The sequence below is a fragment of the Hylobates moloch genome, unplaced genomic scaffold (genome assembly GCF_009828535.3).
Source record: "Hylobates moloch isolate HMO894 unplaced genomic scaffold, HMol_V3 SCAFFOLD_15, whole genome shotgun sequence".
NCBI classification, from domain to species: domain Eukaryota; kingdom Metazoa; phylum Chordata; class Mammalia; order Primates; family Hylobatidae; genus Hylobates; species Hylobates moloch.
This window is the reverse complement of record NW_026652290.1, coordinates 28395168-28520700: the sequence shown is the minus strand read 5'-3', so window position 1 is coordinate 28520700 and position 125533 is coordinate 28395168. Positions and strand designations below refer to the sequence as shown.

The window sequence follows — 125533 nt, the reverse complement described above, 5'->3', positions numbered from 1 at the left end:
CTTGGACAGACCTTGAGGATGGGACTTTGTTAGAGGCTGCCCTGCATGCGTTATGGCAGGTAGATGTGAGGGCACCAAATGCCTCCCCAGGCCCCGGAACACCTCTTCTAAGGTATGTCTCTAGGAGGTACAGACGAGACTACTAGGAGGTGGGGTCTGCAGTTTGTCTAGTTGGGGAGCTGGCAGCTCACAACTTAGACGACTTAGATGAAATTAGAGCAAATGAATAACAAGCAGTCACCTTAAGGAACTGAGACTCCCAAGTGATGGCCCAAATCAAAGCACAAGTCAATATTGAAGAGTTTGAGGAAATAGTGGTGGGTTAACCCAAAGGGATCTTCCACCGTCGGGGCTTTCCTGCAGAGAGGACCTGGCTATGGACTCTACCAGTTACAAAGAACCTCTTCATGATGTCATCTCATCAAATCCCCACAGCCCGGCGACACATGTCCTATTGGCCCCATTTCACAGTTGAAGAAATGGATCTAGTGGTAAAGGGGAGGCCAGGTCTGCTGCCCCTCTTGGAGCTGTGCCTTTGCACGGGGCACCTCTGGCATCGTCCTCGGGTTCTGACTGGTGTAGGGTGACATCTCCTAGGTCATGCTGATCAAAGTGGCTAGTTCTCTCCTTTGAAAATAGGAGGCCCCTGAGGAATGAAAGCCAGGTCGGTGAGGGAGGGAAGGGAAGGGAAGGCTACAGAAGCCTGGAGGGTGGGTCCAGGGGAGGGTGGGTCCATGCGAAGGTGGCCTGCGGGGCTCAGCATGGGGGGCAGAGTATTGAAAAGGGGAAATGGAACAACTTGGCCAGCCAAGGCCAAGGCCACTCCACTGCCCATAGGACGTCTGTCCTGCTCACCGTACTTCTCATCCGCCTTCCATCCCGGCCTCTGAAGGCCTGGCCTGGGCGGGCACAGCCCTGTCACAGGTGCTCCCCCACAGACTGGCTCCTCACCCAGCGTCCTGCCGCCTGGGGACCACCCAACCCCAGGGACAGGGCTGCCCGGGCTCTGCCTGGGCTCTCACAGGACCTGGCAAGCCGCCCTGGCCCCTGGCCTGGGACACGGTGTTTCCCTTCCATTCACAAGCTGACTCACTGGGATTCCTCCGTGTCCGGTCACAACACAGGCTGGGGCCTTGGGCAGCCAGCGACCATCTGGCCAGCCCAGCTCTAGACTCTCTGTTCTAGTCCAAGACTCTTTTTTTTTCTCTGTAGTCCCAATTTTAATGCTCAATTAAATGTTGGACAAAGAAGGAAGGAAAGGGAAAAAAGGGAAGGAGTGGGGAATCCATGTGTCCACGGTCCTCAAAAATGAACATCTTTTTCTCCTTCATTTTCTAGAGCAGTGGTTCTCACAGTGAAGTCCCCAGGTAAGCAGCAACAGCAGCCCGTGAGAATGTGTTAGAGCGCAGGCCGGGCGCAGTGGCTCATGCCTATAATCCCAGCACTTTGGGAGGCCGAGGCAGGCAGATCACATGAAGTCAGGAGTTCGAGACCAGAAGGCCAATATGGTGAAACCCTGTCTCTACTAAAGATACAAAAATTAGCTGGGCGTGGTGGTGGGTGCCTGTAATCCTAGCTACTTGGGAGGCTGAGGCAGGAAAATTGCTTGAACGCAGGAGGCAGAGGTTGCAGTGCGCTGAGATCATGAGATCGTGACACTGCACTCCAGCCTGGGTGACGGAGCAAGAGTCTGTCTCAAAAAAAGAAGAGGAGGAGGAGGAGCCAGAGCAGGAGGAGTTGTTACAATGCAAATTATCAGGCCGCACCCCAGACTCCTGAGTCAGAAACTGCAGGGTGGAGCCTGTTATCTGAGTTTGAACACTTTATCTGGGGGATTTTCACTCATGCTCCAGTTTGAGAACCACTGCCCTAGAACTATCACGAGGAAGCCATCTTACCTCTGGCCTGCCCTCTTTTTAGCTGTTTCAGCCCCAGAACTCTCCTGGGTTTGTGGAAATAGCCCCAGAGGCCCTCAGCCTCTGCCGACAGCAGCTCCTGTCAGCGCCCCAGTTTGGCCCGCAAGCGGGTTGGGCGTGGCAGGCCTACAGCAGCAGCAGGTGCAGAATAAGCCGCCAGCTTCTCTCTGCATCCTTTGCAGGCATTAGTTCATTCAAACTTCACAACTGTCTGTGAGGCAGGTGGGCAACACCAGCACCTCTGTTTTATAGATGAAGGAAAGGAAGACTCAGGCGTGTTATCGACTGTTTTCCCGTGAGAACATTCCGACTCCTTGGGGACAAGGTCTGTGCCTGTGAAACAGTTAAACAACTGGCAGAGAAGCTTTGTGTATCTTGGATGGGATGTGGGGCTCCCACAGGTCCTCCTCCCCAGAGCCAGCTGAAGGGAGATGAACTAGGACATCCTAGGGCCTGGCATCCTCCTGCAGTGCTCCTGCGCGGCATTTTCCCAGACCCCAATGAAGCCCACCGGCACCTTTGTCTTGGATGTTTAAAACTCCTGCCGGGCGCGGTGGCTCACCCCTGTAATCCCAGCACTTTGGGAGGCCAAGAAGGGCGGATCACGAGGTCAGGAGTTTGAGACCAGCCTGGCCAACTTGGTGAAACCCCGTCTCTACTAAAAATACAAAAATTAGCTGGACATGGTAACACGCGCCTGTAATCCCAGCTACTTAGGAGGCTGAGACAGGAGAATCACTTGAACCTGGGAGGTGGAGGTAGCAGTGAGCAGAGATTGTGCCACTGTACTCCAGCCTGGGCAACAGAGTGAGACTTTGTCTAAAAAAAACAAAACGAAACAAAACAGAAAAACTCCTCTAGAACCAGGAATCCCATTTTTGGGTCTATACACAAAAGAACCCAAAGCAGGGACTTAAACAGATATTTGTTCACTCATAGCAGCATTATTGACGATAGCCAAAATGGTAGAAACAACCTAAGTATCCATGGACTGATGCATAAATAAACAAAATGCTATATATACATCCAATGGAACCTTATTCAGCCACAAAAAGGAATGAAATTCTGACACGCTACAACATGGATAAACCTTGAGGACGTTACTCTAAGATACAAAGTCAGACACAAAAGGACAAATACTATATGATTTCATGTATATAAGGTACTTAGAACACTCCAATTCTTAAAGACAGAAATTAGAATCGTGGTTGCCAGGGGTTGGGGTGAGGAGGGAATAGGCAACTAATGTTTAATGGAGGCAGTTTCAATTATGAAAGATGAAAAAGTTCTGGAGATGGATGGTGATGATGGTTGCATAATAATGTGAATGTACTGAATGCCACTGAACTGTACACTTAAAAATGATGAAAATGACAACTTTTACATTATGCATATTTTACCACAATAAAAAAATATTGCAACCCCTTAATAATTCCTCATCCACCCCCAAAAAACCCTTTGGGTGTTGGAGCTATTTCCAGAGAAAGAGCAGCACACAGATTATTCTGCAAACACTCTACACAGTCACAAGACTCCATGACTCCACTGTGGCAGGGGAGGGAAGGGCCAGGACACTGGATTTGATTTCCTGGGCCCCACTTTCTGGCCCTGTGACCTTCAGCAAGTGGTCAGCTGATCTCAGAACCCCAGGCTCCTCTTCTATAAAATGGACTGATAATATCTCAGGGTTCTCATGAAGACCAGGCAGGAAATGATTTGAACGCTTCTGGCACACGACAGGTGCTCACCATTGGTGTTATAGTTATTTATGACGTTCCCTCAGCCTAGGATGTTCTGGCCCCTTCTCTACAGAGTAAGCTCCTGTTTATCCTTCAAAGACCCCTCTGCTTAAATCCCATCTCTTCTGTGAAGCTGTCATAGTCTGCAGTATTGTTCACCAGTACCGGTTTCCCCTCCCTGCCAGATGTTGGGCACGGCCATTCAACTTGAATGACTTCTAAGAGTTGCTTAATTATTTTCCATGAATGACTTCTTTCCCTCTGGCCTGGTCACCAGTGCTGCTTCAGATGGTAGATGCTCTGGTCGCCTGGCTCCCAGGAGCAAAGCCCCAGCCAACTCACAGTGCACAGTCTGCATGAGTAAGGAACAAACCTCAGCTATTTAAGCCTCTGACATGTAGGGTTGCTTGTGACCCCAGTATAACCCAGTTTAGGGCCACTCCAAGTGTGGTCTTCCTACTGCCAGGATCAGCAGCCCTGGGAGCATGTTGGAGATGCACACCTTGGACCCCACCCCAGACATAATGAACCAGCCTCTCCATTTTCTCATAAGCTGGTGCATGCTGAGCATGGCTTCTCTCCCATAAAAGCACTTAGTGGTGGTGGTTCCCCGCCCAGCTCCTCCATGGCCTCTGCAGCAGGCCCTGCTAGTTGCTTCCTCAAGATCTATCCTCTCCTTCTTCCTTACTGAGAATTTGGATTTTATTGGTGACGTCAGTGTGCTCAGGTTAAAATATTGTTTCCCAGACTCCCTTGCAGCTAGGGGTAGTCATGTGACCCATTTCTTTCTCTGGACCAGAGGAAGGCACTGAATGAGACTTTGGGGAAAGCTTGTTCAAAAGGATAGGCCTAGGTGGCAAGTGCTTCTGGCCTTTGGCTTTGTTTTTCCCTTTCTTCCTGTCTGGAACTTGGATGTGGTGGTGGGGTGTTATGATATGGTCCCAGTGACTTCAGCCTCCTTGTATTCATACCGTCAGGTAGGCCCCACCAGCACTGAATCTGGGCTGGCCTGTGACTCGCTTTGACCAACTGAATGTGGTAGAAATAAGATTCGGGGACTTCTATTCTGTTTGGAACCTGGGTCCTGCCCAGGCTTGGGAGTCAATCACATCTCTATCAATGGGAGAACTATTTGTGCAACTCATCATCATCCAGGCCAGAAACTGGGGAGTCATTCACCTCTGCCTCATCATCTGCAGCTAATTGGTGACCAGGCCCATCCCTTTCCATGGCCCACATATACCCTAGGGTTGGTCCATGGAACAGCTGCCTCTTGATCTCTTGCCCCTTCATCCCCACCCTGTCCACTGCTCCTCCCCACTTCTACTGATCAAGCCTGCACAGAGCAGTCAGATTGCTCTTTCTAAATGCAAACCTGAAGATCATTCCTCAATGCTCTTAGGGAAGTCCCAAGGCCCTGGCATGGCCTGCATAGCCATAGATGATACAGAGGCTCTCACTCTCTGATTCCATCTCCAGTTACACCCCTCTCTAAATGCCATGGCCTCTGGACACACCATGCTACTCCCCGTTTCTGATACAAGCTATGCCTGTTAATACTCCCATGCCTTTGCCCCATGGCTTCATGATGATTCGATGTCTCAGCTGGTTTGGGTTGCCGTAACAAAATACCACAGACTGGGTGGTTTAAACAACAGAAATTTATTTCTCACGGTCTGCAGCCAGAAGTCTGAGATCAAAATGCCTGCAAAGTAGGTTTTATTCTGAGGTCTCTTTCTTTGGCTTATAGGCAGCTGCCATCTTGCTTTGTGTACACGTGGCCCTTCCTCATTCCTCCACAAGGAGACAGAGAGAGATAGACAGAGGCAGAGACAGAAGAGAGGAGAGAGAGCATGAGCACGTGCTGGCACACTCTGATGTTTCTTCTTAGAAGGACATTAATCCTATTGGATCAAGGCCCCACCCTAGGACTTCATTTAACCTTAATTACTTCCTTTGAGGCCCCATCTCCAAATACATCCACACTGAGGGTTAGGGCTTCAACATATGAATTTGAGGGGGGACACAGACATTCAGTCCATTATACTCAATTAGGGATGGCTGCCTAGAGAACGCTAAGCATCACAGCAGGCTGTGAGGTAGGGATGAGCCATCAGAGACAGTTGAAAGTCTCTCATGAAGGGTTCACCCCTCTCTTTCCTCCCCGTGTGGGATATGCTGCATCTGTCTTAGAAATGCTGCACAGCTGCCTATACTGGGGTCTGTCTGGATCACAGGCGGCTCTTCCTGCCACTGTCCCCTAGAACAGCTGAGGCTTTTGCCCTTCCTGCCATCTCCACTACCTGCACCCCACCCATCCCAGCACTGCCACACCACCCTCTGGCTGCCATCACTTTGAATGAGAAGCAAATAGGTTCAGTGACTTCCAATCCTGCTAGAGCAGGGGAGGGATTGATTTGCCTTCTGACTGGAGGCAGGGGGGCCCATGTTAACCACTGCAATGTCACAGGCAAATCAAGAGCAGGCAAGGGTGTCTGCGACTGGGGAGCAGGGTGCTGTGGGGAATGGGGAAAGGTATTCAAGACTCAAGTACTTAGCATCATCAAAACCATAAAGATGGAAAGCAGAATGGTGGTTGCCAGAGCCTGGGGGAAGAGGAAATGGGGAGTTAGTGTTTCATGGGTACAGAGTTTCAGTTTTACAAGAGGAAAAGGGTTATGGAGATGGATGGTGGTGAGAGTTGCATAACAATGTGAATGTACTTAATGCTACTGAACTGTACAGCTAAAAATAGTTAAGATGGTCATTTTTATATTATGTGTATTTCACTACAGTAAAAAATTTTTTTCGAGAATAAAAAGGACATGCACTAGCTGTTAGAATGCAGCTCATGTGATTGTAAACGTGTGTCTGAGTGTGTGGGGGGGCCTGTTCCCCTGCCTCCATGCTCAGCCAAGCTTCCTCCACCAGCAGCACATGCCACATGACCAAGCCCCCTAGGGACGGCTGCAGGTGGGCGTCCTGCCCTGGCCATGCTCCTGCTCTGGTCCTGCAGCAGCCTCTCCCCATTGGGCACTAATTCTCAGCCAGTGCCCCCTACCTAGCCCTGTGAGATGTGCTCCTCGAGGCCAGTGTGGGCTGTAGGACCATCCTGGGTCAGCTGCATGTTGGGAGGGCCAGAGGGGGTCAACTCTGTCTAGGTGGAAGATCAAAGACAGGCCTTCCAGGTGAGGGGCCAGGTAATAGGCACAGGAATGTGTGAGCATGTACAGGACAGCACATTCTCCCTTTTGCCTGAAGTGGAAGGTGGGAGCACAGGGCAGAGGGTAGGGGGCAGGGATACCCAAGCAGGAGTAGGTTGTTAGGGCTGGACTGGATAGTGAAGAGACAGCCCCAGGAGCCTGCTCTCTTTGGCTCGCAGCCTTGAGAAAGGAGCAGGGGCTTCCTGCAGCTGGTTCACACAGGGCTCCATCTCCTCACTTGGGGGCAGTGTCTTACGGTCACTGCTGGGAGAGAAAGAAGCGGGGCCCAGCTCTGCTCAGGACCCAAGAGGGCCTAGAGCCCCGCACTCAACAGGGGACTGGCCTTCAGCGAATTTCCCAAGGATGAAGGAAGGCTGGGAAAAGCCTGTGATCATTTCCCAGGCCCCTCACAGGCCTCCCAGGAGACCCACGCAGAGGGCGCTGGCCTCTGCATTTTCCTGGAGGTCACACTTTCCCAGCCAAGAAGGATGTCAAGTGCCTGGGAGCAGAGTCACAGAGGTGAGGACTTCCTTGGCCCTGCCCAGACGCTAGTGCCCCGGGGGAACAGCTTCCTGCCCAGGAGCTGGTGCCATCAGAGGTGCACTGAGAGGCGGCCAGGTCTGCCTACACTCAAAGCCTGCTCTTTGGCATGCCCCAGTCCTGTGAGAAGGATCCTAGGTAACTCACTTTATGAGGCTCCTTGCTCTCCGACAAAGCTGTTTAATGTTTATTGCATTGTAAAAATCGAGCTTTTTCACATATGTTTCCTGCCCACCCGCTGTGTCTTCTACAGTGGGCTCCCAGAATGGGGACTAGGGGGAGGCAGCAAAGGCAGTTGTCTGACATCTCACTCCCTACTTTGCAGCCCCTCTGCCCGCTCTGCCTCCCTTACTGACAAAACCCCAGTTTCAATCAGGCTGTAATATGTTCAGCTATAAGTGGCCTAAACCAATCATAGCAACCCCAGCCCCTGTGCTCTTGACTGGCCAGAACCTTATCAATGGCATGTAAGTAGCTTCAGGGAAAATACCTAGTTACATTCATAGGGAGAGGTCCATCCCCTCCCTCTCTTGCCTCTGTGCACCATCCTGTGCAGGTGTGGAGCTGGGGTGGTCACCTTGCTGCAACTGGCATGCCTAGAGATCGGCAGAGGGCTGACCTAGGGTCCTGGCATGGTTGAGTCGTTGTGACCCATTTTTATTCTGCATTGTATTTTTTTTTTTTTTTTTTGAGACAGAATCCCACTCTGTTGCCCAGGTTGGAGTGCAGTGGTGTGATCTCGGCTTGCTGCAACCTCCACCTCCTGAGTTCAAGCGAATCTCCTTGACTTAGCCTCCCGAGTAGCTGGGATTACAGGCACCCGCCACCATGCCTGGCTAATTTTTTGTAGTTTTAGTAGAGACGGGGGTTTCATCATTTTGGCCAGGATGGTCTCGGTCTCCTGACCTTGTGATCCACCTGCTTTGGCCTCCCAAATTGCTGGGATTACAGGCGTGAGCCACCAGCCTAGCCTCTGCATTATATTTTAAAGTTGATTTGCTGTCATCACTCTTACATTTTACAAGGAAGACTATACTTTTCACCCTGTTCCTAAATTTAAGAAAACCTGCACAGTCCTCTTTCATAAGGTGAGTAAATGAAAGTGAGATCAGTGAAGTCAGATTTAATAATCTCCTCAACTGGTAGATAAGATCAAATGCCTATGCCGAACACAATTTGCAGTTTTGTGTGAACAAAAGTTTTCTACAACACACATCCTGGCAGATGTTACTATAACAAACATATCCTGGTCTCTCAATTGTAAGTCAATCAATGATCCTTAGAACTATTTCTATTAGAATTATCATTATTCCAGAAAAACTCTATGCCCTTCTCAATAAACAGACTTGGAAACTGAATTTTATGATAAAAAGAGGGGGGACAAGGTATAGATTTAACTTACCCTGTTTGGTAATAGGTGTGGAAATATTTGCTAACTTTTCTTTGTCTTACAATGGCTGACTCAGAGCTTGTCTTCCTAAAGCATGTATGTCAATAGACTCCCATTCTGTCATAGTTCTTCAATAACTGTGGATTCAGACTTGCAGGCTTGAGCTTGGATTAAACTCTTATAGCCAAAGCTGAGTTAAAAAATGTGTGGCTCGTAAGTTTTTGTTTCCACAAACTCATGAACCAACCTTGGAACTCCTACTTCTAGGCCTTTGTTATATTAATTATAATATAATTAAACATTTTTATTATTAAGTCTAGTCATTTGGGTTTTCTATTACTTGTGGCCAAATGCATTCTTTTTTTTTTTTTTTTTTGAGACAGAGTCTTGCTCTGTCACCAGGCTGGAGTGTAGTGGCATGATCTTGGCTCACTGCAACCTCCACCTCCCAGGTTTAATCGATTCTCCTGCCTCAGCTTCCCGAGTAGCTGGGACTACAGGTGCACACCACCACACCCAGTTAATTTTTGTATTTGTAGTAGGGACAGGGTTTCACCATGTTGGCTAGGATGATCTTGATCTCTCTTGACCTCATGATCCGCCTGCCTCGGCCTCCCAAAGTGCTGAGATTACAGGCATGAGCCACAGCGCCCGGCCTCTTTGGTTTTTTTTGTTTTTTTTGTTTTTTTTTTTGAGACAGAGTCTTGCTCTGCTGCCCAGGCTGGAGTGCAGTGGCATGATCTCGGCTCACTGCAACCCCGCCTCCTGGGTTCAAGCGATTCTCCTGCCTCAGCCTTCCAAGTAGCTGGGATTACAGGCGCCTGCCACCACGCCAGGATAATTTTTGTATATTGAGTAGAGATGAGGGTTTCACCATGTTGGCCAGTATGGTCTGGATCTCCTGACCTGGTGATCCGCCCACCTTGGCCTCCCAAAGTGATGCAATTACAGCCGTGAGCCACCGTGCCCGGCCCAAATGCATTCTTAACTAGCACAGTGATTTCCTAGTAAGGAATCCATAGAAACATTTCCAATGAACAAGTTTTCCTTTCTAGGGTTTCCCATCAGAGCTGATTATGCACAAAGCCTTGAAGACATCATTGACTCTTCCTTCACTTACCTCTACCCTCCTAATCTACCAACTACTTCCCCAATATATTTTGAATTGGTCCATTTCTCCCTATTTTTTGCTACCAGTGGAGTTCCAGCCCCTCTTTATATCTTGCCTCTGCTACTGCAGTCCCCTCCCAACTGATCTTGCTGCTTCCATGTTCTCCCTCCTTGAAGCAGCCAGAGTAGTCTTTGAAGAGTGCAAATATGATTCTTGCTTTCCATCCTTAAACTATTTCATGGATTCTCCTTGGACACAGGGGAAGAGTTTAAAAAATAGCCATTTCTATTTTTTCTTTTCAAAAGTCATTATTACTATTTTAAGTCGGGTGCAGTGGCTCATGCTTATAATCCCAGTACTTTGGGAGGCCAAGGCTGGAGGATGGCTTGAGCCCAAAAGTTCAAGACCAATCTAAGCAACATAGGGAGACCTTGTCTCTTAAAAAAAAGAAAGAAAGAAAAATTAGCCAGGTGTGGTGGTGCACACCTGTAGTCCCAGCTACCCAGGAGGCTGAGTGAGGCAGGAGGATCAATTGAGCCTGGGAGGTGGAAGCTGCAGTGAGTCATGATTGTGCCACTGTACTCCAGCCTGGGCAACAGAATGAGATCCTGTCTCAAAAAAAAAAAAAATAGTATTATTTTAGACTTCAGATAATGAGCATCAAAAAATTATTTTTACATCAACAAAAATATTGTATGCGTTTACTGTGTACAGCATGATATTTTGAAGTATATATACATTGTGGAATTACTAAATCTGACTAATAAACTAATGCATTACCTCACATAGTCATCATTTTTGTTTTGTAAGGAATACAACATATTATTAACTATATTTACTATTATTGCTATTATATTTACTAATATACTATTAACCATATTTACTATTATAGCTATTATTAACATAGTCCCTATGTTTAAAATAGATCTCTTGAACTTTTTCCTCCTGTCTAACTGAAATTTTGCGTCTTTTGGCTAATATTTTCCCAACCACTCCGCTCCCAACCACCCCAGCCCCTGCTAACCACCATTTTACTCTCTGCTTCTATAAGATCAACTTTTTTAGAGTCCACATCTTAAAAGGGGTGAGATTATGCAGTATTTGTTTTTCTGTGCCTGGCTTGTTTCACTTAACATAATAGCCTCCAGATTCATTCATGTTGTCACAAGTGACAGGATTTTGTTTTCTGTTTTGTTTTGAGACAGGGTCTCACTCTGTCACCCAGGCTGAATACAGTGGCACAATCACATCTCACTGCAGCCTTGACTTCCTGGGCTCACGCGAGCCTTCCACCTCAGCCTCTCAAGCAGCAGGGACTACGGGCACATCCCACCATGCCTGGCTAATTTTTGACTTTTTGTAGAGACAAGGTCTCACTATGTTGCCTAGGCTGCTCTCAAACTCCTGAACACAAGTGATCCTCCTGCCTTGACCTCCGAAAGTGCTGGGATTACAAGCATGAGCCACCATGCCTGGGTGATTTTAATACTTTTTTATAGTTGAATAGTATTCCATTGCATATATATATACCACATTCTTTTTATCCATTTATCTATTGATGGACTTTTAGGTTGATCCCATATCTTGGCTATTGTGAATAGTGCTGCAATAAGCATGAGAGTGCAGATGTTTCTTTGTCATACTGATTTCATTTCCTTTGTATGTATACCCAGAAATGGCATTGCTGGATCATATGGTAGTTCTATTTATCGTTTTTTGAGGAATCTCCATCCTATTTTCCATAATAGTTGTATTAACTTACATTCCACCAACAGTGTGCAAGTGTTCCCCTTTTCTCCATATCCTTGCACTTCTTATCTTTTGTCTTTTTTGATAACAGTCATTCTAACAGGTATGAAGTGATATCTCACTGTGGTGTCAATTTGCATTTCCCTGCTGATTAGTGATGTTGAGCATTTTTTCATATATCTGTTAGTTGTAGATCTTCTTTTGAAAAATATCTATTCGGGTCCTTTGCCCATTTTTTAATTGGGTTATTTGTTTTCTTGCGATTGAATTGTTTGAGCTCCTTATGTATTTTGAATATTAACCCTTTATTGGATGTATAGTTTGCAAATATTTCTCCCATTCTGTAGGTTTTCTTGTACTGTTAATTGTTTTCTTTACTATGAGAAGCTTTTTAGTTTGATATGATCTCACTGTCAACTTTTGCTTTTATTGCCTGATCTTTGGGGGTCATATCCAAAAAGTCATTGCCCAGATCAATGTCATAGAACTTTTCTTATATGTTTTCTTTTAGTAGTTTCATAGTTATGGGTCTTACATTTAAGTTTTCAATTCATTTTGAGTAGATTATTGTATATGGTGGGAGATAACGGTCTAATTTCATTCTTTTGCATATGAATATTCAGTTTTCCCAACACCATTTATTGAAGAAATTGTTCTTTCCCCCTTGTGTGTTCTTGGCTCTTTTGTTGCAAATCAACTGGCTATAAATGCATAGATTTATTTCTGGGTTCTCTGTTCTGTTTCACTGGCTTACGAGTCTGTTTTTATGCCAGTACCATGCCATTTTGGTTACTATCACTTTGTAGTATATTTTGAAATCAGGTAGTGTGATGCCTCCAGCTTTGTTCTTTTTGCTCAAGATTGCTTTGGGTATTCAAGGTCTTCTCTGGTTTCATACACATTTTAGAATTTTTTTTTCTATTTCTGTGAAGAATGTCATTGATATTTTGATAAGGATTGCATTGAATCTGTAGATCGCTTTAGGTAGTATGGACATTTTAACAATATTAATTCTTCCAATCCATGAACATTGGATATCTTTCCATTTATTTGTATCTTCCTCAATTTCTTTCATCAACATTTTATAGTCTTTAGTATAGAGATCTTCCACCTCTTTGGTTAAGTTTATTCCTAAATATGTAGAAGACCTTAAACCTATAGCATGGTGTATAAGTTTCCTGTTGCTGCATGTCAAATTACCACAAATGTAGTAACTTAAAAGAACACACATAGGCCGGGCATGGTGGCTCACGCTTGTAATCCCAGCACTTTGGGAGGCCGAGGCGGGCGGATCACGAGGTCAGGAGATCGAGACCACGGTGAAACCCCATCTCTACTAAAAAAATACAAAAAAATTAGCCGGGCGTGGTGGCGGGCGCCTGTAGTCCCAGCTACTCGGAGAGGCTGAGGCAGGAGAATGGCATGAACCCGGGAGGCGGAGCTTGCAGTGAGCCAAGATTGCGCCACTGCACTCCAGCCTGGGCGACAGAGCGAGACTCCGTCTCAAAATAAAAAGAACACACATGTACAATCCCAGTTTCTGTAAGTCATGAGTTTTGGCACAGCTTAACTGGGTCTTCTGGCCAGGATCCCACAAGGCTGCAGTCAAGGTGTGGACAGGGACCATGATCTCATCTGAGACTTGCTCATTTTCAGCAGGTCCCTTGCAGCTATAGATCTGACACTCAACCTCCCAAGACTGCTTGATGTTCCCTAACACATGGTCATCTCCACAACATGGCAATTTGCTCCCTCAAGGCCAAGGAGAGAACATCTCTGCTGGTTCTTCCGACTCTGACATCTAGACCCTTTTTAAAAAAATTATGGCATAATGCACATAACAGAAAATTGACCATCTTAATCATTTTTAAGTGTACAGTTCAGTGGCATTAAGTACTTTCACATTGTTGTCTCTGTAATTTTAACTACTTTAGGTACCTCATATAAGTGGAGTCATACAGAATTTGTCTATTTGTAACTGGCTTTCTATTAAATGGCTCACATAAACTGACCTAATGTTCATCCACCCAAGAAGATAATGTTCCAGGCTGGGCACAGTGGCTCACACCTGTAATCGCAGCACTTTGGGAGGCTGAGGTGGCTGGATCATCTGTTGTCAAGAGTTCAAGACCAGGCTGGCCAACATGGAAACCCCACCTCTACTAAAAATACAAAAATTAGCCAGGCATGGTCGCGCATGCCTGTAATCCCAGCTACTTGGGAGGCTGAGACAGGAGAATCACTTGAACCCAAGAGGCGAAGGTTGCAGTGAGCCGAGACTGCACCATTGCACTCCAGCCTGGGCGATAAGAGTGAAACTCCGTCTCAAAAAAAAAAAAAAAAAGGTAATGTTCCTTTTTATCAATTAAAGTCATCTGATTAGGAACCTTAATCACATCTGCAAAATCTCTCTACTTTTGCCATAAAATGTAACCTATTTACAGGAGTGACATCCCATTATATTCACAGGTCCAACCTGCACTCCAGGGGAAGGGATAATACAGGGTGTGTACACAGGGGGCAGGAATCTTGGAGCTCATCTTAGAATCCTGCCTACCACAATGGCTTCTAAGGCCTTGCATGGTCTGGCCCCTATGTCTCTCTCCCTCTGACGTGATCCAAGCCATTGTCCTCATTGTCTGCCCTCCTTTGGCCACACTAACCTTCCTGTGCCTGAAGTATCAACCTCTGAAATAAGTTGTTTCCATTTCTGGAACACTTCCCCCTAACTCTTCACCTGGTTAATTCCTACTCATTCTTTAAGTCTAAACATAGAAGGTCCTCTAGAGTTCTCAAAACTAAATGAAGACCCTACTATATCCTTTCATGACATCCTGTACTTTTTTTCCTTTTTTTTTAGATGGAGTCTCCCTCTGTCACCCAGGCTGGAGTGCAGTAGTGCGATCTCAGCTCACTGCAACCTCTGCCTCCTGGGTTCAAGCAATTTTCCTGCCTCAGCACCCCACATCCTATACTTTTTTTTTTTTTTTTTTTGAGACGGAGTCTCGCTCTGTCGCCCAGGCTGGAGTGCAGTGGCGCAATCTTGGCTCACTGCAAGCTCTGCCTCCCAGGTTCATGCCATTCTCCTGCCTCAGCCTCTCCAAGTAGCTAGGACTACAGGCGCCTGCCACCATGCCCGGCTAATTTTTTTGTATTTTTTGTTGTAGAGACGGGGTTTCACCGTGGTCTCGATCTCCTGACCTCGTGATCTGCCCACCTCGGCCTCCCAAAGTGCTGGGATTACACACGTGAGCCACCGCGCCCGGCCTCACATCCTATACTTTTAATTCAAACCCATATCACAGTCTGTAATTCAATATTTGTCTGTGGGATTATTTCTTTCATGTGAATCTCCCCACTAGATGGAAATCTCTATTACAGTAGAACCCATGTCTGTTTTGTTTGTTATTGTATCTCCAGCCCCTTGCATAGCATCTGGCACTTGGGAGGCTCTCATTAAACATTGATGGACTGACTGACAGGCTGAATGAATGGAAAAAAATATACCAACACAGTCACAACCACAAATTGCTTCCCCATTAATCTTCAGAAGCAGGAAGCTGAACAATGTTCTTGGTAGTAGGATTCACAACCCCTTATATTAGTGAAGATACAAGTAAGGTGACTGACACCTTGATATACCGTGACTACAAATAAGATAGAAGTCTATGCCTTGCCTATGAAACTGGTCAGAAGTAGACTGGCAGTACAAGGTGGGAAGGCCATTTGGTTTAATGAGGTTGTCCACATCATCAAAACTGCTCACTCACCAGCACCATGCCCACACTGCAGTCCACAAGACAAAAGAAAAGTGGAGGACGAGCCATTTACTGATAATAGTGTGATCTGTAAGTTTCGCACATCACTTCTGCTCACATCCCATTGGCTCAGACTTAGCCACATGATCACATCTTGCTGCAAGCGAGGCTGGAAAATGAAGTCTTTACTTGGGCAGCCATAAGCCCAGCTTAATCTCAAGACTATATCTATTAATACAAAGAAGGAAGGGAGAATTGGTGGTAGTTCCTGCCACCCTCATGCCTGTGTAACTCTTCTTTTCAAATACACTTTCTTGTCTACTATCTCACTTAATCCCACAGGTTAAACGTGGGCTGGTCTTAGGAAACACATATTCACGTAATAGCTGTGACTCACTTTGCAAGCTTAAACAAAGTATCTGTTGTGTTTTCTCTATTAGTTGCCTGAGCACCCATTTGTGTATATTAGCAGGGAGGTCTGGCATCTCTTTTTTTTTTGAGATGGAGTCTTGCTCCGCGCCCAGGCTGGAGGGTAGGCACGATCTTGGCTCATTGCAACCTCTTCCTCCCAGGTTCAAGCAATTCCTCTGCCTCAGCCTCCCTAGTAGCTGGGATTACGATGTGCACCACCATGCCTGGATAATTTTTCTATTTTTAGTAGAGACGGGGTTTCACCATATTGGCCAGGCTGGTCTCGGATTCCTGACCTCAAGTGATCTGCCCACCTTGGCCTCCCAAAGTGCTGGAATTACAGGCGTGAGCCACAGCGCCAGGCTGGCATCTTTTTTTTGAGGCTTTCCTCTCACTTTTCCCCACCCCGTTGCCAACACCGTTGCCCGAGGACTCCTAGAGGCTGACCATCCAAAGAGCCCAGTCTGCCCCAGCCACCAGGCCTAGAGAAGAGGCTGGGATTTGGGATTGTTCTTGTTGCTTCTGTTGCCACCATGCTGTGTCTTGGTTAAAAACTAGTTTTGCCCCATATGTTGCAGCTTTGTCCCTTCTACAGTGATGCCCTCATTGGCCTGATTCCCCAGGAGCCTCCTGCACAGGAGCTTCAAGTTCACCCTTCTATGCTCAGCCTCAGCAGAAGTTGTGTGTGTCTGAGTGTCCAGGGCATTATTGTACTTGTTCTTGTACTTGGCCAGGAGCAGCCTTTCCCCACAATCCTCTAGGCCTTGTTGCCCTCCTTTTCTTTCAGGATAATGATGTCCTGAGTAGGGTCTCTTCCAATCCACAAGGGAGGTCCTAATGACAGTGATATTTAGAGGGGAAGCAGTTGGGGGTCTTAATTCTGCCTCCCCAGGACCTTCCTTGGCCCCCAGGCAGCCATCGCTGCATACAGAGGGTGCTGGGTGAAACAGATCTTGCTTGGCAGCAAAGGCTCCTACTATACATTGGCCCTGTGGCAATAGGGGCCACTCTTTTTGTTTTTGCACAGTTCAGAGTGGCCAGTGTGGTTCAGAGGGAGAAGACAACCAAGATCTAATCCAAGGTGACTCTCAATATCCACAGAGATGGAAAAGTTATTGGCAGCTTTTCTCCCTAAATGTACTTACCCCTCATCGAGCCCCCAGTCACATATGGGAAGGAGGCAAAGGCTCAAAGGTATGAACTGGCCAAGCTCACTGAGCCAGCCACCAGACAGACTGTGGTGTCATGCCTCCTGGCTCTGACCACCTTGATTCTGATGTGTCTATGCTTGGGCCCCACGTCTCACCCAGAAGGCTGACTTGTGTCACTTCAAGCACTTTCTTCTGATTAACACCTCTTTGCTTCCAAAGTCATTGCCATTATTTACTTTGAAAGGTTCTTCTCTCTTTAGCCTGCCCTTTGGAGGGACTGATAATGCTGCCCAGGTGTGGCTTCATTTATTGTCTGTGAGTGTTCATTCAAGAACAACCTGGTAACTTGATTCATTCATCATGGGGTGTCCTTCCACTCACATTTCATTGGCCAAAGTAGTTTACATGATAGCATCTAACTTCAAAGAAGGCAAGAAAATACAACCTTAGCCGGGCGCGGTGGCTCACGCTTGTAATCCCAGCACTTTGGGAGGCCGAGGCGGGCGGATCACGAGGTCAGGAGATCGAGACCACGGTGAAACCCCGTCTCTACTAAAAATACAAAAAAAATTAGCCGGGCGTGGTGGCGGGCGCCTGTAGTCCCAGCTACTTGGAGAGGCTGAGGCAGGAGAATGGCGTGAACCCGGGAGGCGGAGCTTGCAGTGAGCCGAGATCACGCCACTGCACTCCAGCCTGGGCGACAGAGCGAGACTCCGTCTCAAAAAAAAAAAAAAAAAAAAAAAAGAAAATACAACCTTACTATGGGGATGAGAGGAGGAAAAATTGATTATCTATGCACCACTCCAATGACTATCATGGCTTTTATGAGAGGATTCCTATGTGCTTTGTGGAAACCAATGCATTTCACCTAAAATTCTTCAAATCTATATCTATAGTAAATCTCTAACAGATCAGCTTGTTGACTCTGCAAGAAAAGAAAATGAGATTAATTTGACATGATATATTCTTAGTAAATGTATTGGCTTCCAATGATTTGTATTTTTTCTTTTAACTTAAAAATATTCCAATTTAAATTCTTTTTATTTCTAATTTATATTCTATGTAGTCACAACCTAATGTTTAATGAACCATTCTAGAGTTTTCCCAGGGAGAGACAGAAATCTACAAGTCTATGGTTTCTTAATGCATGTGTAATTAATTGCCGCAAAAAATTAATTGCATTATATTCACTGTTAAAATGTTGTAAAGACCTTTGTTATAGAGGACTCTGTTGCTATGGTCAAAGCAATTGCAACTCAAGATTGAATGAGCAAAAGTATGAATCCTCGAAGCTCTGTGTGTGTATGTGTGTGTGTGCGTGTAGCCAAAGATAGTTGAAACCAACTGATGCTTAACCTCAAAAGCAGCAAAGACTTGGACTTTCTATATGGGCAAAAGGAGGCCTGGGGTCCCACAGCATTCACAAGGCCAGACCAGGACTCCCCATCTGAAGATAGGCAGATTGTGCTGTGAAGGCACCTCCTGGGTGAAGTTCTTCCTGATGCTTGCTTAAGGTCCCCTGTCTTACCCTTTGATCCAAGCACTCAGATGACACAACCTGGGGCCCCAGATTTTTCTGTCAAGAGAGAGTGACCGGCACCATCATATGATGAAGCCAGAGGACAAAACCAGGTAATGGAGAGGCCTGAAGAGAAGGTGACACTGCCTGGAGCCACAGGGTCTCCCCTTAGCTCCTTTGGGATGAAGTTGGCTATGCATCTGTGCAGTGAGGTGCACAGAGGGTCCTCTGTGTGTCCCTGAATAATATCCAAACAGGACAGTGCAGAGGCTGCAACTGGTGTAAGAATATGGTTCTCCTTCTATCAGCTCTTCCTCCTTGATCTCCGAGCACTCTCACTTCAGAATGGCAGGGGTTAACCGTGAGGCGTCACCTCCAGCTGAGTGGGCAGGGAAGGCCTTAGCTGGGATGTGGGATTTGGATGGCATATTGAAGAACAGATGGAGAGAGTGGGAGCAGGGGTTGGAAGGTCAGTGAGGAAGATCTGATTTGTCAGGTGTGGGAAGTTCCTGAAGTAGGAGGTAGACCAGAAAGTTGAGGACTGCTGCAGAAGCCTTGAACGTCAGGCTGAAGTGTTCAGACACTTCAGCAGGAAGCCATAAAATGCTTTGATCTGGGTCTTGACATGTATAGACCTGGGTCAAACCAAGACAAACTTGACAGAGGGCTGTGGAACAGACTGGGAAAAAGAGACCAGAGACAGGGTCACAGGCTATTGTAGTAGTCAAAGCCAAAAGTAAGATATCCACGAGCCAAACTGCCAAAGGAAAGGAAAAGACAGGGATTCCGGTGACTAATCCTATGAATTTGAGAGTGAAAAATACTTAGAAGTTGACAATTTAAAAATATTTTCTGTCCACACCCTGTATGATGCTGAAATTTTAGGCATCTGTGTCCCCAGAAAAAGAGAGAGCCCTGACCAAATTGATAGTATATTTCTACCTCTTCCCCACGGTCACATTCTCCCGGGAAAATGAAGTTTCTTACAAAAGAAGTAACTCCACCCAGTGCACGTGCATTCTTTTTCACTCTAGCAGAATAACGGATATCTTCTCAGTTCTATCTTATTGCTAATGTTTATCTCAAACCTAGAGCTCTTCATCCACTTTCTACGGGAGCCGGAGTGGGAGGTGGGGCAAAGAGACAAAGCTGACTCCCCCTTGATCTTATTGCATCAGTCAGAGTCCCAGCAGGAGAGAGATGGCAATTCAAAGTTACAGTTCAGTCGCTGCAGAGAATACAGTGAGCAAATGCTTTATAAAGACATGGGCAAGACGGAAAAAAATGAACAAGGATGGTGCAGCACCTCTGGGATAGTAACATTGGGGAGCCATCACCACCCTAAGCATGAAGGACCAAGGTGGGAACGTGGCATCAAGAATGCAAAGAGATAGCACTTTGGGAGGCCGAGGTGGGCGGGTTGAGGTCAGGAGTTTAAGACCAGCCTGGTCAACATGGCAAAACCCCATCTCTACTAAAAATACAAAAATTAGCTGGATGTGGTGGCACGCGCCTGTAACCCCAGCTACTCGGGAGGTGGAGGCAAGAGAATCACTTGAACCTGGGAAGCGGAGGTTGCACTGGACTAAGATAATGCCACTGTATTCCAGCCTGGGCAACAGAGCAACAGAGTGAGAATTCATCTCAAAAAAAAAAAAAAGAACAATAACAACAACAAAAGAACGCAGAGAGAGCTATACCCAAAGGAGGGGCTTGCTGGAAAGGGTGCCACGGCCTTCAGTAGAGGAACCAGACACTTCACCACCAAGCCACCCCCTATGGCAAAGAGGGAGAACAGTAAGTGCCAGGATGGCTCTTTCCTCCTGCCCTCCTATTCCCTGCTGCTGGCCACGATGGGCTGAACTCAACCAGAACCCAGAAGGTGTGGGAGCTTAGTTGATATGGTTCCTACAGGCCAGTCCCAGGATCAGGGCAAGGTGGAGAAGAAAGGAGAGCGAGTGAGTCTGGAGGGACAAACGAAATCTTCAGCATGCTAATATTGATATGCAAAACCAAGCAGCACAACAGAAACCCGCATCTTTCACTGAGCTCTAACCATGGACCCAGCACGAGGAAATGATGTCAGGCCAAGGCTGGGGCTCTGAGTAAATGGTTTGTACAGATAGGAGCCTGCCACTGAGGCCCTGAGGGAAGCAAATACCTGAAAACAGGCAGAGACAGAGGGAGAGAAACTGCAAATCCCTTTCATAATTCCTAATTCCAGTTCTCTGAGAGGTTTTGCAGCCTGTTTCCATGAGAGTCCCCTGATTTCAAAAAAATATTTCCGTTTCACACAAGGCAGAAATAGAAACTTCCTCAAGTTTCTAGTATACCCAAAGTTTCAAGTTTCAAGTATACCCAAAAGTCTTTGGTTATAAGAAATAGAAACTAAAGAATTTAGGGTATACTTCATCTAAAACAAGAACTTCAAGCATGCTTAATTTCATCTAACCCATAACCCTATCTCCTTCCCCATGTTAAAGAAGAGGGGATTCAGGATCTGAGTAAGGTAAGGTGAACCTTATCCTGGGAGGCGGGACTCACGCTCGGGTCTACCCGACTGCAGCACTGTGGAATTTTCTAGGACTCCACAGGCAGGCAAAGCTGGCCAAAAGCAACTTCCAAAGCCAGGAGGGAACTCCACCCCCAACCAAAACCACTCAGTGAGGAAACTGGTGTCTCTATTTGGTTTTGAGTGAAAACACCCTGGAGTTCTGAGGAGCTCGCAGGGGCGGCCACCCAGCACCTAAGTGTGGGACAGGGAGCAAGAAAGGGACTGACCTTGGACCTGTGAAACCGCAGCCCAGTTTCCCCAAGCGCTCCTAGGAAAGCAGTGTATTTGAAAGTGCTGTCATTCCTTTGCTAAATGCCAAGAATGGAGTGGGCTGTGCATGGGTGCGACTCTTCCCCACACAGCCACTTCTCCCTGCCCCAGTGAGAGCCTGAGCTCTTGGAGTGAGGAGGGACCCCTGGCCCCTCTGGGTGGGCTCTCCGGCCTCCCTCTCTCGTCCCCACCCCCAGGCCCACACCCTGTTGGCCTCCCACCTCAGAGTGGAAGGTGAGGTGAGGTAATGTCTGTGCTAACCCGCAGTGGCAAGGAGATGAAAAGAATCTCAGAAATGTTATGTTTAATTTAAAGCAGCCCCAGCCTGCCTTAGCCAGGCTGTAATTTCACTCAGAAGAACCAGATTGTTTTTCTTGGACATTCCGGGCTACCCCTTGTTAAAGCCCAACTGGAATGTTAGGGGGCCCCTTACTGGGGGCCACATGGCTGTCCGAAACTCATTCTCCCTTAGGCCAAGGACTCCTGCTTTGGGGAAGGTCAAGGCCTCTCTGAGGGTCGCTTAAGGGCCTCCCCTTGGCTCCCTGGCACTCCTCCCCACCCGGCACCCCACCCCTAACTTGGTGCCCAGAGTTCTGAGGGTAAAAGGTTGTCATAGATGAGAACAGCAACACCATCTGTTCACTCTGTGTTCTCTGTGCCCGGTGTCATGTGAAACTTTCTATCCAGTATCTTGCCAAATCCTTACAGCAACCCTATAAGGTGGGTAGAATTTTTTATGATTCTTCTTCTACAGAGGGTGATAGGGAGGCTGCATAGCCTGTCCCAGGTGGCCCAGTTGGGATTTGAGCTCGCTTAGCTCTGGGTGCAAAGCCCAGGCTCTCTGGGCTGCCCATCCCAATGGCTCCTCCCTCCTGGGGCTGAGGAGTTCGGGAGACATTTGTTTCAAGGGAGCTGCCCTTGTTGGCCATCTGGGTATCTGTGGAGGGAGTCGTTATGGGGACACCTGGGTGACAGACAGCTGAAGGGAGGAGGTGCTGTAATCCTGAGCCCTTCTTCTTTCTAGTTGCTGACACCCCTACTTTGGGTAGGGTTGGGTTGGGGCCTTCCAATCTCTATAGGTTTTACTGCTTCCAAAGACCTGGCAGACTCCTGGTTTGTGATGATCAAGTCCTAGGTCAGAGCAGGGAGAAGCAGCCCATGAGGCTGGTGAAATGGTGCCCAACGGAGGGGAAGGCCCTGGCTTGTGATCTTGGGCAAGTCCCTCCTCACACCCAGCTTCGGCTTCTCCTCTGTAAAATGGTAAGTGGGGATGGAATGGGAGAGAGATGCAGGGCTCTGATTTCTCAGGCCTTTTCTGGCCCTGACATTCTCTGACTTTATTCTGCCAGGATCTGTGCAGATGGGCCTTGGCCCGAGGAGACATGGGAGGTAGAAGGAAGGGAGGGACTGGCAGGGGAGGGACTTCTGGGGAAGTTTCCAGGACTTGGGGGAGGAGAAAAGAATGAGTGGAGCCTGAAGCCAGAACCAGGCATGGGGTGGCCCAGATGGATTTATTCCAGAGCCTGGCCTTCTTCCTGCAGGCCTGAGGGACACTGTGGCTGGCTCAGGGCATAAGGCTGCCCCAAACAGAGGGAGGGGCCTCTCTCTGCCTGGTGCCCCCTCTCCACTCTCAAGGCTCAGTGCAACTAAGAAATGAGCTCTCTTGCCTCACTGCTGGGGCTGCCTTTGATTTCATGGGGAATAAGGAAGGGCCCCAGGAGGACAGGATCCCAGGTGGTGGATTCTGTGATTCTGTGACTGATGAGACCCCTCTGGCTCCCCAGGACTGGCGGGCAAGAGGAAAGCTCATGTTGCTGATGGGGTGGAAGCCAGGAGCTGCAGGCCTGGGAAGGGGCTGATAAGGGGCTGCTCTCACTGCTCAGGGGACAATGAGCTTAGTGTGGGAGGGCTGGGCTGTTGCTTTCCCTCAGGGCTCCCAAGAGAGGTTTCTATGGCACCCGGAAGCTGACTTGGCCACAAGTGTCAATGGAGACATTGTGTGGGGGTTCTTGAGCCCCACCTCTCTCACGGGGTGGGGAGGAGGGAGAGCGAGGCAGGGGAGCTTTCCCTCTGGTCCTGCAGATGCCCCTGTGTACTGTGCTATAAGACGGGACTGGGGCCTCCGAAGATGCCCACCTCCTTCCTCTTCTTCAGGAAAGGGTGGAGCCATTGGGGACCTTCCCAGAGCAGACACTATATGAGATCCTGAATCCAGGCATGTGTTCCTCAGGAGTTGCTCACCAGGGGGAGGGAGGCAGACAGGTGACATGTGCCCTCTTTGTGCCTTTTTCCCACACTGAAGCCAATAGGTTGTGTCTCTCCTCTATCAATTCACCTGTAGGAATGACAAGACTCAGCCAGGGTGACAAAGTGAGACCTTGTCTCTAAATTAATTAATTAATTTAGCTTGGAGACTCTTGCATGCCTCACCTAAACACTGGTCAATCCATGGGTTGGCCAGTGCCCCTTGACCTGGGTAGCTTGGGTCAGACAAGTGAGTGGGGTCATGACCCTCTCCCTCTCAGGAATGTGGCCTCCAAGACTCAGAGGGAAATGGCCTCTGGTGGAGACACTGGTTCCACTTGGACTGGGCATGGTGCTACCCAGACTCCTCCAGGACTGAAGGGCCTGCACTCCAGTGGTCGTCTCTCAGCTCAGCCCTCTTTGGGAGCAATTCAGCCCAAATCCAATGACTGGTCAATATAGAGGCATAAAGGCCAGGTACTCTTGTCCCAACTCAAGGCAGCTCTCAGCATTCAGCCCAGCTCCAGAGCTCCTCCAGGGCTGGGCCAAGGTCTTTGCTGGGACTGTATCACAGCCCAGTTTCTCCCACCGCCACTCCCTCTTTCTCCTTGTGTGTCCTGACTCTGGGGCACACGATAAACTGTCTGCCCACCTATGTCCATCTTAGAGTGTTTCCCAGGGGACAGGAAAGATGCCACAGGGAGGGCAGGAAAGAGGATGCATAGTTAGACCTCTCACAGGTCTGCCCCTTCTGTCCCAGCTGAGTCCTGCCTCTTCTGCAGGGGGTGGGGTGGAAGCAGTTCCTCCACCCCCACCTCTGACCTTCCTGCATGTCTGTCCTAGAGAACGTTTGCCCAGCTCTCAGGGTCTCCAAAGGAAGAAGTCAAATAAGTCACAGAGAAGCAAGGCCAGACATGATATTTCCTCTCTGGGCCTTAGTTTCTTCATCTATAAAATGGATCACTGCCACTTACTTCATAGAATTCAGGGGAAGATCCAGAAAAAGAACATAAAGCCACTAGTTTAAGGCTTTCTTATTCTGCTGGGTCTGAAGTCAGTCATCGATGGGCTAGAAAAACAAAAGAGCCCCAATGATCGTCATGTACAGTCCCAAAGATTCCCAGGACAATGGCCATCCACTTCACCATTTCCCCTGGTGTGAGTGTGCTTAAGGACTCAAACACTACCAGTGACTCTCCTTGACAGATGGTATCATCCATGCCAGGTGGTGCCCCAAGCCCTCTTTGTCCTCCTTGTGCCCACTCATGTTGCAGAGAAACAACTGGAGGTCAGGGAGACTCGGCCGGGGTCACACAGCTGGTACACTGTGGAGCCAGTCCTGCCCAGGGTGCGAGACCCCCAAGCTTTGGTTTGGGTAGAGCCACTGCTCTCACTTCCTCCCCATTGCAAAAGGGACTCAAGGTGGGAATCAGGATCAGCTGCACCCTGAGAGGAACTTACCTGATTTGCAGCCAGGGATGCTCCTCTCATCTTTTGGGGAACTATTGAGAAAGGAAAGACGTGCCCAATTTCCCAGGATTTCTCTGAATTCCTGGATATTTACTCCTCAGATTCCACATCTGGGGAATGCAGTGATGTGCTGAAGCTAGCTCATACCAGCTCAAAAAAGCTGACCATGCTCCTCTCCTCACAGTTCCACGTCCACACCTTCATGTTGGTCACCATGGTGGGAGTAGGGACACCATGAGAACTGGCAATTCTACCCATCAGGGATTTGAGGGCTTTTGTTTTCAGGGAGCTGTGGTTACACACTGCCCAGCACACCCCTGGGTGGGTTCCTTAGGACCCCTAGGGAAGTAGTCCCAGCTACTTAGGAGGCTGAGGTGGGAGGATCCATTGAGCTCGGGAGGTCAAGGCTGCAGTGAGCTGTGATTGTGCCACTGCATGCCAGTCTGGGCAACAGAGCAAGACCCTGTCTCAAAAAAAATATATGTATATATATTCTCTTTACTATACATGTTACACTTAAGTTTTTTGAAGGAAGAAAAACAGCATTTTCTTCTGAAGTTACTCACATTTTAGTGGGGATAGAGGGCAATAATGCCACTGGCTCCAATGATAAGAGTTTTATTAGCTTTTCTAGTTTTTTGCTAGTTTTTCTAGAGGGCCCAGGGGAGCCTGGGAGATACCCTTTGGGCTGTGGGGTTTCATTTTGGTCACATGTCTCATTTCTGCCTCTGATTCTCCTAGTTCTCAGAACCACTAATATTCTGCCCCACATGCTAGGATCTGTTTTTAGAACTTCCTCTTAACAGCACCACTCCTATCTTGTGTCCACAGAAGGGGATCCTGACTCAGCACAGGGTTCTCAGGTGTGCCGATCCTGGGCTGGGCCTCTTGAAGACCTATGTGGCCCTTGAGCCCTCGGCTTACTTTTTTTTTTTCTTTTTTTTTTTTTGAGATGGAGTCTCGCTCTGTCACCCAGGATGGAGTGCAGTGGCGCGATCTGGGCTCACTGCAAACTCTGCCTCCCGGGTTCAAGTGATTTTCCTGCCTTAGCTTCCCAATATCTGGGATTACAGGTGCCCCCCCCCACCACGCCCAGCTAATTTTTGTATTTTTAGTAGAGATTGGGTTTCTCCATGTTGGTCAGGCTGGTCTGGAACTACTGACCTCAACTGTTGCATCCACCATGGCCTCCCAAAGTGCTGTAATTACAGGCATGAGCCACCACGCCCGGCCCCTCAGCTTACTTTTAAAAAAATTTTTAAATTTATTTTTATTTTTTTTGAGATGGAGTCTTGCTCTGTCACCCAGGCTGGAGTGCAGTGGCATGATCTCAGCTCACTGCAACCTCCGCCTCCCGGGTTCAAGTGATTCTCCTAGCTCAGCCTCACGAGTAGCTGGGACTACAGGCACGTGCCACTGCATCTGGCTAATTTTTTGTACCGTGTTAGCCAGGATGGTCTCGATCGCCTGACCTTGTGATCCGCCCGCCTCAACCTCCCAAAGTGCCCCTCAGCTTACTTTTAAAGACCTTGTTCCAATAACACATCAAACAGCCCACACTGAGTATAGGTATGTATATATACATATATGTACACATATGTGTATTATTTATTTATTTTTAATTGACACATAATAATTGCACATTTATGGAATACATAGTGATGATTTGATACATTTCATGTATAGTGATCAGAGAAGGATCATGTGTATTTTTAATACTGCAAAATATTTTTAAGTGGTTTTAATAATTTTTCTTTTTAAAATAATAGGACACGAGCAACTTGTTATTTCTTGGCAATCCCCACACACTCCTCAAGAATTCTTGCAAAGGAGGAAATGCTACTTTCAATTTGTTTTGCAAATGTAATGAAATTTTTAAAAATACTGAATGTATCAATTAAGGAAGCTGACTTAGTGTTCCACTTTGCAGGCATTTAATTAAACATTTATTCACTTTGATCATGCAGTTTTCTTTTTATATTTTGGAAGAAATTGGTTTTTTTTTTCTCATAACTGAGACTTTTCCTGTAAGGATACTGGCCAATCAATCAACTAGGTCTGGCTGGGAAGTCAACTTTTTGGCCAAGTGGGTGGGCCTGGCCAGGACATTTGGGATGAATAGCAGAGCCACAGCTGGGGTATGCAGGAGAGGTTGTGGGCAGAGAGGAGATGGTCTCAGAAGAGTCAGCTGTTCCCTCAGGAATTAATGACTGTCAGGCTGTTTTCCAGCTTTTGGTGATGGGGAGAAAATCTTTGGGTCAGTCTAGAATACCCTTGGAATCATGAACTTCATTTGAGCCTGACCCAAAAATGTGTCTGATGAGTCGTCTTTTTTTTTTTTTTTTTTTGAGATGGAGTCTCACCCTTGTTGCCCAGGCTGGAGTGCAATGGCACGATCTCAGCTCACTGCAACCTCCACCTCTCAGGTTCAAGCGATTCTCCTACCTCACCCTCCCAAGTAGCTGGGATTACAGGCACCCGACACCACAGCCGGCTAATTTTTATATTTTTAGTAGAGACGGGGTTTCGCCATGTTGGCCAGGTTGGTCTCGAACTCCTGACCTCAGGTGATCCACCTGCCTCGGCCTCCCAAAGTGCTGGGATTACAGGCATGAGCCACAGCGCCCGGCCTGATGAGTCATCTTAAAAAGTCCTCTCATCAGACAGATTTTTATAAACTGATGAGAAAAGATGTCCCAGGTAGAGTCAAGTGAAAGAGGCACAGTGAGTAACAGACAGCACAGTGTGGGTATGCACACACTTGGCCACACACATGCACAGAAACACAGACAAAATCTGGAAGAATGTACTAAGAACTGGAAACACTGAGTGTATCTGGAAAGCAAAATGATGTGTGAATTTTCAACTTCTAAAATAAGAATGCTGGCCGGGCATGGTGGCTCACACCTGTAATCCCAGCACTTTGGGAGGCCGAGGCAGGTGGATCATTTGAGGTCAGGAGTTTGAGACCAGCCTGGCCAACATGGTGAAACCCTGTCTCTACTAAAAATACAAAAAAGTTAGCCAGGTGTGGTGGTGCACACCTGTAGTTCCAGCTACTCGGGAGGCTGAGGCAGGAGAATTGCTTGAACCTGGGAGGCAGAGGTTGCAGTGAGCCGAGATCATGCCACTGCACTCCAGCCTGAGTGGAAGAGTAAGACTCTGTCTAAAAAAAGTTAAAAAATAAAAAATAAAATGAAATAAGAATGTACATCCATCTCTTGATTTATGTGGTCAGTCCTAAAATGTGTCCACTCACTGCAAAATGCTTACTCAAAATAAAGATTCTCATACGAAATACGGAAAACGTGAGTGGTATGTTCCAGTTGATGGAAAACAACATATTCAGACTGTCCTTTTTGTCATCTATTAAATGTAGCCAGTAAACAACCGATAAAAATGAATATTAATGATTATCAGGAAACAAAAAGGTCCCCAGGCAAAGACTAATGAAGTGGCAGGTGGTGTGGCCAGCCTATGACCATGAACTATATGTTCCTCTATTTTCTCCGTTTTAGAAAATGTTGTTTCCAAAATGTTTGTCATGGGTGACATTTCAGTCTTTGTCCTTTTAAAAATGTTATGGCTCTGTTGTTTGATAAAGTGACATTTGATTGAAAGATGAAGATGGAGGCCACTTCTCTAAGGGCTGGCAAATTTGATGATAAATATTTGGCCATGTATTCACCCAGGGCCTCCCAAGGGTATGACTTGCTAGTTGCTAGTCACATAGCCCTACAAGGTAAACCCTGAGAAATGCATGTCACAGAGTGTCATCTCAGACCACCTGGAGGATGCAGTACCCAGGCTAACTGGAAGCCCAAGGCTGGCTGAGAGTTCACTTCACATCACATGGTGCATTTGCTTGTCTCCAGGTCACATGCCTGAACTTCCCGGTCAGAAAAAGGCCCCAAAAAATTGGGCAGGCAGGTTATTCCAAAACAAGCTTCTATATATTTTATTTTATTATTTATTTATTTATTTTCAGAAAAAGCCTCGCTCTGTCGCCCAGGCTGGAGCGCAGTGGCGTGATCTCAGCTCACTGCAACCTTCGCCTCCCAGGTTCAGGAGATTCTCCTGCTTCCCAAGTAGCTGGGATTACAGGCACCTGCCACCACGCCCAGCTAATTTTTGCATCTGTAATAGACACAAACACCACGTTGGCCAGGCTGGTCTCGAACCCCTGATCTCAAGTGATCCACTCGCCTCGGCCTCACAAAGTACTGGGATTATAGGTGTGAGCCACCGCCTATATATTTTAAAAGAATTAATTTCTTTAATCATTTTTTTCTAAAATGTGTATACATTAATCTCGAGTGAACTGATTAATCAGAAACAGTTCTACTCAATAAAATTTTAAAAGGAGAAGCTCAGGCTCCTGGGTGTCCATGTTTTCATTAGTTGATTTGTTCATTTAGTCACTCAGCTTTGGCTCATTACTGACTGTGATGCTCTAGACCCCATCCTGGAAAGGTGCAGAAGGCACGATGGCACATAAGCCAAGGCCCAAGCCACCAGCACATGCCTCATCCTCCCATCGACTCACAAAACACAAACTCAAAGAAAAAATCATTAAAAATTTCAAGATAAGCCGGGCGCGGTGGCTCATGCCTGTAATCCCAGCACTGTGGGAGGCCAAGGCGGGTAGATAACCTGAGGTCAGGAGTTTGAGACCAGCCTAGCCAACATGGTGAAACACTGTCTCTACTAAAAATACAAAAATAGCCGGGCATGGTGGCAGGTGCTTGAAATCTGAGCTACTTGGGAGGCTGAGACAGGAGAATTGCTTGTACCTGGGAGGCGGAGTTTGCAGTGAGCTGAGACTTTGCCATTCCCCTCTAGCCTGGGCGACAAGAGCGAAACTCCATCTCGGGGTAAAGAAAATTCAAGATAATTAACTCCGAGCATTAAACCCCAAACGTGAGGCCTTTTAAGTGAGGGCCTCACACTGGTCTCAAACATGACCGGCCCTGCTTTAGGTTATAATTATCCTTGCACATTGTGTAAGTCAAACCTCCTCAATATATTCAGTGTTTCCCCGAAGGCAGCTCATTCCAGGGCTGGCCCACGAGATGCCGTCTGGTGATATGTGAACAGGCATTTTAAACATTTTAATAGTTTAGTATTGATTTTGATGTGCATTAGAAAAATATGTGATTATCACATTCCATCTATTAATATAATTTCACAGGGGTACATAGACTCCCTTAGAAGCAAACTTACTGCAGGTAAAAAAATTAGTTACTCTAAAGAAAAATATTAAGTATTTGCTAGGCACAGTGGCTCATGCCTGTCATCCCAGCACTTTGGGAGGCTGATTCAGGAGGATTGCTTGAAGCCAGGAGTCTGAGGCCAGCCTGCGCAACAAAGCAAGTTCTTGTCTCTGCAAAATATTTAATAATTAGCCAGACATGGTGGCACATGCCTGTAGTCCCAGCTACTCTGGAGGCTGAGGTGGGAGGATCGCCTGAGCCCTGGAGGTTGAGGCTGCAGTGAGCTATGATGGCACCATTGCACGCTAGCCTGGGCGACGGAGTGAGACCCCTTCTAAAAAATAAAAGTATTAAGTAAATGATAGTACCTGTAGCAAAATATGGGAAGGTGGTACTCAGTTTGACAAATACTATCCAAGACTATGTGTTCTTTAAGGTGTGGAAGTCATGGGGACAGCTTAACACTATGCTTGGTGGGTCACTCAGCAGGGGTAGACCTCTTGCCCACCTCTGATCCAGCATCCCAGCGCAGAAATGGTGATATCCCTGGGGGTCTCCCGTCCACCGTGGGTTGGGGCAGCAGGCCCATGGAATAGGGAGATGCCCAGCCCAGCACACTGACTCAGCAGCTATAACTCAACATGCTGACCCAGCAGCTATAGTGAGATGGGATCAGGGCAGCCAGTGGTCTGTGGGCTCCGGGGTAGAGGGTGGGGGCCCCGGTGCCTGTGAGGGTCTGCACTCACATCGGTATCCCCATGCCTGATGGAGCACGGATGTCAATAGAGAACAAAAAACAAGATGACATGTCAAAGGAGAAAGACCGTGGAGGAAAGGAGAAAGCTTTACATTTTAGCACTTTTCAGCAACACCTTTTTCTCCCTTTTTAAACAGGGCGCCCATGTTTTCATTCTGCACTGAGCCCCACAAGTTATGTAGCATGTCCTGACCCAAAGCAGCACGTGTCAGGTCTCACTGGGGACATGTCAGGTGCAGTTTCCAGGAAGCACTAGAGGATGTGTCTCCTAGTTGTTTCAGGATCCAAAGAAGCTTTGTGGTAGATATGGCATCTGTGTTGGGCTTTGGAGCCAGAGGCGATTAAGACCTACAGGGCTGGGAGAAGGTGCACCTTGTGGAAATGCCTGGGGTGGGACACTGAGGCTCTGCCTGGGGGATTGCCAAGGTGTGGTCTGGCTGGAGCACAGGTGGGAGATGGGTCAGGAGGTGGGGATGGGAGAGAGGCCCAGGAAAAATAATCCAAGGCTGGGACAGGGCAGGATTTGGCTTCTCATGGTGTTCATACAAGTAACATGTTACAGATTCCTTTCTAAACTTTTAGAGGCCAGGGACTGAATTTTAGCAAGACATAATTTATGAGAAGAGAGTGAGACAAGCAGAGCAGGGTGTGGGGAGAGTTAAGAGCAAGCAAGGCCAGACGCGTTATCCAGGCCAAGAAAGGAGGATTGATTGCAGTTGTCTCCAAAGTTTTTTGGTTATGCACTCATAAAATATTTTTGGGCACACACCCTAATATGTGTATCTGCTTCTGCATCAACTGTATACTTGCACAACATTATTATTTCTGATGGATGTTATACAACAAAAGCAAAAACAGAACTTTTAAAAAGGTCATTAAAAATGAGCATAAAAAGGCCTGTCAACCATGCTCCCTCTGCCCGGCAGTGGACCGCCACCTTCTGCCTGTTGGGGATCTCCAGGCTGGCGTTGTGTCTGGAGGCAATTTGCCTGTTTTTATGTCCCCTGTGGCAGCTCAGGACTCCCTTCCCAGATCTTCTCAAGTAGATTGAGGCTGGGTCTCGGGTCAATTTATGTTTTATATGTGTGTGTAGAGCCAGGAAGATGCAAGATGGGGGTGGGGGAGGCAGATGCTGAGTTAGCCGAGTGTCAGGGAAGATCTCAGAGGGCAGTATCAGGGGACCCTCGCAACAACCCAAATGGCAGGAATTGTTGCCTCTAGGTTGTTAGGGGATGCTGAGAAATCCAGTAACTTACCAAAGTCACACAGCTGGAGCCAGGATTTGAATCCAGGTTTGGCCAACTCCAGAATCTCCCCTTGTGAACTTTGGGTTCAGTGCCACTGTTAGTGCAGAGCTGGCCATTCCTGGATGAGGCAGGGCACTGGGGCTTCTGGAGTTGGCACCCGGTCCAGGCATGCACAAGGGTGCCTCCCACAGCCACCAGGACCTCCAACTCAGGGCTCACTGTGGGGTGGGCTGGCAGGCTGGGGAGCATGGCAGGATAAATAATCCCTCCCTCTCCCCTTGGGTGGATAACTCTGAGGCACATTCCCTGTCCTCTTCCAGAGGTGCCCCCAGATGGGCCTCTGTAACTTAGTGGGAACCCATTTATTAGCACCCCTGTATAGGCTTCTGTCTCTTGCCTTCTATCCCTTCCTTGTCCCACTCCCCACTCCTGGTATCCCTTCTTTAAAAACTACTTGCACACAAATCCTTGTCCTGGCGTCACCTTCTGGGGAGCCCAATGTTAGCAGCCTGCCTGGGAGGGAGCCCTGGGTCTGGGATTCGACCATGTTGCTTGCGTGCCCTGCTCTCTTCTCCTAGGCCATGGAAGACATTACCAATCAATCGCAGCATTGTTTGCTAGAAGCCCAGAGTTCTCAACAGGGCACTTCAAACATATATATATACACTATATATATGTATATATATAGTATATATATATATAGTACATATATAGTGTATATATATTTATATATTTTTTGTATATATATACTATATATATACTATATATATATACACATACTATATATACACAATATATATAGTATATATACTATATATATATATATATACTATATATAAACTATATATTGTATATATATAAAATATTGTATATATATATATATATACAAATATATATATATATATATATATATATATATATATAAAAATATATACTATATATATACTTATATATATATATATACTATATATATAATATATTATATATATATATATATTTTTTTTTTGAGATGGAGTTTCGCTCTTGTTGCCCAGTCTGGAGTGCAATGGCGCTATCTCAGCTCACTGCAACCTCTGCCTCCCAGGTACAAGCTATTCTCCTGTCTCAGCCTCCCAAGTAGCTCAGATTACAGGCATGCATCACCACACCTGGCTAATTTTTTTTGTATTTAGTAGAGACAGAGACGGTTTTCACCATGTTAGTCAGGCTGGTCGTGAACTCCTGAACTCAGGTGATCCATCCACCTCGGCCTCCCAAAGTGTTGGGATTACAGGCTTGAGCCACTGCGCCCGGCCCAAACCAGTATTAAACAATTGGTTGGAGGTGACAAGTGAGTCGAAACCTATTTGCCAGGGACAGAGTCTAACTGGTATACCTGCAGAGGAATATGCCCCTCGATTCCAGCACTTAATGTGAAGTGAACTGATACCCAGGTTAGCAGAACAGGGTGAGGTGAAGAGGAAAGAGGAGGGTTCTTCTCATGCACAGAGCACCCCTCCCCAGACAACTTTGGTGACAAGTCCCAGAAGACCACAGGAATGGAGAACAGCAGTTAGAGGTGACATTAATACCATTCATTAAGTGCCTGATGAACTAGGCCTTGGGCTGAGGCCCCTTATGTCATGATTACCAATCCTTGTGTCAACGATTCTCCTGGGGCCTCAGTAGGCGGGGACAGTATCAGATGCCTTGATATCTGATATCAGTATCTGTATCTGATATCTGTATCAGATATCTGATATCTGATATCAGTATCTGAAGTGAAGCCTCTGTCCTCCCCACCGCACCCCACTGGGCCTTGAAATTCAGCCCCCAAATTGACCAAACTTCTTATTATTCAGCATCACACCTTCGGTGACCATACATCCCAGTCTATCCATGGTGGTCTGACTCTCACAGAATTTCCTACTTTTCAGTCCAGCATTAGGGCAAGAAGTGTATACAGCCAGCAGCATTTGCTAGATTTTCAATATGAATACAACTGCAGACCACAGAGACATCATTTGTGAGGCTATGTGTCTGATTCTTTTTTTAATTGACAAATGACAAACGATATTTATGCTTTCCAACATGAAGTTTTGATATAAGTGTATATTGTGGAATGGTTAAATCAAGCTAATTAATATATTTATCACCTCACCTACTTATTGTTATGATAAGAACATTTAGCATCTACTGTCTTGGCAATTTTCAGACATACTATACGTTACTATTAACTATGGTCAACACACTGTACAACAGATCTCTTGAACTTGTTCCTCCTTACTGAACTTTTGTCTCCTTTGACTAATGTCCCCCCAATACCATCCTACCCCATGCCACTATTCTACTCCTGATTTCTATTAAATTATTTTTTTAGATTCCACAAAGAAGTGAGAACATGCAGTATCTGTTTCCCTGTTACTGGCTTATTTCACTTAACATCATGTCCTCCAGGTTCACCCCTGTTGTCACAAATGACAGGATTTCCTTCTTTTTAAAGGCTGCATAGTGTTGCATTATAAACACGTATCACAGCCAGGCACAGTGGCTCATGCCTGTAATCCCAGCACTTTGGGAGGCTGAGGCGGGCGGATCACAAAGTCAGGAGATCAAGACCATCCTCACTAACACGGTGAAACCCTGTCACTACTAAAAATACAAAAAAATTAGTCGGGTGTGGTGGCAGGTGCCTGTAGTCCCAGCTACTAGGGAGGCTGAGGCAGGAGAATGGCGTGAACCCAGGAGGCGGAGCTTGCAGTGAGCTGAGATTGCACCATTGCACTCCAGCCTGGGCAATAGAGAGAGACTCCATCTCAAAAAAAAAAAAAGAAAAGAAAAAAATCACCTTTTTCAAATTCATTCATTGATGGCATGTCCTGGTTTTTAAACTTAGAGACTGTGATCATCCTTAAGTCTGGGCTTCTGTAGGCCTTTCTGGTGGGGTCTCCTTCTTGGAGGGTTGAGATAGCTAGGCCTTGGGCGTATAGAATTGCTTCCTATCTGCAAGGTGAGATATACAAACTCAGCACATTTGCATGTGTTGTCTCTGCATCTAAAGCATTTCTGGTAAGTGCTTTTTAAAAATTATTAAGTGTTTCTGCATTTCCATACAATTTTAATTTATTAGCGCTCCGCCCGGCTTGTAAGCAGCTCTGTTTCCTCTGCTTGGGGATGCTGCATCCTAGGCAAGAGAGGCTCCTGGCAGAAGCCGCAGGCACCCAACAGAAACCAAGGCTCACTGTGGAAGCCTTGCCCAATCTCCCCTCCACTCTCCCACGTGGCAGTTCCCAAAAACCCAGCTCTATGTAGACATGGCTTTTGCCTTTGTTTGTTTGTTTTTAAAATGGAGTCTTGCCCTGTAACCCAGGCTGGAGTGCAGTGGATCGATCTCAGCTCACTGCAACCTCCACCTCCTGGGTTCAAGCAATTCTCCTGCCTCAGCCTCCCGAGTAGCTGGGACTACAGGCATGCACCACCACGCCCGGCTTATTTTTTGTACCACACCCAGCTTATTTTTTGTACTTTAATAGAGACGGGGTTTCACCGTGTTGACCAGGATGGTCTCCATCTCCTGACCTCGTGATCCGCCCGTCTTGGCCTCCCAAAGTGCTGGGATTACAGGCATAAGCCACCAAGCCTGGCTGACTTTGCCTTTGTAAGGACAGGGAATCTTTCCAGCATTCCAGATTAAAGGCACACCCTTGAACGCCCCCTGGAATGATGACTAAAAGATCAAGCTGGATGCCCCCCAGGACTAAGAGAGAGGACAGCCAGAGGCTCCTGGAACACAGTTCCTTGTGTTTGGCACACTCACAGCTCGCTGCAGCCACAACCTCCTGGACTCAGCCCCCTACCCAAGTAGCTGGGACTATAGGCACATGCTGCTATGCCCAGCTAACTTTTTAATTTTTTTCCTTGTGTTTGGCTATGCTGGTTCCACTAGATACTATTCTCCCTCGGGTGTCACTTCACACCTCTCTGGTCTTCCATCCCACTCCTAGCCCGAGATGGCCATATTTGAAGTTCTGGTTTGCCATTAGAGAAGTCTTGGTTGACCTCATCTGTAAAGTGGGGATTCAGGTCCCTCCTTCTTAGAGATTATGTGAGATTTAATGAAATGGGAGAACCTGGGAGAGCTCTCCCAGTGAGGCCTGCCCTCGGGGTGGGGGGAATGGGCTGCCCCAGGAGTGGGGGCAGAGGCTGATGGCATGTGTTAACTGCCTCATTGTTAACTGTGAATGGGAACGGTTGTATCTCCTTCACAAGATATTCTCATAAAATGCAAGTAAAGCCAGCCTGACCAAGATAGGGAAACCCCATTTCTACTAAAAATACAAAATTAGCTGGGTGTGGTGGCACATGCCTGTAATCTCAGCTACTCGGGAGGCTGAGGCAGAGAATCACTTGAATCCGGGAGGCGGAGGTTGCAGTGAGCTGAGATCATGCCATTGCACTCCAGCCTGGGCAATAAGAGTGAAACCCCATCTCAAAAAAAAAATGCAAATAAAAAACTCTATGCAGAAGAATCTGCCCAATAAATGGAGGCAATTAGTTCTCCATTGCTGACAATTGCCCTCTGTCATCCATTCATTCACTTGATGACATTTATTGAGCTCTTACTATGTGCCCCGTCTCTGTTCTAAGCTCTAGGATGCACCAGTGAACAAAACAGAGGAGTCTACAGAGTTGACATGACATGCAGGGGCCATGGAGAAGGTGAGAACTGTGGAAACGTCGTTGTTGAGTATGTCAAATGGTGACGTGTGCTGTAAAGAAAGAGTGAAGCTGTACTCAGAGCAGACAGGAAGACAGGGGTAGGGGTAGGTCTGGGCTTTTGTACAGGGTGATCTGAGAAGGCCACTTTAACAAGGTGATATGTAAAGTGAGGACACAAGCCCTGTGACTGTGTGGGCACAACTCTCCTAGGAAAAGGGAGCAGCAAAGTGCACAGACCCCAAAGCAGGAATGAATGTGCTCAGTGCATCCAAGGAAGAGCCGGGGCCAGCAGAGCTCAAGTGGAGTGAGTGTGGGGAAAGAGTGGACCCGGTCAGTGGGGTGCTGGGGACCAGACAACGTCAGGCCTCGTGGCCGTCGCTAAGGATTTGGGGTTTTACTTTGCATGAGATGAAAAGCCGCAGGAGGGTTTTGAATAGAGGAGTAGAATGATTTGACTTGAGTTTTTAAAAGGTTTATTCCAGCTGCTTGGTGGAGAGTGGATGGAGGAGGTGAGGGCAGAGGCAGGGAGACCAGTTAGGAGGCTGCTGCAGTGACGTGGGAGAGAACTGTGGGTGGTTTGGGCCATATTAGAAGCAGTGGTAAGAAACACCGAGCTCTGGATGTGTTTTGAAGGTATGCCAGCGTGATTTACTAACCGATCCATGAAGGGCATGAGAGGAAGCGAGCCATCAAAAATGACCCCCAGGGTTTTTGTCTGAGCAAGTGGAGTTGCCCTTATTTGAGAGTTAGAAGACCAAGAGGGCCGGGTGCAGTGGCTCACGCCTGTAATCCCGGCACTTTGGGAGGCCGAGGCAGGTGGATCACTTGAGGTCAAGAGTTGGAGACCAGCCTGGCCAACATGGTGAAACCCCGTCTCCACTAAAAATACAAAAAATAGCCGGGCATGGTGGTGGGCACCTGTAGTCCCAGCTACTTGGGAGGCTGAGGCAGGAGAATTGCTTGAACCCGGGAGGCGGAGGTTGCAGCAAGCCAAGATCGTGCCACTGCACTCCAGCCTGGGTGGCAAAGCAAGACTCTGTCTCAAAGAAAAAAAAAAAAAAAAAAGGAACACATTAGAGGGATAGGAGATGTCGTTTGGGTGCGGCCAGGCTGGGTGGCTCATGCTTATAATCCCAGCACTTTGGGAGGCCCAGGTGGGAGGACTGTTTGAGCCCAGGAGTTCAAGACCAGCCTGGCTAACATAGCGAGACTCCATCCCTACAAAAAAATTTAAAAATTAGCCTGGCATGGTGGCATGTGCCTGTAGTCCCACCTACTTGGGTGGGGGGCTGAGTCCAGGAGGTTTTGGCTGCAGTGAGCTGTGATCACACTGCTGCACTCCAGCCTGGGCATTAGAGCAAGACCTTGTCTTAAAAAAAAAAAAAAAGTTTGAATTGCCCATTAGACATCCAAGTAGAAAGGTCAAGTTGTAAGCTGGATATAGAAGTCGGGAGTTTGGGGTAAAGGTCTGGGCTGGAGATCTAGCTTTAGGAGTCCTTCAGTCCTAGAAAGAGGGTGAGGTCAGGAAGGAGTGACAGAGGAAACACCCAGGCCTGGACCTTGGGACCCTCCAATGTTCACGGGCAGAAAGAAGTGGGGAGCGGCCAGTGAGGCAGGGGAGACCCCCCAGAGTGAGTGTCAGGAGGATGGAGAGAGCTACTCTGTCAAAGGCTGCCGCTCATGGGCCAAGTAAAATGAGGTCTGAGAATAGCCCATTGCATTTGGCAGCTGGAGGTCCTCCGAGGTCTTGACGTGAGCTGTTTTGGTGGAGCCAGGTAATAAAAGTCAATGGGTAGGAGTTAAAGCAAGAAATTTCTTTGACTTTTATCACCTGGCTCCACTGAAACAGCTCATGTCAAACCTCTGAGGAAGGGAACTGGAGACAGTAACTGGAACACTCTTAAAGTTCTTTAGGCTGGGGATAGTGGCTCACGTCTGTGATCCCAACACTTTGGGAGGCCGAGGTGGGTGGATTACTTGAGTCCAGGAGTTTGAGACCACTCTGGACAATATGGCAAAACTCAATTTCTACTGAAAATACAAAAAATTAGCCAGGTGTGGTGGCCTGCTCCTGTGGTCCCACCTACTGGGAAGTCTGAGGTGGATGGATCACCTGAGCCTGGGAGGTGGAGGCTGCAGTGAGTCCTGATTTCATCACTATACTCCAGTCTAGGAAACCAGAGTGAGGCCCTGTCTCAGGAAAAAAAAAAAAAAAGAGTTATCCAGCCTGGGCAAAAAAGTGAGACTCTGTCTCTACAAAAAATAAAAATAAAAAAATTAACTAGGTGTGGTGATGCACACCTGTGGATCCAGCTACTTGGGAAGCTGAGGTGGAAGGATCACTTGAGCCCGGGAGGTCGAGGCTGCAATAAGCTGTGATTATGCCACTGCACTACAGCCTGAGTGAGAGTGAAACCTTGTTTCAAACAAAAACAAAAACAAAAACAAAACAGTTTTGTCTACAGGTGAGCAGAGCAGGGATCAACGGCTAAAGCAGGATGAGAGATAAAGGAAGAGAACTAGGTTGTTGTTCTACTTCCCATCTTGTTATTCCAGGTCAGACATGGTGAGGTTCACCAAGGCAAATGCAATAGTGGGAGTTGGAATGTGGACAAGGAAGTTCTGTCATGATCAACTGTGAATCTACATTGGGTAAGGAGTGAAATGAGGCAATTAAGGGGCTAATGATTCATGAAGAGGTGGTTGGATCATAGATTCTAAGTCTCAGTTGGTAGAAGGATTATTAAAGTCTGGATAAGAGAAGGAGTGAGCTGGAAACCCAGGGCACAATGGTTGGATAGTGGGACATAGAAACTGAGATGACTAGGCCGGGCACGGTGGCTCACGCCTGTAATCCCAACTACTCAGGAGGCTGAGGCAGAAGAATGGCGTGAACCCAGGAGGCAGAGCTTGCAGTGAGCCGAGATCGCGCCACTGCACTCCAGCCTGGACGACAGAGAAAGAATCCTCCCCCCGAAAAAAAAAAAAAAGAAAAGAAACCGAGATGACAGACAACTGCAGCCAGCGAGAATGACATTTCTAGGGTGCGACCGTGGGAGTGAGAGGTTAGGGTGGAGGTGACCAGGTGGACAGTAGGACACAGAACTGAGAGGCACAGAAGGATCTTCTGTGTGGATATTGAAATCACCATGAGATAAATGTAGTGCTGGAGAGAGTGAGAATGAACTCAAAGTCCTCAAGGATTGAGATGAGAAGTGACCCGGGGTCAGCAGGTGCCTTCAAGAAGGAGGGGGTCAGCTGAGCATGGTGGCTTATGCCTGTAATCCCAGCACTTCGGGAGGCTGAGGCGGGCGGATCACCTGAGGTAGGAGTTTGAGACCAGCCTGGCCAACATAGTAAAACCCCATCTCTACTAAAAATACAAAAATTAGCCAGGCGTGGTGGCGCATGCCTGTAATCCCAGCTACTCAGGAGGCTGAGGCAGGAGAATTGCTTGAACCCAGGAGGCAGAGGTTGCAGTGAGCCAAGATCGCGCCACTGCACTCCAGCCTGGGGGACAAGAGTGAGACTTGGTCTCAAAAAAAAAAAAGAAGGATGGGGTCAGTGGTATAGTTTGATGAGATTTGAAGGGAGATTCAACCCAGTGGTTGTTTAGGAAGGAAAGAGCGAATGGTTTGGAATCAGCAGTCAGTACTGAAGAGGTTATTGAGCCCACCCCAGGACCGAGGTGTGAGGGCAGGAGGGAGAACAGCTACCACTTGAACACCGGAGCTCAGGTGGTCCACCCACCTGAGCCTCCCAGGTAGCTGGGACCACAGTCTGGAAAGGGGATGTAACAGCTTCACTAGGACACTTTTTGAGTCTTGAACTCAGTTTCTCAGATTACATAATTTCACTTCCTCCTAAGTTGTTTGAGAGGCACCACTTTCTGAACCTGCATCTGATGCTGACATTGGGAATTTTAATCCAAACCACAATTACCCATTCAAATAGCATTTGGACAGTTTTCCTCTCATTTACCCAGTAGATATATATTTATAATCTTCAAGTTGCTTTTTAAAATGATTTTAAAAAGGCTTATTTACAAAAACATGCAACTGTTTTCATTGTGAGGTCATATCCCTAGGGAGACTTACTAACTCTATGTTCAAGTTTCTTTGCCTATTTTTTCACCACTGTCATCAGGTGACCTTTATAAACATACAAACTAGCATTGACTGAGGTCATTTCAGGTGAAGGCATCTCAGACAGCTGTCATTACTTAAAAAGATGAATAAAGAAAAAAGTAGAGGGAGGAAAGGAGAAAGAAATGCAGAAAGAGAAAAAAGAAAATAAAAAGAAAGAGAGGAAAAGAGAAAGAGGAAAGAGTGAGAATGAGAGAGAGAAAGAGAAGGAAGGAAGAGGAAAGAGGGGAAGGAAGGAAAAGGGAGGAAAGAAGAAAGGAAGGGAGAAAGGAAGGGAAGAATTGAGGGAGGGACGGAGGGAGGCAGGGAGAGAGGGAAGAGACTAAGGTTTCCAATATAAGACTACATGGAATTAGTCTTTTCTGAGGGATAATTTTCAGAAAAATAAACCAAAAAAACCCTTGGCTCATATTCAGTCATCTCTGGTGCCATCTTTTCATTCATAGTGTCTAGAACAGTGCCAATGAATGTTTCTGGAATGAATGAACTGATTGCTATTGCCTTCTAGCCCTAACAAAGATTCCTCCATAACCCTTAGATCCTTGGACCCCTGGTCCTAAGAGAAACATCACCCATCTCATGCCCCCATGCCTGGCTTTTGCTTGGCTACTAAGCTCCAACTTGCTTCTTTTTTCTTCTAACGTGTATTCAGAAGCTCTTGGCTTTTATTAAATGCAACTCTGCTGCTAATACATTACAGAATTTAATCTTGTGCCAGCCACACCCTGGCACTGAACCCAGCTGGGCAGGGGGCCAGATTTGAAGTGAGGTTCTCCCTACCAGTGATTAAGTTTGGTTAAGAGGTGAGATAGTCACTGCCAGATGCAAAAACTCCAGGAGGCATTTCCAGCTGCATTTAGAATTCTGTAGTTTCTGCCTCTGGTGATGGAGTTTGGGGGTCATCTGAACTGGGAGTGATGAGAGGTAGGAGCTGAAATAGAAAGATGCGGCCGGGCGTGGTGGCTCACACCTGTAATCCCAGCACTTTGGGAGGCCGAGGTGGGCGGATCACGAGGTCAGGAGTTTGAGACCAGCCTGACCAAAATGGTGAAACCCCGTCTCTACTAAAAATACAAAAATTAGGCAGGCATGGTAGTGTGCGCACGTAGTCCCAGCTACTTGGGAGGCTGAGGCAGGAGAATCGCTTGAACCTAGGAGGCGGAGGTTGTGGTGAGCCAAGATCACGCCACTGCACTCCAGCCTGGGTGACAGAGTGAGACTCCATCTCAAAAACAAAAAGAAAGAAAGAAAAAAGAAAGATGCAAATAAAACAGAGGTGAGGACAGCAGCGGGTGAGGAGTGGGTCTTCGATATTGGTAGAAACTTCTCCAATCTTTTACACCTCTAACTCTATCTCCCTTCTGAAAGTGCTCATCTGGCCTGGAATTGGCTTTGAGGGTTGTACCAGTATGCATTTTGATAACACATGATGAGTTTTTAGATCAAAGCACACTAGGGTAGTTGTCGTTGAATACATGCATGGCTAATTCTATAGCCTCCTGTGGAGTCAGGTTACCCCAAGCCCTGTGCCTCAGCCATGGGACACATCACGATGGTTATCAATGGATCCTCATGCACTATTCCCTTAGCTCTTGAGTATGTAATAGAATCCTTATTTGAGAGCCCAGGTCCCTATCAGTACAAGTAAAAGGAAAAGAAGAAACACCCAGAGTGAGATTCTTCAGGTAGCTTTGAGGATGCCCAAGGTGAAACATTAATCCATCAATAACAACATGATGGAGAGGCAGGTGTTCCCTCTTCTGTACCCCCTCCCCTGGAGTGTGGGAACTACTGAGGCTCTCAAAATGCAACTCAAGGCTGGGGAGGAGATAGATACCATTTTGTTTTTGTTTTTGTTTTGAGACAGAGTCTCACTCTGTCACTCAGGCTAGAGTGCAGTGGCATGATCTCGGCTCACTGCAACCTCTGCCTCCCAGGTTCAAGCAATTCTCCTGCCTCAGCCTCCCGAGTAGCTGGAACTACAGGTGCCCGGCCACCATGTCCCGCTAATTTTTGTAGTTTTACAGAATTTTTTTGTAGAGATAGGATTTCACCGTGTTGGCCAGGCTGGTCTCAAACTCCTGACCTCTGGTGATCCACCAACCTCGGCCTCCCAAAGTGCTGGGATTACAGGTGTGAGCCACTGCGCCTGGCTTAGACATATACCATTTTTGAATAACAAGGTATAGTAGAAATGCCAGCGGGAAGTTTACTCTTCATAGGTTGAACACGTGATGTTGCAGATGCATTACCTCAATGCTGATCACCATGAAGGCTAATGAAATCCAAAGGAACTTTCTGCCAGCCCACTCATCACTCCCCCTGCCCACTAACCAGCCATGCAGACAGAAATGGCTAAAAAGGCCCCAACATCAACACCAAAGACTGGGCATAGAGGCTTGTGCTTGAAAAGGACCAAAGGGCAGAGGTGCAGAGAGAGTGGGAAGGAGAGAAGCTGGCGGAGGGAGGGTGATCTTTGCTAGTCAAGGTGGCCACACACTTAGTCTTCCAGATGGGGTCACGGAGACACATTCAACAGGGCAGAGGAGCCACAGCAAACCCTGGCTCTGTGGATTTTCTATGGAGACGGCTTGAAGCAAGGCATCTGGGGGTCCCCTGTGTGACCAAAAGTCCAGCTACCAGAAAGGCTGCTTGGCATGGGTCTGACACTGCCTTCCCTTCCCAAATAGGGTCAAAGGAGGGGCTACTCCAGCCTGTGCTGAATGCTTCCTAGGTGCCAGGTGCCTGAACACACATAATCCCCTTGGCAGAGAGAGCCCAGTCACCATCCAAGGTCCCAGGGATTAGATGCCAGGCCTGTCTGACTCAGGTCTGTGGTCTTCCTATAACACAGGAAAATGGCAGCAGCTGACAGGCTTCTTGTTTTAAGCACTGGCTGGGGTCCACCTCTCATCTGAGGCTGCTTCAAGCCCTGCCAAGGTCCTCCCAACAGAGCTCGGTCATGCCAGATATGAATTCGTTTCACACCCCTCTGATCTTTTCCATGCTGCCAAACACACTGCATCCCTCATTTTCATTTAGGCATTCTGTTGAAGGTGAAAACAGCATGTTGGAAGAGGGCTGTGAGAGGAATGAGGGAACACTTATTTAAAAATGAGATTTACCCTGTTCAGCCCTACTCAGTCCTTGGAAATGACCTTCAGCACAGATTAGAGATCTCTTTTTGGAAAATGGCAAAATTACAGAGACTGGTCCACTCCTATGTCCTCTTACTGGTCCCTTGGAATAGTAATTTTCAAACTTTACTGTGCCTAAGCATCCCCTACAGAGCTTCTTAAAACTCATATTCTTGGGCCCCATCCCCAGAGACTCTGATTCAGTGGGTCTGGGTGGGGCAGAGACAGAATTGTCATTTTTGACAAGCTCCCAAATGATGCAGATACGAATGGTCAGCGAAGTGTGTGTGGAGTGCCTCTGCCTTGTGGATGTCACAAATGAACCTTTTCTAGGCACTGGCTGGATTTGTCTGCCACATTGAGGAATCCTCCCACCAGTGCCCTCAAGAAACCGTCAGGTTGGCTGCAGCCCAAATAGGGCTGAGAGCGGGGAGAGCTGGGGTGTAGAATCTGCTATCATGAAGCTATGTGGACGAGGGCAAGCCATTTTCCCTGTCTGGACCTCAGTTTCCTCATCTGTAAAATGATGTCTAAGTGCCCTTCCAGTGCTAACATATAAGGACTCCACTACTTTTCCACTAGGGCATTGGTACCAAGTTGAGTTCCATAAGTTTCTCTCATTGCCAGCATGCCATCTCCAGGGTTCCAGCAGTCAGTAAACCAGGTCCCAGGGAACCACTTAGACTCTTGCGCTCTCTCAGGCTTAGAGAGGAGGGGCCCCTATAGATCATCAACAAAGACAGCTGCATGTCAGAAAGCAGGAAGGTCCAGGTGAGCTGCTGGCTCAAACTAGGCAAGTACGTGGGTCCTGTCATGTCTTTTCCTTGACATTTAAAGAAGGGAAAATGAGCACAGTAAGCTATGTACTCTGTACAAAAATATTTCAACACTATTTCTTTATAGATGAGATAGTTAAAGAGACTGGATCCAGCTGCCAGGCTGAGTGCATACAACCATTCAATGTCAACACAACCTTCTTACAAGGCAGAACAAAGATTTTATTTTAATTTTATAGAGAACACCCACCATTAGCATGACATTTACCACTAACACTTTACTTGCTTTCTCACATATCTATTCATCTAGCCATTCACTAATCCATCTTATTTTTGATGGATTTCAAAGTAAATTGTGACTTCAGTACATTTCCCCCTGAATATTCAAGTATATAGATCATTAACTAGAATTCAATATTTGATATATTCTCTTTGATGTAAAATTTATATACAGTGAAATGCACCAATCTTGCATAGGTGTTAGCTGAATTTTGTCAAATGCATCAAACCTGCACAATGCAAACCCCCATGAAGACTCGAAGGATTGCCATCACCTCAGAGAGTTCTCTCAAGCCCCTTCCTGTCACAAATTCTTTTCTGTTCTTCATTAAAGATTCATTTTACCCAGGACAGGTTTTTTAATTTAGTTTTATCGAGTTATAGTTTACATACAATGAAATTCACCAATTTTGTTTTTCTGGATGAGTTTTAACAAAGTTGTGATACAGTTGTGCAACCACCACCAGAGCCATGACATAACATATTTCCATCACCCCAAAACTTTCCCTCATGCTCTTCTGCAGCCAATCACCTCTCTCCCACACCTGGCCCCTGGAAACCACTGATCTGCTCTCTGTCACTATAATTTCGCCTTCTCTAGAATGTCACGTTAATGTTACAATACAGTATGTAACCTTGCACATTTAGCTTCTTTCATTCAGCCACATGCTTTTCAGACTTACCCATGTTGTTTTATGTATCAATAGTTCATTCTTTCTTACTGAAAAGTAGCATTCCATTGTGCTTGATGTACATAATTTGCTTATCCATTCACCTGTTGATGAACATTTGGATTATCTTCTGTTTCTGGAACTCAAATCCCAAATGAATACAATATAGAAATGATATGGAGTGAGTCTTGGCTGGAAAGAATTAATCTCTGTATTAATTCTTGTATGGGGAGTGGGGATAGACATCTAGATCAAGGATCAGCAAACTTATTCAGTAAAGGGCCAGATTACAAATATCTTAGGCTTTGTGGGCCATACAGTCTTTGTCTCAACCATTCAACTCTCCCATGATAGCACAAAAGCAGCTCATATAAACAAATATATATATATCTAGAGACAATATAAAAACAAGTAAGTGTGGCTGTGTTCCAGTGAAACTTTGCGTATGGACACTGAAATCTGAATGCTGTGTACGTTTCATGTTTCATAAAATATTATTTATCTTTTGATTTTTTTAACCACTTAAAAAAATAAAGGCTGAGTGCAGTGGTTCATGCCTGGAATCCCAGCACTTTGGAAGAATAAAGCGGTAGGATCACTTGAGCTCAGGAGTTTAAGACCAGCCTGGGTAACATAGCAAGACACTGTCTCTACCCCCTAAAAAGAAACAAGAACAAAAATTAACTGGGCATGGTGATGCGTGCCTATAGTTCCAGCTACTCGGGAGGTTGAGGTGGGAGGATCTCTTGAGCATCAGAGGTCAAGGCTACCGTAAGCCTTGATTGTGCCATTGCACTCTAGCCTGGGTGACAGAGTGAGACCCTGTCTCAATAATAAATAAATGCAAAAAAATCCAAACAAACCATTCTTAGCTTGTAGGCTGTGCAAAAATGTGGGACAGGTGGGATTTCATTACAGAATACCAGGGGTTCAGTCTAGGTCCTGCTGCTAACAGCACAGAAAGCCAGTCACTGAGACAACAAGCACTGCCAAGGAAGAAGGCTTTAATCAGGTGCCAAGGAGATGGGAGCTCAGTCTCAAATCCATCTCTCTGACCAACTAAAACCTGGGGTTTAAATAGCAGGGAAGAAATGTAAAGATGTGTAAAGAAACAGGAACCAGGGAGGGGCAAGGAAGCAATCATGATGAATGAGGAGTCAGGCATGTCATTGTCTGAATGTGGTGATCTGGGGAGTTTCAGTTCTTTGCTACTTTCTTGAGAGGACTGAAGGTCTTTTCCTGAGGAAGGAACTCAGATAAAGCAAATGTAAACTTCAAGCTTTAAGATCAGAAAAGTCAATTTCTATGTTTATCCAAAAGAACAGTCTATGGGACTATTTGGTTGGTTTCAATTTGGCCCATAGGCTATAGTTTGTCAATAGTCTAGATTACTTCAAAACATTTTAGAAAATTATGTTTAAGTACATGTCATCAAAATTTAATTATAACCACAAGAGGAATAGAAATAGGATATATAACTGCCAATCCATAAAAGGAAAAACAATGGAATAACAACAATGATCATTTGAAGAAAAGATTAAAAAGTAAAAGAAACAAAATAAGAAAGTATGATAAATAGAAGACACAAAATAACATGACAGGAATAAATCTAATTGTATATGTAATAACAGTACTCATGAATAGGTTGAATTAGCCCATTACAAGACACAGAGTTTCAGTTTAGGTAAAGAAAATTTTAAAAATGAGCCACTGCTGTTGCCAAAAGTTATATCTAAAATGAAATTATGCAGGATATTTGCAAACAAAGGTATAGAACTATATATGCTACCTAAATGGGTATCAAATATTATGTAATTTCTTCAAGAACAGGTAAATTGTTGTTTATTACATAATAAACAGCAAACACTAGGTAAATGCTATAAAAACAGATGTATCAATATTAACACCAAAAACAACAATTTGAAATAAAAAGCATCAAGGCCAACAGGGAGAGTTCATATTGATAAAAGTTGTAGTCCACCAAAAAGATATACTAATCATATGCTTCAGTGTACCTCAAAATAGAATTCTGAAATCTATTGAATATATATATCAATAGAATATTGTACTGGATAAATAGAAAGTACCCATTCTTCCAAACATCTACAGTCCTTTTACAAAATGAGTCATGTATTTGACCACAGAGAGAATTCCAATACATTTCAAAAAGCAGAAGTTATACAAACCTTCTTGTTTGGCCACTGCACAATAAAATTAAAAATTAAAAAGCAGCAGCCAGGTGTGGTAGCTCATGCCTGTAATCCCAGCACTTTGGGAGGCTGAGGTGGGTGGATAACTCAAAGCCAGGAGTTCAAGACCAGCCTGAGCAACATGGAAAAACCCCATCTCTACCAAAAATACAAAAATTAGCCAGTCTCATGACCTGGTCTCAAAAAAAGAAAAAAAAATAAAAAGCAAAATGAAATATACAAGATAACAAATATATACATATATTATATATATATATATATTTTTTTTTTTCCCCAACTGGAAGTTCTAAAGCAACCTCTAATGCAGCAGTCCCCAACATTTTTGGCACCAGGGACCAGTTTCATGGAAGACAATTTTTCCATATATGCAGTGGGAGGGCTGGTTTCGGGATGAAACTGTTCTACCTCAGATCATCAGGCATTAGATTCTCATAAGGAGCACACAACCTGGATCCCTTGCATGTGCAGTTCACAATAGGGTTCGCACTCCTATGAGAATCTAATGCTGCTGCTGATCTGACAGTAGGTGGAGCTCAGGTGGTAATGCTCATTCTCAGGCTGCTTGCCTCCTGCTGTGTGGCCCAGTTCCTAACAGGCCACAGACTGCTCCGGTCTGCGGCCTGGGGGTTAGGAACTCCTGCTCTAACATTACTCTTAAGTTAACATTACTCTTAAGTTAAAGAGGAAACTGTAAACTAGAAAGAAGTGACCACCAGAAACCCTGTTTCAGGGGCTTGTGGGACATGGCCCAAGTGGGACTCAGGATAAGTTTATTAGAAACAAGTAGGGCTAACACTAAATGAAAGAGCATGAAATCAATAGTCTAGAATGAAAAGGCAGCAAAATAAACTCAAAGAAAGTAGAGGGATGGAGTATAAAAATCAGCAGAATTTAATGAGGTAGAACACTCACACAAAAATATGAACTTAATTAATACAACAAAATCTTGATCTTTGAAAAGACCATTACTATTTACAAATCTAGTTAAAATTCATTTTAAAATGTATTTAAATTTAAAAGATAATTAATGTTTGAAATGAACAAGAAAATACAACTATGGATAATTTTTAAATATTTCCAAAGATGACCAAAAAGAAATTGTTAATTTAAAAAATTGAAAACCTAGATTGAAATATAAAATTTTCTAGGAAAGTGTAAATTACCAACTTTTTTGTAGGGACTATGCAATGAGATTTTGCAGCAGGGAAGAGAGCTTGGGTTCAACTCTCAAAATTACCAAAATGAACACAGGAAGAGACAGAAAACCTATATAGGTCAATAAACCCATAAGAAATTTGAACAATTGTCAAAGTTCTTTTTCTAAAAACAAACACCCAGACTCAGATGGTTTTATTTGTGAATTACATCTAATTTTCAAGGGTCTAATAGTTTCTATGATATATGAATTCTTCCAGAGTATAGGAAATAATCAGAAATCTACAAGGCTAAATACCAAACTGGAAAGCATAGCATATGTGCCAGTTGGGTGCCACGAGAGGCAACTTTTTTTTTTATTATTATACTTTAAGTTTTAGGGTACATGTGCACAACATGCAGGTTCGTTACATATGTATACATGTGCCATGTTGGTGTGCTGCACCCATTAACTAGTCATTTAGCATTAGGTATATCACCTAATGCTATCCCTCCCCCCTCTCCCCACCCCACAACAGTCCCCAGTATGTGATGTTCCCCTTCCTGTGTCCATGTGTTCTCATTGTTCAATTCCCACCTATGAGTGAGAACATGCGGTGTTTGGTTTTTTGTCCTTGCGATAGTTTGCTGAGAATGATGGTTTCCAGCTTCATCCATGTCCCTACAAAGGACATGAACTCATCATTTTTTATGGCTGCATAGTATTCCATGGTGTATATGTGCCACATTTTCTTAATCCAGTCTATCATTGTTGGACATTTGGGTTGGTTCCAAGTCTTTGCTATTGTGAATAGTGCCACAATAAACATACGTGTGCATGTGTCTTTATAGCAGCATGGTTTATAATCCTTTGGGTATATACCCAGTAATGGGAAGGCTGGGTCAAATGGTATTTCCAGTTCTAGATCCCTGGGGAATCGCCACACTGACTTCCACAATGGTTGAACTAGTTTACAGTCCCACCAACAGTGTAAAAGTGTTCCTATTTCTCCACATCCTCTCCAGCACCTGTTGTTTCCTGACTTTTTAATGATCGCCATTCTACCTGGTGTGAGATGGTATCTCATTGTGGTTTTGATTTGCATTTCTCTGATGACCAGTGATGATGAGCATTTTTTCATGTGTTTTTTGGCTGCATAAATGTCTTCTTCTGAGAAGTGTCTGTTCATATCCTTTGCCCACTTTTTGATGGGGTTGTTTTTTTCTTGTAAATTTGTTGGAGTTCATTGTAGATTCTGGATATTAGCCCTTTGTCAGATGAGTAGGTTGCAAAAATTTTCTCCCATTCTGTAGGTTGCCTGTTCACTCTGATGGTGGTTTCTTTTGCTGTGCAGAAGCTCTTTAGTTTAATTAGATCCCATTTGTCAATTTTGGTTTTTGTTGCCATTGCTTTTGGTGTTTTAGACATGAAGTCCTTGCCCATGCCTATGTCCTGAATGGTATTGCCTAGGTTTTCTTCTAGGGTTTTTATGGTTTTAGGTCTAACATGTAAGTCTTTAATCCATCTTGAATTAATTTTTGTATAAGGTGTAAGGAAGGGATCCAATTTCAGCTTTCTACATATGGCTAGCCAGTTTTCCCAGCACCATTTATTAAATAGGGAATCCTTTCCCCATTGCTTGTTTTTGTCAGGTTTGTCAAAGATCAGATAGTTGTAGATATGCGGCATCATTTCTGAGGGCTCTGTTCTGTTCCATTGGTCTATATCTCTGTTTGGCACCAGGGACCAGTTTCATGGAAGACAATGAAACCAGTACCATGCTGTTTTGCTTACTGTAGCCTTGTAGTATAGTTTGAAGTAAGGTAGCATGATGCCTCCAGCTTTGTTCTTTTGGCTTAGGATTGACTTGGCAATGCGGGCTCTTTTTTGGTTCCATATGAACTTAAAAGTAGTTTTTTCCAATTCTGTAAAGAAAGTCATTGGTAGCTTGATGGGGATGGTGTTGAATCTACAAATTACTTTGGGCAGTATGGCCATTTTCACGATATTGATTCTTCCTACCTATGAGCGTGGAATGTTCTTCTATTTGTTTGTATCCTCTTTTATTTCATTGATCAGTGGTTTGTAGTTCTCCTTGAAGAGGTCCTTCACATGCCATGTAAGTTGGATTCCTAGGTATTTTATTCTCTTCGAAGCAATTGTGAATGGGAGTTCACTCATGATTTGGCTCTCTGTTTGTCTGTTATTGGTGTATAAGAATGCTTGTGATTTTTGCACATTGATTTTTTATCCTGAGACTTTGCTGAAGTTACTTATCAGCTTAAGGAGATTTTGGGCTGAGACAATGGGGTTTTCTAGATATACAACATGTCATCTGCAAACAGGGACAATTTGACTTCCTCTTTTCCTAATTGAATGCCCTTTATTTCCTTCTCCTGCCTGATTGCCCTGGCCAGAACTTCCAACACTATGTTGAATAGGAGTGGTGAGAGAGGGCATCCCTGTCTTGTGCCAGTTTTCAAAGGGAATGCTTCCAGTTTTTGCCCATTCAGTATGATATTGGCTGTGGTTTTGTCATAGATAGCTCTTATTATTTTGGGATACGTCCCATCAATACCTAATTTTTTTTTATTTTTTATTATTATACTTTAGGTTTTAGGGTACATGTGCACAATGTGCAGGTTTGTTACATATGTATCCATGTGCCATGTTGATTTCCTGCACCCATTAACTCGTCATTTAGCATTAGGTGTATCTCCTAATGCTGTCCCTCCCCCCTCCCCCCACCCCACAACAGTCCCCGGAGTGTGATGTTCCCCTTCCTGTGTCCATGAGTTCTCATTGTTCAATTCCCACCTATGAGTGAGAACATGCGGTGTTTGGTTTTTTGTCCTTGCGATAGTTTACTGAGAATGATGTTTTCCAGTTTCATCCATGTCCCTACAAAGGACATGAACTCATCATTTTTTATGGCTGCATAGTATTCCATGGTGTATATGTGCCACATTTTCTTAATCCAGTCTATCATTGTTGGACATTTGGGTTGGTTCCAACTATTTGCTATTGTGAATAGTGCTGGAATAAACATACGTGTGCATGTGTCTTTATAGCAGCATGATTTATAGTCCTTCAATATCTAATTTATTGAGAGTTTTTAGCATGAAGTGTTGTTGAATTTTGCCAAAGGCCTTTTCTGCATCTATTCAGATAATCATGTGGTTTTTGTCTTTGGTTCTGTTTATATGCTGGATTACATTTATTGGTTTTCGTATGTTGAACCAGCCTTGCATCCCAGGGATGAAGCCCACTTGATCATGGTGGATAAGCTTTTTGATGGGTTACTGGATTTTGTTTGCCAGTATTTTATTGAGGATTTTTGCATCAATGTTCATCAAGGTTATTTTTCTAAAATTCTCTTTTTTGGTTGTGTCTCTGCCAGGCTTTGGTATCAGGATGATGCTGGCCTCATAAAATGAGTTAGGGAGGATTCCCTCTTTTTCTATTGATTGGAATCATTTGAGAAGGAAGGGTACCAGCTCCTCCTTGTACCTGTGGTAGAATTCGGCTGTGAATCCATCTGGTCCTTGACTTCTTTTGGTTGGTAAGCTATTAATTATTGCCTCAATTTCAGAGCCTGTTATTGGTCTATTAAGAGATTCAACTTCTTCTTGGTTTAGTCTTGGGAGGGTGTATGTGTCGAGGAATTTATCCATTTCTTCTAGATTTTCTAGTTTATTTGCATAGAGGTGTTTATAGTATTCTCTGATGGTAGTTTGTATTTCTGTGGGATCGGTGGTGATACCTCTTTGTCATTTTTTATTGCGTCTATTTGGTTCTTCTCTCTGTTCGTCTTTATTAGTCTTGCTAGTGGTCTATCAATTTTGTTGATCTTTTTAAAAAACCAGCTCCTGGATTTATTGATTTTTTGAAGGGTGTTTTGTGTTTCTATTTCCTTCAGTTCTGCTCTGATCTTAGTTATTTCCTGTCTTCTGCTAGCTTTTGAATGTGTTTGCTCTTGCTTCTCTAGTTCTTTGAATTGTGATGTTAGGGTGTCAATTTTAGATCTTTCCTGCTTTCTCTTGTGGGCATTTAGTGCTATAAATTTCCCTCTACACACTGCTTTGAATGTGTCCCAGAGATTCTGGTATGTTGTGTCTTTGTTCTCATTGGTTTCAAAGAACATCTTTATTTCTGCCTTCATTTCATTATGTTCCCAGTAGTCATTCAGGAGCAGGTTGTTCAGTTTCCATGTAGTTGAGCGGTTTTGAGTGAGTGTCTCAGTCCTGAGTTCTAGTTTGATTGCACTGTGGTCTGAGAGACAGTTTGTTATAATTTCTGTTCTTTTACATTTGCTGAGGAGTGCGTTGCTTCCAACTATATGGTCAATTTTGGAATAGGTGTGGTTTGGTGCTGAAAGGAATGTATATTCTGTTGATTTGGGGTGGAGAGTTCTGTAGATGTCTATTAGGTCCGCTTGGTGCAGAGCTGAGTTCAATTCCTGGGTATCCTTGTTAACTTTCTGTCTCGTTGATCTGTCTAATGTTGACAGTGGGGTGTTAAAGTCTCCCATTATTATTGTGTGGGAGTCTAAATCTCTTTGTAGGTCACTAAGGACTTGCTTTATGAATCTGGATGCTCCTGTATTGGGTGCATATATATTTAGGATAGTTAGTTCTTCTTGTTGAATTGATCCCTTTACCGTTATGTAATGGCCTTCTTTGTCTCTTTTGATCTTTGTTGGTTTAAAGCCTGTTTTATCAGAGACTAGGATTGCAACCCCTGCCTTTTTTTGTTTTCCATTTGTGTGGTAGATCTTCCTCCATCCCTTTATTTTGAGCCTATGTGTGTCTCTGCACATGAGATGGGTTTCCTGAATACAGCATACTGATGGGTCTTGACTCTTTGTCCAATTTGCCAGTCTGTGCCTTTTAATTGGAGCATTTAACCCATTTACATTTAAGGTTAGTATTGTTATGTGTGAATTTGATCCTGTCATTATGATGTTAGCTGGTTATTTTGCTAGTTAGTTGATGCAGTTTCTTCCTAGCATTGATGGTCTTTACAATTTGGCATGTTTTTGTAGTGGCTGGTACCGGTTTTTCCTTTCCATGTTTAGTGCTTCCTTCAGGAGCTCTTGTAGGGCAGGCCTGGTGGTGACAAAATCTCTCAGCATTTGCTTGTCTGTTAAGTATTTTATCTCTCCTTCACTTATGAAGCTTAGTTTGGCTGGATATGAAATTCTGGGTTGAAAATTCTTTTCTTTAAGAATGTTGAATATTGGCCCCCACTCTCTTCTGGCTTGTAGAGTTTCTGCCGAGAGATCAGCTGTTAGTCTGATGGGCTTCCCTTTGTGGGTAACCTGACCTTTCTCTCTGGCTGCCCTTAACATTTTTTCCTTCATTTCAACTTTGGTGAATCTGATAGTTATGTGTCTTGGAGTTGCTCTTCTCGAGGAGTATCTTTGTGGCATTCTCTGTATTTCCTGAATTTGAATGTTGGCCTGCCTTGCTAGATTGGGGAAGTTCTCCTGGATAATATCCTGCAGAGTGTTTTCCAGCTTGGTTCCATTCTCCCCGTCACTTTCAGGTACACCAATTAGACGTAGATTTGGTCTTTTCACATAGTCCCATATTTCTTGGAGGCTTTGTTCGTTTCTTTTTATTCTTTTTTCTCTAAACTTCTCTTCACGCTTCTTTTCATTCATTTCATCTTCCATCACTGATACCCTTTCTTCCAGTTGATCGCATTGGCTACCGACGCTTGTGTATTCGTCATGTAGTTCTCGTGCCATGTTTTTCAGCTCCATCAGATCCTTCAAGGACTTCTCTGTATTGATTATTCTAGTTATCCATTCATCTAATTTTTTTTTCAAAGTTTTTAACTTCTTTGCCATTGGTTCGAACTTCCTCCTTTAGCTTGGAGTAGTTTGATCTTCTGAAGCCTTCTTCTCTCAACTCATCAAAGTCATTCTCCGTCCAGCTTTGTTCCGCTGCTGGTGAGGAGCTGCGTTCCTTTGGAGGAGGAGAGGTGCTCTGATTTTTAGAGTTTCCAGTTTTTCTGCTCTGTTTTTTCCCCATCTTTGTGGTTTTATCTACCTTTGGTCTTTGATGATGGTGACGTACAGATGGGTTTTTGGTGTGGATGTCCTTTCTGTTTGTTAGTTTTCCTTCTAACAGTCAGGACCCTCAGCTGCAGGTCTGTTGGTGTTTACTGGAGGTCCACTCCAGACCCTGTTTGCCTGGGTATCAGCAGCAGTGGCTGCAGAACAGCGGATATTGGTGAACCGCAAATGCTGCTGCCTGATTGTTCCTCTGGAAGTTTTGTCTCAGAGGAGTACCCGGCCATGTGAGGTGTCAGTCCGCCCCTACTGGGGGGTGCCTCCCAGTTAGGCTACTCAGGGATCAGGAACCCACTTGAGGAGGCAGTCTGCCCGTTCTCAGATCTCAAGCTGTGTGCTGGGAGAACCGCTACTCTCTTCAAAGCTGTTAGACAGGGACATTTAAGTCTGCACAGGTTATTGCTGTCTTTTGTTTGTCTGTGCCCTGCCCCCAGAGATGGAGCCTACAGAGGCAAGCAGGCCTCCTTGAGCTGTGGTGGGCTTCACCCAGTTTGAGCTTCCCAGCCACTTTGTTTACCAACTCACGCCTGGGCAATGGTGGGCGCCCCTCCCCCAGCCTCACTGCCGCCTTGCAGTTTGATCTCAGACTGCTGTGCTAGCAATGAGCGAGGCTCCGTGGGCATAAGACCCTCTGAGTCAGGTGCGGGATATAATCTCCTGGTGTGCTGTTTGTTAAGCCCATTAGAAAAGCGCAGTATTAGGGTGGGAGTGACCCAATTTTCCAGGTGCCATCTGTCACCCCTTTCTTTGACTAGGAAAGGGAATTCCCTGACCCCTTGTGCTTCCTGGGTGAGGCGATGCCTCACCCTGCTTTGGCTCATGCACGGTGTGCTGCATCCACTGTCCTGCACCCACTGCCCGGCACTCCCCAGTGAGATGAACCCGGTACCTCAGTTGTAAATGCAGAAATCATCCGTCTTCTGCGTCACTCACGCTGGGAGCTGTAGACTGGAGCTGTTCCTATTCGGCCATCTTGGCTCCTCGAGAGGCAACTGTTGACTTGAAGTTAGGAAAGCAAATAGTTTGTCACACCTGCAAAAGAGAAAAGGTAGGCTCAGGATTAGGTCAGAGAAGCTGTCAGACCAGGATACATATCTGACCAAATATTTGCCAGGCCAACGAGAAGCCCCAGAGTTCTAGAAGCCATGCAATAAAATTATAAACCAAATTAGAGGCCGGGTACAGTGGCTCACGCCTGTAATCCTAGCAATTTGGGAGGCTGAGGTGGATGGATTGCCTGAGGTCAGAAGTTCAAGACCAGCCTGACCAACATGGTGAAACCCTATCTCTACTAAAAATACAAAAAATTAGTTGGGCGTGGTGGCAGGTGCCTGTAACTCCAGCTATTTGGGAGACTGAGGCAGGAGAATCGCTTGAACCCTGGAGGCAGAGGTTGCAGTGAGCCGAGATCATGCCACTGCACTCCAGCCTGGGTGTGACAGAGCAAGACTGCATCTCAAAATAAATAAATAAACAAATAAGTGGAGGCTTGTGTTCAAGGAAAATGACTGGGCTCTTGTTCCTTCCTCAGTCTAGCTTAGTCATTACCTGAAAGCATTCTGAGAAAAGCATGACCTTGTGTCACCACAAAATATTAAAAACAAAAAAAGAAGAAGAAGAAGAAAGAAAAGAAAACTAGGCTGGGCATGGTGGCTCACGTCTGTAATCTCAGCACTTTCGGAGTCTAAGGCACAAAGATTGCTTGAGCCTAGGAGTTTGAAACCAGCCTGGACAACATGGCGAGAACCCCATTCTACAAAAAAATACAAAAAAAAAATAGCTGGGCATGGCGGCATGCACCTGTAGTCCCAGCTACTTGCAGGGCTGATGTTGGAGGAGGATCATCTGAGCCCAGGAGGTCAAGGCTGCAGTGAGCCATGATTGTGCCATGACACTCCAGCCTGAGTAACAGAGCAAGACCCTGTAAAAGAGGAGAGACAGAGAGAGAGAGAGAAGAAAGAAAGAAAAAGGAAAGAAACAAAGGAGAGAAAGAAAGGGAGAAAGAACGAGAGAAAGAAAAAGAAAGAAAACTATGGGCTAATCACACTAAAAAGTTAAAGGCAAAAATAATAATAATAATAATAATAATAAACCTATTAGCAACTTGACTCCAGTGGTGTTTTAAAAGGATTATACATAAGGAACATAAAGATAGCTTTAAGCAGAGAATCTACTAAGATAATTTGCTACAGGAGTAGATGAAGGGCAGAAAAGATATTCCTATCACAATAAATGCTTTCATGAATAGATTTGATAAAATGTATGCCTATTTCTGAATTAGAACCTAAAATTCTTAGCAATCTAAAGGTAGGAGGAAACTTTCCTTGCTAAGGCTAACTAACAAAAACTTGTAGCAAACATCCTATTCAGTGGCAAAAAAATAGACATTCCAAGAAAAGTCAAGAACAAGACACGATGGCCCACTGCCACCATTACTACTTTATTTTTAATAGTCTGCTGGTGATCCTAACCAATTAAATAAGAAATAAAAAGAGAAAGGAGAAGAAAAATTATGAATTTAAAAGTTGCCATTCCTTGTAAAATGGACTGTGGTTATGGTTGCCCAACTCTGAATAGACTAAAAACCATTAAATTATATCCTTTAAATGGGTGAATCCTGTGGTATTGATGGCAGGGGCAGGCCATCTGAAGCAGCTGCTGTCATCACGCTGGCTGCAGCGGTGAGGCATGGCTGGGGCTGCACTCTCTATTGAGCCAGCAGGAGCTAGAGACAAGTGGGAGACCTGCTCCTTCTGAGTTGGGGCAGGAGCTGCCTGTATGCTGCTGCAGCTGCCCAATCCATAGCTGTGGACCTGGGCATCCCTGTACTCTCGGGGCTGGGAGCAGGCAGGAGACCCACTCTCCTGGGTGTAGCTGCAGCTGCCAAAGTTGTCACTGCAGACCCGGGCCTCTGGCTTCACAGAGCAGGCAGTAGCCCCACTCCCCAGGCACAGCTGCAGCTGCCCCAAGTGCAACTGCCGACCCAGGCATCTCTGAACTCTTGGGGGCCCAGGAAGGCACACCATGCCCTCCCAGGCTCAGAAGTGCCTGCTCCCACTGCCTGGCTTCTCTCTGCTGTCAGTGCCTACTCCAATCTTGTAGCAAAGATGGGCCCGAGCATGGGCAATGTCTCAGCCAGGCTGGGTGTGCGCATGCTTGGGACAGTGTTGACACACCAGTCCCCTGCCACCTCAGCCCCCTCCAGACTTTGGTCACCAACGAGCATAGGAGGGAAGCTGAGTGGGAGTTGAGGGCAGCTTGGTGCTGGCCTGCAGGCACCCCTTGGCAACTACAGCCTGGATGCCATGAAAGGCAGCAGGAGGCAGGCAGATTCCTGGGTGGAAGGGGTTGGGTCCCCAGTGGCCCCACCTTTGGGCCAAGGAGGGCCTGAAGGCTGAGGGGCTGGGGGCCAGGCTGCCAGTCCCGCAGACCAGAGTGGGAACTTGTGGTGCCTTTTCTGGGCCTGCCCAAGGCTGCCCATGGACCAATCAGCATGTGCTTCCTCCTCTCTGAGGCCCATAAAAGCCCTGGGCTTAGCCAGAGCTGAGCAGACATCAGGATGACCAGCTGCAGAAAGGAGCTACCCACTCCAGGGCCTCCTCTCTGCTGAGAGCTGCAGAGATGATGGGATGACCTGCCTGCAGAGAGAAGCTTCCCACTCCAGGGTCTCCTTTCTGTGAAAAGCTGAACACTCGTCAGGACACCCTGGCTGTGGAGAGGACTGTGGGTCTCCTCAGAGCTGTTCTATCACTCAGAGCTCCCCTTTGTCTTGTTCACTCTCCACTTTTCTGTGTACCTCATTCTTCCTGGTCACAGGACAAGAACCAGGACCCATCAAATGGCAGGGCTAAAACAGCTGTAACATAAACAGGGCTGAGATGTGTCTTGCTCACCACGTTGTAGGTGAAGAGGAGAGAGAGCTGTGGCCCTTTGGGAAGCCCAGACCTGGGAGCTCCCCTAGCCAGGGCTGTGACTCCCTCTTTGGGGCCCTGTGGTTCTTGGCATCTCCAAGCTTCAAGGCACCCCATGTTCCCTGGTGCCAGCTGTGGAAACTGCTTGCAGTGTGCCTGGTCCAGCCGTAGCCTTGCAGAGAGCCCACACTGGCACCTGGAACTGCCCACCCTGCTGCAGCAGCCGGCGTGTCTGACTGCTCAGTAGCCAGACCCCATGCTCGCTCACACACCCCTCACCACTCCATGCCTGACTTGCCCTTGGCAGGTGTGGGATCCAGGCTGATAGCATGAGCTGAGCGCAGTCGCCAGGCCAAGTGGGCAGAACGAGCCCAGCAGGCCTGAGCAAAACTTGGGCAAAGGCACCCCCGGCCACAGAGGTTTCTGGCAAGAAAAAGGACACTCCACAGATCCCATAACAGTATGTAAATTGTATTTCAATATAGCTGTTAAAAAATTATCATTATCAGCTACATGATTATCTACTAAGAAAATCAAAGAGAATAAATTTTAAAATGAATTAAAAGTGAGAGCATAGAAAGTTGCCAAGTGAAAAATCAACATACAAAATTACCTTCCAATACACCAGCAATAGCCAATTTTAAAGCATCCCAGAAAAGAAATCCCATTTACTGTACACAGAAAGATCAAACATCTACAAATAGGTCCAATAAGAAATGTGGAAGGCTTAAATTATAAAAACAATACAGCTTTACTGATTGATATGAACTGAGGCAAAAAACTGGGCTGCCAAGCACTTCCAGCCCCTTGTCTCCCTTCAGGAATGGCCAGGAGGTCAGGGGGATTCTTTTTAGAACAGCCTTGGGGATGTCACAGGAACTACGGAGAAGGTGACTAATGAACTATTTTAAATGCTTTGCACCAAGTCTGGCACATAGTGAGCAGCCAACAAATATTAATCCATTTTCCATGTGTATTCCATGTGCAGCCAGAACTTGGGGTCACAGACACTGATAATCAGACTGGATCCTGTGGTGTTAGCTGGTTGATTGGGATGGCAGGAAAGCTTAGGGAAGAGCATGACAGTTCCTGAAATTAAAATATGCCACTTTGAGGTGAGGGGATCTGAATGGACATACGAGCTTACAGGAAAGCAAGTTGTTACAGTTCAGAGATAGAACACACTCAGTGTGTGTGTTTGGGTGCAAGTGGGGAAGCTGTCTCACTTGGGGTGACCAGATCATGAGATATGGGTCTCCCTCATGTTCATCCCCGAACACCCCAACTCAGGGGTCTGCTAGAGCTCCCTCTGTGGGGTGTATTAAGCTCAAGCTCCTCTCTAGCCATTCGAGGCTTCCACGGTCTGGTCCCACTGGTGGACAATGCTGGTGCTCAGCTTAGACCTCCGTCCTTTTTAAAAATTATTTTTGTCCTCCTCCTCCCACCCGTAATAGCCCGCAACTGTAGCTAATGCATTCTCAAAGGACTATCCTCAGACTACATGGTGTTGGAAGTGCTGAGAATGTACTTTCCCCAATTACAGTAATGTCTAAGGAAAATGATGTAAAAAGAAACCAAAATTCCCAGAGGCTAATTGATTAAACAGAAGTTAAGTTCCTACAGCCTACTTCCGGTTGTAAAAACATCACTAAACTTCTAAATAGAGACCAAAATACTTCTAATATTAACCATTGAAATAAATGTGAACTATACATACATTTTAAAAAGATTAATAAAAACAAGCAAGATAATGATTTACCAACTTATTCCATTCAAGGTGGGGGTGGGTCAGAGCTCATCCCAGCAGCTCAGGGCACCCGGTGGGGACCCGCCCTGGACAGGACGCCAGCCCATCTCAGGGCACGCTCACACAACCCACACTCTGGAGTACCCAGAGAAAACCCACGGGGACATGAGGAGAACCTGCAGGCTCCACACAGACAGTGGCCTGGCTGGGGATCGATTTTTTTCTCATCAGTGTTAGAACGAAACCACGTTGAACTAAATGACATTATTCCAGGACCTGCTGTCCTAGGGTGGCGCAGACACTGAGGGGGTCTCCAGGCTTCTGCTTCCGCGCACCAGCTGACCTCAGTTCTAATAGTGGGGGTCTGTATTAGTTATGGTAAAGCTGGCTGCCATAATGAAAACGTACCGTGATTCAAGGATAAAAGCAGCTTGTTTTTCAGATAAAGACTAAAATGGGTATTCCTGATTTGTGGATGGATCTCCTCTAAGAGGGGATTTGGGGTCCAGGTTCCTTCCCTCTTATGTTCTGTCAACTGCAACATGTGTCTTCCAGAAAGTTAGAGGCTGGCCTGAAAGTGGAATGCATCACTTCTAACAGTAAGGAGGCCGGAGAGCTGTCAACCCAAGGAGAAGAGGAAATGGGTTTGATGGGCAGCTAAGCAGTCTCTGTGTTGTACCTGTGCCATATTAGTTGTTAAATATTTTGGATACCACCCCTGGTCAGAGACATGGATTTGAGGCTTGACTCTGCCTTTTTTTTTCCCAATCAGTGGCTGCTGCCTAGGCTCTGCCTCTTTTTCCTCTTTTTATTTTTGAGATGGAGTCTCACTCTGTCGCCTATGGCCGGCTAATTTTTTTATTTTTAGTAGAGATGGGGTTTCACCATGTTGGCCAGGCTGGTCTCGAGCTCCTGTCTTCATGATCCGCCTGCCTCAGCCTCCCAAAGTGCTGGGATTACAGGTGTGAGCCACCGCACCCTGCCGGCCCTGCCTCTTAATAGTTGAGAGAGGATAGGCATGGTGGCTCACACTTGTAATCCCAGTACTTTGGGAGGCCAAAGTAGGAGGATTGCTTGAGGCCTACAGCTCAAGACCAGCCTGGACAACATAGCAAGACCTGTCTCTACAAAAAAAAAATTTAAAAATTAGCTAGGCATGGTGATGAGTGCCTGTAGTCCCAGCCACTTGGGAGGCTGAGGTGGGAGGATCACTTGAGCCCAGGAAGTCAAGGCTGCAGTGAGTTATGATCACTCCACTGCACTCCAGGCTAGGCAACAGAGTGAGACCTTGTCTCAAAAAAAAAAAAAAAAAATAGTTGCGAGAACTTGAACAAATTGTTTAACCTCTCTGAGCCTCAGTTTTTCCATATGAAAACAGAAATGCTAATAATTATAATAAATAATACCTTCAGGGTTACTTGGAATTATAAAAAAGATTATTTTTGTCAAGGGACCTTATAAACTATTAAGTCTCATGGAAATGCTCTTCTTCATTCACCCTGCCTGGAATGAACTTCCTTTTCCCTTCCTTTATCTAATTTCTATCCACCTTTCAAAGTCTGAGTACAATTCCCTGTTAAGAGGGCCAGAATGCTCTATTCTATTAAATAGCAACTGTGACCTCTTGGGGTCCTGACACCACTAAAAAGAAGAAAAAAACATTGGTTTGAAATAGCTTGGGAATTTTACTACCCTGGGGAAGCCTAAGAGCAATTCCCACAACTGTAGCACTTCCCCCAACTCAGAAATATTTGTTTCGCCTCCTGGTGAGCTTGTAGCAAGTTGTGGCATTCCTCCCCAAAACACTAGGAATCAGGACCTTCCTCTTGGACCATTGGTGTCCAAACCCAACAACTAAAAAGATTAAAAACTCACTATAAGGGAAATTAGAGGCTTACAACATTTCTTCATACCGCACCAGCTATGATATCAGACCCCCAAAATGTAAATGGCAGAGCCCAGAACACCTGACTAATCCTCATAAAAATGCCCTTAACAATCATCTCTTTTAGAAAATATTCTGAAGCGTTTCCAGTCTACGATATGTTCTATTTTTCCCAAAGGATTGCATTTCATAAATGCCGCCTGATTCAGATGCCACTTAAACTCAAAATCCTTCTTTTGTTAGTTTTGCCTCTCACAAAGATGTTTAGTCATTTGAGACCAGGGACTGGGTCCTTTGACTCCACACTAGAGACATGGCAGACCATCCCTAAAGATTTGTTAACCAAGGACTTCCGGTGGGGAGTGTCATTTCCTGGAATGGGATAGTCATGCTCCATTATCATGTTAAGCATCCAATATAACCATTACAATATTGGGATTCTTGAAATCTGGTGTTCTTGAGGATTCATCTCCCCAGGTTAGCATGGACCCAACCACGTGGCACCACTCAGTGATAGGAAATGGGTGAATCACAGAGGAGTTTCCATTCATTCATCTGACAAATAATTATTAGATTTCAAAACCGTTCTTAGCACCTGCAAGGAGTTTCAAGAGAAAAGGCATATATATATGATAAAGACCCACTTTCTAGTCTAGTACAGTGACACCAGGTTATAAGCAGACCAATAAAGTTGGATAAAGAAGCAGGCAAGAGATTTAGAAGTAAGGTCCGAGGAGGCAACATTAGGGACAGGCATGTGGGAACATGACCCAAGGGAGGCCCAGAATTGAGAACAGGTTTCAACAGCTGTCTCCACTTCTCAGACTGGCAAATGTTAAAGACTGACAACACCAGGTGTTGCTAGGGTGTGCAAAGCAGACTCCCGCGTATTGCTGGAATGGTGTAAATTTGCACCAACCTATCTGTGGGGCAATCTCACAAAATGTACCAGCATTTAAAATGTATATATGTATAACTCAGCAATTACAGTCCAGACATTTATCTTGTGGGAATAACTGGGCAAATGAAAACTGACATTGGTACCACTGTAGCCTATTCATTGTGTCACTGCTTGGAGAGGGTAAAATTGTAATCACATGGTCACAAAGTTGTCCCTGAACCAATCACACTGGCCGGAGGGATCGAGTCTGCTTGGCCAGACCTCAGTCACACATCTCTCCTCTGTTGCCAGGGGATAGAGGAGGACTGTGATTGACAGCTGAGCCATATGGATTAGGATTAGAGAAAAGACAATTCCCTAAAGGAAAAAAAAGGAAGAACATTGTTACTAGAGGACTGAGAATGGGAAAGCCAAATAAAATCTGTAACTAGGGCCGGGCGCGGTGGCTCACGCCTGTAAACCCAGCGCTTTGGGAGGCCGAAGCAGGTGGAGCACTCGAGGTCAGGAATTTGAGACCAGCCTGACCAGCATGGTGAAACCCCATCTCTACTAAAAATACAAAAATTAGCTGGGCGTGGTGGCATGTGCCTATAATCCCAGCTATTTGGGAGGCTGAGACAGGAAATGGCTTGAACCTGGAAGGCAGAGGTTGCAGTGAGCCAAGATCATGCCACTGTACTTTAGCCTGGGTGACAGAGCAAGACACTGTCTCAAAAAAAAAAAGAAAAAAAAAAATCCTGTAACTACCCCAGTATACCATAGCAGGAGTCACTGGTGCAGGGGGAGAACTGCTTCAGGTAGACAGAATAGATTATCTTTTACAGAGCCATTACAGTCTGTGATGAAACCACCTCCAGAGAGGAGGAGGAGGAGCAGAGAAGGCCACCCTTGACGAAGGAGACCCAGACTTGTAAATCCAGCTCTACGAATAATTGAATAATTTTAAAGACATGGTTGGGGCTGTGAGGTAGTTGTAAGAAAAATATAAGCAAACAAGATGAATGAGGATGCTATGGGCAGAGCCAGGAAAAGTCCCTGACCATGGATGGGTCCGTGTGGTGTCCACACGTCAGCGAGACATTGGCTAGCACTGTGGGTACCACTTGCTGCCAGGCGACCTGGGACAAATGACTTAACCACGTAAGACCTCAGTTTCCTTATCTCTAAGATTGAGAGAAGAAACTGATCTATGGTCTGACTGTGAGAATGTCATGAGCCTGTGCAGGTAGAAACACCTGTGCGCCAGTCATTGTGTACAGAACCACAGCAAGGAGAAGGGCAGGCCAGAAATGGCCCTCCAATTTAAACAGAAGAGAAAAAAGTAAACAGAAGAGATGAAGGATGGTGGCTCCAGGAAGTCTGAAAACTAGGGGTTTATTCTAGGGCAAAGGGAGCCCTCAAATTTAAGCTGGTGGCCATAATGAGGGTTACAATGGCACTTTCCATCAGAAACTATGTTAAAAAATTGGAACTTGCCCCCCTCCCACAAGTCCTTAACTGTGTATAAGTGGAACGACTGTTTACTTTTACATTTTTATTCTCCATGGCTCACTCTCACTGGCTATTGAAACACTTCAGGAACTTCTTAAACCCCCCAAGACCAGGTTAGGGCACCGTGCCACCACCACCCCGTTCCTCCATTTTGCCCTGTGCCAAGAGCACCACAGGCCTGCTCCTGCCTCAAGTGTCCTTCCCTGGGTCCGATGGGGGACAACGTGTACTGTGGTTGCCTTGAATTTCCTCACCTCAAATTCAGATCTAGTGATACTTGCACAATCAAGGTGGCAAGCACGCATTGTTCTGTCTGTGAGGGAAGGGGAGATGAACACCATGAGAAGTATGAGTGCGGAGAGAGCACGAGGTGGTCCCACTTCTCCTGACCCCATGAGGTCCAGTCTGTGTGAAAAACAGCATTGACCCAGAAACACAAAGGCACCCCTGTGTGTGCGGTATTGGGCAAGCCTCTGGCCTCTCCAAGCCTGTTTCTTTATCCTTAAAATTGTGGCAATTCTATCCTCTGAGGGCAGCCATGAAAAATGGGGAAAATCTTGCAAGAGCCTCGTAGCCTCCTAAGCAGCCATGCCCTGAGATGTCTGTCTTTTTTTTTTTTTTTTCCCCTGAGACGGAGTTTCACTCTTTCGCCCAGGCTGGAGTGCAGTGGTGTGATCTCAGCTCACTGCAACCTCTGCCCCCCAGGTTCAAGCGATTCTCCTGTCTCAGCCTCCGGAGTAGCTGGGATTACAGGTGCCCACTAACACACCTGGGTAACTTTTGTATTTTTAGTAGAGACAGGGTTTCACCATGTTGGCCAGGCTGGTCTCGAACTCCTGATCTCAGGTGATCCACTCGCCTTGGCCTCCCAAAGTGCTAGGATTACAGGCGTGAGCCACTGTGCCCCTCCAGTGTGTCATTTTTACTCTTCCCCATCCCACAAGATTTTACGGAGTGTCACAGCCGTGGTCTGTGCCCTGAGGTAAGAAGTAAATGGGTCAGATAATGAGGCATGAAAATGAAGCCAAAATGAAGCAGGTATTTCACGGCGGCTCGTCTTAGAGTTTTCCATCAGGAATCCAAAGTGTTACTGCTACTGCAGACATCTGGTGTTGCTTGGCTGTGGCCAGAGGGAGATGCGATGTGTCAGCCAGGAAATCTCAGAGGTGCCTGTGAACAGGAGGGAGGCCACTCAGAAGCGGTGTCCACCGGACTGTGAAAGGGCAGGAAGAGAACGAGGAAGCAAGGAAGCAGGCAGAAGGTGCTCTCTTTCCCTTCCCTGGCTCCTCATCACATGCCTGGGGGCCCAACCACCTCCGGTATCAGAGCATAGCCACCCTCACATGGCTTCATGTCACCCCCACCCCCAACTGTGAGATCTCCCTAGACATGAGGCAGAGACTGCAGCAAAAGGATGGCAGTGCTCTACAGCAAACACAGCCATTCTAAATGGCATTCATGAGACAATTCCTTCATTCTCTGCTCTGTGCTTGGTGCTTTGGAAAGAAGCAAAAGACATTGAAGCTGTAAGCTGCTCACGATAAACAGCTGTATTTGCACAGCCAGCCCTGTAGGCCTTCCCCAGGTCTAAGCCACCTAGGACCATAGATGCCACTATGGCTCTTCTGTAAGCACATCACTGGTCACTGATGTCCAGAGGGATGACTGGAGTGACAGGAAGGTAGGGGTACCTGGGGGTGTGGTCTGGACCCCAGTCAATGTGGAGAGGCACTCTGGAGGCTGGGTCAGGTTACTCAACCAGAGAGAAAACACCAGATCAGGATGGCAAATTCAGCAAGGGGAAGGCTGTGGCAGGAGCCCAGGCGCGCCCACGGAGGGTAGCAAAGGCTGTGCCATCAACATATGCTATGAGGCCAGGGCAGACAGGGAGGCTCCCTGACCAAGTTCAGGCTGCAGGTGTGGTTAGGAAGATAAAGAGAGACAGCCTTCTTTGCCTCCGCTTTTCCTCCCTCTCTCCTCCTTCCTGCCTTTCTTCCCTTGACTTAGCAACTTTACACGGGATTATTTCCAAATGGCAGGGGTTCTTGGGACTTTTACTACTCTAATGTGCACTGTGAGTCTAAAAACTACCTGACTGTTCTTGCTTGCCCATATTTCTTGGTTCTCAAGAACACATTTCTTCCTAGGGAGCAGAGCAGCTCTACAGTCCAAGATTAGCTAGTCTCCGGTTAGAAAATGTCTCTCCAGCATCAGGTGAACTTTGGGTACACATCCCCTTGCACAATGTGGGTAACTCCCTGGCCTTATCAGCTGCATGGTGGCTATCTCTTGGGTGGACTCCTTCCTCAGAAGGGTCACATGCTTTGTCCAGCTCTCTTGAGTATTGTTTCAGAGCTTAGGGACACATGATTTGATCTTTCCCTCATGCAGGCCACAGACCTCACTCAGCCTATAGGCCCTCTCGAGTCACTGCACCCCCACAGGTAAACAGGCAGGCAGAGAACTCATGAACACAGATTGCCCGGAGCTTTTGCCTCACCAGGGTGGGACCTTCTCTCTTCTCACTTCAGCCTGGGACATTCAGCCCATTTGAGTTCTCACGAGACGCTGGTGCCCAGGCATGAGATCTGAATGAAATCTTTCTAGGCAACAGGCACCTAACAACCAGTCTCCCTAATCCCACCAACTACCCTCCCTGTGATGCTGGCCAGAACATTTTAAACACCAATGTGAGCCCTCCCTGCAGGTAAAAATCATGTCTAATCTCGCCATCACCTCCCCAGCCCCAGACACCCTTTGCTGTCCTCCACCTCTCCTGCTGCCCATGATGCACCCATACCCCACTGCCAGTTCCTGAGGACTCCATGCTTGTAAATAGCATGCCTCTCCTGGAAAATCATTACTCACTCTCCTAGAGCTGGAGCAAATGTCACTGCTCTGTGTACCTTCTCGTCCTCTAGGCAGTTTGCTACTCTGTTCTCTGAAGCCTGTTGCTCCAGCTTGTGTAATAGGGTTACTGCCCTCTGACTGTTGACACTTGTGTCTCTCCCACCTCTGCTAGAGCAGCTTGAAGTCAAGGGTGGGACGCAGTGTCTGGCGGGTGCTTCCTACAGATCTATTGATGAAGACTGGACAGACACAAGAAGCTCTAGTTAGGGAAGAAGAATAGTGCACTGCGTACCTATTGCATGCCAGACACTGTTCTAAGTTCATTTAATACTCACAACAACCCTGTGGGGCAAGTGCTATTGCCACCCTTAGTTTACAGCTAAGGAAACTGAAGAACAGAGTGGTTAAGTAACTTACACGAGGCCTCTCAGCTACTAAATAGTAAAGCCAGGATGGATTTGAACCTGGAGACTCTGCTCTTAACCAGTATACCTATTGCCTTTCAAACTAACAGAAATGAGACCAAGAGTTAAATTTCAAGGTTAGAGGCATCAGCATCAAACAGACTGGATGCAAACGTTGGCTCTGACCTTGACCGTACTCAACCAAGCTGAGCCTCAATTTTCTCAAATGTGAAATGGACATTATAATAATATTTGCCTCATCTTTCGTTTGGTTGATTTTAAAACTCTATGGATCTGTTGTAATCATAACAGCAATGCCTGTGTGCTGTGACCTTGTGAATCTTTCAGATTTGAACTGCTGCTGCCAACCCTAATCTCAAACCTGTGAAAAATGACATTCACAGAGGATTGCCTGGAGTGTATTTAATATATCTCCTCCTTTAGATTTTTGACGGAACCAGACCATCAACGCCTGTGCTCTTGGAACTCTGACATTCCCTGCAAGTATCACATTTGCTTTCATTGCCCTTGGGTGTTGGGCCCTTGCTGTATGTTTCAGCTGATTGGGTTTATGGTGGGCACGTTGGGGTGGATGTGACTCAGTTTCCTTTACACAGGATCGCAGGGGCGAAAGAGCACTGGAATTGTCTTCATCCCTAGAAAACTGCCATAGTAAAGGGAAACTGTATTATTTTAATTGCTGGGAGTAGAATTTTTCTTAGGTAGTAAATGGCTTTTGTTTGGGAAAACATTTCCATAAGCTGTGACCGGTGGGAGTAGGAGCCCAAAGCACTGGATATTTCTACAAGTAACTCAAGGTAAGAGATAGTCTGTTCTGCCTGAGACAAAGAGGGGAATTTGGCCTCTAAGAGGCTGGAGAGAAAATTCAGAGAAGCCAGAAGAGGAAGGGAAGGGACGCCTATAAGATAGTGTGTGGAGTGAAGGCCAGTGGCAGAGGGCCAAAGGCAGTGTCCTCCATCTCTCCAACCTTGACTTTTTGTGAACATCTTCACTATTTTGTGTGAGTAGAGTCTTCTGTAGAAGTCAAAGGAAAGGCTAAGCTTCACACCTGCGAGCCATGTGGTGTGGAAAGAGGTAGCCTTTGTAAGATCAAGAGCTCGGAGAAACTCGGCCCCCAGGGGAACAGAAGAAAACTCAAAACATGCCGTGGACCTCCCCCGGGCCTGGAGACCCCAGCCAGCATCTGGTTTACATGACTGATTGTGTTTTCTTATTGGCTTTCGTCACTGGGAAACTCACTGGGTCATTGAGTATATCGGGGTCCCTTATAATAAATGTTCAGGAACTTACTGGCTTTCATGGTTGGGAAATTCAGGGTATATCGGGGGCCTCTTATAATCAATGTTCAGGAACTTATGCAGAGCTGCTTCCCACATATTATCCCACTATTTGGCCTTCATTTCTCTTGCTTGTCCAGAATGAACCTTGTCTTCGTCTGCCTGGCATCCCTTCCTGTGACACATATAGTCCCACTCCATATGGTCCCTACAGAGCTGCCAATCAGAGTGCCCAGCCCCACCTCCGTCACACGGGTGGGTACCTGACTGCTGGCAAAAATGCCCCACCCACCTGGCCACAAGGATGGCCACAGAACTCAAGCTGGGTCAATCAGAGAATCATCTAAGGTTGATATGAGGAGAGAATGTTCTCTCAGCTGCTTGCTAATTTGAATGAGTATGAATTTGAGGAGCTCTCTTGCCCATCGTATGAACACAACTTTATTTAGTCTGGTGCCAAGCGGAGGCAAGCAGATCTGAGAGACAGAATAAGAGACAGAGCACTGACAGTATCATCTGGGCCCCAAAATCTAGCTATATCTTCAGCTGGAGCCATCCCTGGATCTACCTGTAAATTGAGCTAATAAATTCTCTCTTTTTTCACCATGCACTGGGATACAGGCTGGAGGCGGAGGCCAGATTAGTTTTGTTCCCATTTCAAGTCCAGAGGTAGCCCTCAATTTGGGCATAAGGCCAAAGGGGCTGTTCTTATCGTTAAGTGTCAGAAACTACAAGGGCAAATTCAGTTCAAGAACCATGACCAGGAACAGATTTCTGAAGTTAGTTACTAGTTAACAAAAAATCGAACAGAACACTTCCCCAGTAGGATTGTGGGAAAATAAAATTTCCAGAGAACTCCAAGCTTGGCAAACGGTGATCTGTGGTTGCTCAAATGCAAGGGCAAGTCCCAGGCCCTGCAGTTATGCTGAGAGGAGGCGGCCATTAAAGTAGCACCCCAGTGAGGAGTCTTTCCCTAAGTCCTTCTCAGAAGTGGCCATGGAAAACCCTAGACAGGGGGTGTCCTTGAAATAGGAAGGGAGTTGGGGTCACTTGGGTTGGCTGACCAGGGAAGTGACTCCCCTGCCTGGGGCTGTCCCAGTTCCTTCCCTGTAGACCATGCAGTATACAAATGGGAGACTTTATTGCAGTGTTTCTTTTCCCTTTATCATTGGGGCCTCCCTATGCTGGACATGGTGGTGACGGCGGTTAAACTTTTTTTAAAGCTATAGTCTACCAAATCCACAGAAGGTTGTTTCAAAACCTATTGAAGAGGGAGAATATATCACCCAGAAGCTCTGGGCCTGGGACTGGATCTGGCAACTAGATGTTAATTGGTTTTTAAGTTTTTGTTTATATAGTCATTGTATTATGCCAGGTGGGGGCATTCAGAGAATTGTACTTATGGAAGAAGGGTGATTTTCTTGCTCTAGCTTTCCTCCCAGAAGAGACCTCTTCTCTGACCCCATGTAGTTGTGGAGTTTCTAGGAGTCAAAATACCCCCACCCCTATTCCATCTCCACAGAAGTGGGACCTAGCCCATACTAACCAGACGGAGACCCTCCATCTCTCTACCCATTGTGATTGGTTCAGTTGTGGGCATGTGACCTAAACACAGCCAATCAGGATTGACAAATGAGCACTAAGGCCCTCTTTACCCAAAAAATGCTAAAGAAGTCAATGCAGCTTCAAATTCAACATTCGGTTCTCTTTTCTTAAAGGTTCTTCCTTCATCCCAACATTGAGATTTTCCACTGTTTTACCTCATGAAAGTTTAGAGCCTCAGACCATCAGTTTTCCTTTAACCTATGACGTGAGTTATTTAGACAATATGTTTTAATTTTCAAACCTATAGATTTTTTGTTGTTTCTGATTAACTTTATTGTTTTTATTAGAGAAAGTGATTTATATAAATGCCAATTCTTTGAACTTTATTTAGACTTGCTTTATGAACTAGCATGTGTCAGTTGTTGTAAAACATATCTTGGGTGCTTGAAAATAATGTTTTCCTAAATTAATTGGTGCAAAGTTCTATGTAAGTCAATAATTATTAGTGATGTTCAAATCATTAATATTTTTATGAATTTTTTTCTATCTACTTGGTCTGTAAATCTGCCATTATAATGATGGATAAGTCAACTTCTCCTTGTTATTCTAATTTTTGCCATATTTTAAAGGCATGTTAGTAGGTATTTGCAAGTCTGGAATTGTTAAATCTTCATGTGAAATAAATTTTGTAGCAATATGTGTAACTGTCTTTATCATTAGTATAATTTTTAGCCATAAAGCCTACTTCATCTGTTATCAGTCTGGCTGCACCAGCTTTGTTTCCATAAAATTTGCTTAGCGTATCATTTTCTCATGCTTTTATTTTCAACTTTTCAATGTTCTTATGCTTTATCTTTGTATCATATAGGCAACATATAGTTGTTGTTTTTTTTTTTTAATCCGATCTGGTAATCTCTGTCTTTTAACTGGAGATTTTGGTCCACTTACATTTATTACAGATGTCCAAAGTTAATGTCTTAATTTGGATTGCCTCAGAAGCAGAGCCTGAGGTAAGAATTTGAATGAAAAGGTTTATTTGAGAGGTAGCTTGAGAGGACACTGATAAGGGAGTAGGGAGATGAGACAGGGAAGGGAAGGAAGCCAGTAAACTATGTCTCATTTGGTTACCAATGTGGCCAACTAGGGCTAAATCCCAATAGGTAACTCTACAAGACAGTGCAGAACAAACCAAGGAATGAGGGTGAGGGAGCTGGAGTGTTTATCCATTAATTCCCACCCATTATTAGTTGAGGGCTGCTTCTGGGGACATTAATTCCTCAGCACTTACAACTTGTCCTGCACACATGCAGGGCAGACACAGTGGTCAGAGGGAGCCCTCATGCAAAGAGCCCCAAATACTGCCAGTTAGAAGTTTGGAGAGAGGCCAGAAAATGCTAAAATCCAAGGCTGTGTGGGCAGGGCTCTGATAGCATCTGCTATCAGTTAATATCTTTACCCTCCTGCAAAATACAAAAACCTTAACTCAAACTACTGTCATCCAATTTATACAGTATTGTCTAGAATTTTAGTTCTTTTTAAGCACACAAATCACTATTTTATATAGTCAGTATTTGCGTAGATTTCACCAGACGTCTACATTTTTTTCTTGCTCACTTTTCCTTTATACACCTTAGATGGCTCTTCTGGAATCATTTTTATTCTTCCTGAAATAAATCCTTTGGAGTTCTACAGTAGGAGTATGTTGGACTTACCAGTCTTGCCTGAAAATGTCTTTATTTTACTCTTGCTCTCGAATGAGAATTTTCCTGGATAAAAATTCTACACTGACAGTTATTTTCTCTATTTTGAAGATATTATTGTTTATTGGCTTCTGTTCTTATGCTGATAAGTCAACTACTAGTTTGTTATTCTTTAGTAGGTAATTTGTCTTTTCTGCCTGCCTGCCCTTAAGATCTCTGTCTCGAATGTTCTGCAATTTTGCCATGGGTGTTTAGGTATAAATTTCCTTTTCTTTTAATTTTTATTTTATTTTTTTTAGACAGACTCTTTCTCTGTTGTCCAGGCTGGAGTGCAGTGGCACAATCTCAGCTCATTGCAACCTCCACCTCCCCTCCCAGGTTCAAGCGATTCTCGTGCCTCAGCCTCCTGAGTGGCTGAGAATACAGGCATGTGTCACCATACCCAGCTAATTTTTTGTATTTTTAGTAGAGACAAGGTTTCACCATGTTGGCCAGGCTGGTCTCGAACTCCTGGCCTCAAGTGATCCACCCACCTTGGCTTTGCAAAGTGCTGGGATTGCAGGTGTGAGCCACTACACTCAGCTTTTCTTTTATTTTTATTGCATTGAATTTGTTGGGCTTTCTGAATCTGACAATTTATATCTACACCATTTAGAACTAAGTTAAACACATGTGACAGAAAACTCAAAATAATGGTGGTTTGTAAAGGACAGAAGATTATTTCTCTCTTGCATGCAAGTAGTCAGATGTTGGACGATCCTGGGCTGTTAAGGGTCTTCTAGCTCACTGCTCCACTGCCCTATAATGGCTTCCTTTCTTAGGGTCTGAGTTGGCTTCTGGAGCTCCAGCCCTCACACCTGTGTCCCAGTCAGTAGAATGGTGCAAGAGAAGGAGGGCTTGCCCCTTTTTCTCTAAAGAGACTTCCCAGAAGTCTTAAAGACTTCTGCTTATCCTCCAATGCCAGAATGCAGTCACATGGCCACACCTAGCTAAAAGGGAGGCTAGAAATAATAGAACTTTAGTAGGTTGCATTGCTACTATAGCTTGGATATTTGATCCTCCAAACCTCATGTTGAAACTTGGTCCCCAGCGCTGGAGGTGGGGCCTAATGGAAGATGTTTGGGTCATGGGGGCAGATCCTCTATGAATAGCTTGGTGTCATCTTCATGGTAATGAGTGACTTCCAGCTCTATTAATTCCTGCAAAAGCTGGTTGTTGAAAAAGCCTGGCACCTTTCCCATCTCTCTCTTGCTTCCTCTCTTGCCATCTGATCTCTGCACAGGCCAGCTTTGCTTTGACTTCCACCATGAATGGAAGTGGCCTGAAACCCTCACCAGAAGCAGATACTGGCACCATGCTTCTTGAACAGCCTGCAGAACCATGAGCCAAATAAACCTCTTTTCTTAATAAATTGACCAGCCTCAGGTACTTTTTTATAGCAATACTAATGGACTAAGACAATTACCATTCCAAATGAATTTGTGGTTCTGACATCTGGAAGAGGAGGACGAGTGCTATTGGAATAGGCAACTAGCAATCTTTACCACAGTCTGCCTTTTGGCTATCAGACATCCATTTTACACTCCATTCCCACATTTGGAACATGTTCAGCCTCCAAAAGAGAAACCTTGAATTTCCCGTCCAGTTACTACATCTAGGTCAAAGTTCAGTATCTTTGGGTAACACAAAGGTCTTCCCATCAGGTCTAGATGTAGCTCTTTATGTTCTGGTGACTTATAAAATAAAAGACAATCCATCTGATAAACAATGACTGAACAGGTTAACACAATTATAGCTCTTGTTCAGCATAGGGGAAAATGAGAAGCATGCAGTCATCACCAGTCCATAGTGATCACCAAGTCCAGTTGGGGAGGAGGAGTGGAGGCTTCTAGCCCTAGCAGTGGGGTAAGCTGCCTGGTTAGTCCATCTAGCAGCCCCAGTTTCTTCCTTCTGGGAGGAACATCCTAATCTATTGTCCGTTGTGACCATCACTTTGCCTTCTATGAGGCTCTTCCCTATCCCTTGTCCCCCATGGTCACATCTGAGTGGGCATAAAAATTATGCTTCTTGGAGCTGCATAGCATTTACACTCTGTTTCCTGCTGATGCTGATTTAGGGCCTGGGGTATGCCTTAGGGAGTTTAATTGTCACAGATCCAATATTCCATTGTGTTAATATTACCACAAATTATTTATCCATCCCACTGTTTGATGGGTGTTTTGGGGTAGTTACCAGTTTGGGGTTAGTACAAATAGTGCTGCTATGAATATTTTCAGGTTTGTCTTTTGATGAATTTACATTTCTGTTGGGTATTCTTCTAGCTACCTATTACTGCATGACAAAGTGTCCCAAAATGTAATAGTGTCAAACAACACTCATTTTATTATGCCCATGGGCCCTGTGAGTGACGAACTTGAATGGGGCATGGAAGGTATGGTTTGCTCTGCTTCACCTTGCCTGGGGTCTCAGTTAGGAAACCCGGATGGCTGGGGGTGATTTGAATGCCAGGGCAGGAGTCATGTGGAGACTTCTTGCTCACAAATCTGGTGTCTGGGCTGGAATAACTTGAAGCCTGCACTTACCTGGGACTACACCTCAGGATCCTTCTCCATAGCCTGCCCCTGTGACTTAGGCTTCCTCACAGCAGGAAGGTCTTGATATGGTCAAACTCCCTGCCTGGAGGCTCAGGAATCTAACAGCAATTATTCTAGAAAGAGAAATGGAAGCTGGAAGGCCTCTTATGACCTTTTTCTGTCTGCAGAGTCTCATAGTGTCACAAACACCACATTCTATTGGTTGAACTGTCAAGCTCTCCATAATTCAGAGGCATTTGATGTAGATTCTGCCTCTTGAGGAAAGATATGTAAAAGAATTAGAAATATCCTCAGGAGTGGAATTTCTGGGCCACAGAGTATGCACATACTCAGTGTTGGTGCTGCCAATCAATTTGACAAAGGAATTATATCAGCATAACCCCCATGAACAGTGTATGAGAGCTCTGCTTGGTCCTGCCTTTTTCATTTTAGCTATTCTGGTGGGTGTGAAGTAGCAGCACATTGTGACCTTAATTTGCATTTCCTTTAGATTTTCCTGATGCCTAATAATACAAGCTGTAGTGGGCTGAGTGGTGTCCCCTAAAAATATCAGATGCTTTAATTCCCGAAAGCTGTGAATGTTTCTTTACATGGTAAAGTTTTTGCAAGTGTGATTAAGTTAAGGATTTTGAGATAAGTAGATTATTCTGGATTATCTGGTGGGCCCTAAAAACCATTACAAGTTGATATGGTTTTGCTCTGTCCCCATCCTAATCTCATCTTTGTAGCTCCCATAATCCCCACATGCCAGGGGAGGAATCTAGTGGGAATTAATTGAATCATGGGGCAGGTCTTTCCCATGCTGTTCTCCTGGTATCGAATAAGTCTCACAAGATCCAATGGTTTTATAAAGGGGAGTTCCCCTGCACATGTGCTCTTGCCTGCCACCATGTGAGATGTGCCTTTCTCCTCCTTTGCCTTCTGCCATGATTGTGAGGCCTCCCCAGCCATGTGGTACTGTGAGTACATTAAACCTCTTTTCTTTATCAATTACCCAGTCTTGAGTATGTCTTTAGTAGCAGTGTGAGAACAGACTAATATAGTAAATTGGTACTGGTAGAGTGGGGTGCTGCTGTAAAGATACCCAAAAATGTGGAAATGACTTTGCAACTCATTAACAGACAGAGGTTGGAACAGTTTGGAGGGCTCAGAAAAAGACAGGAAGATGTGGGAAAGTTTGGAACTTCTTAGAGACTTCTTGAATAGCTTTGCCCAAAATGCTGATAGTGATATGGATAATAAGGTCCAGGATGAGGTGGTCTCAGATGGAGATGAGAAACTTGTTGGGAAATGGAGTAAAAGTCACTCTTGCTATGCAAGGAGACTGGTGGCATTTTACCCTTGCCCTAGACATCTGTGGAACTTTGAACTTGAGAGAGATGATTTAGGATATCTGGCAGAAGAAATTTCTAAGCAGCAAAGCATTCAATAGGAAGCAGAGCATAAAAGTTTGGAAAATTTTCAGCCTGGCAGTGCAATAGAAAGGAAAAACCTATTTTCTGGGGAGAAATTCAAACCTGCTGCAGAAATCTGCATAAGTAACAAAGAGCCCAATGTTAATCACCAGGACAATGGGCAAAATATCTCCAGGGCATGTCAGAGACCTTTGTAGCAGCCACCCCCTATCACAGGTCTGGAGGCCTAGGAGGAAATAATGACTTCTCAGGCCAGGCCCAGGGTCCCACTGCTGTGTGCAGCCTATGGACTTTGTGCCCTGCATCCCAGCCATTCCAGTCGTGGCTAAAAGGTGCCAAGGTACAACTCAGGCTGTGGCTTCAGAGGGTGCAAGCCCTAAGCTTGGCAACTTCCACATGGTGTTGAGCCTGCAGGTGAATAGAAGTCAATAATTGAGGTTTGAGAATCTCCACCTAGATTCCAGAGGACTTAGAGAAATGCCTGGATGTCCAGGCAGAAGTTTGCTGCAGGAGCAGGGCCCTTATGGAGAATCTCTGCTAGGGCAGTGTGGAAGGGAAATGTAGGGTTGGAGCCCCTGTAAAGAGTCCCCACTGGGATGCTGCCTAGTGGAGCTGTGAGAAGAGGGCCAACATCCTTCAGACCCTGGAAAGGTAGATGCACCAACAGCTTGTACCATGCACCTGGAAAAGCCACAGACACTCAACAGCAGCCCCTGAAAGCAGCCAAGAGAAGGGTTGTACCCTGCAAAGCCACAGGGGTGGAGCTACACAAGGCCATGAGAGCCCACCTCTTGCATCAGTGTAGCCTGGATATGAGACATAGAGTCAAAGGAGATCATTTTGGAGCTTTAAGATTTGGCTATCCTCTGGATTTTGGACTTTCATGGGACTTGTAGCTCTTTTGTTTTGGCCAATTTCTCCCATTTGGAATGGGTCTATTTACCCAATGCCTGTATCCAGGAAGAAGCTAACTTGCTTATGATTTTACAGGCTCATAGGTGGGAGGGACTTGCCTTGTTTCAGACAAGACTTTGAACTGTGGTCTTCTGAGTTAATGCTGAAATGAGTTAAGACTTTGGGGGACTGTTGAGAAGGCATGATTAGTTTTGAAATGTGAGGACATGAAATTTGGGACGGGCCAGGGCAGAATGATATGGTTTGGCTGTGTCCCCACCCAAATCTCATTTTGAATTGTAGTTCCCATAATTCCCATGTGACATGGGAGGGGCCCAGTGGAAGGCAATTGAATCATGGGGCTATGTCTTTCCCATGCTGTTCTTGTGATAGTGAATAAGTCTCATGAGATCTGATGGTTTTATAAAGGGCAGTACCCCTGTGCATGCTCTCTTGCCTGCCACCATGTAAGACATGACTTTGCTCCTCCTTTGCCTTCCACCATGATTGTGAGTCTTCCCCAGTCACGTAGAACTGTGAGACCATTAAACATCTTTCCTTTATAAATTACTCAGTCTCAGGTATGTCTTTATTAGCAGCATGAGAACAGACTAATACACTAATACAGACTAATAATTTATAAGAATACACTAGTGTTCTTTTAAAAGAGAGGCAGAGGGAGGTTAGACATTCACAGAGGAGAAGGTGAGGGCAAGATGGAGGTAGAGATTGGAGTGATGCAGCTACAAGCCAAAGGAAGCCAGGAACTGCCAGCAGTCCCCATAAGTGAGAAAAGCCAGGGAATGGATCTTCCTCAGAGCTTCCAGAGGGAGCATGGCCTTGCCAATACCTTGATTTTGGACTTCTTACCTCCAGAACTTTGAGAATACATATCTGTTGTGTTAAGTTGCCATGATTAGGGAATTTGTTACGCAGCCCCAGGAAACTAACACAAACATATTTTTATTTGTTTACTGGCCATTAGCATATCTTCTTTCATAAAGTACTCATTCAGGTATATTGCTCATTTTCTATTGGGTTGTCTACCAATTTGTTTATTGATTTTAGTAGTTCTTTTTATATATGCTCTTTCTTTTCTTTTTTTAAAATATATTTTATATAAGTTGAACTGGTTTGTGTTCCCTGGGAAGCAGAGACTGAGGTGGTAGAAGTGTAAAAGGCTTACTGTGGAGTACACTATGAAAGAAAAGGAAAGAAGATGGGATTGGTTAAGGGGAGCCATCGAACTGCAATACAGCCCTGGTGGCCTCTGACAGCCCCATAGGGAGCTCTGAAGCAAAGACTGCCCATCAAAGGAGGCCTGATTCAGGTGGAAATAGCTAGGCCTTTGTACCACTGCCTCCTTTAGTCACTGGCTGGAGCATACTCTGCAAAGAGCATGGTTGGTTACCTTTGCCTTTCTGAATTATTGGCTGAGGATAGCCTCCAAGAAGAGCATGACCTTGGCTTAAAAGCTGATGCGGACCTGAAGCATCCTGCCAAAAGCAGGAGGTTGTGAGTTCATCACACTCCTCACAGCTCCACAGGGCTCCTTTCTTAAAGGAGGACCTGAATGGTGCATTCACATTGCCATGAGTCCTATATTGTAAATGTCTTCTCCCAGTCTATGCTTACCTTTCACGCTTTTAATGATGTCTTTTGATGAACAGCAGTTCTTGATCTTAATGTAGTTAAATTTTTCTTTTTTTCCTTTATAATAAGTTATTTTTATGTCATTGTAAGAAATATTTGCCTAGCCTACCCCAAGTTTTCTTCTAAAAGATTTATTTTTAAACCTTTCATATTTGGACCTACAATCCATCTGGAATTTTTATGAACAATATGTGAAGTAGGGGTCACAATTTATTTTGTCCATTTGACTATTCAATTGCCCTTCAAAAGACCATCTTTACCCCCTGCCCCACCATACTGTAGGTGTCACCTTTGCCATCAATCAGGTGAACATATATATTTTGATTGGCAGTTCCTCAATGGCTAATGATGTTGAGTATCTTTTCATGTGCTTATTGGCCATTTGCATATCTTCTTTGGAGAAATGTCTATTGATATTCTTTGTTCATTTTAAAATTAGGTTATTTATCTTTTTATCATTGAGTTGTAGGAGTTCTTTATATAGTCTAGGTACAAGACCTTTATCAAATATATGATTTGTGAAAATTTCCTCCCATTCTGTGGGTTGTCTTTTCACTTTCTTGATTATGTTCTTTGAGGTACAAAGAGTTTAAATTTTGAGTAAGTCTAATTTGTTCCTTTTTTTCTTTTGTCACGTTTTTAGTGTCATATATAATCCAAGGTCATGAAGATACATGCCTATGTTTTCTTCTAATAGCTTTGTAATTTTTTAGCTCTGACATTTAGGTTTTTGAACCATTTTGAGTTAACTTTTGTATATGGTATAAGACAGAGGCCCAACTTCATTCTTTTGCATGTGGATATGCAGTTGTTCCAGTACCATTTGCTGAAAATACTATTATTTTCCTCATTGAATTGTTTTGACACCCTTGTTGAAAATCAATTGATTATAAATGTGAAGGTTTGTTTCTGGATTGTCAATTCTGTTCCATTGATCTATGTCTGTCCTTATGCCAGTACCACCCTGTCTTGGTTACTGTAGCTTTTTAGTAAGTTTTGAAATTGATAATTTTGACCTCCAACCTTGTTCTTTTATCTCAACATTGTTTCAGCTACATTGGATCCAAGATGAACAAAGTGTCCTATTGCATAACATACTCCCTTCTTTATAAGACAGTTGTGGTTGAACAAAGATTTTGTTGCCTTCGGTTAGTCTTACCACAGGTGATTTCACAATGATCAGTCGTTCTCAGCTGGGGACAATTTTGCACCTCCCTTCCCTCCAGGGGACATTTGGCAATGTCTGCAGAGATTTTTGGTTATTACAGTTGAGAAGAGGGTGCTACCCATCTAGTGGGGAGACACCAGGGATGTTGCTAAATATCCTGCAGTACACACAACAGGCCCCCACACCAAAGATTATCTGGCCCAAAATGTCAATCGTGACAAGGTTAAGAAACCCGTGACAATAATTATCATGTCTTTTTCTAAAGCTTTCTACAGAAGTCCCGAGTACATGTGTGACTGCTATTTCTTTGAACTCCTTTAGCTTAGAAATACATTTTGAAAATGTTTGTCAAAAATTAATGAAGGAGAATGAACATTGCTACCATTTATTGAAGACCCTTTCTGCCTCAGACACAGTGCTTAACATGTTAATGAGGCCACCAACATTCATTTCATTATTTTCTCCAGAACTTTTCTGCTTTGGGTCAAAGGTTGATATAAAGCTTCCAGAGGAAATGATGGGTACACTGCAATTTTCAAGTAAATCACATAATTCAAAGCAGAAACTATTTAGATTGAGTCTCTAGGCATGAAAATACGTAACATTTCAAAGTTGGATTTTACTCAGATGAACATGTTGCATTGTGACTGATAGGAGTACAATAATTTTTCCACTCACTTTTGAAAAAGCTGGAGTCCCAAACGCAAGCCTGGTACTAATCTTCCAGCATCTAGACTCAGGCTGCCACTAAGAACATTCCCACGATCACTCCCCTGGCCCCCAATACAGACTCTACCTGTCTCAGCTTGTGCTATCTTCCCTGCAGGGCTAGGGATTGAACAATGACTTGAAATTTTGCAAAATAGCATCAAGCTCACTTGCCCAGCTACAGCAAGAAAACAAAGATAATAAAAATCCTCATAAATGTATAGGGCCATTTGACTCAAGAAGTCCGATAGCATCGTCCAGGGATCGGGGCAGTGGATAGGGATGAAATAAACAGCTAGAAAGCAGAAATGGAATAAGGGTTTTGTATTGTTAGCAAGGTCAGTGTAGGGTGCTGAGCATGAGTCTGAGGCAGTGTCTATATCCAATGAGAGAGAGCACAGTTATCAACTGAGAACTGGCATATGCCATATTTGCTATACCTGCTTGAATGTCTTTTTTTTTTTGAGACTGAGTCTTGCTCTGTTGCCCAGGCTGGAGTGTAGTGGCACAATTTTGGCTTGTTTCAGCTCATTGCAACCTCTGCCTCCCAGGTTCAAGTGATTCTCCTCTCTTAGCCTCCCGAATAACTGGGATTACAGGTGCCCGCCACCATGCCCAGCTAATTTTTTGTATTTTTAGTAGAGTCAGAGTTTCAACATGTTGGCCAGGCTGGTCTGGAACTCCTGGCCGCAAGTGATCCACCTGCCTCAGAGTCCCAAAGTGCTGGGATTACAGGCGTAAGCCACCGCATCCAGCCGAATGTCTTGCTTTCATTGAGAAAGGCATATTAATGGGGGAAAGTTATTGGCTGCACTTTATGTCATTTATACAGGGTTAGGAGAGAGGTCATCTTATCCTTATTGGCACACACAGTGGGAAAGGGTGCACATTCAGGTGCATGTTGGCCTATGTCATCAGATTTCCACCACACCCACCTCCCCATTGTCCCGTAACATTTGGCCACTGTCTCATCTTTCCCAGTTCTCCCATCCTGGTTGGCTCAGTAGATTAGTTGATTCTCTTTTCAGGTGCTGTCTTTGAATTTTCCACACTCTGGGCGTGTGCGCCTCAGCTCTTTGGACATCACCCTGACATTGAGCCCCTTGTTCTGTGCTTGGGACTGAGGGTAAATGACACAGTCAGTGTCCCCAACCCCACCGCATGGCAAAACAAATACTGACACTTCTAATTGCCTTTTATCAGCTGGGGAAGAATTGAATATTATCAGGATTTCAGGCAAAATGACTGGGTAAGAGATGACTTGATACCTGACTTCAAATAGGACACCCTGATGGGCAGAGCCCCAACTCTGACTTTCCTCTGGCTTGAGACAGTCCTCAGACAGTTCTCTTGGGTGAGGCTGCCAGATAAAACACAGGATGCCTAGTTAAATTTTAATTTCAAATAAACATGGATTTCTTTTTGAGTATGTGCAGGACCCATTTAGCAAAAGTATGTCCTATATTTTTATTTGCTAAATCTAGCAACCCTACTCATGAGCTAATATTGGGTCGGTCACCAAGTGTACCTGACACCTTGCCGTGGGCCAGGGCTGGGCAAGAGTCAGCTCCCACCTTCCCATGCCCCACTACCAGCCCGACCAGACCTGACTGCACATGCGCAGTGAGCAGTACAGGCCTGTGTTGAGGCCCCACCGACGGATACCCGGAGAATGGGCGCTGTTCTCTGGCCTCTGCATGGGGAGGGCCTCCACCTCCGTCAAGGTCCTTGTGGTGGGACTTTCCACAGCTGGGTTTGCGGTACTGCCAGGCAGCTAAAGAGAGTGACCAGCAGACATAGGTTTGAACATTACCCCAAAGGCATTGCACAAGGTCCGGCCTGGTACACCAGAACACGGCAGGAGCTGGCGCAGCCAGGCCCTGAGCAGGGACCTCCCACTCCTGTCCCTTCCCGCGTGCTCTGAGTGACCCTGGGATAGAGAGAGAGGGAGAGGAGAACCCTTGCCTCTTCCCACCCCCAGCCCACTGGCCACTCAGGAGGAACCCTGAGATGGGGTCAGGACAGGGCTAAGTGGACTCTCTTTGTTCTGCAAGTCTCCGGTGACCCAGCCCCAGCCACACCCTTCTCCCAGGGACAGTGTCTCGTCCCACCTGCCTTCCTAACAGGGACCCTTCTTCTGCCACTGGCCTTCCCTGTCTACCTACATGGCTGATGATTTTCATTCCTTATGAAAATAAAGCTGGCTTTAACTTATTTGTAATGTGCACACTTAATGCACAAATTCTAATAATGCCATCCTCCAATAAAAGAAACCAGGGCTCCTTGGAAATGGCCACTAAAGAAAAAAACAAACACAAACACAAGAAAACAAGCTTTTAGACAATTAAAGTTAGTATTATTCAGAGTCTTACAGAGGAGTCCAACCCCAGAGGGGTCCTTCAGAGTGTTTCTGTTAGACTGCTGCAAAGCAGTATTTCAACCCACAGCTCATATACGGGTGATGGGGGTTCTCTGCTTGTGTTCAGAAGTCACATTACAGCAAAATCTCATCAAACTTTGCGTGTGTAGATTACAGAGGCACAATCATTAATCTTGTCAGATGTTATCAGGCTCATTCCCAGGAAGTTACCTCTCTTGGCAGGGGGAAAGAACCTTCTTATTGCAGGCAGGCCAGATTGCTAGCAGCATGGGGTAGGTCACAACACAAGGCTGCATGCCATTCTCCTGAATAATGATTCATCTCTTGTCAGTGGGCGACCAGTACTTTGGCCTTAGCCATTGAAGAATACTTGTCCAATTTTGAAGAGTTTAGGTAGAGAGAAAGGTAAATGTTTTAATTTTGTTCAGAAAAGTAAACTTTATCCAATTGTTGTAAGATAAAAATAGCTCAAAAGAAAAGAAGCATTCTTCACTTTGGAAAACAAAATATAAATAGAATCAGCAATGTTTCAAACAGAAGTCATAAAAATCACTGTAACCTTCTATCAGTTCAGCCCCATGAAAATCGCTTTAGTTCTCCATCAGTTCAGTCCCATGTAATTCTTGTTCTGATTGTTGTTTGGTGATCTTCATAAATGCTCTCATTAGAGTTCTGGAATTTTTTGTTTAGTCCATTGGTCTTAAAGTTACTAGACATCTGTGTTCAAGAGTACTTGTTAAGGCCAGTCACAGTGGCTCACATCTGTAATCCCAGAACTTTAAGAGGCCAAAGTGGGCAGATCACTTGAGGTCAGGAGTTGGAGACCAGCCTGGTGAAATCCTGTCTGTACTAAAAATACAAACAAATTAGGCAGGCATGGTGGTGCACGCCTGTAATCCTAGCTACTTGGGAGGCTGACGCATAAGAATTGTTTGAACCGGGGAGGTGGAGGTTGCAGTGAGCTGAGATCTCACCACTGCACTCCAGCCTGGGTGATAGAGCCAGACTCTTCTCAAAAAAAAAAAAAAAAGAGTACTTAGAGAATAATTCAAAACAATAACTGTGGATGACAAAAACTTATAATAGCCATGGTTAAAATCTGATGAAAGTTCTCAACTGAAGAAAATTTAGTTATTTCTATTACATATAGTATTTTAAGATAACAACGAGAATGATGACAGACAGTGGCCCATCAGGACCATCAGACTTTTATAAATTTTATATACTCTTTAGAATGCTCACATTAATAACATCCATACTTTGGAGATATAACTTTGGAAAACATTTAACATTACAATCAAAATTATTTGACAGATAACGTATTAGAATATTTTGAATTTATATAATTATAGAACATTTATATCAATAACATACCCATAAATGTAACTGGAAGATCTAGTATCATTTATGATTTGATAATACTTTCCTTATAATTTACCAAATAAGTCTAATCATTTAACATCTATGCAAGATGACAGATGCTTTTTTTTTTTTTTTTAGGTTTTTCAGCAACCGCAACTGGAAAATCTCAAAGTTATGTGAAGCCAAAAAATAAAACCACTTAATTTAGGATTTTGATCCTGGGGAAACCTGCCGAAGATGTCAAAAGGTTAAAAACATTTAATTGAAACAGAATTACAGGTCATTGTTAAGTAATAATCATTTAGAAGTTACATTCGGGCAAAATCTCATCAAAGTTTGGGTGTAAGAGTACATCTGGTTATAGATTACGGAAGCATAATTCTTCATCCTGTCATTGTCTTACATACAGGAAAAGGCAAGGGCTAGAATCAATGAACTTATCTTTTCTAAAAATGTGGTAATCAGGCAAGAGATGTGGGAACCTATTCTCTATCCTGCTTATCATTGTCAAAGCATTCTTCTGGAGGGCTGTGCTCAGTCACTGAGTCAGAGGTTTCTGAACTAGCAGAAGGAGCAAACGTGGCTTTTTTTTTTTTTTTTTTGACAGTGTCTCACTCTGTGGCACAGGCTGAAGTGCAGTGGTGTGATCATGGCTCACTGCAGCCTTGAACTCTGGGATGAAATGATCCTTTCACCTCAGCCTCCCGAGTAGCTGGGACCACAGGCGCACGCCACCAAGCCTGGCTAATTTTTTTTTTTTATGTAAGTTTTTGTGCAGAGCAGTGGTTTCATCATGTAACCCAGGCTGGTTTGGAACTCCTGGACTCAAGTGATCCTCCCTCTTTACAGCAAGGGCCAACTATGTGACTAGTCAGAGGCAGATGTTTGCTATTTTGTCTCATAAGAAAGATTGATTTTAGGACAGGCAGGAAGTGTACAAGATGAGATGAGCCTGGAGCATCATGTAGTGCCAGAAAGTAAGGAAGTGTTTTACACACACACACACACACACACACACACACCCCAACTCATATTGATGGGAAGAGGTCAAAGGGGCACAGGAGCCAATTGAAAGAGCTCCCAAAGGCCAAAGCTGGAACAATTTGAGCAACAAAATAAAGTAATATGGGACTATAATCCAATGTCCGAGATAAATATTTATGAGTCATACTAATAAAAATAAATGATTGAATTTTAAAATGGAGAAGTCACAGATTTACCAGCAGAAAAGTCTAAATAACTTATGTAGATAGTTCATCCTCAAGAAGGTAGAGGATAACTCTCCCCTCCTCCATGTGGGCTTTGCATAGTGACTTCCTTCAAAGCATACGTGTGTGTGAAAGAGGAAAACAAGAATAACTGCAGTGGAGAAACTTCACAAACACTACTTCAGCCAGGTGATCAAGGTTAACATCAAGTGATAAGTAATGCTAATAGTACCCACTCTTGATATGATGTGACAAGAATGGGCCTTTACCTCTGTGGTCTTTCTCCGAATAACCCATAACCCCAGTCTAATCATGAGAAAAATATCAGACAAATCCCAATGGAGGGGTAATCCACAATCTACCTGAAAAGTACTCCTCAAAACTGTTGGCTGGGAGTGGTGGCTCATGCCTGTAATCTCAGCATTTGGGGAGGCCGAGGCAGGTGGATCACTTGAGGCCAGGAGTTCGAGACCAGCCTGGCCAACATGGTGAAACCCTGTCTCTACAAAAAATACAAAAATTAGCCAGGTGTGGTGGCATGCACCTGTAATCCCATCTACTTGGGAGGCTGAGGCATGAGCATCACTTAAACCCAGAGGCAGAGGTTGCAGTAAGCTGAAATCACTCCATTGCTCTCCAGCCTGGATGACAGAGTGAGACACTGCCTCAAAAAAAAAGAATAAAAATTTTTTAAAAATTTAACTGTCAACATCATCAAAAACAAGAAAAAGACAAGGAAAGCCTAAAGAAACATGACAACTAAATGTAATCTGATATTCTGGATGGAATCTTAGTATAGAAAAGGGACATTAGGTAACAACTAAAGGAAATCTGAGGCTGGGGGCAGTAGCTCACGCCTGTGATCTCAGCATTTGGGAGGCTAATGTGGGTGAATCTCTTGAGCCCAGGAGTTCGAGACCAGCTTGGACAACATGGTGAAACCCTGTCTCTACAAAAAATACAAAAATTAGCAGGATGTTGTGATGCGTGCCCATAGTCCCAGCTACACGGGAGGCTAAGGTGGGAGGATCGCTTGAGCCCTGGAAGTTGAGGCTGCAGTTACCTGTGATCACACAACTGCATTTGGGCGACAGCAAGACGCTGTCTCAAAAACAATGATAAAACTGAATAAAGCATGTACCTTAGTTAATAATCCATCAATATTGGTTCATTAATTGTGACAAATGTATCATGTTAATATAAAATGTTAATAATAGGGAAAGCTGGGAGTGGAGTACATAGGATCTTTGCACCATCTTTTCAAGTTTTCTGTAAATACAAAACTATTCTAAAATGAAAGGGTTATTTTTTTAAAAAGACAAAGGTAAGGGGAAGCTGGCTTTATTGAGTTTTCTGATTATGAAAATAAATATGCAAATTCAAGCAATACAGAAAATACAAAGGCAAAAGTAGCAATTACTTGAAATCTTAGCCTGCCTTTAACATTTTGGTAACTCCCCCCAGTCTGTGTCTAATGTCCACAGAGTTGAATGTGAAAATTTTTATGTAAATCAGATCTTACATGAATTGCTATCCTATCACCTGGTTTTTTTTTCCACACAACAATACATTTGCGTGTATTCAAAGGTTATCTTTAAATGCTAGTATAGAGCTACCTCATTATTTTAATAGTTTATAGTATTCTATAATATTAGAATCCACCTGAGAAAGCTTATTTGCCTTTTAAGTGTGTTTATTTTCTCCTCTGAACAACACTGCATTCACACACATATACAAACATCCTTGAACCTGTCCTTTGGTATTCATGGGGGCTTGGATCCAGGACCTCTCATGCATACCAGTATTCCTGGATCTTCAAGTCCCTGATATAGAGTGGCAAAGTATTTGCATATAACCTATGCACACCCTCAAGTGTACTTTAAGTCATCTCTAAATTACTTATAATGCCTAGTACAATGTAAATTCTATGTAAATTGTTGTTATACTGTATTGTTTAGGAAATTACAAGAAAAGAAGTCTGAATATGTTCAGAACAGACACAGTTTTGTTTGTTTGTTTGTTTGTTTTTGAGACAGAGTCTCGCTCTGTCGCCCAGGCTGGAATGCAGTGGCGCAATTTTGGCTCACTGCAACTTCCACCTCCCCAGTTCAAGCGATTCTCTTGCCTCAGCCTCCTGAGTAGCTGGAACTGTAGGCGTGTGCCACCACGCCCGGCTTATTTTGTGGGGGTGTGTGTGTGTTTTTTTTTAGTAGAGATGGGGTTTCACCATGTTAGCAGGATGGTCTCAATTTCTTAACCTTGTGATCCGCCCACCTCGGCCTCCAAAAGTGCTGGGATTACAAGCGTGAGCCACCGTGCCTGGCCACATTTTTTTTTTTTTTAAGTGAATATTTTTGATCTGAGATTGGCTGAATCTACAGATGCAGAACCCACGGATCTGGACAGCCGACTGTACTTACATAAACTCCTGGATCTGGAGAGCCAATTGAACTTACATAAATTCCTGGATCAGGGAATGAACATTTACTATCTTGGTAGAGATTGCCAGGTAGCCTACAGCAGCATTGCTTCATTTTTCACTCCCATCACCAATGCATGACAGTACCTGTTTCCCCACACCTTGCCAATATTGCATGTTGTCATTCTTCTTAATATTTGTCAATCTGATAGTCGAAGATAGCTGCTGATTTCCATCTACTGTTGTTGGCCTATCTTTCAAGCCTGTGTTCCCACATTTCTATTGTGAAATTACCATACTTACTCCATGTTCTAGACTTTAACTGGCCCGTCGGTCCAATGGTTGAGTCCCCACCACTAGAAAAAGATCTTGGAAGTCAGGGCCATTATAATTCAAGATTTCCTTTCCCTTTCCAGGGCGTCAGGCATTCTGGGAAGGTACAGGGCAGCCAAAAAAATTATTGTTGAAATGAATGGCCCTAAGCCAATGACTGCATGGAGGGTGAGTGTGTCATTGGGGCCTGAGTAGCTGGGAATTGAGTGTGTTCAGCAGGGTGACCCTTTATAGACCAGGCTGCTTACTTGGGAGGGGCTCCACAGCCCCCAGGAAGATGGTGCTGCCTGAATGGACTTGTTTTCCTGGAGGACCCATTCCCTGGTCACAACTGATTGAACCAGAGGAGGGAAATGATCCAAGCTGAGCATTCAGATTCTCTCTCTGGAATTTGAAATAAGAGACACAGAAACAAGTTAAGTAATGTGGGCCATTGGAGTTGTAAGATCAGGGAGAGTTGAGGCCGTTTTTGGTACCATGGTAACCCAAAACAATGAGTTATTGCAGATTAGGAGATTTTCAAGGCCCACAAAACAAGCTAAGAGAGGCAGAGATGAGGAATACAGGGAGGGAGGGATTGAGAGACAGAAAGAATCAGAGAATAAAAAGCTGTGTGGCTTCCCCAGGTCCTGTGGACCCTGGCTATATTTCTTGCAGGTGTGCTCCCTGGGGTTACCTTGTGTGCATCTTCACAATAAATTATTTCAGGAACTCATCCTTAACCAAGACCAAAATAATTGCTCAAGTCCAACAACTCTTTTTGCTTATTCTTCACAGTTTCCAAACAACTTTCATATAAACGAACTAAATCCTGATAAACTAATATACGGATACATATTTGTAAGTGTATATTTATCTATTGTAAATGCATGGTTAGCAAGTAGTTATTGATTAACCATAGTGTGTCTGGCACTGAGCTGGGAACCACAGACACACTAGAAGAGTAAAGACACAATTCCTCACCCCAAGGAGCATTGATGGGAGATAAGCTAACAGATGAAAGAATTACAAAACAAATGACATCATGTGGTAATTACTAAATGCAAGAGCCTTGGGAAAGGTCAGAGTTACTGTGGGGCAAAAAAGTCAGAAAATTTCTTACAAGTAGAGAAACTTGGACTGGGATTTGAGTGGGCAAATGTTGAATAAAAAGAAGAAAAAAATGAGGACATTCCTGGAGAGGTAGAAGAAGAAACAAACAGTCCTCTAACATGTTGCCATTTGTAATTGCTTTTACTTGCATTCTTTCCTTTTTTTTTTTTTTTTTTTTTGAGACAGTCTCGCTCTGTCACCCAGGCTGGAATGCAGTGGCACGGTCTCAGCTCACTGCAACCTCCACCTCCCAGGTTCAAGTGATTCTCCTGCCTCAGCCTCCCGAGTAGCTGGGACTGCAGGTGAGAGGTGACAACGTGCAAGCAGCCCTCACTCGCTCTCAGCGCCTCCTTGGCATTGGCGTCCACTCTGGCCATGCTTGAGGAGCCCTTTAGCTCACCACTGTGCTGTGGGGGCCCCTCTCTGGGGCTGGCCGAGGCTTGAGTTGGCTCCCTCTGCTCACGGGGAGGTGTGGAGGGAGAGGCGTGGGCAGGAGCCACGGCTGTGCGCGCACACGGGTTCCAGGTGAGCATGGGCTCAGCAAGAGCCTGCTGGGCTTGATCGGGGATGAGCTCCCTCTGGGTTGCTGGAGTGCCCGGGCTATGTGCTGCAAAGTCCTGTGGCAAGTGCCAGTGACAGAAGCCGGCTGGACTTCTCCCACTGGTGGGGACTTGGAGAACTTTTCTGTCTAGCTAAAGGATTGTAAATGCACAAATCAGCACTCTGTGTCTAGCTAAAAGTTTGTAAACACACCAATCAGCACTCTGTCAAAAAGGACCAATCAACTCTCTGTAAAACAGACGAATCAGCTGTCTGTAAAATGGACCAATCAGCAGGATGTGAGTGGGGCCAGATAAGGGAATAAAAGCAGGCCACCCAAGCCAACAGCGGCAACCTGCTTGGGTCCCCTTCCACGTTGTGGAAGCTTTGTTCTTTCGCTCTTTTCAATAAATCTTGCTGCTGCTCACTCTTTGGGTGTGCACGGCCTTTATGAGCTGTAACACTCACCACGAAGGTCTGCAGCTTCATTCCTGAAGCCAGCGAGACCACGAACCCACCAGAATGAACAAACAACTCCAGATGTGCCGCCTTTAAGAGCTGTAACACTTGCCGCGAAGGTCTGCAGCTTCACTCCTGAAGTCAGCGATACCACGAACCCACCAGAAGGAAGAAACTCTGGACACATCTGAACATCTGACAAACTCCGGACACACCATCTTTAAGAACTGTAACACTCACCACGAGGGTCCACGGCTTCATTCTTGAAGTCAGTGAGACCAAGAACCCACCAATTCTGGACACACAGCTGTGTGCTACCACACCCGGCCAATTTTTGTATTTTTAGTAGAGACGAGGTTTCACCATGTTGGCCAGGCTGGTCTTGAACTCCTGGCCTCAGGTGATCTGCCCACTTTGGCCTCCCGCATTATTTCCTTTAACTCTTTAAACAATGCTAAAGGTATTACTATTATTATTATTATCAACAATAGCCTGATTTATAGCTGAGAAAATGGAAGCTCAGAGAAGTGACCATGATGTGTCTAAAGACACCTAAGTCAATAAATGGCAGAGCACGCACAGATAGACCAAAGGTAATGCCAGCCCCTGAAGGAGAAACAGCAGCTCCCCTTTTCTCTCCCTGGGGAATCTTACTTCCCTAACCTCACCTTCACGGGCCTGACTCTGCTAGTCTCTTCACTCCATGCCTTCACTCCAGTTTCTAAATCAGCTCTAAGGCCACATGTTAAGGTCTCTGGTCACTGGGTTTCCTACACGCTTCCTTGGTTGACCTGTGGGAAGGCTTGGCTGGGACAGCACCTGTGGTCAGGTTGGAGCTTGCCGGAAGCCCTGTGTCTATGTGGTCTCTGACACAGTGGTCACAGGTGTGGGCCTGTCCGTCTTCACACTTGCTACAACCATGAATCCTACATATAGGGGAGGAGAGCAGGGTGGGCTGGAAAAGGGAGTTCTGCATTGCCCAAGAGCTACTTACGATTTAGATAAGCCTGTCCAGCGTGGGTCTCCAAACCTGATTCCCACACTCACCTGGAGTGATGTGTGGACTCTGTGGAAAGGTTGGGGCCTCATCGGGCACCCCCATTTATCAGTCCAGCACGATAAGAGCTGAGCCAAGATTATTGCTCCTTGAGAATACTGCTGAGATCAGAGTGACAAGCCCTATGCATAGACGGGGTGGGTGCTGGGAGGCCCAGTGGCCAGCTGTTGTGTCAGGGGCACCCCTGCAGAGAAGATGTCGAGTTGTCATTGGAGAAGCCATCCCACACAGCCTTGTCCTGGCAACTGGGGACGTCTCAGGAGGCCAATGAGTTCTCCAGGCAGCAGCCCTGAGGGCCAGGGGTGTGCCCATGGTGGAGTTGCGCAGGAAGCCATCCTGCTGGGCTTGGCACTGTGGGGGAGGGGTGGGAGTGGGAATGGGGCAGGAGCTGAGCCTTCCAGCTCATGTGGGACCGAGGGGCCAGAGGATCCGGCCTATTCCAGGGACTACACTTCCCAGGCAGAAGTCTCCATTTAATTTTCAGTGAAAACGAGGATACTCTGCTTCCTTGTGAAGGGTAGTTTTAAGACATTGGCAAGCAAATGTGTTATAACAATGTTGCAACTTTTAAAATGCTATTCCAAAGAGGACTGTGGTTATCCTGGTGATTAGAATGAGGAACACAGTTTTCCATTTGACACAGAGTATTTCTTTTAAGGGTAAGAGCCAGTGGGCTAGCTTTCATTGCACTGACCTGCAGCCCCCAGGACTGTCCCCTGCTCTGGGACCATCCCTGACTTGCTGGAGGGATTTAGGTTCTCAAGAATACTGATATGAATTGGCAGGTATCACACAGCAGGTAATCCCAGGTGCATTACATGCATTACCTGTCTCCATCCCCCTTGGGAGGAAAACACTACAATGATTCCCCTGACGTAGAAAAAGCTGAGTGACTTTCCCAAGGGTCACGTGGCTAGGAAGTGGCAAGCCAAGAGTCACCCCGGGCAGTCTTATCTCGGAGCCTTTGTTCTGGACTTACCTGTTCTGTTGCCTTAGGAAACATGCCTGCCTCTGTTCTTCCCTGCCCCTACCCATGCCAGTCTCCCTTTACCCCTTCCTTTTTGCGCTCCAAGCATCCAGATATGGATCAATTCTTTTCTGCTTTTTGAATTAATAGGGTTCTCTCTTGCCTCTGGGCCTTTGCACATGCTGTTCCTTCCTCTAGGACACCTGTCTCCCCATTCTTCTTTTTTTTTTTTTATTTGAGATGGAGTTTCACTCTTGTTGCCCAGGCGGGAGTGCAATGGCGAAATCTCGGCTCACTGCAACCTCCGCCTCCCAGGTCCAAGCGAAGAATCGCTGCCTCAGCCTCTCAAGTAGCTGGAATTACAAGCATGCACCACCACACCTGGCTAATTTTGTATTTTTAATAAAGACAGAGTTTCACTGTGTTGGCCAGGCTGGTCTCGAACTCCTGACCTCAGGTGATCTGCCACCTCGGCCTCCCACAGTGCTGGGATTATGGCCATCCTTCTTTACTTGAACAACTTTGACTTGTTTAAGTGTCAGCTTGACCACTTGCCTTGTGGGAAGCATTTTTGGAGCCCTCCAAGTATGAGTTAGTGCCGCCGCTCTCTGCTCCTGCAGCAGGTGTACACTTCCCCGTTGCAGAATTAATCCCTCTGTACCCTAACTGCCTTCTCACTCTCTGCCACTGAATCCTGAGTGGTCAGCAGTGCCTGCACATGGATGCCCCACACATACTTGTTGGAGGAGGAATTAATGAATGACTGCTCAACACGGCCTCTCTCACTGCTAGTCCACCCCGCCCTGTCTCCACCTTGTATTGTCTACATCTTATACCAGGCACATTAACACTTTATTTGGTGAATCCTAGAAAGGCCTGGAAGAGAGGCCAAAGCAACAGAGGATAGGACCTTCAGGGGGTTGGGGACAGCAGGTGTTTATTAACTGGTACAGAATTATTTCAATCTTTTAACAACCAATAACACAACTGTTGTGTGTCCTACCTGTGTGCATTGTTTATTCCACCAATGACTTCCCTGAAGTGATCAGCAACCTCGGTCACTGGCAGGATTGTGCAGAGTGGAGCGGGCTGAGAGCTTGGAAGGACAGCTCTTCTGCTGGTTGCCCAAAGCAGCATCACTGATGCATATTAGCCAATTATTCATGGTTGAGATAGGGAGACAATAAGCCTCTGTGACATTTCCCTGGGACCTGGGGTTTGAGAAGCACTCCAGGATAGGGAAGGACAGAAGCTGGTACTGATTTAGCTCCTGCACCAAACAATAGCTTTGTGTGTGCGTGTGTGTGTGTGTGTGTGTGAGAGAGAGAGTTTGTGTTTGTGTGCCATTATGCATGGTAAGCATCTGCATGTGTGTGATGGGCATTTATATGTGATCTGTAAGTATATGTGCGGTGTGAGGGGTGGTTTGGTGTGTATTTGTGCTGTATGCCACGGATATGGTGTGTAGATGTGGTTGTGGTTGTGTGCATGTGTCTATGTGTGTGTATGTATGTGTGGTGTGTATTATAAAGGTACTGAGGCAAGTGTTCTGGATGAGACTGAGGAGATGGTGAGAGAGAGAGAAAAGAATGAAGGGGACCCTCCCTTAGCCAACTCCTGGAAGTTCATTGTATGTGGTCATCCAAGTGGGCAGAGTGAACAGGAGACCTGGCTGGGACCACCAGCGACCAGCAGGACAGAAACACAGAGGAGGAAGAGAGAGCCCCAGCGATCATCTCGCCTGATCGGGAGGGTGTCTTCCCTCTGCTGGGTGGGCAGAAAGCATGTTCTAAAGACAGAAAATTTAGCAAAAAAGGGAGAAAGGGCTCCCCACTTTCCTTTGCAACTTCTGCACCGTTTTTGTTTTGTTTTTGTTTCTGATACAGCTCTGTGCCAGAAAGAGCTTGCCCAATCGAGCACATGAGGGAAAACTCATGGCCTCCCAGGCCACATCAAACAAAGCAAGGCCTTCAGCACAAGAGAGATTTTTGCTCTTCTTGGCAGGGATGACATCCTGGAGATTATAAAGGATTTGGGTCAGGGAGAGTCATCAAGAACATCCTGTTCCAGGAGCCCTGAGGCCCAGGATGGAGGACAGGTGACAAATACATTGCCCAGGGTCACATCACTGTTTCTCTCTGGTGGTTGAGTGTTAGCAGAGCCCCAGATTGATTTATTGATCAGGTTATTGGAAGGGCAAAGTCTCCCCCAGGCTTCCTGATTATCAGTGCAGAGCTCTTTCCACCTCCCCAGCTAACAGGAGACCCATGGTCTCCTCCAACCCTGTGGCATCTTCTTTTTTTTTTTTTTGAGACAGAGTCTTGCTGTGTCACCAGGCTGGAGTGCAGTGGCGCAATCTCAGCTCACTAAAACCTCCGCCTCCCAGGTTCAAGCAATTTTCCTCCCTCAGCCTCCGGAGTAGCTGGGACTACAGGCACGCGCCACCACGCCCAACTAATTTTTGTATTTTTAGTAGAGACAGGGTTTCACCGTGTTGGCCTCGATGGTCTCGATCTCTTGACTTCGTGATCCGCTTGCCTCGGCCTCCCAAAGTGCTGGGATTACAGGCGTGAGCCACCACGCCCAGCCGTTTTCAGAAAATTCTTTCACAAATGATTAACTGACAACACAAAATGAAAATGTTGCCAGCTGGCTGCTGACCACATATGACAAGCCACCTCTCCACCACCAAAGTCACCAGTGCCCCATTAACACTCGGGACACGGATCTCCTCAGTTTGTTGTTGGAACATTTGAGGAAATAGCCCAACTTAAAAAAAAAAAGTGTTAAAAATTTGGTATAATTTATACACAGTGAAATGCTCAGATCTAACCTACAGAGTTTGATTACTGGCAAATGCATTCACTGTGTAGCCATTACCCCAATTAAGATAGAAAGCATTTCATCACTTAGAAAGTTCCCTCTTGCCCCTTTCCAGTCAACCTCAATTGTTCTGATTTCTATCATCACAGATTGGTTTTGCCTTTTGTTGAATGTCATATAAATGGGATCATACAGTATACAGTCTCCTATGTCTGGCTTCCTTCATGCAGCATAATATCTATGAGATTCATCTACATTGTTGTGTATATTAGCAGTCCCTTCCTTTTATTGTGGAATACTTTTCCATTGCATGCATATTCCACAATTTGTTTATCCATTTATCTGTTGATGGATGTTACATTTGGATTTTTCCAGTTTCTGGCTACTAAGAATAAAGTTGCTGTGAACATTTATGTACCAGTTTTTGTGTAGGGTGGATGGACATAAGGTTTTATTTGTCTAAGATAAAAATACCTAGAGGTGGAATTTCAAGGTCACAAGATACATGTATGTTCAACTGTATTTAAAAAAAAAAAAAGTAGGGAGCGGTGGCTCACGCCTGTAATCCCAGCACTTTGGGAGGCCAAGGCAGGCAGATCACGAGGTTGAGAGATCGAGACCATCCTGGCCAATATGGTGAAACCCCGTCTCTACTAAAAATACAAAAAATTAGCCAGGAGTGGTGGCAGGCACCTGTAGTCCCAGCTACTCAGGAGGCCGAGGCAGGAGAATCACTTGAACCCAGGAGGCAGAGGTTTCAGTGAGCTGAGATTTTGCCACTGCACTCCAGCCTGGCGACAGAGTGAGACTCCGTCTCAAACAAACAAACAAACAAACAAAAAAACCTCCATGAGGAGGGGGTGGCCACAGCTGTTATTGAAAGTAACCATTTTGGCTGGGTGCAGTGGCTTATGCCTGTAATCCCAACACTTTAGGAGGCTGAAGCAGGTGAATCACTTGAGGCCAGGAGTTTGAGACCGGCCTGAGCAACATGGAGAAACCCCATCTCTACGAAAAATTAAAAAAAAAAAAAATTAGCAGGGCGTGGTGGCAGGTGCCTATGGTCCCTGCTACTAGGAAGGCTAAGGTGGGAAGATCACTTGAGCTCAGAAGGCTGAGGTTGCAATGAGCTGAGACAGCACCATTGCTCTCTAGCCTGGGCTACAGAACAATACCCTGTCTCAAAAAACAACAACAAAAGTAACTGTTTAATTTGCTGAACTAACCAATAGATTTCATAATTGGTGCTAACTTTGGGTTGTACCCAAGAAAATGCTTCTTCATGTTACTAATGGAAGCGGACTAAGTAAAGTTGAAATAGATACACTGAGATTATTTACACCAAAAGTTTGACCAAACCTTTTGGAAATTTGCCTTAAGCTCCACTGATTACAATTAAGCAGGATGATTCATTAAGAATGTAAATTATGGAAAGGTTGGCCTTTGAAAACCTAATCTGAGTTCTGAATTTTTACTGCTGTAGACTTAGTCTTACCCCAGGAAAGGTAAACAGAATTCTTTGTAACTCAAGGGCCAAGTTGCCTGGGCTTTCACTCTCTTGTAGATGTACCTTCAAGCCCGATTGTAATAGAAAGTGGCATGATGAAGCTTTTGTGTTCGGGGAATTTGAATGGGAAAAATGGGTCTGACTCTGGCCGGCCCCTGGGGAACTGGGGCAGAGGAAAATGGCTGCTGGCCCTACATAGAGGTGTTGCAGTCTCACCAACGAACCTTAATGTAGCAGTTTCTCTTTGTCTTAACTAGTACCCCAGGTCCTTTGTCCTATGTCCAAGAAAATTAAGGAATGCAGACACAAACGTGGGGTTGGAGGGAAAGTTTAATAAGTGAAAGAAATAAAGCTCTCTGCAGCAGAGAGAGGAGTCGGAGTGGATTGTCAGGTTACAGCTAAGAAACCCCTCTCATCTCTGTAGCAGTTTGAGTAAATTCTCTTATCACTAAGGCTGTCTGTGCGACGCCCCTTATCTCATGCAGCTGTGGGTATGTTTTTAGGTAAGCACAAAGCACAGCTTCTCTTGTTTGTATACTGTGAGTTTGTTTTAGGTAATCCCCTCTCCTCCCTGTGCAAGTTCTCACCATGTATCTGACTGAAAAGGGGAGAAAACTTTTTCCTGGGAGCTTGCTAATTAGACAAAGAATAAAGAACTCCTGTGCAGGACCCTGTTTGTTTATATGTCCAGGTCCAGCCTGAGTTTTGTTTTGTTTTATTTTCCCTAGGTTGTTTTATTTTTGTCTGTTCCAGCAACTTTTCAGGCAGGCTGCTTCTGCACTCTGAATTTTTCCCAAATGATTTTTCCCACTTTCCTTCTCCCTTAGAGGCATCCTGAACTACTCTGTTTGTCTTGGCAAAACCTTAGAGAAAAGGCTGCAGGTGTGTGGTTAGGCTGAAACTAGGGACTGTGGCCTAAAAAGCTCATGTGAGAGGCTGGACTAGCTTAATCTGTAACCGGGGAAGTGGGATCATCAGAACTGGAAGCTAGACTGGGAGCTGAATTGTAGGACAGCAGCAGCTGCAGGTTCCTGGGAGGTCTCCAGGGACCAAGACTGCAGACATTGAATTTCCTGGCAATCTTGGTTGTCCTCTGTATAAATGAATCATTGTTTATCATTCTCCAGACGCTTCCGGTGTTAGAATTTTACACTCACACCCTTTGCTATGTGATTTTGCAGTGCCCTCCATTAGTGTGAGTGCAGTATACCTCCACCAAGCCCAGCAGCCCTGTAGCCTAATGCAGAGCCTCCCAGCCAACCCACAGCCCTGAGGGCAAGGAAAACAAAAGCTCATTGTTATATGCTCATGGTTTGTTATGCAGAATTATTATAGCATTTACTGACTGATACATCTACCAAATACCTGGTCTTTTCTTTCATAATAATGCGAACCCCAATTTTTAACTGGCTCTTTGGAATAAGGCTAAATTTCCCAGCCTTTCTTATGGCTAGATGTGACCATACTAGTGAGTTCTGGTCAATTAGATGTTAGTAGAAGTGGTTGGGCATGGTGGCTCACGCCTGTAATCCTAACACTTTGGGAAGCTTAGGCAGGCGGATCATTTGAGGTCAGGAGTTTGAAACCAGCCTGGCCAACATGGTGAAACACCGTCTCTACTAAAAATACAAAAAAAGTTAGCCAGGCGTAGTGGCGGGCCTGTAATCCCAGATACTCGGGAGGTTGAGGCAGGAGAATTGCTTGACCCCAGGAGGCGAAGGTTACAGTGAGCCAAGATCGTGCCACTGCACTCCAGCCTAGGTGATAGGGTGAGACCCCGTCTCAAAAAATAAAAATAAAAAAAGTTAGTAGAAGTGTTTGTGGCAACTTCTGAGACCTTTCCTTAAAAGCCAATGGCATGCAATCTTCATCTCTGTCTTCATCCTACTGTCTGGAACAAGGATATAACAGCTGGAGCTCTAGCTGACATTTTGTATGCTGAGAAAGTTGCTCGTGCCCTAGGGAAGATGGAGCTGTGAGCTACCTGGAGCTACCTGGACTATTCTATGAGAGAGAAACAAATTGTTCTTTAAGCCTCTTTATCTCTACCATTCCCCTGCTGAACTTACTCCTGACATAGTTCTCAAGCCAGCTCTTACTAAGTCTGAAGAATAATTGTGATATTACTTATGAGCAGACTACTGACTATTGTGTAGCAATAATCAACTGTTATCTATACAAAGCAAAATGGGTACAGAACCAAACAGTTTAAAGTCAGTCTCTCAGGAGGGAGGATAGAGAGTGATTGATAACAGTATTGGTTCCATTAGGAGTTATAAAAATGTTCTAATATGAAATAGTGGTGATAGTTGCACAACTCTGTGAATACACTAAAAAAACAGAACTGCATACTTTAAAAAGGTGAATTTTGGCCCAGTGTGGTAGCTCATGTCTATAACCCAGCACTTTGGAAGGCCGAGGCAGGAGGATTGTTTGAGTTCAGGGGTTCGTGATCAGCGTGGGCAACATGATGAGAGCCCGTCTCTGCAACAAAATTTTAAAATTAGCTGGGTGTGGTGGTGTGCACCTATAGTCCTAGCTACTTGGGAGACAAAGGTGGGTGGATCACTTGAACCTAGGAGGTGGAGGCTGAAGTGAGCAGTGATCATGCCGCTCGTCTCCAGCCTGGGTGACAGCAGAGTGAGACCCTATTTCAAAAAAAAAGGGGGGTGGTGAATTTTATGGTACTTGAGTTATACTGCAATAAAGCTGTTACAAAAAAAAAATCAATCTCTTGTTCATTGTTTATGCCTTTGTTTTGTTTTTGTTTGTTTGTTTGTTTGTTTGTTTGTTTGTTTTGAGATGGAGTCTTACTCTGTCACCCAGGCTGGAGTACAGTGGCATGATCTCGGCTCACTGCAACTTCCGCCTCCCAGGTTCAAGCAATTCTCCTGAGTAGTCAGCCTCCCGAGTAGCTGGGATTACAGGTGCCCGTCACCACACTTGGATAATTTTTGTATTTTCAGTAGAGATGGGGGTTTTGTATTTTTAGTAGAGATGGGGTTTCACCATGTTGGCCAGGCTGGTCTTGAACTCCTGACCTCAGGTGATCCACCCTCTTTGGCCTCCCAAAGTGCTGGGATTACAGGTGTGAGCCACCGCACCTGGCCTTTTTATGCCTTTGTGAGGGAGGTGTTATTGCTGCCACTTTACAGTACATAAAACTAAGGCCCAGAGAGCTGAAGTGACCCTCCCAGTTTATACACCTCATAAATGTCAAAGACAAGACTGGAACTCAGGTCTCCTGACACCAGCACTGTGATGCTTCCTTCCCAACCCCCGAGTGTGTTTGGCCCTCCTAGGGCCATGAGGCATCTGGATTCAAGGACTATTAGACAACTTTGAGTGATGGGTCAAGCTTGTTTTCAGCTCTTCCTTTTAGCACCTTCTCTTCTGGCTTCCCCATCCTCTGCTCACCCGCTTGTTATGCCAACAGTCCTGGTTGCTCAGGGTCCCTGCATGCTCTATCTGACAAGCATTCTTGCCAAGAAATAGAAAAAGATATTTGACTGATCTAAACCAACATAACACAATTGCAAATAGGTTTTCCCATGTTGCCATGTACCCCAACTCTCACATGTCCCTATCCCCAGTAGCTGGAGGTGTAGGGCATCATCCATTTGGACCTCACCATCTGGGGGACTTTCAATTGACAGCAACACACATTTATGGGAGGGTTCTTTGAACCAGCCACTTTGATGGATGCTTTTAGATCCATTCCTACTGAAACTTCCCCACAATCCATGGAATATGAGTATTTATTGCTGAGCGCATTTTACAGATAAGGAAACTGAAGCTTAGGAAAGGTTAGGTAACCTACCCAAGTTTTTGCAGATAGTGACCAAGCCAGCATTCCAACCCGGGTATCCTAATTTGAAATTCATCATTCTTTTCCTTATTTTGTATGTGCGTTTGTCAGTGTTCCCCATGAGGTCTAACACATTTCTGGAGCAAGGCAGGAGATATCAAGGAGGTGACAAAAAACAAATAAATGAAAGCCAGCCTTTGCCAGCTTGCTTAAGAAAAAAAGAGGCCTTTTTTTCTTAAGGAAGATTTATGAATCAGCCCTCAACCCAAGCACAAACATATGTGGCAGCAAGACTCACTCACTCTAAGGTTTTCGTTTTCAACAGAAGACAGCCAACTGCCTGGCATGGGCATGGTTTGTGCATAAAATGGGCAGGAAAAGAATGGGAGGAAGAGAAGCAGCGCAGGTTTTGCTTTATCTTCTTAGAGGCAACAAGGGCTGCTGAGGGGATGGAAGCCAAACATCCTGAGAGGGGAGTCGCTTGAGAGAGTTTGAGGGTGATTAAGTTTCAAGGGAACTCACAAACTACAATGTTGGAATGTTGGTAAAGTCATGGGCTGGCAAGATGTAGAAACTCTTGCCAAATTAACGCCATATGATGTTATTTATAAGACCTTACCTCCTTCCAAAATGGATTGTAGGTGGGTGAACACTGGGCCCTTTGCTGGTATTGTGGTCACTGCTTGGTCTGGGACACTACTCTACTGGCCCCAGTGCCACCAATGCTTTGCCATCAACCCCAGAAGGAATTCCAATTACTTTGTTCAGTCTAGATTTATTTATTTATTATCTGTCTGAAGATGGAGTTTCACTTTTGTTGCCCAGGCTGGAGTGCAATAACATGATCTTGGCTCACTGCAACCTCCGCCTCCTGGGTTCAAGCGATTCTCCTGTCTCAGCTTCCTGAGTAGCTGAGATTACAAGCACGCGTCACCACATCCAGCTAATTTTTTTGTATTTTTAGTAGAGACAGGGTTTCACCATGTTGGCCAGGCTGGTCTCGAACTCCTGACCTCAAGTGATCCACCTGCCTCGGCCTCCCAAAGTGCTGGAATTACAGGTGTGAGCCACCATGCCCGGCCCAGTCTAGATTTAAAAGTCCCAGGTGGCCAGGCGCGGTGGCTCAAGCCTGTAATCCCAGCACTTTGGGAGGCTGAGGCGGGCAGATAACGAGGTTAGGAGATCCAGACCATCCTGGCTAACATGGTGAAACCCCACCTCTACTAAAAATACAAAAAATTAGCTGGGTGTGGTGGCGGGCGCCTATAGTCCCAGCTACTCGAGAGGCTGAGGCGGGAGAATGGCTTAAATCCAGGAGGTAGAGCTTGCAGTGAGCCGAGATCGCGCCACTGCACTCCAGCCTGGGTGACAGAGTGAGATTCCGTCTCAAAATAAATAAATAAATAAAAATTAAAAAAAAAAAAAAGTCCCAGGTGAGGATCTGATTAGCTGTACTTGGTTTGTATATCTGTGTTCCTGCTACCAGAGGTCCAGGGGAGTTTTTCACTTTCTCAGCATCCAAGATGAGATCCTCACACAAGGGCAGATTCCCTACAATCAGGAAGTAGTCTCAGATGTCAACAGTAATAACAAAAAAATGTCTATTATAATTGAGATAATGATACCTACTTCTTAGGGTTGCTGGGAGCATTGGATAAGATCATTCATTTATTCTGCCACCATTTATTAAGTTATTTCCAATACCCTAAGCACTGTGCTAGGTGTAGGGTAGTGCCTGTAAGTCCTGGCACAAATAAGCACTTGATAAATAACAACTATTTTAAAAGATGCCATAAATGGACGTGGAAAGGAAGTAAATGGTACCTAGGAGGTTTTTTTTTAATTGATTTATTTGAGATGGAGTTTCACTCTTGTTGCCCAGGCTGGAGTGCAGTGGTGGGATCTCGGCTCACCGAAACCTCCGCCTCCTGGGTTTAAGCAATTCTCCTGCCTCAGCCTCCCAAGTAGCTGGGATTGTAGGCATGTGCCACCACACCCAGCTAATTTTTTGTATTTTCAGTAGAGACAGGGTTTCACCGTGTTAGCTAGGATGGTCTCAATCTCCCAACCTCAGGTGATCTGCCTGCCTTGGCCTCCCAAAGTGCTGGGATTACAGGCATGAGCCACCGTGCCCAGCAGGAGGATTTTTTTAGTTGAACATTCAACTGAGCTCTGATCTCTGAGCTTCCTGGAAGCCAATGGGAATAGTAATTCTAATGACAATAACATCAAAGAGCTGATTTATTGGGTATTTTCTATGTGCCAGGCACTGTGCTAAACATTGTACATTTATTAACTCACTCCCAGTCCTCATGATAACTCAATAAAATAGATATGGTGATGATGATGATTTTACAGTCCAGCACATCTAACCAAGATCACCCAGTTAGTGAATGGAAGCACAAGGATTTGAACTCATATCTGTCTGGCCCCAGAGCCCAAACTATTAACCACCGCCCTGTAATTCTCTCTAGCACCAAACATCTGGAATGAACTATGGAGGGCTGCCAGCTTCCACTGCCATAAGTCAAGCCTTTGCAAAGCTCCCAAGGTCTGTTTATAAAGGCTGCAAAGGCACATGATTTATCCCTTGCCATCTTTTCCACATTTTTGTTTACTAGGCTGGTTTGCATTTTATGCAATGGATTTAAAATTTCCCTTTCTTTTCCTTGCTTAGGAATAGTGGCAGAAACAAGTGAGAAGGAAGTGAGAAGGTGCTGAGGATGGATGTGAAGCAAAACCTTTTACCCAGTCATGGTAGATTTGCCATGGCAGCGAGCCTGGCAGGAGATGGGGCTTTAATCATCCGTTTTCCATTAATTCTTGGAACCAGTGCTTCCTTGGCACAATGGTGAAGAAAACAAGATTGGTTTTATGCTCAAAAATGTAGGGGCTGGAAGGGACCTTAGATCTTCTAGTCCAGTTGTTTCCAAGCGTTTTTAAAGCAGTGGAACCCATTCCTTAAAGGAAATTTTCACAAAAGCTCACATTCTAAAATAGACCACACAGGAGCTACTATGGTAGAAGTAAGGCTGGGGGCCCAGAGCAGCTTGAGAATCACTGAGTCCAGCCCCCGTGATACAGGTGAGAAAATGGAGGCCTAAAAATGAGAGTGACTTGTGGCCTTTTAGTGGCAGAGTCGGCTCCCAGGCCCAGCACCTGTACCCAAGGCAGTGCCCTCTCTGCTAGATCATGGCTCTTGGCTCCTTCCAACTCAGCACCTCCCCACTCAGGACTCCTCCTCCAGCCTCATGATGGTAAAACAGAAGGAGCCATTTCACTAAAAATCCTAGAAGACATTGGAGCACAAGCAGTACTTCCCCTTAGAATCCTCTAACAGAATGATGCTGAGCAGGGAGAGCTGTTCCTTTCCTTGTTGCCACAGGTGGCTGTGCAGCAGGAATGCCATGTCAGATGTGCTTCAAGAGGACATGAAAGATTATTGATGATGCCTGGGGGAGGTGCAGTGGCCTGAGGATGTGTGCTAGGATGGAAATAGCAATGATGTCTGTGTGGTCAAAGTTCCATCAGGAAGTAAACAGCATCTCAAACTGGGTGTCTGAGGAGCATGTAGTGAAGGACCGCTTACAGGGATGTGGGCAGGGTTAAGGGGTGGTGAAGCATGACAGAGCTAGCAACAGCAAGAAGCCTTTACCTCTCCTGGATCTGAGGGGGGCAAGGGCAGGTGTGTTTAGAATATCGGGCACTTGATAACAGTTGCAGCCTTTGTTATGGGAATACCAATTTGTTATGGGAATACTAATTCACTGCAGGGAGAGAGCAGGATATAAATACTCTGACCTCATTCTCCTCTGGCCCCTGCCTCCAGTGCCTTTCATTGGCTGGACCTGACCAGAAGCTAGGGCAAAGTAGACTGGATGATGCAATTCATAAAGGTCAGCATTTCAGGACACCAAGCATGGCAGAGGAGGGTGGAGAGGAGGGTCTGGAGGGATACTATGGCTTAAATATGTTCTCCAAAGTTCATATGTTGGAAACTTAATCCCCAGTGAAACAGTGTTAAGAGGTGGGACCTCTGAGAGGTGAATAGGTCATGAGGGCTTCACCCACATGAATGGATTAATGCTATGATTGTGGGAGTGGGTTCATTATCATGGAGTTGGGAGTGAGCTCCTAATGGAAAAATGAGTGTGGCCCCCTTTGGCTCTTGCTGTCTCTTGCATGTGCTCTCTTACCCTTCCACCTTCCACCATGGGATGACACAGCAAGAAGGCCTTCACCAGATACCAACTCCCTGATCTTGGACTTTCCAGCCTCCAGAATTGTGAGAAATAAATTTCTGTTCATTATAAATTATCCAGTCTGTGGTATTATGTTATAACAGCACAAAACTGACTAAAACAAGGGGCACGCAGAATATAACCAATGCAGTATTATTTAGTAGAAGCAGCAGTGTCCAGTAGGCCTCAGAAAGAGCTGGCTACACTTGTTCATAAGCACATATGAGTCACTCCCAGAAATTCTCATGGGGCACAGGAACTTTGTAGGGCTGATGTAGGGAAGAACTTGAGAAATAAGGTCATAACTATGACCTCATTTATACCTACTGAGGCCTGGGGAAACTTAGTACACTTTATTACTAAAGCCTAGCTCCCCTGAGATTGGCAGTAGTAGAATAATGTCTGGGTTAAAGGGGCAAGTGAGGTCCCCAAAGGTTTTCTTTGTCCCTGGAGACATCTTCGTCTGCAGCATTCTTGCTACCATGGCAGCCACAGGGAAGTGTGGCTTTCTCCTTGCTTTTGATATCTACAATATTGCAATGCACTTCTGACACTAGCTATCCATAGCGGACCAGACTCCACAAGTTAAGGACACAGTCCTCGGCTGGGCACGGTGGCTCACACCTGTAATCCCAGCACTTTGGGAGGCCGAGGCAGGTGGATCACAAGGTCAGGAGATCGACACCATCCTGGCTAACATGGTGAAACCCCGTCTCTACTAAAAATACAAAAAATTAACCAGGTGTGATGGCAGGTGCCTGTAGTCCCAGCTACTTGGGAGGCTGAGGCAGGAGAATGGCGTGAACCCGGGAGGCAGAGCTTGCAGTAAGCCGAGATCACGCCACTGCACTCCAGCCTGGGTGACAGAGCGAGGCTCCATCTCAAAAAAAAAAAAAAAAAAAAAGGACACAGTCCTCAACAAAACTGCCCTCACTTCAGATGTCAGTCACAAGTATGGGGTCCCCAGGCCACTTGCAGTTTTAATCAACTGGCTATAAATTCAGGGGTTCCTACTATCCCCTCATGTTTGATAATTTGCTAGAATGACTTGCAGAACTCAAGAAAGCACTATATTTATGATTTCACTTGTATTATAAAGTGTAAAAATCAGAACCAGTCAAATGAAGAGACTTATAGGGTGAGGTCTAGGAAGGTCCCAAACATGGAGCTTCTCTGTCCTCCCGACATGAAACCAGGGCACATCACCCTCCCAGTATATCGATGTATTCACCAGCCAGGAGGTTTGCCTGAGCCTTAGTGTCTAGAGTTTTGTTTGTTTGTTTGTTTGTTTTTTGTTTTTCTTTTTTGAGACAAAGTATTGCTCTGTCGCCAAGGCTGGAATGCAGTGGTGTGATCTCAGCTCACTGCAACCTCCACCTCCTGGGTTCAAGCGATTCTCCTGTCTCAGCCTCCCAAGTAGCTGGGATTACAGGCATGCACCACCATGCCCAGCTAATTTTTGTATTTTTAGTAGAGACAGGGTTTCACCATGTTGGCCAGGCTGGTCTTGAACTCCTGACCTCAGCTGATCCACTCATCTCAGCCTCCCAAAGTGCTGGGATTACAGGCATGAACCACCGTGCCCAGCCAGTCTCTAGAGTTTTTATTGGGGTTTCATTACATAGGCATGATTGAGTGACTCGGCCACATGATCAAACTTGATCTCCAGCTTCCTACCCCTCTAGGCTCAAATTCCAACCATCTAATCACATATGTAGTTGGTCTTTCCAGCCTGGCCAGCCTCCATGGGCCTGCCATTAGTTACCTTATTAGCATAAACTCAGGAGTAATCCAAGGGGCTCACCACGGATAACAAATATTCTTCAACCACTCAGAAAATTCCAAGGGTTTAGAAACTCTGTCCCATGAATCCAAAAACAAAGACCAGACAAACTCTTTATGACACAACAATATCTGTAGCACAGCTGTCACAAGGCAGAAACACTTCACCAGGATCTGACTAAAGGCTGGCACTGAGAAGGTGGGGGTTTTCCTTGGTCCCAGCCTGCTATGTTGTTAGCGACTGACTGGAGTGTTGTGTAGAGGCTTCTGTGGCTACATCCAGGACCAACTGGAAGGAGTAATATGGTTAACCAGTCATGACAGCCCTTGCAAAGAAGAGGATAAGAAGGGGAAAGCAGGAGCATGCATGTTGGATACTTGCTAATCCTGGGCTAAGGGATTTTTTTCTTTTTTCTCTTTTTTTAAAGAGAACAACCACATTGTAATAAAAATGATAATGCTGTTTGCAAACAAAAGTTTGCTCTCATGAAAAGAATAAAAACCTGGGACTCCAATTCACTATGCCAAAAGGAAAAAATTAAGCTGAAAGCTGAGTCATTCAAGAAACTGCCTTTCCTTTTGTTCCAAAGCAGATAGCTACAGAAAAAAAAAGAGCATGGTGGTGTATGCCCAGCTACTTGGAAGGCTGAGGTATGAGGATCACTTGAGCCCACTGCAGTCCACTCTGGGCGACAGAGCAAGACCCTGTCTCAAAAAAAAAAAAAAAAAAGGCCGGGCATGGTGGCTCACGCCTGTAATCCCAGCACTTTGGGAGGCTGAGGCGGGCGGATAACGAGGTCAGGAGATCAAGACCATCCCGGCTAACACGGTGAAACCCCATTTCTACTAAAAATACAAAAAATTAGCTGGGCGTGGTGGTGGGTGCCTGTAGTCCCAGCTACTCGGGAGGCTGAGGCAGGAGAATGGCATGAACCCAGGAGGTGAAGCTTGCAGTGAGCTGAGATGGTGCCATGGCACTCCAGCCTGGGCGACAGAGCGAGACTCCATCTCAAAAAAAAAAAAAAATCACATTTACCCCAAATGATTGTCTTAATGAATGTGGGCCTCTTCTAGGGGCTATCATGTCAACCCACCCACATGGAGAGCTAATGTTCAGCTGATACGTACTGGTTATCAGACCAATCATTAAATGATTTGAAACACTTTCCGCTGGTTGGTAAATCATTGCTGCTCCCCTCTCCCAGAGTGCCTCCTATCATTCTGGCTTTCCTGGCCCCTCCCCTGGGACCACGATGGTTATATATAGTCATTTGCAGAGTGCAATGCAAAATGAAAATGCAGAGCTCTTGTTCAAAAATGATTAGGCTGGGCATGGTGGCATATACCTGTACTCTCAGCTATTCCAAAGACTGAGGCAGGAGGATTGCTTGAGCCCAAGAGTTCAAGGCTGTAGTGCACTATGATCACACAGAGCCACTGCACTTCAGCCTGGGCAATATAATAAGACTCCATTTTTAAAAATATATATTAATGCCAGCCCTGCCCACATCCCTCTCCAGACCTCTTCACAATCTAATTGAAGGCTAGCTTCATGGCCAACGTCCTTCTAATTAATAGTAGCTGGCAGAACACTTCAGCTGTTCACCTCCATTACTCCTGCAAATGCAGGAGGAGCATGTAATGTGACCAAGAAATCAATGTTTTCAGACACTGACCTTTGGGGGTTGTTACTGCAGCATAATTCAGTGCATCCTGACTAACAGTCACCAGACAACAAATTGTTTTTGGCAGGAACATGGTTTGACTGTTACTGGAAACTTTCAAGATTACAAAAAAAAGGATTCCAAACTATTTTTTTTGAGACGGAGTCTCACTCTGTAGCCCAGGCTGGAGTGCAGTGGATCAATCTCTGCTCACTGCAACCTCTGCCTCCTGGGTTCAAGGGATTCTCCTGCCTCAGCCTCCTGAGTAGCTGGGACTACAGGTGCATGCTACCACGCTCGGCCTTTTTGTATTTTTAGTAGAGACTGGGTTTCACTGTGTTAGCCAGGATGGTCTCGATCTCCTGACCTCGTGATCCGCCTGCCTCGGCCTCCCAAAGTGCTGGGATTACGGGCGTGAGCCACCACGCCTGGCCTCCAAACCCTATTTTTAACCAGTGTCCTTTGCCAATACAATGAAGCAGTTGCTTTCTACCAATGTTCAGATAAAATAGTAAAATGTGTATTCATAAACGTTTTAATATGTCACAAGATTAAAAGACTTACGTTTTCATTGTATGCTTTTCTTTTTGTTTTATTTTATTTTTATTTATTTATTTATTTTGAGACAGAGTCTCGCTCTTATTGCCCAGGCTGGAGTACAGTGGCACAATCACGGCTCACTGCAACCTCTGCCTCCCAGGTTCAAGCAATTCTCCTGCCTCAGCCTCCCGAGTAGCTGGGATTAGAGGCATGCACCACTATGCATGGCTAATTTTTGCATTTTTAGTAGAGTCAGGGTTTCACCATGTTGGCCAGGTTGGTCTCAAACTCCTGACCTCGTGATCCACCCGCCTCGGCCTCCCAAAGTGCTGGGATTACAGACGTGAGCCACCGAGCCCGGCAGTTATTTTATTTTTATTATTTGAGACAGTCTCACTCTCTCACCCAGGCTGGAGTACAGTGGCGTGATCTTGGCCCACTGCAGCCTCTACCTCCCAGGCTTAAGCAATCCTCCTACCTCAGCCTCCAGAATAGCTGGGACTACAGGCGTGCACCATCACACCCAGCTAATCTTATTTATTTTTTATAGAGATGGGGTCTCACTGTGTTACCCAGGCTGGTCTCAAATTTCTGGGCTCTGGCGATCCTTGTGCCTGGGCCTGCCAAGGTGCTAGGATTACAAATGCGAGCCACCACCTGGCCTTGGATGCTTTTCTTAAGTGAGTGTCGGCTCCTCTCACTTCTGATCTGATGTGGCTGCCCGAGGAGGAGGAAGGGGAAGAAAGCAGTAGTTTTAGCATTTCTTGGTTTGTGCAGCTGATCTCCTTCCTAGAGGGAAACTGGGTGAGCAGAGAAAAGAACAAAAGGCTGAGGAGAACTGACATCCAAGGGGAGCTCCCAGCCCCGCTCCACTCCTCCCTCTCCTACTCTATCCCATAGAGGAAGGGAATGGAGTTGGGTTCTGAATCATCAGTGTTGATAAGGAGCAGGGAATGTAGGATTAAAAAAATAATGTAGTGAGGAGTTCCAGGCAAGGGAGGGTGGGACAAGGGATTGTTAGGGCAGCGAAACTACTCTGTATGATACTACAGTGGTGGATCCATGTCATCATACATGTGTCAGAACCTATGGAATGTGCAATGCTAACAGTGAATGCTAATATAAACCATGGACTTCAATCCACATTAATATATCAATATTGGCTCATCAGTTGTAACTAATGTACTATACTATATTAATAACAGGGGCAACTTGGTGGTGGTGAGGGAGTATGTGGGAACTCTGTGTATTTTCTCCTCAGTTTTTCTACAAATCTAACACTGACCCCAAAACCAAAGTCTATTAGTTTAAAAATAATAAAATAGACATATATTGGATGTCTAGTTATAGATTTCAGTTTTATTATAACTGAAACAACATTCTTGCTTCTCACTGCTTGTTATGACTCTTTTTCCACCAGGCTTCTCCTAAGCAACAGGATGGAAAGATAAAGGTAATATTGGCTGTGAGCTGAGAAGACCAAAAGAGGCCACTTGGCCTGCTGTGACTTTAGACTCAAGGCCACTGTGTACAATTGCCCAGGTGGTGCACTGCACAAGGACACCACATCAAAGAGGATACATTCTCCTTACAGTAATTAGAGCTTTGTATATTGATTATGCAAATTCCAATAAGCACTTTTTTCTAATTTGCTCAAAGGCTAGTGGTGACCCTGTCTAGGCCCTAAGCCTTCTGAAGGGTGGGAGACCTCCAAGGGGCCCAGCCTTCCTTACCTAGAGGCAGTTTGAGTCTGAGGGTAAAACCCCTGCCCATTTTCCACTTTCCAGAACCTTGAGGTGTGGCAGGTTATGACAAGACCTGTGCATGGGAAGCCCAGGAAGGTACATAAATGGAAAACTGTGAAACCTTGTCACCCAGGTGCAGAAAAGAAGAGATTGGCAAGAACTTGGGCTGGCTCAGACACAAGTTCAGGCATCAGAACCCACACGTGGTTCTGGTTTCTAGAAGAACAGGCATGGTTTCTAGAAGGGTAGATTAATGTTGTGTATGAGAGTGTCAGCGGGTTCAGGATGCTGATGCCTGGGGGTAGAAATGGCTGAGGGCCTGCAGCTCTTCTCCTGCATCCAAACTTCCAAGACTGCTGAATTTTGGGTGTGCCCACATGAGACAGGGTGAGCTGCATCTGCCCTTCCACCCCCACCTTTACACTGCTGATTCACTGATTTGAGAACAGGCCCACATAAGACCAAGCATGCCCTGAACCTACGGGGGCCTGTCTTCCCATCTGGACATGGCTCTGGGTGTGGCCTTGCATGGGGGAGGCCTGGGGATTTGGCTGTGGTGGGACGTGCAGGTGGACAACTCTCTATGTAACCTCCGTGAGTCCACTACCACGGCTTACAGTGATGTTTTGTGTTAAAGGATTTTATGGGGAGATAACAACAGTAACATTTTAGAAACAGGAAAACAAACAAATGAGGAATATTTGACTGAAAGCCAAGTCTCAAGCTTGACTTGGAGAAGGCCAAAGCCACTGTTTGACACCACAGCCTCCTCAAAAGACAGACTTGGGGCCGGGTGTGGTGGCTCATGCCTATAATCCCAGCACTTTGGGAGGCCGAGGCGGGTGGATCACCTGAGGTCAGGAGTTCGAGACCAGCCTGGCCAACATGGTGAAACCCCATCTGTACTAAAAATACAAAAAATTAGCCAGGCGTGGTGGTGGGTGCCTGTAATCCCAGCTACTTGGGAGGCTGAGGCAGGAGAATCACTTGAGCCCGGAAGGCAGAGGTTGCAGTGAGCCGAGATCATTGCAACCAGGCTGGGTAACAGCAGCAAAGCTCTGTCCCCCACCCCCCTAAAAAAAGAAAAAAAAAAAGAAAAGAAAAGACAGACTTGGAAGTCCCAGGAACGTGGGGACCTGGCAGGCAGTTCACGGCTTGTTAAAATGGAGGGGACTAGGAGGAGAGCTGTGTGCGAGGTAGTTCCAGTTAATGCATGTAAATTACTTAGTAAGCCATATTTACACTTGGTGAGCAATCTATGGGGGTCTTTCTAGGTCTTTCTAAAGCTCCTTAATGCCCTCCTCAACTCCATTCAGCTGGTCACCTGCCCTTTTCTCCCCTGAGCAGGCATCTGGAGCTTTACTCTCTGGAAAGGGTGACAGAGGCAGGTCTCTGGACTGGAGCCTCAAGATTGGTGAAGTGTGGGATGTGGAATGGAAAACAGAGACGGAGGACAGATGTCACTGATTGCTAAACTCAGGGACTCCCAGCCTTTCTCACTGCACAGGGGCCACAATGTGCTGGCAGCCTCACCCCACCTTCCAGGCAGGTCCCTGGAGGACTCCTCTCTGGGGAGTCTGAACAGCCCAAGAGGAAAAACCTAAAGACACTGCTGCTTGGGTTCCGTAGGAAGCAGCAAGTTCAGACCCCCTACAGTTTGACCTGGTACCATCCACACATGCTTAATTGATGAGGAAGTATCACCCGTGGTGGGCCTTAGGGAATTTTAAGAGGACGTACAGAATTTGGGGTGGAAGGAATCATATAAGAAATGTGCAGAGGCTGGGCACAGTGGCTCACGCCTGTAATCCCAGCACTTTGAGAGGCCGAGGCAGGCGGATCATCTGAGGTCAGGAGTTCAAGACCAGCTCGGCCAACATGGTGAAATCCCGTCTCTACTAAAAATACAAAAATTAGCTGGGTGGTAGTGGCGTGCGCCTGTAATCTCAGCTACTTGGGAGGCTGAGGCAGGAGAATCCCTTGAGCCTGGGAGGTGGAGGTTGGAGTGAGCCGAGATCATGCCACTGCACTCCAGCCTGGGTGACAGAGCGAGACTCCCTCTAAAAAGAAAGAGAAGGAAGGAAGGAAGGGAGGGAGGAGGGAGGGAGGGAGGGAAGGAAGGAAGGAAGGAAGGAAGGAAGGAAGGAAGGAAGGAAGGAGGAAGGAAGGAAGGAAGGAAGGAAGGAAGGAAGGAAGGAAGGAAGGAAGGAAGGAAAGAAGGAAGGAATGAAAGAAAGTGCAGAGATAGGATTGTGCGATGCCATTCAGAGACATGCTGAGTAGGGCACTGGGCCAGCTACCAGGCAGGGGAGAAGGAAAAATAGGAGATGAGGTTGAAGAGGCTGGCTGGGACCAACAGGTGCCTGATAAAGGACCCCAGGGGTGAGTAGGTACAAGTCGAATTCCCCTTTCCAAGGCCGCGCACCCCAGCATGAGGCTGCATCAGCCAGTGGAGACAGTGCTTCTAGCCCTGGAGACCAGATGGAGGAATGCCTCTAAGGCTGGGCTTAGGAGACAGAAGTTAGTTCAGGAGATAATGGGGAGCCTGCTGAGAATTTAGAAACAGGGGAGGAACATGGGGGATTGAGTTAGACTTAAGGAAGCATTAATTTCTGAGCCAGACACTGTAAGAGGTGACGCTGGGCTACATCAAAATTAACTGGGAAACTCTTTCTGATGAACTGGTGTCTGTACAATAGGAAGAAATGGGAGACTAGAAAACAGGAATTGCTCAGAAAGGAATTGAGCTCTTTGGATGAGAAACAAGAACTCCGATGGAATGCAGGAGGAAGGATTGAGCAAGAGAGAAGGAAAGAGGCTGCCAACCTATCCAAGTGGAGAAAAAGACCTTAAACACAACAGGGGACTTCACACTTCTCTAAAGGCTTTGGCAGGTTTCTTCACCTACATCAGCCTCACACTGGAATGCAAGGAAAGAATTATTTCCTTTTCCCACTGCTGTGGTATTTCAGCTGAAATCAGCCTCATCAAAGCAGCAACTGTGTACCAAGGAGTTGATAAATAGAGGAAATTTGTGAAGCTGGGCTTCTTGGCAAGTGTTTTGTCCTTGGAAATTCTGTTCCTCTCAGCCTTCTGCGCAAGGACTTCCCTTACATAGCAACAAGGTCCATCACCTTAGGACGACAGAGGGCAATGCCGGCAAAGTGCCCAGCGAAGGAAGCAACACCACTGAATCAGAAGTTGCCCCTCCTCCCCAGCCTGCCTGTAAACTTGAGATTTTTTCTTTTTTGCTTTTTCTTTTTTCTTTTTGAGACAGGGGCTCGCTCTGTCACCCAGGTTGGAGTGCAATGGTGTGATCACAGCTCACTGCAGCCTCAACCTTCTGGGCTCAAGTGATCCTTATGCCTCAGCCTCCTGAGCAGCTGGGACTACAGGCATGTGCCACCATGCCCAGGTAATTTATTGTTTTTTTGTTTGTTTGTTTGTTTGCTTGCTTGCTTGTGGAGGCAGTGTCTTCCTATGTTGCTCAGGCTGGTCTCAAGCTCCTGAACTCAAGCGATCTTCCCATCTTGGCCTCAAAGTGCTGGGATTACAGATGTGAGCTGCTACACCCGGGCTGAACTTGGAATTAATTCCATACTCTTATCGCTGAATAAAGGCATTGAAAGTTATGGTTACAAGGACAAATAACTGTCTAGAAAGGGAGCAAAAACTTCATTACTAACCACTCACATCATGGTTTATTTAACAGGACTCAAAGGAGATAGGAGATTCCAGGATAAAGAATATATATTAATCACACTTTAGAGTACAGTGAAGACTTTCACAAGCATTATCTTGATCCTTAGAGCAATGCAGAGGGCCTTATGATTATCACTCTCTTATAGCTAAGGGAATCAGGACCCAGACAGGTTCAGCGACTTGCCCAAGAATACACTGGTAGCTGTCGGCAGAGCTGGGACTTGAATCCTAGGCCCCTGACCTCCAGTCCGATGTCCTTTCCTAGGTGTGGATGGTGGTGTGGGAGCTGTGAAGGTCCAAGGTTATGTGTGGTGGGCAAGGGTGTCCAGAGGACCTGAGAGGACAAGCTGGGGAACTGCTTTGGGCCAACCCCCCCTGCTGGGTTGAAGTCACGGTCAGGCGCCCCAAATCTCACCTGTTGTCAAGGCCTCTTCCCTCAGCTCTGGGTGAGACGGAAAAAGAGGAAAAGAAAATAGGTGGCGGTGAACTCCAGGCCATCAGTCCGCCCCCAAACCCAAGCTTCCATCCTGGTTCCTGGCTCCACTGGAGGGGCTTGTCCTGGAGAGCCAGCCCCACAGTCACTACGAGCTCAAGGTTTCCCTATCAGAAGCAAGACTGCAGGGTAAGGGCTGGGGAACTCTGTCCCCCTGACATGTGACCACACTAGCTCAGAGTCCAAGGATGCTGAGGTGCTCAGAGCTCGGAGCTGCCTGCCTGTGTGTGAGCCCAGTCAGTGGGTAAACATGGAGGCTGCTCTTGGGGTAGGAGCTGGACACGCTCCATGACGGACTCTGCCTTCTGAGCTCAGGCCCTGGACAGATGGGCAGCATTGGATCTGTGCATCTCAGGTCACGGTGTACAAACTGTTACGTGTGTGTGCACTGTGCGTGGGGGTGAGCAGGGAAAGCTCAGAGGTCTCTGAATTCCCAAAGGAGTCCAGCTTCAGAGAGTACTTTAGCCTTCCTCCTGGAGATAAAGGAAGTCTTGTTGGTGTCCACTCCTAAGGTTGGGGCCAAAGTTCCCACAACTTATAAATTGTTCCTTCCCCTGGCGTTTTCCTCTGTGCATGGATCTCCTCTACCCTACGGACCTTGAACAAGGGTGGCTTTGGCCTCAAGTGGCAGCCCATCTGGGCTCTAGGTGTTTGAATGCAGAGTTATGGCTGTTTCTTCATCTCTTTCATAGTTCCTGTAAACATCTGGGATGTTTGGGATCTAAGTGCATCCCCCTAGCAGGAGACAGATGGCCTCATGAAAGGGGGTAGGTGAGGAGGGCTTAATGAAGGGACTATTTATAAAGGGGTGGGCAGGGTTAAGGGAGCCAAGAAGAGGTGGGGAAACTTGGGGGACTTGCAACAGCTAGACGCATTGTCACTCCTGGACCTGAAGGTGCAAAGGGTTGAAACTCTTTCTCCAGCCATGAGAGAGGGGCTGCCTGATGAGACCCATGGCCTTTGTTAGAGAATGCAGCCACTGCCAACTGGGGCAGGGTAGGGTGGAGGTCAGGGTGATAAATATCCCGACCTCTAACTATCCTCCAGTACCTCTTGGCTGAATACACCCCGAAGCCAGAAGACAAGAGAACCAGTTGAGGTTAGCCTGTGAGGGCCAGCTTCTGAGACAGAGCAGGACAGGAAGTGGATCAGAAGGAAGAGTCAATGGAAACTATGTCACACAGGTGGTAGGCTGACACATTTATTTTAATAGTTGTATGTTAATTTTAATGTGTAATAAAAAGAATATACCTTGCATATCAGACTTATGAGTTCACAGCTGTTATTGCTTAGGATAAGGCTAAAGCAGATATTTAAATGATAAAAAGGCAATTTAAAGAAAAATATAATATAATAGCATGGGTGGTATGAGGATATGACAAAAATCACAAAGAGGACGTTTGTAAAGATGAAATTTGGGAAATTCTGGGTAGGATGATATATAAGACTTCTTCCAGCTCTGACATTCTGGGTTTCTAAGTGTCTACATGCAGCTGTACTGAGTACAAGGAAAATACCAGGAACCATGATAATGTACTTTCAGACCATCTTAGTTCAGTACAATGTTATGATCATGAGTAATATGGTGACATGATCACAGAACTCCTAGTTGTTCCACTGCTCTTTTTAGATTTTTTTTTTCTTAAAGATTAAAAAAAGCACAAGGCTGGGAGCCCAAGGCAGGTGGATCACCTGAGGTCAGGGTTCAAGACCAGCCTGACCAACATGGAGAAACCCTGTCTCTATTAAAAATACAAAATTAGCCGGGCATGGTGACACATGCCTGTAATCCCAGCTACTCGGGAGGCTGAGGCAGGAGAATTGCTTGAACTCAGGAGGCGAACGTTGCAGTGAGCTGAGATAGCATCATTGCACTCCAGCCTGGGCAACAAGAGTGAAACTCCGTCTCGAAAACAAACAAACAAACAAAACAAACAAACAAAAAAAACCCCACAAGGCTACCAAAAGATTTGAGCAAGAACATTCATAGCAGCATTATCTACTATAGCCTCCAACTTGAAACAATTCAAATATCCACCAAGGGGATTGAAAAAATACTGTGATCTATTCACGCTATGCAGCAATGAAAATAAACACATTTAAGCTACCTGCGGCAACATGGATGAAACTTACAGGTGTCATTTTGAGTGAAAGGAAGCAGACACAGAGAGTCCACACTGTAGGATTTCTTTTATACAAAGTTCAAGATCAGGCCAACCTAACCTATGGAACGGAAGTCAGAGGAGTGGCTGCCATAGCAGGAAAACAGTGAGAGGGTGGTGACCGGAAAGAGCCATGAGGCAGGCTCAGGAAGACAGGCAATGTTCTGTTTCTTGGCCTAGGTGGCTACATGGTATGTTCACTTAGAGAAAAACATTTATGGTTTTGTAACTTTATAGTATGCCTCTTATATTTCTGTGAATACATTTATTGTCCTAAGTGTATACAAAAATGAAAAGGTATGATTTTTTTCTTGTTGACCCTAGAAAAATGGCCACAAAGGGTGATGTTCTCTGGGATAAGCAGAGATGATATGTCCCTGATGACTGAAGCCTTGATTAGTTCTCCCATTTCCACTATCTCCCTTCTCCCATTTGCTTCAGCCTCCATACTTGGTGGAGCTTCTGCAATCCACAAACATTTTGCAATGTGATTGGCATTATGATTGCTTAGAAGCAATCCCATGGGATTGGCAGTAACAGTGCTCTTCTTCTAAATCTGGTTCTACCTGGTTGACCAGATGGCTGATTTCAGCCTCTATTTCTTATATGGAGTCAGAAAAATAGGTCAGGGGCCTGCTCCTTGGTCTGTGGTTGGTACTCTTGTTCCTATTTACCATTAGTCTGGCACTGGACATCAGCTGCCCTGGGGCTCACAGAGATGCCACCACCATGCATAGCCCAGCCACAGTCTGGACCATAAGACTTCCAACTTCCTGCACAGCTGTGGCATTTAGTGGTCAGTACCTGGGCATTCATGGACATCTCTATCATGCACTTCAGGGGAACTGGACACAGGTCCTGGCCTCTCCAGGAAGCCCCACCCCTCTAGTACTGCTCCATCCCACCATACCTCAGTCAAGGGAAACCCAAATCCCTAGGGCGTAGATCTCCTGAAGGGGTGAAGGGAAGAAACAACATCTCTAATTGTCTGAGAATGAGACTGGGGGAGGAAGAAGAAATAACAAAGTTCTATCGGGTTGTTTGCCCTACCCACTAAAACCCAGGCACTATGCCCTGTTCCACGGAATGTTCAGAGAAAATGAAGCTCCTGCCTCTAAGCTCCTGACAGGCCCAACTGAGAACAGAAGTGCATCCCTGAGTTTAACACTAAAACGAAAACTGGCCAGAAAAGCTAGTGTTTGAAGAAGCAGCAGAGGCCTGGTCCCCTCTCCAGTTGATCTTGCATACTCTACCATGTTACCATTTCCACATCACCACTTTTATCAGACCTTTAGGCCCTCCACATAGAAATTTTGTTTCACCCACACAGTATTTGTCTGCCCTGCAATTAAATACATTTTAAAATTTGTTGTTAACATTTAAAAATTGAGATAATTCAACTTTTAAAAATCCAGATTTCTGACCTTTCTTGAAAAATCTAAAGATCTAGCGACACAGGGTGTTTGACTCCTATAAGCCAGCAATTGGCAGAAGTTGAGCAGGGGCTGTCCCCTTTAGATGGAGCTCTCCAGCTGCCATAGTCCCTACTACCTATTGTCCCCACTTACTATTGCCTCACACCCCTTTATTTTGCCCTTGATCTTGAAAGATCTCCTTGTTTCTACTATTCAGCGTTGACAGTTATCTTCTCCTAGAACTCTGCAGACACTCCCTGTCTTCTGGCAATTTTCAGCATAATTTCTATTTCCCTGTAGATAATTTGTCTTTTCTCCGTGGCTTCTTTTAAGATCTGCTTTTTGTCTCTAGTCATCAGCAGTTTCACTGTGATGTTTCTAATATTTCTGTTAATTTTCCTGCTTATTGATTTTGGAGAGTTCTTACATCTAAATGTTGTGTATTTTTGATTCTGGAAAAAATTCCATCATTATTTCTTTAGTTATTGCCTCTGAACCATTTTCTCTATTTTTTATTTCTGGAAATCTGAGTAGGCATGTGCTAGACTTTTGGCTTATTCTATCCTCCACATCCCTTAATCTCATTTGCATTTCCTGTAACCTTTTTTCTGTTAGTGTTGCATTTTGGGTAATTTCTTTGTATCCATCTTTCAGTTCACTAATTGTATGTTTATCTCTCTCTTTTATTGTTTAACTGGCCTACCGAATTATTGTTGGTAGTCTCTTACTTCCTACTCATACTTTCAATAGCTTCTTTTATTTCTAGAAACATATTGAACAACCTCATTTTATGTTTTGAATCTTCTAATTCATTATCTGAATCTTCATTTTATTATTTTTGACAACTCTCATGTAAAATGACATTTTCTTACCTGTACTGTGATGTCTTAAATTGCAAATTCAAATTCCTTGGAATTCTGGAGGAACTGTCTTAGTCTTGGGTCTAGAGAGCATATGCCGCTACAGGTGATTTGCTTTTTACAAGTGTCTAAGGGAATTACCAACCTGGGACCATTTTAAAATAATGTTTGGCTTGAAGGTTCTTACTCACAAAGGTGGTATGAATTCCTGTCCCAAATGCATGAATGTGGGCTTTTGGTTAGGAATTCTTAGGGGAAACTTTTGTCTTTGTTTTGGTTCCACTCTGAGCTAAAATCAGGTATCTTAAAGCAAATTGACTGTCTATGGCAAGCATTCCTTTGTTTCCTTTGGGGAGAAAAGTCCAACCACCCTTGCTGCAATTTCCACCCTTTGAGGGCTCTGGTGTGCATAAGGATTTCCAATCTGATTTCACCCTCTGCTCCAGTCTAGATTTTGCCTCCTATCTCCAGCCTGCTGCTTGGCCAGGATTAGCAGGTGGCTCCAGGGCAAGTGCTGGCTCCTGTTCACCTCTTGGGATTAACACTTTCTCATTGTTTGACCTCAGAGGAGTTTCCTCCCATTCCTGCCAGCCCAGCCTTGCTATAAAACATGTTTTAATAGTTTCCCCAGTATCTTGGGGGTTTTGAGTTGGCAGATTTCTCCAGAATCTGGTTTGCCATGTTGCTAGAGACATGGCACTCACTTTTCTAGCATCATTTTCCAGTAGTTCCCCAGAATCCTTTGCATATCCTATTTCTTCTTCCTAGACAACCCTTCCTCATCTTCTCCATTTGCTAAATCATATTATGGTAGGCAGAATTCTAAGATAGCTCCCAATATTCCTGGCTCCTGGGGTATGCACACTTTCAGTCATTCAAACATGAATCTAAGTGTTGCTGTGAAGAGCTTTTGCAGATGCAATTAAGGTCCTGAATCTGTTGACCTTAAAATAAGGAGATGATCTAGGCAGGCCTGCCCTAATCACATGAGCCTTTTAAAAGCACAGAGTTTTGTCTGAGTGGTAGCAGAAGAGAAATTTATGGAGCTGTGTTCTGGCTGCCCTGGAAAAAAGCAAGTGTCCACACCACTAACTTCTCATGGGCCCACATGGCAAGGAACTTCCTATGGGGCCACCATAGGAGCTGAGGTTGGGGGGGGGTTCTCTGGCCAACAGCTAGCAAGAAAGTGAGGACCTCAATCCTATTATAACTGTAAGGAAATAAATTCTGCCACAAAGCAGTGATCTTGGATGAGGACCCTGAGCCCAGATAGGAACTGCAGCCCTGACCACCACCTTGATTGATTTCTTTTTTTCCTTTGAGAAAGGGGTCTTGCTCTGTCACCTAGGCTGGAGTGCAGTGGCATGAGCATGGATCACTGTTGCCTTGACCTCCAGGGCTCAGGTGATCCACCCATCTCAGCCTTCCAAGTAGCTGGAACTACAGGCATGTGCCACTATGCCTGGTTAATTTTTGTGTTTTTTGTAGAGACGGTGTCTCACCCTGTTGTCCAGGCTGGTCTCGAACTCCTGGGCTTAAGCTATTGGCCCGCCTCAACCTCCAAAAGTGCTGGGATTACAGGCGTGAGCCACTGTACCCAGCCCCACCATCTTGATTTTGAAACTGGCCCAATTGTCCCGTAGAACTGATGTTTATGGTTTCTTTTGAATAAACATGGAAATTGATCCCTCAAATCTTGAAACTTGAGAAATTACATTTGTCTTATCTGGGTTCCTTTCTCTGGAAACCATCAGGCCTTCCAAATAGTATCAAGGAACAGAAACTTACATATCATTGAATCTGGACAATGAGATGCCAGATCCCTCATCTGCCAGAAGACCACTTGCTTCCTGTTGACCAACTCCTCTTCCTTACTCCTTCCTAATTCCTATTTTTGCACCTGTGGTTACATTTCTTCCTTGCTATTTAAACCCCTAATTTTATTTATTTATTTATTTATTTATTTCTATTTATTTATTTTGAAATGGAATTTCGCTCTTGTCACTCAGGCTGTAGCGCAATGGCACAATCTTGGCTCACTGCAACCTCCACCTCCTGGGTTCAAGCGATTCTCCTGCCTCAGCCTCCCAAGTAGCTGGGACTACAGGCACACGCCATCATGCCCAGCTAATTTTTGTATTTTTAGTAGAGACAGGGTTGCGCCACATTGGCCAGGCTGGTCTTGAACTCCTGACCTCAGGTGATCTACGTGCCTCGGCCTCTCAAAGTGCTGGGATTACAGGCATAAGCCACCACACCTGGCCTAAACCCCTAATTTTAGTAGGTCAGGGAAATAGATTTGAGACTGATCTCCTATCTCCTTGGCTGCAGCAACAGACTAAAGCCTTCTTCACTGACAATACTTGTTGTCTCAGTGATAGGCTTTCTGTGCTGGGAGTAGTGGGACTTAGACCAGAGCCCTATTTTGGTAACAATTTCAGTCATGTGAGCCCCTGGGTGGAGAATCCAGTTACACTGTACCTGAGTTAAACTGTGAGATAATAAAGATGTGTTGCTTTAATCTAATTTGTGGTAATGTATTACACAGAAACAGAAAATGAATATAGCCTGAAACTAATATACCTATCAATATACCTACCTTATCCTTCAAAACCAGTCTCACCCCTTTAAGAGGTGACCTTGAGCTCCAAGACAGATTCTGCTGTGCCCCCTTGATGCTCCTAGGGCTCTTTTTTGGGGGGTGGGAGGACAGGGTCTCACTCTGTCACCCAGGCTAGAGTGCAGTGGTTTGATCATGGCTCACTGCAGCCTCAACCTCCTCAAGCAACCCTCCTGCCTCAGCCTCCCAAGTAACTGGGACCACATGTGCCAGCCACCACACCCAGCTAATTTTTTGTATTTTTTTGTAGAGATGAGGTCTCACTATATTGCCCAGGCTAGTCTCGAACTCTTGGGCTCAAGCGATCCTCCCACCTCAACCTCCCAAAATGCTGAGATTGCAGGAGTGAGCCACTGCACCCTGCCTTTGGCTCCTTGTTAGTAGTTTTTCTCTTATATCTTGTTGTTTTACTGTTTTTTGTTTGTTTGTTTGTTTTTTGTTTGTAAGAAGTGTCTTTCTCTTCTGTTAGACCATTTGATCCTTCAGGGTGAGGACTATGTCTTAGTGTATTAGTCTGTTTTCATGCTGCTGATAAAGAAATACCCATCACTGGGTAATTTATAAAGAAAAAGAGGTTTAATGGACTCACAGTTCCATGTGGCTGGGGAGGCCTCACAATCACAGTGGAAGGCAAAAGGCACGTCTTACATGGCAGCAGACAAGAGAGAATGAGAACCGAGCAAAAGGGGTTTCCCCTTGTAAAACCATCAGATCTCATGAGACTTCTTCTCTACCACAAGAACAGTATGGGGGAAACTGCCCCCGTGATTTGGTTATCTCTCACTGGCTCCCTCCCACAACAGGTAGGAATTATGGGAGCTACAATTCAAGATGAGGTTTGGGTGGGGACACAGCCAAACCCTATCACTTAGGTAGGTTTGAGGCAAGAGAATAAGGTCTGGAAGCGGGGAACCTAAGGCTGATTTGCACTGACTTCCTAAAATTGAATCAAATGGAAAACCCCACCTCTCCATACCCAAGTAACAAAAGGATCAGAGGCTACTCCCTTTGCACTGCATCACAGATGAAAAATGGAAAGTACCTCTGATTGGTCCCCCCCGCAACCAATCAGACTTGTCACAGTTCTTGCCTTCGTTTACATAGGGTATAACCAAGTAACCAGTGGGAAACCTCCAGAGGGTATTTAAACCCCAGAAAATTCTGTAACCAGCCCTCTTGAGCCATTCACTTGGGCAGCTCCCACTCTGTGGAGTATACTTTCATTTCAATATATCTGTGCTTTCTTTGCTTCATTCTTTTGTTGCTTTGTTTGTGCATTTTGTCCAATTCTTTGTTCAAAACGCCAAGGAGCTGGACGACTACTGACTTGTCAGGACCCTCTACTGGTAACAGGCTCTGGACTCTGACATCTTGGGTTTGAATCCTGACTTTGTGACCCTGGGCAGGTTATTTTATCTCCTTAAGTTTCTCTAAGCCTCGGGTTCCTTGGGTAAGATATGGGGATAAGAGACCCTACCTTAAAGGGACACTGTGAAGATAAAATGAAGTAATTTATGTTATGCACTTAGCATGATGCCTCACACATAATAGGCTCTCAGCAAATATTTGTAGAATGAATATATGGGTGAGGGACAGGCAGAAGGGCAGCCTGAAGATGTGCCTGGATCTGTCAATATGCGTCTCTCCACTAACAGAAGAATTCATTCCATGAGGGACTGTTTCCTCAATCTGAGCCTCCTCTGCCAACCGCCAGCCTTCCCATGATGTTTTTGTGTCATCTTTTTCCCTCCTTTGTTTGTTTTACTCCCACTTCTCCTGTGATTGCTCACAGGAAAACATTCCTAGAAAAACCTCAAGAGACCAACTTCCTTTGTGCTTCAGGGCAGCAGACAGAGCCTGTGTTTGGTTGGCTGCAGCTGCGCTCCAGCCACTGAGGGCCTGCGGAAGAGACAGCATCTCAGGCGGACCAGGCGGGAGTCCAACAGAAAAAGACAATGCTTCAGTAAGTAACCTGGGCCTGAAACTCCAACACGACAAGGTTATGTCACAGGGCAAGGGACCCCCACCTCTCCCATCTCACAGACATCCTCGGTCTTGGCTGCCACCAACATCTTTCTTCCCTCCTTTCCTTCTGGCCACCTACAAAGCAGTCACATCAGCATCACCCCTAACAGTTTCAGACACTGGGCCCTCAGGGAAGGCACAGCTTCTGTCATGGCATGGGGTGAGGGCCATTTGGCAGGCAAAAAGAAACAGGCCACCTGGAGAGGCCTCTTTGAGACCTCAGTAATTTGAACCAATGACTCCCTACATTTTTACTTATTGCAAAAAACAACATTATAACAACATTAAAACAGATTTGTTAAAAAGGAAGAAAGATTACTTGTGATCCCACCACCCTGACACAACTATTTTCTTTTTCCAAGTTCTCTGCCAGTTTTTGGCCACATGATAGATGTTTGCATACGATGTGTTGCCTTTTAAATTTTTTTCACTTAATATTATATCCTAAGTCTTTTCCAGTATTGACATACGATCTTCACATTGGCCACATTTTTTTCCCTGCAAATATTCCAGCCAATTAGACTGAGGCATAATTAATGATTTCTTAACCTTTGGGGATTCTTGTTCATCCCCTGGAATCTTTGAGGTTGGCTCTTGGCAAAGCTGTAAATGAAAGTAAGTTTGGTTTTGGGGCCCATCTGCCTCCCTTACAAATCTTCTTTCTTCCCTGCTAGCAGCTCTAGCCTAAGAGTTCTATTGCCATATCCCATTCCCCAACCTGTTCTCTAATATTGCGCTGCCAGTCATTGCACTATCAAAAAAAGTAATAATATAGGTTCTAATTTTTCCTCAG

At 45.4% G+C, this 125533-nt stretch overlaps 3 long non-coding RNA genes across 3 annotated transcripts; 2 read left to right on the top strand and 1 right to left on the bottom strand.

Annotated features, from left to right (window-relative positions):
- Positions 1-5298: 5298 nt before the first annotated feature.
- Positions 5299-8958, bottom strand: LOC131381397 (uncharacterized). The gene is made up of 2 exons (XR_009210140.1): positions 8801-8958; positions 5299-6261 (listed from the first exon to the last, which is right to left on the bottom strand). It is a non-coding gene; the product is annotated as an uncharacterized LOC131381397 (long non-coding RNA).
- Positions 8959-20913: 11955 nt separating this feature from the next.
- Positions 20914-69048, top strand: LOC131381398 (uncharacterized). Its single transcript, XR_009210141.1, has 3 exons — positions 20914-20996; positions 36869-36940; positions 68910-69048. It is a non-coding gene; the product is annotated as an uncharacterized LOC131381398 (long non-coding RNA).
- Positions 69049-71584: 2536 nt separating this feature from the next.
- Positions 71585-85856, top strand: LOC116483832 (uncharacterized). Its single transcript, XR_004252371.2, has 3 exons — positions 71585-71669; positions 72364-72414; positions 85417-85856. It is a non-coding gene; the product is annotated as an uncharacterized LOC116483832 (long non-coding RNA).
- Positions 85857-125533: the final 39677 nt, after the last annotated feature.